Source organism: Chanos chanos, chromosome 8 (genome assembly GCF_902362185.1).
Source record: "Chanos chanos chromosome 8, fChaCha1.1, whole genome shotgun sequence".
NCBI classification, from domain to species: domain Eukaryota; kingdom Metazoa; phylum Chordata; class Actinopteri; order Gonorynchiformes; family Chanidae; genus Chanos; species Chanos chanos.
Genome location: NC_044502.1, coordinates 23,516,018 through 23,658,386, shown reverse-complemented (window position 1 = coordinate 23,658,386; position 142,369 = coordinate 23,516,018). Strand labels below are relative to the sequence as shown.

Genomic DNA, 142,369 nt, shown 5'->3' with positions numbered 1-142,369 from the left:
AAACTTGAACTAAAAAACTTGTGTGAACTAGTTTTAACTTGAATGTGTCTCCTCAGTAATAATCATGGTCCTGAAGAGCTGGAGGAGTGCCGTTTGGTGCTGAGAGAGCAGCAGCGATGCGCCCACGCAGTCCTGCTGAACCTGACCTCCGTCATCTGGCCCAAATTCCTCTTCCAGGGGCTCTAGCGTGTCTCCATCATTCAGGCAGAAGTTGTGCAGAATAGCACAGCAGGCAATGACCTTTACCGCCAACACAGGGTATATTTCCAGAGCCTTGAAAAAAATAGATTGCCACCTGGTCTTCATAATACCAAATGCAGAACAGGCCTTTGTATGGTGCCTCTCAAATCTTGCCTCAACTGCACTGCGCACCGGCTCCCTGCAAGGCATAATGAGGGCGATGGGTTGTGACATGCAGGGATATCCACCATCTCCTAGAATGCAGTAAACAACAGGTGGGTACAGTCTCTGGACATACAGAGGACTATTTCTAAGAATCCTGGCGTCATGGACTGAGCCAGGGTAGCCTACAAATATGTCCAGAAACTGACACTGGTGGTCACAGACTGCTTGCATCTGAACAGAATAAAATAATTTTCTGATTAGATAGCACATAGCATCTGTACTTGGGGACTTGATTCTTATATGGCAGCCATCAGTGCTGCCCACAACCCTGGCAAATGCTGTGGATCCAACAAGATCTTCAAAGCCAGCACCAATTCTTTGAAGCTCCTCAGGTGGTGGAAAGCAGATGACCCTGTTTTTGAGCTTGATTATCTTATGTGCAACCCTGTGGATGATGTCGTGTACTGTGGAACATGGGATGCCAAATGCCCTTAAACCACGCAGTAAGATGTTGCACTGGCCAGGCAAATTAAGAACTCAGGAATCTCTAGGTCGTGACCCCAGCCATGGTCAAATGGAGAGCAGTGGGCTATTGTGGGTCTGGAGAGGCGGAAGTCTGGCTGCAGGTCACTTTGGCCATCAAAGTGTAAGGCTAAAACAGGCTGTTAATTGTCCAGTAATGAGATGGTTGTTCATGCTGTAAATAAAGATATTAACACTGATAATCAGGTGTCATGAAATGAAATATGTGACTAAAAGCTATGTGACAATTCAATCACACTCTGTTGTAGTAGTTTACTGCATGTGATGTGGAAACAAAATTGTGCCATGTCTAAGTTTCCCCAGGAGGGGGTGTAGACTGTAGTCTGATACTATGAGAGAGTTAACTGTTCACACTGATGAGAATTCAGTAATGATTTATGTATATAACTATTGTAAACATAAATATAAAGGCCTAGCATCATCTTAATCTTTTCACTCACAATTCAGTGACGTCTTGCTAGTGTAGCAAGAGCAGCACTATACTTCGGTTTCTTCTCCTAATCAGCAATAGTTGAATGATGGTGAGAACAAACAAAGAAAGATTGGTGATGGGTGGCATTTCCACAAATTTCTGAAAACTGTTTAAAAGAAGAAGAATATCAAAGTATTTTCACTGGAGTGTCATTCGGTTTTCCTCAAGACAGGCACGAGACATTCATGAACTATGGCGCGAAAATAATATGCTTTAACATGTTTAATTTATTTTAGCAGAGCAGTGCGACACAACACAAGGCATTTTTTATTTGCTAATTATTAATTTTGGATAATATATTCAGTACAATATGTATTTATCACAAAAAAACACATGCTGGTATTTATTATGGATTGTTTACAAGCTGACATCTCGTACGTTTTAACTGTACGACAGCAATGATGTACTTAACGGAGCAGAAAAAATAACCCGAGTAGTGTCCGAAACTGACCATTCACACAGTTATAGAAGCACATATCCATTAAAACACTTCAAAGCATAACTTAAATCTGAACACACTGTGCATATACAAACAGTCTGATTTGGTTTAAATCACTTATATTATCATTTATTATATTATTATTATTTTAATTGTCTATTTGCATACTATTAGCAACACAAAGTTTAAGAAACAAAATAAACTCTTATTACTCTTATTACTTCGATGTATTGTGGGGCTTTGATGCAAATGCCACATGAACAGATAAGTATTCAACTGGAGTGAGTGTAGTATGATTGGTGTAAAGTGTGATAAGTTCAAACCATTACAAATGTTTCTGCTAATTTGTTTGTGACCTGGAGCTTTCATGGAAGTCCAGTAATCTAATCACTGAAACACTTAGGGTACCTTGATTTGAGACTAAGGCTAAGGAATAGGTTTAAATTGAAATTAGAGTTAGGTGTGTCAGACCACAGAGATTATTCATAAACTTCCAGCGAGTTGTGGTTTTGTTTTCTGATTGTTCATAAGTTTCATGTTTTGTCAGTGCTACAACAAGGTGCATGACAAATCTCTTTTCATCTGACACTTAGTGACGCGAACCAATCATGAATTTATCAGTTTCAATTCACATGCATGCGTAAACAAGTTTACTTATGAATGTAGCTCTGATTCTTCATCTTCATCTTTTGACTTTTCTTCTATTCTCTCTTCTTCCTTTGTTTCTTCCTCTAATTTTCTCTCATTCTCATGATTTTCTGATTGCATGTCCTTCGACACATTTTGGGTTGAAAACACCAAATTTAATGCAAATACTCCTTGTCATGCTGAATCTGGTTGTCACTTTTACTCTTAGTGATATTTCATACCATTTTTATGTGGTAGATAATTTTTTGATTAAAAAAGTCTGGAAGAGTTACATTTTTAGAATGTGAAGAATTTAGAATTTAAAATTCAAATTTGCTTAGCATTCCAACATGTGACAACTGACAGTGTCACCATGTCAATGTACTCCTCTTATCTTCAGCTAGAAATCTACTCAATTCCATCTTCTCTATTCTATATACTTCCCTGTACCTGTGCCCCACGTTGCCCTGAAGTCTTTTTTAACACTTTTTTTATATGGCCCAGACATGCACATTATGTTTTATGTGCTTGAAAGCCATATATGGAGATAAACAGTAGGAAAAGTGATGGGATGTGAAGGAGAAGAAGAAAAAGAAATTAGAAGGATAAGATTCACACCACACACTTCACACCATAATGAATAATGGAACACATTATATGCATATAAACAGTTCAGTATAGTTGAATGCCAGGAAAGAGGTAAGGTGGTGGAGGAGGGGAAATACTAAAGAAACATAAATTATGTGCAAAAAATTGACAGGGAAGTAGAAAGGAAAGGTGAAGCAGGCCAGCATGAACACCTTTCACAAGAAGCAGTTCTGTCAAACAACAGTGAGTATAAATGTGGACCATGGAACAGATACACAAGTATATTTACAGAATTAAAATAGACCAGGGCTGTCAAAGTATCAGTGCCCAGGTCAGCAATCTTTCATCATCTGCCCTCTTAAAATGCTGTTCCATAGAACGTGCCCCTCTGTCAGTGGAAAGTGGACCCTGAATGATGCATTTTTATTCCCATGCAAAAAAAAAAAAAAGTTTAAAGCAAAATTTTGGAAAAAACAAAAGCTGAAAAGCAGACATCCTTCGTTTGTAAATTTGAACATAAGGTGCACAGATCCACTGAGCAATTCTGAAACAGGTTCTGAAACAGTGAAACTGAAGCACATTGGTCTGAGGGAGGCGATGAGGTGGGCGAGGAGTATTTGCTCCCTGCATTGCAAGCAGCCAGTTTTCAGGTGAAATATTAGACATCTGTAGCTCACAGCTGTATGTGAGATGATGACTTGACCTTTGTGCCTGGTCCCTGACAGGTTGCACTAGAAAATGAATGCTTGTTGTTTTCACTGCTGTAACCTGGGTCCACTGAACCATAGCTACAGATATGTATTGACTGGGCATTCATTACAGAGGAAAACACATTCAACATTTTGAGTTGATTTTCAACATTTTGGAGAAAACAAGAACTGATGTCACCTAAAACCATGTGATGCCTGCATCTGCAGTGCCAAAATGTTTGGACAGGGGTGAATTAATACCATGTAAATATGAAATGTATAGACAGGGTGAATTAATACCATGTGAATATGAAACCTACATGACCGAAGGTTCAGTTTGCCAAAACACTTTGTGATACTGTGATACTATTGTTTTCCTTAAGGATTATTATTATTATTATTATTATTATTATTATTTTTCTTCAAGATTTGGTCATTTTTGAGGTGGTTCCCATGGACGAAAACTCATGAAGTTCGGTACACACATCAGTGCTTGTGACAGTTACTCAGAGACGGAAGGGTGTGGCCCAGGGACTCCATAGCGTCCCACATGGCATTGAGTCTTGTGCCTGGCATGTAGTTTCACCTACATGCACCAGATTTTGTAGGCATGTGGGTCTCCCCAAGACAAACAAATTTCCAATTACATTGTATTAGCCATCCCAAATAGAAAGTGAGTTATTTTGTATTTTGTGCGTTTTGACACGCGTTACATTTTGACATACTCCCCCTAGATGGTTCATTGGATTAATGTCAGATTTGCTATGTATAATCAAGATGGTGCAGATTTTAAATTGCCAAGGGATTTTTGATATCTTGCAAGGTGTTGAAATGGTGAAAGGATGAATTTATATGTGTTGCCACGCAGGACAGAAATGTGTCAAATTCTCCATGCATCACTTGATACAGCTTAGACTTTACAGGTTATTGGTTATGATGGTTATGATGATATCCACATGTCCAGAGTGGCACCCTGGTATAGTGACACCAGCTGGCAATAGAAAGAGTGTTTTTTTTTAGTCATCTTGGCTGTCCGGTTCATTGGATTCGTTTCAGATTTGGTGTACATGACGTCACGGGTGTCCTGATTTTACACTGTGAAGGTATTTTTGATATGTTGAACAGTGCACACATGGGGATAGGATGAATTTGGGCACCCCTGAATGAAATATTACTAACGACACCCTAAAAATGAGCGTTGCTCAGTAATGTTGGGCATCGATGTTTTAAATTTTAAAAATAGCAAACAGGCACAGAGACGGTTTTCAGTAGTAGTCTTCTTTATTGGAGTTCAATGATGATACAGCTGAAACAGGAGCAGAGAAGAGAGAAGACTCTCCTGCACACTGTGCACGTGATGTTATCCAGACTCATGATGTTACTGACTAAAGAAAACAATTACCCATCTGTGGTGCTGACTCGTACGCTACAGCGAAAAACACGCCCCTCACCTCCTCAGGTAATATTAAATATCTAGGCATAAATATTTCCGCCAACCTGTCAGAGTTGTTTCGCCTTAATTTCACTCCACTATTAAAATCAATAGAAAATGACTTAAACCGTTGGACAAATTCACCACTCTCTTTAATTGGCAGAATAGCAACTATAAAAATGACCATAATACCTAAAGTGAACTACCTCTTCAAAATGACCCCAACTCAACCCACTACTAACTGGTTTAATTCACTCAACTCCATGACAACTAAATTCTACTGGAAAAATAAACCACCCCCCAACTTTACAGAAACACAAATCTCAAGGAGGACTGGAAGCACCAAACTTCTACTATTATTACCTGGCTAATCAACTACAGTACATCTCAAATTGGATTCATCCCAACCAGCGGAATAACCCATGGATTGAAATAGAGCAGTCAGAATGCAATGAAATTTCAATCTCCGACTTGCCATTCCTTAGCACTTCCATAAAACACCACGATTGCTTCAAAAATACCATAATCTCAACAACCCTGACAGCTTGGTGGAAAATTAATAGAATCTTTAAATTCACAATGTCACCATGTAAATACACCCCAATATGGCACAACCCTGACTTTGTAAATACATGTTTGAGGCTAAAGAATTTGTGAGGACTAAGGCATGTAGTTACATGTGTGTCTATTCTTTTGACCTTAATACCACAAAGAACATTCCGCTAAGCCCCACAGTAACTACAAGCTCTACAAAAGTCATTGTTAAATAGCTGCTATTTTTACTATGTTTATTGCCTCTGTGCTCAGTTTTTTTAACCAACATGAAATTAATCAAGTCTTCTTTTCCAGTTCCTCTGGAAATATAAATTCATTAATTGAGCACTTATGTTGTCTTTGTACACGCTGAACATAAATTGCCACTCATAAACTGACCTTGACACAAGGAAGTTTGTGTGATCAAGTGTAGGTATTACAATGTTTAGACATACTGGTGAGTACAGCTGAAGGACTACATCACAACAGGTTTAACCGATGTACACGTAGAACACTGTGCATAGGTCATAAGAAAGAAAAAGAAAAATAAGATGCTAAAGGTTATAAAGGAAAAAAACCTTAGATATCATATTCATTACGAAGAGTACTAGTCTTAATGGCCTTGGGGTTTAAGCAATGCTTTGCTGTATCCAAATATGATTTCACATAGGACATAAAAACAGGAAAGTTAGGGCTCTGTTTAGCAAACTTACTGGAGTGTATATGGAACTTTGCTAGAAGAGGGTCAATGTTTAACTTATATTTGACAATATTAGAATTGACAGGATATCATTTGTGCAGTATTTTCAGTGAGACTTCCCGTACCTTATTTGTGAGGAAAAACTTTCTAGGCAATAATCATGCACTTTGCCAATCTATGCCAGGAAACAAACTGTTCCAATAAAATACTGCCACAGATTTGCTAAAAAATAGCACTATGGATAATGTTTCTTATACATTTATTACTTGTTTTTGTACTTAAGAAAGGATCTGCGTTCCCAATGTATAGGTCATATGGGGCAATCCGACAAATAATACCTTTGCTTGTAGATTTCAGTAATAATTTGACCCCTGTTGGAATTGCGTCAAATACAATTGAGAAGGGCTGATCAATTATTCGATTTTAAATTGAAATCGCGATTTGAAACAGTGTGATTAGCAAATCGCAAAGTCTGTAATTTAGCCTGTACGCTATGCAGCGAGTCTGACCCAGGGTTTAAGCTTTTGTGTTAATGGTTTTACAAATTCATGCGGTGCCTCTTGTGTGACAGTCATGCTCACCAATCAGAAGTGCGGTTCTCCTCACGTACCAGTCATGCTCACCAATCAGAAATGACCCAAGGCGATTCTGCGTATACCCTTTCGGGATTAATTTCACTGTAATGACCCGCTTGCTGTAGGCTACATTATCCCTTACATGTTCGGTTATTCTGTGCCAATTTAAAAATGTAATAAACACATGTTGGAAGCAATTGATGTCTTTAAGTTCTCATCCTTGCATTAGAATATAGAGCAGTTAATATTTTGATGGTACCTCAAGTGGTAATGCTCCATCACATATTTTTAATCTGTTACACAGTGAATATTGAATTTAAGCTTGAATTTAAAAAATTATATCGCAAAGCAAATCGCAATCACAATATTTGTCAGAAAAATCGCAATTAGATATTTTCCCCAAATCGTTCAGCCCTAGAACTGAGAATTCCCCAGGCTTTATAGGGTTATGTATTTAGCCAAATTCGTTATAAGTAAATAAAAGACCCTCCTCATTAAGTAACTGACTAAGTAAAACGTCACTGTCAAACCATTTCTTTAAAAATAAAGATTTGTTTTTGTAAGTTATGTCTTGATTGTTCCATATAAAACTATCTGTGGGGAGAGAAATTATGCTTGTACACCAACACCCAACATAAAAGTAGCTGTTTGTGAAAATTTGATAATTTCACTGTAAGTGTCTCTATTTTATAGTTACATCTTAATGACAGCCCCCCACCCCCCAAAGCTTCAAAAACACAAGTAGTGATGAAATTCCAAACACAGCTTGGATTACTCAGGTAGCATTTGATCCACTTAACTTTAAATGCACAATTTAATGAATAAAAGTCTAATACATTGAATCCACCAGCACACAGTTTGTTGATCAACATTTCTTCTAATTAGGTGAGATTTCTTTTTCCAAATAAATAAATTCAAATAAAATCTTATCAATTTTGGTATATAGCTCTTTTGGAATGTCAAGTACTGAGCTGGTGTAAATAAGTCTAGATAGGCCCTCAACTTTGGAGACCAAGACACGACCGGTTATGGTCAAATCTCTTTGGATCCATTGATTAAATCTTTGCAGTAACAGAGTGATTAAAAGGTCAAAATTTTTGAGAACTCTTAAAGACTGATCTTTCTCTATGACAATCCCAAGGTACTTTACCTTATGTTTTACAGGAATCACTGAAATTAATGAGTCATTACAGGACTTGACTGGAAGCAACTCAAATCTGGATAAGTTAAGATAAAGGCCAGAGGCTGCTGAAAATTTTCCTAATATCTTAATCACGTTGCCAATTTAAGATTTATCCTTTAGAAAAAGGGTTGCATGTCTTATAGAAATTGTCTGCCGGCTATAGAGAGACCTTTTAAATTACTTGTTTTAATATAATTAGCTAAAATGTGCATAGGAAGAAGGAATAAGTACGGAGAGGCTGGACAGCCCTTACGAATTCCATGCTCTGTGTTGAATCTTTTAGTGGAGCCATAATGTAATTTGATGGAGCTATTCCCATAAGTTTACAGTATCCAAATTGATTTCTTAAATTTTTCGCCAAAGCCAAATAAATCAAGTGTTTTAAACATAAATTGATGCTCTGTAGAGTCAAAGGCTTTGCAAAAGTCCAAGAGGAGTATAAAACCATTGTCTTCTATCAAGTCAGAGTAATCCAAGATGTTCAGAACCAATCTTATATTATTAATTATATGACTACCAGACAAAAAAACACTTTGGGTTTCATCAATAATGTCATTTAGAGTTTTGTTTATTATTTATTTTCTAGACATAAGGCAATAATTTTATATTCATTATTTAACAAGGAAATAGGACGCCAGTTATCCAATAGTTGCACATCCCTCTAGGGTTTGGGTATTAAACTGATTAAGCCTTGGCACATCGAAGACGGAAGCTTTTCATTACTAATACTTTCGGTAAAAACTTCAAGCAAAAAAGGAGCAGGGTCTTTGGAGAACATCTTATAAAACTCTGGCGTCAGCCCGTCTGTGCTAGGAAATTTATTGTATTTGAGCTTCTTTATAGTATCCTCAATTTCTGCAATAGTGATAAGGCTTTCACATAACAATTTATTATCATAGTCCTGATGTCCTGATCTAATGAATTAAAGAAGTTCTCCATAGCTGAAATAGACAAACTGGATTTATATACATATTTTAGCAATGTCTTTTGGATCTTCTGTAATTGCACCATTTGAGTACAGTTTTGTTATGATATTTCTGTTTTGCTTAATTTTTTCTAATTTAAAAAAGTAATTGGAATTTTGGTCTCCTTCTTCCATCCAATTTGCCCTCGAGCGTGTAAATGCTCCTTTGGCTTTACAAATGCATAATTGGTCTAGTTTCAATTGCAGTGTTTGTAATTCTGCTCTCTGAGCTTGGCTAAAGAGTCAGAGAGAGTATCAGAAACTAACCCCTAATCTATGCGTGAATGTAGGGACCCATTTTTGGTTTTCACCGTAAAGTCTCTAGAGCTGGGGTTGTTAACTTGCCATATATCAATTAGATTTCTCTCGTTCATAAACTCAGTCAGTAGGGAGTCGGCATTATTATTTCTATGGCCGGTCAATTCGATCATCTAGCCTACAGTAAAATTAAAATCTCCGCCCAAAATAATTTTCATATCTGTAAATCTAACTAAAAGATTCTCATTACTAGTATTTAAACGGCCAAGCAAATCTTATTTTCCCATATATTATTGTAACCATATACATTACCAGTTAGTAAAATCTGAGTATTGAAACAAGTATAAGGATATAGTGTACGTTCGTATCAACGTCCGTGCAGATCACTTTCCCATTGGGCTTGTGCTTCAATTTCGGTTCCTGCTGAACGCTCGGTTCCATGGGACATCCACACTTCCGCCCCCGACTGTGAGACAGTTTGAGACGTATCGTACTTCCCCAAATACTCGTTAGTCTCGTGACGTAATACGTTAACAAAATGGCTGCTTCCACGAATATAAGCAAAGGCGCTGTTATCTCTAAGACAGACTACTTGAAACGTTATTTGTCAGCTGATGAAGATGGCAAGAAAGCGAAAGAAAAGAAAATAAGGAAGAAACGCCCAAAACCGTCTGGGAGAGGGTAAATAGGATTCGAAATAGCTTTGTTATGGAACTGCCCGTTGAAGCTTCTCATTCGTTAGCTTAATCTCCATCTAATGTGTGCAAGCCCCGAGTGTAGTTTTTCTGCTTGTCAGCTAAAATAATATAATATAATACGTGGGAAGTATAACACGTTTTCTTCTTTATTTCATTTAATTCAGAATGAAAATTGTTGATGACGACGTAGACTGGAAACAACTTGTCAGAAACAGCGAAGAAAAAGAGGACAAGGATGAAGATGACGAAGAAGCCCCAGTGGTAATCGAATTATTCATTTTATGTTTACCGTGATTTTTTGTCGTTTCATCAGTGGATTGGAGCTTCTCAGTGTTTGTACACTGCAGTTTCTGACTCCCCTTCTGTCAGATTGCAGAGATAGTAGACGAGCGGCCAGAGGAGGTAAAACTGTTGGAAGCCTTTAGGACCAGTAATAAATGGAGAGTGATGGGAGGTGAGTAACAGTTTTGCTGTCTGTTGGCAAAGGTTTTGGGTTGCTGCCCCATTGTTAACATATGTATGTATAATATATGTAGCTCCAAATGATGAATTCCAAGAAGAGAAGATACATGGAGCACGACATGATTCCCCTGACGCTTCTCCGGCACAAAGAATCCAACACGACTCCCCTGACTTCTCACCTAAGAGAAACTGTTACCACAACTCCCCTGACCTTTCACTTCAAAGAAAGAATCGCCATGACTCCCCTAACCTTTCACCTCAGAGAAACCGTCGCCATGACTCCCCTGACCTTTCACCTCAGAGAAAAAGTCACCATGACTCCCCTGACCTTTCACCCCAGAGAAAGCGTCGGCATGACTCCCCTGACCTTTCACCTCCAAGACAGAGACCAGGTGGTGGGAACCGCCGGTATGATTCTACCTCACCCTCACCTCCACGAAAGCTTACAAAAACCTCACATTCTGGATCACATAAACAAGGTAAAGAGAGATAAATCACTTCTCCTCAACCTGAGATTTTATCAGAGTGTAAAATGTAATTTTCATCATTATATGATGATTCAGGATGCATTAAATGGTTCAGTTGTTTGCTGAGACAGACTGTCCAATTGAAGCATATAGATCTGACATGGTCCTTATGATTTTTTTGTTGTTCCTTCTCCAGACTCATCAAAATGGTGTCCTCGGACACAGCCCAGTTCTGACTCTGACCTGTCCCCACCCCGCAGGGGGGCACAGGCCGGCAGAGACTCAGACTCTGACCTGTCTCCGCCCTGCAGGACACAGAATGTACGCGTTGTCCCCTCATGTAGTGGGTCTTTCACACTTTCATAACCTTGCTGGTTCCCATAATTCCCATGATGCCTTTTGTTTTATTCATAAGAATGGCTCATATAATAATATCAGCTCCATTAGCATGTAGTGACGTTTTCTGTGATCTCATATCTTCTGTGTTTTCCATGAATGTCTGTTTTCAGGCTACAAGGATGCTGTCTGGAGGTGCTGCAGGCCTGGTCTCTGTGGAAACCCTTAAGAAAGAACAGGATGAAATTCGCAGGAGGGAAAAACAGAACCAGCCTTTGGAAGGTATCTCAAACCATCTACATGATAGGATTGCGAGCAGGATGATGTGATGAAACCCACGGTCTCACAAACGAACTTTTTTTGAATGGATTAGTTCGTATTTTTCGTGCAGAGTGAAGTGGGTGATTCCATATGTGATCTAAAATCTTCTGTTTCAGCAAAAATTCTAACTTTATTGGGAAAGATCTGACTATTTTGTCAATGGTTTGAATTGTTCATTTGCTTTTATTATACTCACAGGTGATACAGTGAAGGTGTTTGTTGTGTGGCTCTTTGTTTTCTCGCAGAGGACTCCCGTAATGCTGAAACCGTGTTCAGGGACAGGTCCGGGCGCAGGCGTGATTTGGAGTCAGAGAGAGTGGAGCAGAGCAGGAAGGCGGGAGAGAAGGCAGAGAAGGATGAGAAATACGCTCAGTGGGGGAAAGGGTGAGTGCATTTAGTCTTTATATCTACTGGTAACTAATGATGTATTTTTTCTGTTTTCTCCCACTCCACAATATCCATGCTAGGTTTTCACATGACAAACACGACTGCTTGAGATGGTGAAGGCTAGCTTGCGCACACACACACACACACGCTCACACACGCTCAGGCACATTCATGTAAACCCATGCACGACATCTTTTTTGCACTGATATTTAGATGCAGTTGTCAGATGATGTAAAACACTTAAAGGAGAGCACTCTGCCTTTGTCTCAGCATCTCATGGAGCATCAGCATAGAGGGAATCAGACCCTTTTTCAGTGTCACACTAACTGTCTTCCCCTGAGCTCTCGGCTGCTGGGCAGTTCCCATGGAAGTCAGGCCCTAAGTGATGGCTGTCAGACAAAGGGGGCCCAGGCAACTCATTCATGACCACTGTAGTTCCCAGGCTCCTCTGTTACAGTAGGCAAATGTTGACCAGCTGGGACCCCAGCCACGAATCTCGGACATTGGCTTCATTGCTGCAGTGTGAGGCAGTGACAGAGCCAGGTTTTCATTCTCAAGACTGATAGCATTTCACACACATCTTGCAGCCTTCATGACCTCGAGTGAAGCAGCAAATACAGATATTGCACCAGATGAGAGAACCTTCATGTGTGAATCACTCTACAGAAAAGCATCGTAATGTAAACATTACTGTTAAGGTGTTGAAGCAGGTGTGAACTGAAGAGACTCTGGTGACAAGCTGCCCTCTCCCTACAGGTTGGCCCAGAGCCTAATGCAGCAGCAGAACGTGACCGACGCCCTGCGTGAAGCTCAGAAGCCCCTGGCACGTCACATTGACGACGAGGACCTGGACCGCATGCTGCGAGAGCAGGAGCGTGAGGGTGACCCCATGGCAGCCATGCTGCGCAGGAAGAAAGAGAAGACTGCCAAGCTCAAAGGAGTCAGAGGTGAGATGCTGCCTATCAGAGATAGGCATGCAACTTGTTTTTATGCCAGACCCATCTGTGGTTTTAAATAGCCTGTTCAAAGCGGAACCCACTCCATAAAAACCAACAGAACAACATTTTTCACAGGTCTTTCATATATATATATATATATCAGCTGCCATACGTTCTATATTGTCTTTACAGATATAGTTTGACAGTTGAACACAGAGCTTGGTTTACATGCTGACAGATTTATAATAAAACTAAGAAATAGAGAGTGAACATACACTCTACTCGTTGTGTTTGCTCACTGTTTTTGCATTAGCCTATGATGAACTGGCCTAGACTCCAACCTGATGAAGCTTTGTCTCCTTGTTTTCCATCCTTGTTTTAAGTGTCTGTCTGTCAGATTCTTAATCTGCCACCATGGTTTGTGTTGTTAGGGTTAGTTTGTCTTGTTCCACCACATTTTGGCCGCCATTAATCATTTAATTGCATGCTTGCAAAGTTTCATTCATTTTCTGTTCTGTTAGTCCGTGAATGCAATACAGGGAATATATCAGAGAAAGGAGGAAAAAATTATGTAATTTATGATGTTATAGATGAAATTGAAGAGCAGCTACACTGTATGTTTGTATGGAAGTAAAACAGAAATGTCCTTTAGAATCAGGAGTAACCAAACTAATGGAGGAAGCATGTTCCAAGGATCACACAAGAAAGCCTTTATTCTCTGGGCCAAAACATCAGAGAAGCCCTTACACACTGCAGAGGCCACGTGTGTGTATTTGTGTTCCTGTGTGTCTATATACATTTGTTCCTGTGTGTGTGTACATTTGTTCCTGTGTGTGTGTACATTTGTTCCTGTGCGTGTATGTGTGTTCCTGTGCGTGTATGTGTGTACCTGTGCGTGTATGTGTGTACCTGTGTGTTCCCGTGTGTATGTGTGTTCCTGTGCGTGTATGTGTGTACCTGTGCGTGTATGTGTGTACCTGTGTGTTCCCGTGTGTGTATGTGTGTTCCTGTGCGTGTATGCATGTGTTCCTGTGTGTGTACGTGTGTTCCTGTCTGTGTGTGTATATGTGTGTTGCTGTGTATGTACTTGTGCTCCTGTGTGTGTATGTTTGTCCCTGTGTGTATGTGTGTGTGTGTGTATGTGTTCCTGTGTGTGCATGTGTTTTCCTGTGTGTACACATGTGTTCCTGTGTCCTGAGTTTGTTAGCCAGCATATGCCGGGTTTTAGCTGGTATCGTGTGTAGTTGTCCGGCAGCCGAAAAACGGCCAAAATGTCCAGTGGGAAATATGCCAAATAAATGAATTCGTTAATGGCATATTAAATGGGCTAATATCTTGTGACCTATGAAATATGTTGCCAAAACAACTTAAATATAAACTTAGATTATTCAAAAGTTTGGTTTGGCCTCTGCTGTTACGACAATGAGAGATCCACCAAGTGTTTGGCCATGTGACTAAGCATTGCTCGAGATTAAAAGCCTATAGCACGCTGCGCGCACTCCATAGCAACAGCCCTGTGCTTTACCTCGACTCTGCGTATTAGCACTGTAAGTGCCCGTCCCGGCTGCCCGATCCATTCTGCACATTGACACACTTATGGTTAGGGTTAGGGATAGGGTTAGTTGACTTTTGTGCGAGCACGCGCGTGTGCAGAACGGATCGGGCAGCCGGGTCGGATCAGGCACTTACAAGCATGACTCCGAAATGTCAAAGCAGACATCCATTGGCCAGTTTCTTAAGAAAACAAGCAGGAATTTGACAAACACGGTTTCGGAATTTCAGACCAACCAGCCTGTTATTTTATTTTAGACCTAATTGCTTCTTCATTTAGCCTATTTTCAAGTTATTTAAATTGATGGGCTTGGAATGCAAAGAGACACACATTTAATGTAGGCTAATGTCTTTATTTAATTACCAGTAGCAAGGCTATTTGTTTTATTTTATTGTTGTAGCCTCTACGTTCAGTTCGCAAAGTTTGCGAAGAGTTGCAGACAGCTCATTCGTGCTGACTACTTTTGATAATGTACATTTGTGTTTTATTGCTGTGTAAATATAGGCTATTATATGGCTATTTAAAACATATGTCTGGTAGTTGCTCTATATTGCCGAAATTCTGGAATATTAACGGCCATATTGGCCTTCAAAAAAAAAAGTCTAGTATAAGCTCTGCCTGTGTGTGTACGTTTGTTCCTGTCTGTGTGTGTATATGTGTGTTCCTGTGTGTTTGTTTGTTAGCCGCACACAATCAGGTGAAGGTAAATGCCACGACAATGGATTGGTTACTTGCTATGGTTTTTTTGTGCTTCAGTCATGTTTAATTTTGTATACACGAGTGCCTTGGGATGTCCTTTAATCCATACATTGTTGTGATGTTATAAATATTGTTTTGCAGAGAGACCCCGTTACAATGGCCCAGCCCCTCCACCCAATCGCTTCAACATAATGCCGGGGTACCGCTGGGACGGAGTGGACAGGTACCAGTACCTCAGTGACCTTAGCCTAATGTAGTGTATTTGAAAGTGAAGGGAAGTGTGTCTTAGTAAAACCATGTCTCTCTCTGAAGGTCTAACGGGTTTGAGCAGAAACGCTATAGCCGCATGTCCGATAAGAAAGCTCTGCAGGAGGTGGCCTACAAATGGAGTGTGGAGGACATGTAGAGCCACGCGTTCTCAGCAGGACGCCCATGTCACGGCACAGGATTCTGGATTTGTTCAAGAATCTTTATATTCCACTTTTATGTTGGGTTATTTTGAGAATCAACGTGCAGAAGAAAATTGTTTTTTTGTTTTGATATGTTGAGATATGAAAGCCCCTAAGATACCTGTATTTGTCCGCCCTGTTTTCGGGTAAGACCCATTAAATCTCATATTTTTTAAAAGCTTTGTGTTGTCATGCCTTGTCCTGGAGGTTGTGGGGATGTGGATGACAAGTATTGCATTTGGATGGTGCAGCATAATTGGTGGTGTTTCAGGTATGGACACCATAGGACAGCATTCACCCAAACATGTCAGGTTTTACTGTCTAATCACTTCACTCAGATGTTCAGTTGCACCACTCTTTTTACAGTTATAATCTACCAGTGTAATTATTATGATAGAGATGGAATGCATGCCCAAACTCTACAAATGTTGTATCAAATTCACTCACACCACTCTGCATCTGTGCCATCGGACAACAGGGGTTCTCTTGTTGCCGAGTTGACTTTTTGCATAAAATTTGCCATGTTATGTTCAGCTGTTTAGATATGCAAATTGGTTTACAAAATTAAAGATTTTAGTCTGAAACTTAGACAAGTTTTAATGTTTGATTCAAAAATCATCTCTTATTGTATTATTGTATCATCTTACACTTGAAATTAGAGCCTTTGGAATTCCATTCATCTCAGTGTACTCCAGTGCATAAATTCATCCAGTGAAAAATAAGAATAATTCAGGAAATGCTTTTTATCATATTACCGGATAAATAACCTTTATATATGTATAAATTCTATACACAAGTGTGTTTTTGAGATTACTACTTTCACACAAAATCTAAGAGCAACAAGTAAGCAAAATCTCTTTATTCAGAAAAGATACTCTGATGTTTAATTCAGATTTCTGAAACTGACGGTAAGGAAATGAAGAATGCCAACTGTATTAGTCCAGCAGTAGAACAATCATATGTTCTATCTCTTCAACTGAACTGTTTAATATTGTTAAAAAACCGACTGCACATATGGTATACTAATTACTTAAAAAGATAATAGCTGTGACTGTGGGCAAAAATTCCGTCAGATTCCTCAGGAGAGTGGCTGATTAACCTTCTGTCAGAGCCGCCTTTGTGCTCCAAAGCTATGGCTGTGCATCCGTCAACCTGCCTGGGAGGGCGTGTTTAGCCTACACAAATAAACCAATTATTAAACAGATCTTAGGACAGTTTCCGACAGAAAAAATGCATTAACGACAAAGGCACATGGTGGAAACGGACACAGTATTGGTTTTAGATGCCAAAGGTTAAAATGGCTGAATTAAATAATTCCATTTGACAGTCATTCAGATATCATATTTCCACCCATTACCTGCTATGTTGTAAACAAAAACCATGGTGACTCTCTGTACCTGGGTTGCGGTGATGCTCTGCAGTGAGATGTTGTCTTTAGGTAACTGTGACACCAGTGAAACAGGCAGATGAGAGAAACACCAGCTTGGGTATGCCTCCTGCTGGACTGTCCTGAACTCAGCCCTGAAGCAACATAAAGGCCTCATTCCAGCTTCATCCAAATTTTACTTTTTAGTTCAGTATCAGTGTAGGGTTTTTAATTAGGGTTTTTAATTCAGTATCATTGTACAACTACAGGGTTTTTATTCAGGGTTTTTGAATCAGTATCAGTGTATAATTGGAGGGCTTAAGAAACATCATGTTTTTCTGCATGCCTGCTAAGTGTACTAGCAGGCTTTTGAGCTGAGGTTTTCATGCTGAGTTAAGAATGTCAGAGAAAGACAAGCTGTTGGAGAAAGCAGTCTGTTAAACATATTACTGAATCTAACTGCAGTAGAACAAACATAAACTCTAAATACACTTAATATTCTTCTGTCTGGATGAATGGATTCCTGAGTTACGTCAAGGGAGCTCTCAGTTATACACCTCTTTAAATTCAAGAAACTCTTTAAAAGGCTTGTCTGTTGACATGAGAGAATGCTCACTAAGCTGAACACTGAGAGCATGAATATGCCTTTTTCCAGCAGCGTGGTGTCAATCCTGAGAGGACTTGCCTGAGGACTGGGTTGATGGCCAGGTTGTCTGGCTGGGGGATGACTGGGTCTGAACGCTTATGGCCACATGCTGGAGGTGAGAAGTCCTGCTGATAGTGAGTGAGAAGCTCCATGTGTTTGGTCTCAGGCCTTTCATCTCTTAGCACAGCTTTCTGCCTCTTCCACACAGGAGCCTCTGTCACATCAGGTCTGTGGAAATGCTCACGGTGGGTGGTCATGAAGCTTCTGTCTCCTGCAATGACAATGGGTCAACAAAACTTGACACGCGTCATATTTAGAACACACTGCTTTGACAGTATTCTTGAATCTATATTTGGTGCACTGTTTGCTCTTTATAGTTACAATGATAAAATATTATGAGAACTGATTCAAAATTATCTGAGAAATTCAGGTCGCTGTGAACAACATCAGGTCACTAGGAAGGTGCATTTATTGCACCTGAAAGAAAAGTGATAATATTCATTTTTCAGAACTGTACATGCTGTGTAAATCGGTTAACAGTGACTTACCCTCTAAGACTAGGTTGCACTGAAGCAGCTTCCTGGGCTCTAGCCTCACACATGTTTTTGGTCCAAATGACAGTTTGGTTGTTGTTGTCATCTTCTCCTTCTTGTCTGGGTAGAGCAAAAAGCCTGGAGAGGAAGAGGAAACATATAGTATGTTGTAGAATGGCAGAGAACACAACTACAAGAAATGACAATCCGCTCACTCACTCACTCATTATCAAAGCCGCTTATCCTAATTAGGGTCGCGAGGGGTGCTGGAGCTTATCCCAGTGCTCAAAGGGCAAAAGGCGGGGAAACACCTTGGGCAGGTCGCCAGTCCATTGCAGGGCAGACACACAAACACACAAATGCCTAGGGGCAATTTAGTGTCTCCAATTCACCTAACCTGCATGTCTTTGGACTATGGGAGGAAACCGGAGCTCCTGGAGGAAACCCATGTAGACACAGGGAGAACATGCAAACTCCATACAAAAAGGACCCTGGCCACCCAGCCGGAAATCGCTACCCGCTGCGCCACCGTGCTGCCCCGTGACAATCCAGTTACACTGTTTTCATACACCAGTATAGAAGCAGCTAGTTAAGATGCCTTGATACAGACCCTCTCCGGTCTATTTGATAGATGCTATTCAGAGACATTTATCTGGCTATTGGGAATCATGAAATTAAATTTAAGATTTAATCTCCATGATCGCACACACACTCTGTGAGCAGTGAATTTGACCTCTGCATTTAACCCACCCTTACACACCAGTGGTGTGCACCCACAACCACTAGGTGCAGGAGCAGTGGGCAGCAGACATGCACCCGGGGGGCAGTTGGGAGTTAAGTGCCTTGCGCAAGGGCACTTCAGCCGTGGATGTTGCCCCTATTCACCAATTAACTGTGTTTGTTTCATTAGTATGTTGGGCTTAGCCTGCAGTTGACAACTGTATAATTATCTATAATTATCAAACTGAACATCTGAAAGACATTAATCACTGTCTCACCTGCAACGGCCGGCAGCTCCCCTTTCTTTGGGAAAGTCTCCTGTGAGGGCAGAGTCTTTTGACACCTCTGGACAGGACACAGAAAACACCCTGGATAGCTCCGTGAGTTAGGGAGAACTGGAACCAGCTGTTTGGAGATTCTCTGCTTTTGTGTCCTCATCTCTTACTCTAATATTCATAATATCTCTTACATTCTCAAGTGGTCCATTATAATTTCAGAAAAACAAATGGAAAGTTATATATATATATATATATATATATATATATATATATATATATATATATATATATGTGTGTGTGTGTGTGTGTGTGTAGAATGAGTAGTATAGTAGTGTAATGTGTAGTGTGTGTGTGTGTGTGTGTGTGTGTGTATATATATATATATATATATATCTCAGGCACTTGGGACTGGATGGTCTGATCTGTTTATCCCTGTGTGTGAACAGTTCTGGTTTGTTTTCTGGTGTTGTCAGGTGAGGGAACATCAGGTCTCACACTGTCACACTGTGATTTGAATGACGTCCTAAGAGCACCAATCCCTCTCTGAATAGCCGTGTAGTAAGTTTTTGTTTGTACCCCGCTCCTATAGGAATTCGGGCCCACTGCAAAGCCAAAGACTCAAACTACAACAGCAAAGGGTCAGACTGCTTGTGTGGTGTGGGTGAATAATGTAGCTGCTGTTTTTATGAAGTCACAAAGTAGAGCTGTCTCTATGGAACAGGCTGCTGGAAAACATGTATTTGTTCATGCCTTTGTTCAGTTGTTTATGTTTTACTGTACATAAATAAAACAGCACATTTGACAACAGAAGAGGGGTATCAGACATTATTTCAAATATTGTTTACAGTGAAGAAAATCTAATCATTGTGTTTTTAAGAACAAACAACAAAAGCTACTATGCAATTAAAAAAGTTTTGGTACTCACCTGTTGTTCTCCTACTTAGAAATTGGGAAAGAATTCAATGACTCATTAAATGAATTTTGAGCTAAAAGCCTTATCTGGCAGAATGTACTTGTGAATGTTACTAGAACAGAGTGACTTGATAGCAAGCAACCGTGGCATTAAGTTGATGCCCGTCACCATGGTTACCCCATTCACCCTTGGTGAATGGCATGTCATTGAATCAACTCTAGAACAATGAGTCTTGCTGTAGTTTACAACACAGAGAAACAAGCTAGCAGTCTTGCCACATAGACTGCAGAGTGTTCCATCAGGAGCACTAAGCCTAGAACAGTGTGCCTGGTCTGTGCTAGGTCATGAATCTTTTTGATAGGCAAGACCTATAAATGCAATTCACAGTGCTTATAAACTTGCTTCATGAGAAAGTCACTATATTTGTGTCCACAGCATGTCAGTGACCAAGTTTCTTGCTTTGTTGGCCTACACATGCACCAAAATGCGTGATTATTTTTGCAATAGCAATTCATTGTGACATCATGTAACTAAACTGTTTAAGAGAATATGATATGTTCATCATCACACTCACACGCTATGTTATCTTAAGTAACCCTCGCACATTGCACGTAAGTTGATAAAGTGACAAAAACAACACAACCACTCAAACTGTGCAAATGCTTTTAATCAGGAAAGTCATCTTTTGCTTATTCATTATTAATTAGAAATGCATGCACTAAATCATATTCAGTGATGAGAAATCTGAGGATATGTCATGTCAAAATTGTGACATAAAACATCTAACCCATAAACAGCAGTTTTGTGACAGCAGTGTTTAATTTTGCATATGGTTTTATGTGTGCAATTACAAAAATGAGAGGAACAGAGCCCATATTACAAGTTCAAAATGCCATGTCACAAGACTCAAATTATAAAACATTTATCAGAGACATTACCCTCATTATAAATGTTTTTTTTTCCTTGTTTTTTATGCGGATTTTTGAGGTCTAGCCTTTTGGAAAGAAGCCATTGCTTATGCTGAGTGCTGTGTTAATGATCACTTCATAGGGTAGAGCAGGAAGCCTGTAAAAGTACTGTCAGCTCCTTGTCTACTGATTACTGAGTTCATCTCGGTAGGCTGCACAGACACCTCATCGTTATCCTGCAGGCTCAACACCACAGACCCTGAGGTCAGCATAAAACCGTCCGAGTAATCACAGAAACCAACCACTTTTTCCATTTTCTTCTTGATGTTGAGGCAAACAAAACTGCGAGCAGAAACATGGAAGGTAAAGAAGTACAGGCCCTTTATTTTGCATACGAACTTTCCATTGGTCAGGGATTCCCCACCCTGCCCAGGCTGCATATCCATCAGGAATGGCCCCACAAAATTTAGAGGTTCAGATGCAAGTGGCAGTGCCCTGGTGTGAGGTATCTTGTAGGAGAAGAAGGATCTTTGGGTGCCAGCTGTAAGGCTTCCTTTCTCCCCTTTTTTACCCTGTGACCCCTGTGGGCCCTGTATTCCAGGGTCTCCCTTTAGACCTGGTCTTCCAGGGTTTCCAGGGTATCCACGGTCACCCTTTTGGCCCCTCAGATCTTGTGCACCGTCTCCTATACACACATACACAGAGGAGAACAATGCTCAATGCATATCATAATTTAACCTCAGACCCCTGACATCACAGTTACTCCACACATGGAGAAACGGTATTTACCTGTGTGAATTTTCTCAAAATAAACCAGAAAATTAAATGAGTGCAATTAAAAATGTTTTAACCAAAGCCTAAGCAGTGCTCAGCAGGCGTAATGATTTATTTATTCATTTATTTATTTTACCTGGATCTCCTTTTTGTCCCTTTGGTCCATCCTTCCCATTGGCTCCATGTGCTCCAGGAATTCCTGGCACACCAGGGTAACCCCTGTAGGCACTGCAGGTGTCAGCGGCAGAGAGAGTTCCTTTCCACAGGAGGATACACACACATAGCACCGTACTCACCGACCAGTGGACACAAGCCTGAGATGAACCCGATTGAAATGAAAAGGAATCATAACGATATCATTTAACTGTATAAACTGCCAACGAAAAGTACAGAGATTCCAAACATGGAGCACTCATTCTGACACTGAAATCATTCTAATACAGTTACACATTCATGGTGTGTGGTGACTAATTTCCATTGCAGAGAATGCAGCATCTCTGCTGAGGGACTGCTCTGATAATAGCTATTCTCTCTAGCTGTTTGGGACAAGTTAGCTGAATTTGGTCCGGGTAGATTTGTCAGTTATTTACTGTGATTTTTTTTGTTGTTGTTGTTCACTGTTAACAATAGATTCACAACATAAGAGCATGACTTTATCAAATAAACATCTCAGATAATGTTTACTGAAAAACTGCAAACAAGATAGTGTACTAAACATGAATCTTACCATAGTATGTGAAAATCTCGTCTGACTCCGGTTTGAAACAGTATTGCTTTTCATCAGAGAATGGCCACCAAAGGCTTTTTTCGTCTTTCAGAAAGAGATCTCAGATTTTTTTTTCTCAGATGTACGATGCAGAAGTTGCACAATGAGGGAAATTACAAAATATGGATGTACTATGCTAGGTTTCAAGATGTTTTATGTTTTTTGTCATCTTGCTGGTGTTTGCAAGTTTCATATCCTTTTTATAACCTTAATTTAATTCCTCAGGAATCTATGTGAACCAGACCCTTGTTTGTGATTCAGGAGTATGAGCTGCTACTTAAATCTTGCCTTTTGCTCCTTCTCCTGGGACCCTGAGTTTACACATGCACAGACCTGTCTTTAAGTGGTCATATTTCAGCGCAGGGCTCATTTTGGAATCACTAGTGATTTTATGATTGACAGGGATGGTTTAATTTACTTTTATTAAGGAGAATTTTTCAGAAACTTAGCAAAGTTGTCACAGGCATATGTCTCATTCATGGGTATATATGTACATCCAGTGAAAAAGGTTAAAATTTGGACCTTAGAGGATTGCTCCAGAGTTTCCATGTTAGGAACCATAAAATGTTCACCATTCAACCATTCACCATTCTAAGTGCACATAAATCTGCAGCCCAGTGGTAACACATAAATTCTGTAGTAAACAGTTCAGTGTCTAAAGCCAGAGCACTGGTTTCCAGTTGAAGGTCTAAAACAGTAGCACTGGTTTCCTGTCAGTACTTATTCCCAGTCACTAATCTGTTATCAGTTTGCTGACCATCTGGTAAATATCTCATAAACTGACTTATATCTCCTTGTGCTGTCCTCTTCCTGCAGATTTATCACAATATGTATACTTAGGCTATTCTCCAGTTTTATTGTGCTGTCACTTTATGCTCTTGATTGCGTAAATTTCCATTCTGGCATTTTATTGGCCAGGGCTATCATAAACCCAGCTGGCCATGCTGGGACAGTGCTAACACCAACTTTGTTAGAATGATTAGTCTCACAAGCTTTTTGCTAACCCTGCATCCAGGGAAGGAAAAGCAGGATTTAAACACAGTATTAAAAAAAAGATCTACAGCCATGTCTGCAATAAACACATGTCAATGTAGGACAAGAGAGTGATATTTTGCAATTCATGCTTGTTTCACATGTTCAGTCAACCTTCCGTTTCCTTATTTCATTTAATAGGGGTTTCTTCCTCTTTACAATGGGAAGCACTCTCTTGGTTAAAGTGACTAGAGCTGTCCTAAAACTTGACGTGATATCCATGTGTGACAAGTGTACAAAGACAAAGTTATCCACTGGAACTCAAAGCCGATCAAAAATATGACGTTTGTTTTGATGGTTCACCAAATAGTCCCATCTTTGTCTTTAACATTTCACTCTCAGTGTTCATTCACTTTGTCTCTAACATTTCACTCTCAGTGTTAATTCACTAGTGTGCACACAGAGAGAGACAAATGTCACTTGAACTGTCTTCTGTCAAGTCTATGCAGAAATGGTTTAAGTTATAGATGTGCCAGTGATGTTACACACTAAACACATACAGAAATGATGATATAACACACACACACACACACACACACACACACACACAAGCAACAGTAATAACTACAGAGAATCAGTATCAATATCTTACCACATGCTTATAGGGTCTGACATGAATAAAACTGGAATGGAGCTCAAGTGTCCACATTCATTAAGTGAATCTTATTGTTCAATGAGTACACATCATAAATTCAAATCTTCAAAGCAGTAATGGTTTGAAAAATAAAGACATCACACATAGAAGAAAATTGATGAAAGTTGAAGAACGGAAATAGAAGACCCTGACTCTTCACTGTTTTATCTTGACACACAAAAACAGCAGACAAGAGAGTAGAATATGATTTCCTGTCTGTGTGTTGGTATGAGCATGCTGTCAGATTGTACAGCTTTTATCAGCACCATTCACTAGTAGTGGAAAACGGGTCACAAAACCACCACACCTCACAATGTTGAGATGTTTACACATTTACACATTCATAAGCATTACAGATTTAAGTAAGTGTAATATTTCGCCTTTAAACATGAACATATATAGAATAAATGGGCCAGGTCTAATAACAATTCATCATTGTTCTTCTGAACTACCATGAGAATACACAAGAGGGTGCTCTAAGCATTTCCTGGGATTTTACTCTGGCTGTTTTTGTCTCCATTTCCTGGTACCCTTGGATGAATGTAGATAAACTATCCAAATTCTTCCGGGTGCCGGGTGGGGGGGCTGTCTTATGGGTGCATTTCTAGGAATATCAAATTACATACTCTCTCTGGGCCCATATTTAAACAGGTTGTGCTGACGTGACTGTGCAGGTAAGTGATATGAAATGCTTCATGTGAGAAAGACCATTTAAGTGCAAACACTTGCTCCCCTGAATCTACCAAGTCTTCCTCTCCTGTCCCCCTCTCCTGCAAGAAAGCAAGGCAGATCCCTCATCAACTTGGACATCACATCCAGCTGGGGCAGAGTTAAATTGCCAGGAAATTCAGCCATATGCAGGAGAACTTCAGCGTTGCTGGTTCAGTCCGGGTGTATGGCACGTATACCTGGTGAGGCCATTGCGAGGTGAGCATGTCTGCTCTGAAAGCAAAAGTATGGAGTGTAAGGGACAGGGAGTCTGTGGCTTGAATGACTTAATTCTGACTTGAGTTCCAGAACCAGATAGGACAAAGGGCACCTCTGTTCTAATCACCCACTGACACAAAACTGCATGTCGGAGTGGAGAATGTGGCCTAAGGTGAAGGCCACATTCTTAAAGTCAGAGTCAGATGCCTGGAGAGAAAGATGAGCTAAGAGCTGGACCTGTTATGACGCTTCTGGTCTGAATCTGGACGTGAACTTTCACAGGCCTGTCTGTTGTGATGTCAGACAAGGAGGAAGCAGATTGAAAAGGACATAAAAAGAACTTCCCTCATCAAAAAGAGCATCACTAGACTTGATGAAGCTAACTGGTGTCCTGTGAGTTTTCTTCCAGTGAACACAAAAGGGACGTTGGAAACTTAACATGTCTTCCAGTGGCACTGCCGAGTGAGACTGCAACATTGACCCTCTGGTAAAGTGATGGATTGCAAACATGGCTAGATTTTGCCTGGAAGCCTGTTTGAATCTTGAAAGTGTGAACAGTTTTGATCTGTGTGGTATACAAATAGGGAGTAAGTGATTACAAATTTATCCTGTCCATGTCCTTTTCATATGCACTATAATCTGTTACCTGACAGCTCAACTTCGAGCTTTGCTTTGAGGCTGAGGGTGTTCCTCTGAAGTCTTTAACCTGTTAAGCTTGCTTGTGCTCTTTGGTTAATGCTTGGCACTAAATTGTTCTTCATGGCATTCATTGTGTGTTTGCAAACATGTAACTTTATACTGAACTTTTTTTGCAGATGTAATATCTTTTAAGATTCACCACTTGTTGCTCCATGCCAGTGCTTTCCAGAGACCTGAAAAGGTACATCTGGTCACTCAGACACATGGCCAGGTCCAAGGATTCCTCCTTGTAAATCCTATAGAATTTTCTCATAGAACTCAGTGTTTCCCCAAGTGGGCCATTGGTTCCACTCTATACAGCAGATGACTCTGGCAAGACACACCTCCAAGAAATTGGCCAGCCCTGATTGGCAAGCCATGATTGGTCAGCCACGGTGGGGACAGTGGCAGGGTACCTTGCCCCAAATACATTTTCTATGTACACCTATTTAAGGCTGCTTTCACACTTGGTCCTTTTTGCTGGTCCGTACTCGAGTGCGATTAACCCCCCCCCCCCCCCCCCCCCCGGTCCGTTTACATCATCAACACATAAGGAACGTGCAGCTTTTGTTTACCAATGTCGCTAAGCAACAACGCTAAAGGGAGGCAAAACGGAAAGCCAAATTATATTTGTTTTCTTATTAATCTTTTTGTTAATATTGTGTCAGCACCAAAATAACCGTGTTCGGTATTTTCACTATGCCATAAATGCGTCCCGCTGTCTGAGAGTGATGCGAGCTGTTCGGATAAGGAGATTTTTGCAGGCGGCAATGCTAAATGAAGGTGGGCGAAGAGTGTGGCTACTTGCAGCTATTTCCAAATTAGTTTTTAGATTCGACCAGGGGCGGTTCCTTTGGGCGATCAGGCGACGCACCGCCAAAGGGGGAAAGAGAGGGTATTTTCCTATTACATTCTACCGCAACGTTACGCTAGCTGTGGCTGTTTTAGACCGTTTGTCCAGCCTCTGAATATCATAGTCCAGAGCCAATCAGCGTCACGTCATTTTTCGTGAAGTACCGCCCCTTTTTGGGCGATTTCAGTCTGACTCGCCCAGATTTCTCTGATAGACTCTCATCTTAAACCAATTTTTTCGAACTGCAGACACTGCAATGCAGTGTGTAAGGGTTCCGGGAGGGCTTGCACTAACGTGCTTTCGTCATACGTAACCTGGTGTAGGGATCACCGGGGCAGCCAGCAAACTTGTCACATTCAAAGTCAACATGGTATATGCTAGCCCAATTTAGAGCAACTCGATCGTTTCATTACGAGAAATACCGTTTATGTGTTTATGTTTTTGTTTATGTGTGTAGATCACGTTAGCAGTGTTGCTAATTCACCAGTGTCGGAAAGCATTTTGCATGCTTAGTAAAAAACGAACTCTTAACTGTGGTCTTGTGTTAAATTGGTAATTAAGTCAGGGATGACGGTTGACGAGCTGTCCCGCATGAAAATACTGGACACAGTTTTGGCAAACTTAGCACAGACTTGCAGTGTGGCGAACTGGCATTTCGCATGTATAGTACCAACAAGCTCAGAATGGCCTTTTAGGAGGAGCAGACATCGTATTTTGTTACCTCGGTAAATTGTGGTGTTGTGTTAATTTGGTGATTGTCAGGGATGAAGGTTGACGAACTGTCCAGATACGGAAATACTGGACGCGGTGCAGGAAAATCCCGCTTCAAGTTGTGGAGTTTGCTCAGCCAGTGCCTTTCACAATGCTTTTAAGCCTATTCATTTACGCCTGCATGTGTACAAAGGAAATGTTATGGTTAATCTAAAAAAAAAAAAACGAGTTCGCACCAAAAGCTCTAGTGTGAAAGCACCCTAAGAATGTTTACATACTTCAGTTGTGCTCCATATTGGCAGGGCATATATCTAGGTACTGTGACTGATACATGGACAAAGGACAGAAGTGTTCACATAGGTCACGTAGGGCACATACTCACACCTCAGATACAAAAACATGGGCTCAGTCTCTTTCCACAGTTGAGAGCAAAAGCCATACAGCAAGTATTAAAGAATGACCATCCCTGAATCAGAGACCTTGTGTACTACTAGAACTGCTGCCTCAGCTCTGGAGAAAAACAGCTGGTGTCCTGTATTTGTGGTAGAGAGGAAAGCATAAAACGAAGTGAACCCATGTCACTTTCATGAAGCCACATTTCCAGAATTTCTAAATATTTGTCCTATAAAGGCTACAGACTACCGATGCATCCAAATGATGATAAAACAGATTACAAACAAAATAACGGAAAATTTTAGAGGAATTCTCACAGTTATAATTCCTGTTATTACATTACATTTTAATGATATTTTTCCCTAGTGCACTGCAGTCGCATAACAAAGACTAATGCAATGAGTAGCTTACCAGTAGCAAAACCTGGCCTTAAGGCTCCGTCGTCCAAACACCCAGTACTTGGTAGTTTTGTCGAAATTGAAATTTTTATTCGAGAAATGCGAATAACAGCCTGATAATTATCTTCCAAGTACCTTACCAGAGCAAACTTTTTTTTTTTACTGTGAACTAAGGCAAACTGTAGGCTGTAACTGTAAAGCTGCGTTTTAACCGAAGCGTTTTGATTGCTTGCCTTCGTGCAACATTACAGCAAGGATTTTTGAATACACCAATCAGATTGCTCAAGAAGGGCTAGAAGCCACGCCCCTTCCCAGGTATCTCTTCAGTCAAGACGGAAGACAAACTGATTGTGTAATCAAAATGCTTGCTCTGATGTAATATAATTGTTTCAGTAAGTAGTGATCATGTCCAAATAAACAGTGTGTGCACTTCTTTGGTCAGTTTATAGCCGGCAAAATATAATTAATAAAAATTGACCAGTAGGAAGGCAGAAAACTTTCTTTAAGCAATATACAACTTTAAAAATTAGTGTTTTTAAATTGAATTCATATTCAATTTAAAAACATTTATTTTTAAAAGAAACACTAACGGTTAAAACGTTTTACAAATGACATGACATTTTCAAAAAAACAATTTATTCTGTTTAGTGCACTTTGTACGTTGTTAACTGAACAATTCATTTCATTATATTTCATTATTTTTGAGTGCATTCTCAATTTACAGCACTTTATCACCAAGTGCAGGTATTGGGTTTGTTAGACCAGTTAAGACCAATTGTTTCCAGTCGAAATAAATAGCAGACAACACCAGTTACATCCTATTGGTTTCAACTGGGTGGAACTGGTGAAGCAGCCACTGCCCATGGCTCTGTTAGTCTAAAGGGGGTTTAAATGGTTTCAACTGGTATTCTTAACTGGGCAAACCATTAGAATCTGAAAACCCAATTGGAACCAACTGAACCAGTACAGACCATTTGAGACCAGTTCATCCCAATAGACTGGCTACTGGATTTTCAACTGGAATTTCCACTAGGGTTTCTTCCTTTGTTCTTCGTTCTCCAATTAATTGAAACGATAAAAAATAAATAAATAAATAAATAAAAATATAACTTATACCTTTATTTCAAGTAAGACAGACAACAGCAATATATTGAAATAAGTGCTTTCGCCATAATGTCATTTAAAAGATCTGCAGACAAACTTAAGTGTTAACCTAAACATACTCTCTGATACACACTGATACAGGATGTCAGTAATTCCTCTACATAAAGACTTTAACAGTGAATGAAAAATCTCTTGCACTGTATCTTTTTTCATTAACAGTCGCTAACAGTAACAATAAGAACTTTCAGACAAATACCTGACATCTTTTGATAATCAGAAACATCATCATTTTCGTCTTTATATTTCTCTATGTTTATTTTATATTTCATTTTATTCTTGTTTAAAACAAGTCCTGCGCATTTCTCCAAAAGGAATGTGTTTATATTCTTTATTCCACCTAGTTGTGTAAATGCTAGACACTAGCATCCCCTAATAACAGCCTTAAATGTTTGATAAAGTAGATTCAGTATTTCAGTATTTTTATAACCGTAAAGACAGCAGTTCTGCTTGTAATAAAAGCTCAGGGTCGCTTTTATGTATGTCATTAACCAACGTATCCTACCACAATTTCTGTAATCGCGAGAAACCGGCAAGTTCTCATTCAATGCCATGACTAGTATCCCCCTGTTCTGGAAACAGACCGGTAGGAGTCACCGTGGTCCTTACCTCTTCCAATTGACAATGAGAGAGTGCAGGAACAAAATGCCGGAAGTGAAGGTCCTGGGAGATACGGGGTTTCTGTAATTGCTCTGGTTACTTTACGGAGTTTACATCGCAACAAAAACTCACTGTAAAGACTTCTTTAATCTGCACCACAGCACCCAGTGTTTATTCGAGGTTTTTTGCCTTTAGGGTACCATTACAATGGGCCTTCCTACTCTGGAATTCAGCGATTCTTTTTTGGACAGTCCTGATTTCAGAGACCGTCTGAAATGTCATGAAATTGAGCTGGATCGTACGAATAAATTTATAAAGGAACTTATTAAAGACGGAAATATGCTCATCAGTGCGCTTAAAAGTAAGTTATTTTTTCATGATCAGCTTTCTTAATGTGATGTTATCCAGTGGAACAGTTTGACTCTGTTAAATGACTGGAGAATTTGTGGCTATTTTTTACCTAATCTTTATCTAATCTAATTTTTTAATCTAATCTCCGTTTATGGAAATTAGTCTATGCCCTAGTGGAAATTCCAGTTGAAATCCAGTAGAAAACCATTTAAAAACCAATAGCAATTTTAACTGGTTCCTATTGGTTTTTATAGGGAAACTGAAACACATTCAGCTGGTTTCATAACTGGTTTCTGCTGGAATGCCCAGTAGAAAAACCAGTAGAAATTTCTACTGGAATGTATTGGTCTGGTTCCAGTTGAAAAACAATTGATAGAAACTGCTGGTTTCAAATGGTCTGTATTGGTTGAACTGGTCTCAAATGGTCTGTATTGGTTTTAGCTGGAGCCAACTGGGTTATTGAGTTCACGTGAACTTACGTGGTGTGTGAAATGTTACAGTTGGTATTTAAATGGATTAAACTAATTTCAATTGGTGGAACCTGGAATTATAGTGAATATATCACAGCATGTAATTTATGTTTTAACAGTTTACTTCCACCACGTCCACACAGGCCGAGAACACACACACCTTTGTATACTGCAATCATATATACACTTTGATAATAACAATTTAACAGAGAATACTGAAATACAACATGCAACAAGTAAATGTATACGGAATACCTTTATTGTTATCGTTAATGTACAACGAGATTCAGAGTGCAGTACCAAGCAACAGAGAAGGAATTAAAATATAACTACAAAATGTAAACATAAAGAAAATATGGAAACATAAAAATATGAATATAAAATCAGACTTGCTTGAGAAACACCCTCGCGATCACCTGTCGAAAATGGACAATCGTCTGCCCCTCATAATTTTAAAGATCATGCTGTTGGTTTGGTGATAGTTCACCGAGGGAGATTACACAATGTCACTCCCACATCCCTCGACACTTCTTTACAGCAGTAGCTACACATAAAATGTATGGACAGGGTACTCTAAAAAGTCTGTCAGTGGTCTGTGAAGCCATTTGTTTTCCCCCGCAATGAAAACTGATCCTTCATATTGTGAGGCCACATACCTATACCTGATAAAAACAAAAATTCGGATATTACTGTAAATTTGTCAATATTGCGTACGTTTCTGTGCGTGTCAACTAGTGCATCGCACATGCGTGGATTGCTGAATTGCAACATGCAGTGTTTACAGGCTGAGATGGGAACATTGAAATTTGTAAATGTGTTTTAAGGTACAGAAACGATGGGTAACAATGATGAATATTTTCCCAATTTTACGTCAGAGGCCCAAGAGAGTATAATTTCAGAACCACCTCGTAACCTGATGAATAGTTTGTGAAGTTTCATAGTTTCATGTAGCCTGAAGGTAGTTTGATGCTTAAAGACCAACAAAGGGTTTATAGTGTTAGGGTCCCCCCCTCCCCCCACTGCTGTATTTTCAGGGTATGTCAGGTCCACTTGCTGTGGTTAAAAAATTATGTATATATGGTCATGAAAAGATGTCATGAATAAAGACTTCTTGTGTGTTGACACAGATGATTGAGACTGTTGGCTATGAGGATGGGTGAGGGTAACTGTGGAATGTTGTCTTTATGGAGCTTTTCTCAGTTTAATGAAAGAACTTGTGTGTTAGCAGAATACTGTAAACTGACTACCTGGACTGTTCAAGCAACACTGTCCAGTCTGGCATAAGGAAGTCAGACCTGTTGCTGTCAGTTGACCCTTAAGAGAGGATCTTACCACATTATTACATGGAGTGTGATCTCAGTAGTCATTTGAAAGTAGAGCTTATGGCCCCTGAAAAGCTGAGCAATTTTGCATAATACACAAGGATGTTGTCCAGAAAATCCAATTGAGTTGACAGTAACTCCATCGAAGAGTTGGGTTTAACTCTGATGCAGAGTCAGTATGACTACAGGTGTGTGGTTTGATATGGAGACCAAACGGATCTCCTGACAAAAGCATACACAGGGCATCATATCAGAGCAGTGTTGAAATTCGGCCCCAGAGATCACATCAAATTGTTTTAAACATCTTAGCTGATTTCCACTTGAGGACAAGGTTATTTAGATTGGTGTTGTCCTGTAACTGTGATCATAATCATGCTGATGGGATACGTTTGTGTGTGTGTCTGTGTCTGTATGTGTGAAAATGTTTATGTTAAGGTGTGGTACAGCTGTGACAGTAAATGTGGAGATGCAGATTTACACTCTGTTTATTCAGATTGACAAATTCAGAGGGATAACACACTTTTTGTTTTTAAGGGTGACTATGCACATAATAAATTGATTACCAATATGGATAATACTTTCAAAGTAAGGTTAAAAAGTCCTTTGTAATTCTAGTCACTGTAAGACTGGAGAGAGAGCAGGAGTTATGTCCTTTTTGTGCTTCATAATGAAATCTCCATGTGTCCTTACTGTGTTATCACTGACAGTTTTAAGTATTAGGGCTTTTTGTTTTGTTTTGTTTTTCCTGATGATATCTGAGAAATGGCTATTGTTCTTAATTCTGTACATGATCTTGAGTACTCCTCAAAAGTTTAAGTTTTTTTAGCCTCCACAGTGATACACCACAGCTGAGACCACAGCTTAAAAACTGCTGACAGTCCATTTGACATGTAACCTTTCAGTGACCCTTCACAAAATCCTTCTGTTGTGTTTTCTTATCAAACTGACTGTTGTAAAAATATTAAATATGCTTGTGTGCTCCTCGTTAAGTCTTGAAGTATTAAGCAGTGTAGTGTTACATGCTCTTTTCTGGAACCTGCCCGTTCTAGCCCAAAGTAATGTCTGTAGAGCGCTTCACCATGGTAACATGGCCCCATTTCATGGTGTTCCTTACTGAACCGTAGAGAATGTTAATGACTTACCACCGATTTCCCCCTTTGAATTCACAGGAGAATGCACGGAAATCCTTTTTGTTTATCCATTATAAACAGTCATCTCTCATGTATTGATATTATAATACAGTAAAAGTTTAACTTTTGTTCTCCAAGTAAAATACAAATGGTTCTTGAAAAACACAAGGTGCTTTATATTATATGATGTGTTTTCGGATTTGGTGGATTCTCTCTTGTACAGATCTATCAGCAGCAGTGCAGAAGTTCTCCCAGTCCCTACAGGATTTCCAGTTTGAATGTATTGGTGATGCAGAGACAGATGACGAGATTAATATTGGTAAGAGTCACTCCAGCTCTGGTTATAGCATTTCATTTGTCCGTAGGATCTCATGATCCAGATGCCAGACAATGCAGAAAATGAATGGACGAAGTGACAGAGATGCATGGCATAGCACTCAGTCCCAGACCTGCAGACTGGTTCAGTACTCATGCATGTCTGCTTTAATGCAGTTCTTATCAGGCCATGCACTTCCATTTAAATAACCAACACAACAGCAAAGACAACAACATATTCCAGTGCTGAAACAAACAGTGAGAGACAGTTACTTGAGGTCTTTTGAGGAGAGTGGCTGTGTGTCCAGAGTATTAACTCTGAACACAGAGTAAAGATATTTAATGTGGGTAGCCTCTGAAGTCCTTTCACATGTCCATTCTCCATTTCTATCTGCAATCTAACAGCTTAGGCATAAAACAAACTCTGAAAGTAACAGAGACTGTTTCTGCATGCTGCAGTTGTTGCTAGGACCGCCACCCTCCAATGGCTGCTGCATTTTTTCCCCAAACAATGGCAGCTTTTTATTGGACCAGGGATGACTGCTGATTGTCCTTCAAGGATGATGAAATCCAAATAAGAACTGCCAGATTTTGATAGAACTGGTGCTTGGAATAATAGATTTATTCTTTATCTGTGGTCTTATCTTATCTTTTTTAAGCCTACTGAAATTTGCTATTCAGATTTCAGAAAACATATAGATAAAAAAAATTAACAAATTTAACAATTGATCAACAGCTATCTTTATACACTTAAAGATAAATAATTTTGTATATTGGCAGGATGTTATTACCGGCCCTATTTGCCATACATTTGTAGGGGATGTTTTAAAAAAATTTTTTTTGTTGTTTTGGGGTTTTTTTTACTGTAAAGGTGCATTTATAATGTATTCTTCAAGCACATGAGGTAACTCTTGATTTTTTAGCTGTTGTGCAATCATTCCCAGTCAGATGAGGAAATATATGCCTGTGTCGCACTCACACTTACACACTGTCTTTATAATACCAAAACTCTGAATGCTACAGTCTATATAATACCAAAACTCTGAATGCTACAGTCTTTATAATACTACAGCTATGAATGCTACCATCTACTTAATACCAAAACTCTGAATGCTCTCTCTGTGATCCTCTGAGGACTATAATCAATGACTAGAAAACTATGTGTTGTCTGTAGCTGTTAAGCAAATTAGGTGAAGGCTGTTCTGTTTTTCTTTTCCCCACAGCGCAGTCGTTTAAGGAATTCTCTCAGCTACTGAACACAGTCGAAGAGGAGAGGAGAAGGCTTGTGAGTCTAAGCCCTTTTTTTCATGTTCAGCATCTAATGTTTAGGATTTCCTTTAGTGTTTAGGACTTCCTTTAGTGTTTAGGTCTTCCTTTAATGTTTAGGATTTCCTTTAATGTTTAGAGCTTCCTTTAATGTTTAGGATTTCCTTTAATGTTTAGGATTTCCTTTAATGTTTAGGATTTCCTTACATGTCAGTGCACCCTTAGGTATGAACATATTTTACTCTCAAGTAACACTGAACAGGTCCATCTTTCAGAATGTCACTGAGTGAAATCAGGGGTTTGATGATGGCACACAGTAAATGAGGGGTTTTGATGATGGTATACAGTAAATCAGGGGTTTCATGATGGCATACAGTAATTCGCTCTTTGTGTTAGGTTATCCCTGGGTGTCATTTGTGTTTTCTGCTATGTGGCCATAGGCTTAATTAATATTTTTCCTTATCAAACATAACACTCTGAACTTCTGATGGTGTCCAGAGGGAACATATGTTCTATTTTTGGTCAGTGAAGGACACTGGTTGAGAGTTATTTCTGTTAGGGCTAAGTGTTATGGGAAACGGACAGATGGAGGCTTTGGGTCATGACATTGTTTTTGGATGGCGGACAAACTGCACGTATCAACCAAACCAAAATGCTATCTCTACAATGCTTCACTCTCATAAACATGAAAAAATGGTTTGGCGGAAATGATGCACCCAGATTGAACTGTGATTGTCCACATCCTCTGTGTTATCCCAGAATATTTACTGACTAACATCACTAAGAATATCATAATCCTAATGCTCAGGATGAACTAATGTTCATATGTGAAGTACAGCGAACAGTTAGTAACAATAAGAACATTAGTATGAATAAACATACCAACCATGGCTTAAGTTGAAATCAAGTTGTGTTTGCAGCTAACTCAAATATGGTATGTAAACATTTTTTGATAGTTCTGTTGCTTTTCTGAATTGATGGAAAATGGCTGTTTGATATTCTTAGCTGTGTATGATCAGAGAATGGACACACTGGTTGTATCTCACAGCTGAACAACCATTACATTACCTTCATCCATTTAGCAGACACTTTTGTTCAAAACGATTTCTAAACAGGCAGAGCACAAATTAAATGTGTAGCCATTAAGGAGTTTCCTAAGCTCAGTATAAGGCCAGATACAAGTACAAGAAAAGTTTAAGGGAGTAAGAGAGTGAACTACAGAGAGACAGATGTAGAAACAGGGTGAATGTGCTGGGGCTACAAAAGTGCGAGAGAAGAAGCAGTGCTAATAGTTGGGATGCTATGAACAATGATCAACACAATAACTATACTTCCATAATGACAAGAAAGTGTGTCTGTATCCCCATAATATAGTGGTAGAGTGTAGGTATAGTGTTCCTTCCAACATCCAAAAATAAGTGCTGAGTAATACCTGTCATGGAGTGCCAGGAAATCCACTTCATAAAAGTAAATGCACAAAGGACAGCATAAGCATCAGCATACAGTATTTATAAGGTTGTGCCATGAAGTTTACATCATAAAAATTAAGTAGTGCAGTAGAAACATTTGAGCTATAAGTCCGCAGGTAAGATGTCAAGTGTTTCGGGCGTGGTTTAGTTTGTGGTGATGGAGGTAAGAGTTTTACAGAAAAGATGAGTCTTTAGGCACTTCTTGAAAATTATGAGGGAGTCAACAGACCAGATGGAATTGGGCAACACATTCCACCACTGAGGAACTATGTACATGATGAGTCAAGTTTGTGCCTTTCTGCTGCAAGGTGGTGGAATCATCAAGTGCCGTTCCCTTGCAGACCGTAGCAGGCAGGATGAAATGTCGGTCGTAATGAGTGACATGATGTATGGAGGCACGGTTCCACTGGTTGATCTGAAAGCTAGCATCAGGGACTTAAATTTGATGCGGGTAGATACAGGGAGCAAGTGGAGGGAGATGTGGAGGGGTGTGACGTGTGCTTGCTACAGCTGATTGAGGACCAGGCATGCCACAGCATTTTGAATCATCTACAGTGGTTTGATAGCACCTGCCAGTGGACTCACCGGAAGAGAGTTGCAGTATTCCAGTCTCGGCATTACATGTGCCTGGATAAGGAGTTGGGCTGCATACTCTGACAGACATGGTCTGATTTTCCTGATGTCGTTTAAAGTGAATCTACGAGAGCAGGAGGTCACCACGATATGGTCGGTGAGAGCCAGCTGGTCATCTACCATCACCCCTTTGGTTTATGGTAGATTTTGATAGTAGTAGTGAAGATGAACCAAGCTGAACAGCCAGGATGACCAGGAGTTCCAGTTTTGAAAGGCTGAGTCAGAAGTGGCATTCCTCCATCTAGGCTGCAGTGTCAGTGATGCATGCAGAGATGCATCCTGGGATTGTGGTATCCTCTGGAGGTAACAATAGGTACAGCAGGGTGTCATCAACATAGCAGTGGTAGGACAAGGTGTGCTGCTGCATGATAGAGCCCAATGAGGTGGTGTAGAGTGAAGAGATGAGAAGTCCAAGCACAATCCTTGAGGCACTCCAGTTGTTGCCTGACGTGCTTTGGATACCGTGCTTCTCCACAACACCCTGTAGGATTATCCTGAGAGGCTGGACTCAAACCATCAGAGTGCCACCCTCTGATGCCAAGGTCAGAGAGGGTAAACAGGAGGATCTGGTTATCAACAGTGTCAGAGGCTGCAGACAGGTCCAGTAAAAGAGGACTGATGATTTGGAGGCTACCCTTGCCACCTGCAGGTGGTCCACAACAGTGGGGAGGACAATCTCCGTGAAATGGAGACTGCCCTCTGTAAATTGGACTGCTTGGAATCCAGCAGATAATTCTGTAGCAGAAAATTATTAATCTGCTTAAAGCCTGTTCAAGAATCCTTGGTAGAAATGCAAAGAGCAAGACCTATTTCTTTATGTGACGGATTTAGAGTTGGTTTCTTGAGCAGTGAAATAATCCAGGCCTGCTTAAAAATGGTGGGGAATGTTCTTGTGAATGATGTATTGATTATGTGAGTGAGAAAAGGCATAAGATGGATTGTAGAGGATGAGAGGGTGTAAGGTTAAGGAGCAGGTGGTGGGTCTATTAGTGAGAAGGAGTTTGGAGACATCTTCTTTTCAAAGAAGGGAGACTTTGCCACCTTTTCTTCAGGGAGATCTGGTGTTGCTGCAAGAAGAAGACTGGTGAAAGTGGAAAAAAGTTTGCATGTGTCTGTAGTGCTGGTGATCTTGTTCTGGTAGTATGTGGTTTTGGCAGCTGCATTACACCCCCCTACTCTAGCCCCTGGCTAATGTCAAAATGATTCATTCATCTTGCTTAGCTTTTTACCCCATGCTCAAAATCTTCAGTTTGGAAAGCATGATGAAGAAACCATGGTCATACTCAAGCAGACTGTCATCTCTCAAAGGTTGTCACATTTTCATTCTGGTCTGTTTGGTTGACTTTGTAATGATGAGGTTCTTCTGCTAGGATTTTAAGGTGTCCAGTTTGAATTAAAGAATAAATCTTAATAAGTCTAGTACCCAGAACAGGTAAGCTGAATTTCCACTAAAGCCTGTATTGAAAATGTCACCTCAGAGATGTCCCTGTTGTACTAGGCTTGGTCAGGCTGTTTGCCCTAGGCCTGACTCTGAGGAACACCACACCTGTCACACTTCCATTTCTACCTCCCTTTCAATTAGAGCCAATCAGAGCACAGTTTTAACCAATTCTGTTTGATTACCTTGTTATCTAATTATTGTTTGCACATCTCCTCAGTTTGCTTCCCATTTTCCTTCTGAATATATATCCTGGTGTTTCCTGTATGCACTTACGAAGTGTCTCATTCATTGATTGTTCCAAGCCAATCTTAGCCTTAGCCTTAGCCTTAGCCTTAGCCTTAGACTTCCGTCTTAGCTTTGTTCCCCGTTAGCCATCTCGCTCCCTGTTAGCTTCCCTTTTTCCCGTTAGCATTTCTGTTTATCGATCATAGCCTTTCCGCCTATAAAGACCATGAGAAATTGAGATCAGTCTAATGAGAGAGAATTGAGGTGAACAGAGTGGCTGTCTCCACCAAAGGATCACAATATCTCGTCTTTGTGAAATCAGTGGTGTTTATGTGTTACTGGAAGTTCTGATTGTGTGTATGTTATGAGTCTGTCTCTTGTACTGGTCAAAACTGCTTGTTTGTCATTAAACACTGGGGATAAAAACTTGTGAGACTCTTCTTTTTTATCATATTTGCTTGAATAATAGAATAGTGTGGACAGATTTTTGTCAAGTCTCTCTGACAGTTGATCTAAGTGAGGAATTTTTTTTATCAACTGAATATAAGATTGAGAAAATGTTGACTAAATGTAACAATGAAAGGTTGCCCTGCCTTTTACAGGCAGTGGTTCATTCTAGAGGACTGATTGTCTGCACATGTATTTGAGGAAAGTGATTGCATGAATGCCAACACTGGTGAAACAGAAGTCCGTGCAGATCTCGGAGTTGGGGCTGGAGGGAGACATTAGCACAGGGGAGCATGTGGAACTTATTTTGGGCAATTCTCTAGTGAGACAAGAAGCCCGCCATTCTTGGCCTGGGAAAGTATATAAAAGGAACTTGTATGTGTAATTGTATGTTTTTCCAGTTTGGAGTTGGCTAAATGAAACAGCTGGTAATTCTAGAGTCATTATTTCAGAGTAAATAAAAGCAGGTCCTGTCAGGATGTCTCCCAGGCATAAAAGTTTGATTGTTTGGTGAGTGGTCAAACTAGTCTAGACAGCCTAGAAAGGATTTTTATTTGCTAACTATGTGGATACAACATATTGACTGTGCCTGAATAAAGTATTCACCATAACAGACACTGGGTAATTCTATATCAACCAAAAGTGACCTCATATCTAATATCAACAGTCCACATCCTGAAGCTGCACAAGAAGCTGACACACAAGGCAAAACAGTGCACTGTAAACAACAAACAACTTCTGTGAATACATTTCAGTTTGATTTCAGTATAAGTAATATATTTGAAAGGATTTTTTACAACTTTAAAGCAGGTCAATATGTTTATAGTTGTTTTTTCCTCCCATCTGATTTAGATACAGAATGCTGATGATGTCTTAATCATGCCTTTAGAGAAGTTTCGCAAAGAGCAAATTGGTGCTGTCAAGGTGAGTTTTCCAGAACAAAAGAGCTACAGTGTTTTATTCTTAACATAGCTTTTAATGTGTCTTTCAGAATCACTCACACACACTGCTATTGTTTTAAGTCTGTGACAGGAAGGACATTGTAAACACCTCGACCAATTACTGCTGCAGTTAAGCCCTCAGATCTAATGGTAAAGATCCTGCTCACAACAGCATTTGGCCAAAGACTCAGTCTTTAAAACAACACATCGCCTTAGAGATTAGAGCACGAGCAACAACATTCATCCAGTGGTCATCTAATGCCCTTTTTCTATCTTTTTTTAGTGTGTAATGAACAACAGTCTTGTGAATTCCAGAAACTAGATTTTAATCTCACTTTACCCTGGGTTAAGGGAGCCTCTGGGTCTTGACTGAAATATTCGGCATAAAAAAAGGCCAACACCTGATCACATAACAGGCTCCGACTCACAAGGGCCTCCCCTGTTAGTACACATCATTCAGGTAATCAGACGTGCTCTCAGGATGTGCTTTTTATAGACATTCTTTCTAAGTTTACCTAGATCAAAAAAATAACGCTTTTAACTACAATTTGACATTGACAAACATTTGTGTATTCTCAAGTGTAAAACCAGAATACTGGCAATGGAGAAATAGTTGCTCATTGAGAACTGATTTAATCTCTAGACACTGATCTAATCTAATCTGATCTAACGTATAAAGAAAGGAGTTATGGTTTGCTTCCTGGGGTGTGTGATGGTGGTTGGGGATTATGGTTGAGCAGTGATATTTGACAGCCCAGAGGGCTGTGTGATAGCTCACTGCTCAAAGATCCCCAAGCTGAGAACAACCTTATGGTCTGATCGGCACCCGTGTTTCTTCAGCGAGTACCAGTCTGGAGCTTGCTCACATTGTGCGTAGTGCAGAGGCCAAAGCAAATCTCCACCCTCAGATGCAGATGTAGTCACACACACACTGACATTTACAAAGCTCAAACAGAAGCAAGCACCCTGAGCTGCGTGGAGTACACTCATACTTCTTTAAGCAGAATAGTAACACAAGTACACTCCTCATTCTCCTCAGGAAATTCTGTGCTGCAGATTCTGTAGATGCTGATGTCATTGGCAGTGAGCCAAAGGTTTGAGTCAGACATGTCTGAAGCAAGGCTTTTGTTATCTGTTGTTTAGCCTAAATGTAGTCTGCACTCTTCAGGTCAAGTGGCCAGTCGAGGGTCATGGGAAAGGTTGAGCTGAAGTCAGGAAGGAAAGGCAAACAGTTTGGATCTGGTTTCAGTTGCTCTCCAGCAGCACCCATTTCACTGCTGGAGGTCTGATAGCCCCATGCGCCTGTTCAGTCAGCGTTCCATTAATTGGTGATTTCATCGTGAAGGGCAGCAAGGGACAACCCATAGCGTTCAACAGCACAACCACAGTCTGTTAAGGTTCAGGGAACAGTGTCCTGTTACTGGAAGCACCACACTAGCTTGTCCTTTATGTCCCAGGCAGAGCTGAATAGCTGGTGTGAATCATTCAGTTTGTCACCCAGGCCTCAGACACCCAGGGATGTTGGCTCATTCTGGAGCTTTCTGATTTAAATGTAACATTCAATCACGCTCTACTTCATTTAAAACTTCTCTTTTTTTCATCAGTCTTAGTAAGGTCCTCCCTCTCTCGGCTCCTGTGAGGAGTTTGAGGGCTGGTCTGAGGCAGTGTGTGGAGGAATAGACTCTGAGGGAGTCTCAGACGAGTGCTCCACAAGGGCAGGGGTCACATTCAGTCTGTTAAACACTGAACAGTAAACTAAATCAGTGGTTTAACATTAACCTAATCAGTAATTTACTTCTCAGATCCTGAGGAAATGGCACTGGACTTTGTTTTTTCTTTGTTTCCCTACACTGAGCTTTTGGCAGAGTCTGAGGTTGTTATTTTGAAGTCTGCCACCTGCTGTTCAGATTTTTATACTGCATCCTGCCCCAGGCCATCCTTATCAAAATAAACCACATGAAAACATCCAAAATATTTTAATGTGAGTTTTGAATGATGTTTGTGTACAAGTCTGATATCTTATATAACGGTCCACAAAAGATGTTTATCTCGTAAATTACAGAGCAGGAAATTCCAGATTTTCGTCAGCATGTTTTTGGTTTTTTTTTTTGGTACAGGAGGGGAAGAAGAAATTTGACAAAGAAACAGAAAAGTATTACACTGTTCTTGAGAAGCACCTAAATTTGTCCTCCAAAAAGAAAGAGTCATTTTTACAAGAGGTAATAAAAATGTCAAGCATTCAAATATGAATTGCACTTTAACTGCATGAAAATGTTACATGCTTATCTGCGGTTGGTGGAAAGCTTTTAACACAAGCCCTTCTCTTTCAGGCAGACTTGCAGATTAATAAAGAGAGGCAGCTCTTCTGCGATGCCTCCCTGGAATATGTCTTCAAAATCCAAGAAGTCCAGGAAAGAAAGAAATTTGAATTTGTAGAGCCGGTATGTCACCACAGAGAACATTATTAGTCATAGGTTAATATCAGGAAATGGTATAAAACATTTGTTCGTTTATTGATGGAAACTTTAAACCCTCAACAGGTGTGTCTGATGACAGCTCTGTCAGACAGTTCAGAAATGCGTCCTGCGTGTGAGACTGATCATTTTAATTCCAGCCACACTGATCTGTCTAAGGGGTCACAGTTGGGTTGATGGAGAGCTCTTCTTTTTGGCAGGAGTACTGGTCTCCCTTTGGACTGGTGTACTAGTTTTCCCTTGGACAGGTGTACATGTCTTCGTTTGGACTGGTGTACTAGTTTTCCCTTGGACAGGTGTACATGTCTTCGTTTGGACAGGTGTACTAGTTTTCCCTTGGATAGGTGTGCATGTCTTTGTTTGGACAGGTGTACATGTCTTTGTTTTGACAGGTGTGCATATCTTTGTTTGGACAGGTATACTGGTTTACCTTTGGACAGGTGTAATGGTCAAGACACATCTCCCTCTAACTGTCTATCAGTAGTCACCTGTGTGACTGTGGCCAGGGCTGTAGTCAGTTCTGAAGTGAAATGCGAACTGATGGTGAAGTTTGAGTTCAGCTTTTGAAGGTGACTTAATCTGAAATACAGGTAAATTCAGTTCAATTAAATTTTATGAAACTCCGCTACCAGGAGAGGTGTTATTCGTAGATATTACACATATATTAAATTACAATAGCCCAAAAATTTGATGGCTATGTGTTTCAGTCAATTTAATGTTAGTTTTTAAAAATAAAATATTACTGTAAAAGAGGAGTGAAAAGATGTAGTCTTAGAGGGTCTGCATCCTGCTTTTTGCTGACACTCTGTTTTACTTGGGGAACAGGAGTGTAAGCCTCAGCCCTCCAGAACCAGAGCTGAGCAGCTCTGCTTTAAAAGATCATGAAGATGTTAATTCATTTTGTGTTTAGACATTTCTGTCTGGGAGCAGCATATTGTGTGGACTCGCTGCCGGCTGTGAGTGTGGTCAGAGAAATGACTCCTTCCTGGGGTGGATGATCCCAGTGATCTCACTGTGTAGTGAGAGAATACACGGTGTGCATACATCATATTCCCAAATGACATGTGTACTGTGTGACGATGAGACTTTCCAGAGATGATGGGTAAACTGGAGAGAAAATGCAAAAATAAAGTGTTGAAAACATTTTTCTTGACTTTTTTTTTTACTTATACCACAGGATCAAACTTGTATAGCTTAAATTCCTCCTCTCTAATGTGAAGTACAGTAGGCTGAAATAATTGAAGTCATGATATTTTTCCCACTGTCATTTTACAATCTGTGTGGTTGCCCTAAAGGTGAAACTAGGTCAGGGCTCAGAATAACAGTGGAAACATTTAAAGTAGAAATTAAACTTTACTCTAGAGTGACTCATTGCATGGCCAGTGTGTCAATTCTCTTTCTGAGAAAAGAGAATTTCTCAGAATTCATGAGGCATACTGCAGTGAGGCACCCTAGAGCCAGGCTTGTATTGTAAATGAGTGCAATGAGTAGAATATCGTTTCTTTGCTATACACACAACCTTCCCTACAGACAGACCAGACATGTAAAATCCTATAAAGTGTTAATGTCTACCCATGCTTCCCCTTTTAAAGCCATATGAAAAAATAATGTAACATTGCAAATTGCCAACAAAAAAAGAGTATTTCAATCATTTCAAGTGTCATATTTCCTATAAAATGTTTCTGAGATTGTAAAATTGGTCAAATGCCCAAAACACCACATAGATCCTGAAACATTATCTTCAGCATGTCAGTGTAAAGTACACACGCAAATGAGGTGTTCTGTGGTGAGAGGAAAACAAAATAATGTATGGGAATGGTACTCCTGATGCTGGACAGCACTGACTGGTTATAAAGTACACACTGATTGTGCTCTCCCTTCTGTACACTGTTTCAGCTCCTGGCCTTTCTACAGGGACTGTTCACCTTTTACCATGAAGGCTATGAGCTGGCCCATGAGTTTGAGCCATACAAACAACAGCTTCAGTTCAATCTACAGAACGTAAGAATTCCTTATCTGCCCTCTGGAGGCTCACTCTGTCAGTGTCACTGATAGAAAACTGAAGATAGGATAGAACAGAGAGAGAGAGAAACTGTGTTTGTGTTGGAGTGATGAGATTTGTGTGTGTGGATGTATGTTTATGCGTGTGTGTGTGCATGTGTGTGTGTAAGGACATGCAGAAGGATTGTAGTCAGTTGTGTGGCTTTTAAATGGCCCGGTAATCTGTAATGCCAGTTCTCTCTGGGCCAAGACTGTGAATCCTACAAGGTAACATTTTCTCTTTTAAAAGACAAGGAACAACTTTGAGAGCACCAGACAGGAAGTGGAGAAACTGATGAAGAGGATTCAATTGGCTGAGCAGGACTTCAAAGCGCCAGGCCAGTGGACCATGGAGGGCTATCTGTACGTGCAGGAGAAACGTGAGTTAAGTTAGTTAAGTTAAGTTAACTTAACCAAGCCAGTGGACCATGGAGGGCTATCTGTATGTGCAGGAGAAACGTGAGTGGAGTTGTCCTGTATCATAACTACCACTCCTTTATGTGAGGCAGATATCTGATTGAAGGGAAGATTACAGTGCTGTACACGTTTCTCATGTTTGCTCTGATGGAGCATGGTTATGTGATGTGGATGCTTGTTCGGTGCGGATGTAAATACAGCTCTTTCCTTTTGCCTTTAGGACCCATAGGATGCACATGGAGTCGTCATTATTGCAGATATGAGAAAGAGTCGAAAATGTTCTCGATGAGTAACTCCGAGATCAAGTCAGGAAGCAAACAAGTAGGCAACACAGGACCAAATCCAACCGCTCTGTGCAAACATACATGTTCATAATTGTGTTTTCACATGTTTATGTTTATTATTATGTTTGGATGCGAACTTCCCTGTCTCAGTATCATTACAAATGTAATGTTAATATAATGTGGTCTCCAAGAATTGTGATGCAAATGAAGAATGTGATGTTAACGTAATGTGGTCTCCAAGAATTGTGATGCAAGTGAAGAAATCTTTATGCTCTGTTTATTTTTAAGAATTGCCTGGTGATGAGTCCTCCTGAGATGTTTAAGCTTAAGTCATGTATCCGGAGGAGAACAGATTCCATCGACAAGCGTTTCTGCTTCGACATTGAAGTTGTGGAAAGGTGAGTATTTGTTTCCTGAGCTCACATTTTCTCCCCCTTTATTCTTCTTTGACTGTACAGATCAATGACTTCCTGTATGTACTTGACATGAAAAGATGTGGTAGGACATTAAAGAAACTTTACTAAAGAAACTTTAGTGGAAAAAAATGTCCACAAGAGATATATATATATGTGTAAATTATCTTTGCTCCAAACCTTTTCCCCAATCTCTCTGTGAATCTTAAGAAGTAATGCCTGTACAGGTGGTCTTTTCAGCCCACTCCAGTGTTTCTGTAAAGTCCGGTATGTCATGAATATAGAAATGGAATTTTGGTTGTCCCTTTAATAATTGCGGAAGCAACCAGCTGCCATATAACAAGAGTCCTTTCTCTGTTTAATAAATATGATGACAGGTCCAGGAATTAATGTTGAAGTAACAACTATTTTAATGTAACAAAGTAACAGGACCTGTTATTAACTTTTGTTAGCGATGTATTGCGTCTTAATTTACCTTCTTAATTGCTTCTTATTTTACCCTAATTTGTCATTTGCCTTACCCAAACACTGAGTATAATCATTGTGTTAGTAGATTCTGTCATAGATGGCATAGGTTGTCTGATATTAAATTATAGAAAGGGAAAAATCATTATATTATAAAAATTATAGTAAGGGAACCATTAGGAAAGACAGTATCTGCGTTCATAATTGGTTATTATGGATTTGTTTACAATTTTTGTTCGCAGTTAGTTTCTTTGATTGGAGGCAGGCTGGATGTGGTCTTACATGGTAATGGAGGATTCAGATGAGGCTGATAGACAGACAGGCAGAGAGAGAAAGAGAGGGAAAAATAATGAAAATTCATTTCTCTTTTCTGTGGTTCACAGGCATGGTGTGATCACACTGCAGGCTCTGTCTGAGTCCAATCGCCGTTTATGGATGGAGGCCATGGATGGCAAAGAGCCGGTAAGACCCCATCACCATGGCAATGCTGTCCACCACTGTCGATGACTCACTGACTTGTAAGTGCATCATTGCCTTACCAGCCTCATGTTAGATCACACTCAGAATCTCAGTTACTTCTAAGGAAGGCAACAATAAAGGTTTACAGTGAATTCTCTAACTGAAAGTCTATGGTATCTGCAAGGGGCTATTAAACAAACTAAGGTCAGGGAAGTTTGGGAACCCTGAATTTTACTATATGGAGTCAAAATGTTTTGAAGATCCCAGCTGAGAAATCCATATTGAAAACCAGTCCCCTGTGGCTGATGTGTTCATCTGTGCTGTTCATTTCCAGATATACACACTGCCAGCACTACTGAGCAAGAAAGAAGAAAGTAGGTTTATCCTCTTAATCTTGTGTTTTACAGTAGAAATATATATCCTCATTACATTGTTATTATTAATAAGGACAACATGTGTGATCCATACCATGACAAATCTGATTTTTATCTCTCCAGCATTCCTTAATGAGGCAGGATTTAATTTCATTAGAAGGTGTATTCATCTAGTGGAGATAAGAGGTTAGTCTATTCAGTGTTTTTATATGTTTTTAAAGTAAATTTTTCCCCTGATAGAAATGAAAGTTGACAACCTGTGGTCATTTTTAATAAAGTAATTTAAATAGTAATTATATATCATTTAATGTCCTGACTTGTAAGCAAAGTAACATGATGGCCATGCATGCGGACTTGGTTTTCAGGCATTAACACTATGGGCCTGTACCGAATAGGAGGTGTTAACTCCAAGGTGCAACGGTTGATGACCTCTGTGTTTGGTAAAAACATTCTTTTTGCATTTCAGAAAAATTATCACATGATGATGATGATGATGATGATGGTGGTGGTGGTGATGAAATAGGATGCTATGAAACACTTTGATGGTATTTTCTGATGTATTGTGTGGACAGTGAGCGCTCAGTGAAAAGATGCTCCTGTTTTCCTGCAGCTCCCAAAGCTCCTCCTGATATGGACCTTGATCCTGACATCTGGGATAACAAAACCATTACCAGTGGGCTGAAGAATTACCTCAGGTTAGCAGACCCATCCACAACTGATAGCTGAAATAAATATAAGAAATCACATTATTCAGAATGTTTGATTTGGTGTTGATGATGAAAGCACCATGGAGTGGTGAGGTAAACTCCACTTAAAACACTTCTTTTAAATGCTGCTTCCTCTCTGTAACAGTGAAAGACATTAGTACAAGTGCAAGAGAAAGAATGAATTTATGTTATTATCTCTCGAACAAGACATTTTAAGGTCATAAGAGTTTCGCTGATAATGCCCAAAAGGAATGTAAACTAGCAAGACAGAATGTATGTTTACAACCAAACTTTATCAAAATTACATTTGTCTCTATTTTTACTTTTCACTGTCAGCATACAAGGTTGTTTTGTCTTCCATTTTGTCTTGTTTCTTGTTTCAGATGTCTGAATGAGCCGCTAATGACTTTTAGACTCCATAAAGACTTCATCTTGGCTGTCAGTGAGTTCCCCAATGCTTTTCTCTATTTTATTTTATGGTTCTCTTCATGTTGTTTTTTCTTTAATTTCTGCATAGTTTTTCTTGCTTTTCTTTCTTATGGTTTTGTTTGGTTATTTTGTTGGACATCTGATTTAATTTTGATTTTTTTATATATGCTAAAACATGTCATACATAGAACTATTTCGTGACATAGAGGAAGAAGTGATTTTGCAGGCTGGTGTTTTGAGCGAGCTGCTGTATTTCTTGTTCTGGCAGAATCTGATGATCAGAACTACAGAGTGTGTGCTGTTCATGCGCTGGTCCACAGACTCCCTGAGCGCAACCGCCAGATGCTGCACCTCCTTGTGAGACACCTTCACATGTATGTCCACTTTGTCCTCATAAAACACCTTCTCACGTATGTCCACTTTGTCCTCATAAAGCACCTTCACACATACGTCCACTTTGTCCACAGAAAACAACTTCACACGAACGTCCAATTTGTCCTCATAAAACACTTTCACATGTACGTCCACATGAAACACCTTCACACACAGGTCCACTTTGTCCGAAGAAAACACCTTCTCACACAGGTCCACTTTGTCCACATCAAACACCTACACACACAGGTCCACTTTGTCCACATGAAACACCTTCACACATAGGTCCCCTTGGTCCTCATTAAACACCTCCACACGTACGTTCAATTTGTCCTCATAAAACACCTTCACACATACGTCCTCTTTGTCCACATAAAACGCCTTCACACATACGTCCTCTTTGTCCACATGAAACGCCTGCATGTATAGCTCCACTTTGTCCTGGGCAGTTGTTCAAATTTCTCTTTTATCATGAAAACAATGGTTTCTTTTAATGTTATAACGTGTTTACATTGTAATTAATAGGAAAGCTTCAAAACTGTCAGAAGTATGCACTTCATTTTATAATATAAAATAATTGTGTAGATAGGGCATTTTGCAGTAACTTGTAACTGCAGTAATTTTATGCCATCTGAACCTTTTTCTGTTTTAATTTGAATCACCTCTTTACCAAACAGAGTAGAGACAATGTGGAGAGGAGGATAAGCTTAAAGTTTGAATTTCTCCTGTCGTCTGTCCTCTGTCCTCTGTCTCTGTCTCTGTCTCTCTCTCCTTTTTCTCTTTGTTTCCCCACTGGTAGGGTGTCCCTCCATAGCCAGAAGAATCTGATGACAGTGTCTAATCTGGCTGTGATCTTTGGCCCCACACTCATGCGCTCTCAGGAGGAAACGGTGGCAGCCATGATGAACATTAAGTTTCAGAACATTGTGGTCGAAATACTCATAGAGAACTATGAAAAGGCAAGTGTCAATGCAGCAGACAGTAGGGGGCGCTGATGAGTAAAACAGATGATGGAGAGTTTTCATGTGCAGGACAGGTCTGATCAAATGTTGATTAAAATATATATTTACTTATGATTTCTAGTGCTTTTATACATGTCTAATTTTGGAGATTTTGGAGTTCAATGGCAAACATGTTCAAACATGGCAAAAAGTCCAGGTGAGAAGTCTCTTTGTGTCACTCGTTTTTTTAGTCAAAATCTGTTGCTGTTTCTGTCAGATATTCCAGCAGGCTCCAGATCCTAACATTCCACTGCCACAGCCTCACTCCCGCTCCAGTTCCCGCCACAGTAAAACCATTTGTATGTCAACTGGAGCCAGGAAGTCCCGCCTCTATACACCTACCCTCTGCCTTGCTGATGCTGACAGTAAGAATCTGTTCTAGCTTTAACTTGCTTTACTCAGTGTGTGCTATTCTACCCACATTCACCTGCCCTAATGTACTTTCCACAACCCAACCTTGCTCTATTCTCCGCTCTCCTGCTTTACTCACCTGGACTCTGCTCTATCCTACGTTACTCCACTCTCCCCTACCCTATTCTACTCTCCCTTACTCTACACTCTCCTACTCTATTTAATTCTACTCTACTCTACTCTCTCCTACTCTTCTTCCACCCCCCAATTTTACTCCTCTCTCTCTCCTGCTTCTTTACTCTGATCTACCCTATTCTACGCTGTTCTACTCTGCTCTGTCCTACTCTACTGCAGTGTCATTCGGGCCATATCATGCCCTTCTCTGCTGAGCTGCACATCGTTGTACACTGTCATGATCTATTCTGTTCTGCTCTGCTCTGTTCTGCTCTGCCTTACTATAATCTGCTGTGCTCTCAGCTGTGTTCTATTGTACTTAAGAATGCTGTCAAACTTCAGTTTCCTATGTCTTTCCTACTCCACAACAGTTAATGAGACTGAACAGTTAAAATGGCCCACATTACAGCGCTGTATAAGTAAAGCCTATGTAAGAAAAACTTTTCCATCTCATTCTTTCCCTCTCTTGTTCTTTCTCTGCTTTCCTTGTTCCTCATGCTCTCTCTGTGTTTCTGTCCTCTGTCCTCTTTGTCAGGTGACACGTTCAGCAGTAGCCCCAGTAGCACTCCCATGGGCAGCATGGACTCTCTGTCGTCCCACTCCTCTGAGCAGAACAGCTGCTCCAAAGCTAGCTCCTCTCCAACACGATCCAAACACAAGCCCTCAACAAGTCTGTGCTGGGCCACTCCCACAGGCTCCGCCTCACACTCCTCCAACGGGCCCCAGAGCCCCGCCCACACCACCACTAGCCCGGACTCCAGCTCAAAAGAAGATGCTGCCAAGACAGATGGAGAGTGGGAAGAAGTCCTTATCACCAGACATTCAAAACTGCTCCACACACCACCGCAGAGTCCAGAGGGGGAGGCAGAGGAGGAGATGGAGGAGGACAGAGAGGAAGAGGGGTATGATAAGGAAGGGAGGGATGAGTCCAGAGCAGGATTGCACAGCCTGTCTGCCTCCTCCTCTCTAACATCGCTTCACATCTCTGAGGGTAAATACTTCAGGGCAATAACATTAGAAACATATACTGAAAAGACAGACCGTTTCTCCAGTTTATGGAACACATTCTCTCAAAGCACCATGTGAGTAATGCAGTAACATTGATCAGGTTTGTTTGATGAGTTGAGGTCTGTGAAATCTGTCATGTATACTGAGTTCTAAGGCTTCATGAGTGTCTCTTTTCTTTTATTAGGGTTCAGGAGTTGCCACGGATCTGTTCAGAGCCTCGTGTCTCGAGGTCAGAGGGACAGTCCAAAGCCTTTACCTGAGCTCCCTCCCAAACTCACAGGGGGCTGCAGACAGGACACCAATACCATCAATGGTTATCAGAGGCCTGGGTCTCTGTAAGTAAGACTGATGTAATGAAGAAGGCAGGTCTCCTCTTACCACAGTCGTTTCCACGGCAGTCTGTGGTCCTCAAATTTACTACAGGATGAACGTTATGTATGAATGGACAGATACTCTTAAGGCTTGAAATTCCAGTTCAGAAAAATTGTTCTTCAGAAAGTGTACTTTGGTCAAAATGTTATAGCACTGTTCTTTAGATACTTTCAAAATATTACAGCACTGTTCTTTAGATACTCTCATAATATTACAGCACTGTTCTTTAGATACTCTCATAATATTACAGCACTGTTCTTTAGATATTCTCATAATATTACAGCACTGTTCTTTAGATACTCTCAAAATACATCTCTGTGGCCTAAATATGGATCTCTCTACACAGCCAAGGCTGAAACAGGCAGGTGGAAATCTTCTGCAGTAGGCAAAATGAATCCCCTGCTTTCAGCATATTTATTTCAAAATTTGCTTATTTGTAAAATCTGCCCTCATGCGTTGGCCTCATTTTTACAGCATTTAATAGTAAAACCGTGTGAATACATTGATTAAAAGCACCGAAAGTACTCCAATATTCAGCCAGTTCCAACGTTCATGTCACTTTCACAGTAAGAAACATGTTTGTTTTTTCAGCATGCATTATGATTAAAGTTCATTAAGTTTAAAGTAATGAGGCAATACAGCAAGTTACTTTATTTAGGTTTTTAATTTTTTTTAAGTGAGTATTTATTGTGAGGCTTGAAAATGAAACTTTGCCCCGGCAGTTCTCTCTGTGCAGAATGAATATTTTAATGTTTTTGTTCTTGCATTCTTTTCCTTACATAACATTCCTTCCATAACATCTTAAGTTGCCCAGAGCAAACATGTCATATAAGCCCTGAGTGAACTTAATGCACTTAACACATTCATAAACCTGATGTGATTGTTCACAGAGCACACGTAGCTGAAATGGCTCCATAGCCACACAGTTGGTCTTCAGTGTCGTTCTCTGTCTTCCGTTGCAGGGTGGCCTCTAAAGCAGCCATTTTCAACACCCCCATCACCTCCCAGCCTGCTCCTAACCTAAGGTACAGTATAAGTTGTAAACTCTGAGGATTCTTCATCCCTGTGCTATTCTGTTCCCTCAGATCTTCCTGGCTTTTATCACGATAACCCTTAATACTTGAAAATCTGTCCATTTTTTCACACCTTTCAATTTAATCTGTATGGTTTATGATTAAGTAGTTATTCAGTTCACTGATCCTGTCTAACCAGTCATATATGATGTGGCATCGACAGAGCTGCTAGGGCTATGTATTCCTGCCAAGCCGAACACAGCCACGAGCTCAGCTTCCCTCAGGGGGCTGTCTTCACCGACGGTAAATACAAAACACACATCCTCATGCAATACAAAACACACATCTTCATACAATACAACACACAAATCCTCTTACAATACAAAACACACATCCTCATACAATACAAAACACACATCCTCATACAATACAACACACACATCTTCATACAATACAACACACAAATCCTCTTACAATACAAAACACACATCCTCATACAATACAAAACACACATCTTCATACAATACAACACACAAATCCTCTTACAATACAAAACACACATCCTCATACAATACAACACACAAATCCTTATACAATACAACACACAAATCCTCATACAATACAAAACACACATCCTCATACAATACAAAACACACATCCTCATACAATACAACATAACACACACATCATCCTACAATACACAACACACATCCTCATATGACACAACACACACATCCTCATACAATACAACATAACACACACATCATCCTACAATACACAACACACATCCTCATATGATACAACGCACACATCTTCATACAATACGACGCACACACCCTCATACAATACAACATATTCATCCTCATACAATTCAACACACAAATCCCCATACAAAACAATACACACACCGTCATATGATACAACACACACATACAATACAGCACACAAATCCTTATACAATACAACACAAACATCATCATACAATACAATGCATACACCCTCATATGATACAACACACACCCTCATGCGATACAACACACACCCTCATACAATAAGACACACACACCCTCATACAATACAACACACTCATCCTCATACAATACACACACAAATCCTTATACAATATACACACCGTCATACGATACAAAACACACATCCTCATACGATACAACACACAAAATCTCATACAATACAAAACACACATCCTCATACAATACAACACACACATCATCATACACTACAATACATACAACCTCATACGATACAATACACAAACCCTCATACGATACCACACACACATCCTCTTACCTCACTTTGCACTAGAGCAGCAGGTTACAGCAAAAATAACAACTATTTAAAGGAGTCATGTGAGGAGGATGTTGGCTATTTTTGAATGGTGATATCAAATGGATTTAGTTTAAATATAAACCTCTAAACCTCTAGTTGGTATTTGATCTTAATATGGTGAAGAGATTTAAACACCCTTTCTTAAAATTTGAACCCTGTTTTCTTAAAAATCTTTTTTCTTAGTATAATGCTAAGTATAATACTTTTCTTGGTATTTTCTTCTATTATCATTGTGTTTGTGTTTGTGTGTGTGTGTGTGTGTTTGTGTTAACAGTGCACCCCTCAGTGGAGCCTGGCTGGCTTCAAGCAACATATGATGGGAAGACTGGACTCATTCCTGAAAATTACGTGGTGTTTATTGAATGAGACCACACACATATAACAAGCCCATGGTATCCATGGTATGAATAGTCTACACAAAGATATTCATTTATTTTATTTACTGTATCTTTGTTAGTTTGTATATTGTGCCACCATAAGAGTTCCCTTTTTAAAAATATTTAACTAAAGAAATGTAAGATATATTAATGACTTAAAGCTGATTGTATGGATCCTGATGGACTTTTATAGTCAATGTATGATACAGATATACTTAAAGTCGCTAATGTAAAAATGACTAACATGTAATGAATTTGCTCTGAATTCTCTGACAAGTATCACGGTACTGTAGTAGTCATTAATGATGTGACCTATAGAGAGGGAAAAGTGCCACTACAAATGACTGAAACATATTCCTTGTAATATGATAGTTATATGTCATATGTCTTTGATGTAAAATCGATGCTGGGCATCAGTAGGGTCATGATAGTACATGTCTTTGTGCCAAACTGTTCTACATGGGCTTAGGACTCACTCTTTATTGCAAACCAAATGACTTTCCTCTGTGCAAATAGATTAACAGAGTGTATGGACACATCGGCTGTCATACAACATTCATATTGGTTTGTCTTTTTTTCCCCCTGCCTGTCCCAAAAACACTGACTCAGAATGGAGGTGTCTAGTCTATCATAAGGCTTTATTTGTGTTACCAACAACTTTTTGAAAGAAGAACATGAACTGCAAAGGTGCCAGTTTTCATGGCGACTCCCCTGTCTCTCCATTCAGTAAACATTCATCATGCTTGTGATGCATGTAGTGTTTGTGGAGACCTGTGTGAAGTGTTGGTTTTGAGGTGTTTGTGGAGACCTGTGTGAAGTGTTGGTTTTGAGGTGGACAGAGGCCTGCATGGATCTCACACAGCTGCCACTGGGTCCATTTAGACTTCACTTTATGGAAATGCCCAGAACCTCTGAGATGTTTCCTAAGTGTATTTAACAATGTTATTGTGATGTCTTGCCAAATGCATGTTTTCAGAAAGGTTATCAGACTTTTCTGACGTTTTCAAAAAGATGGACATTCTCAGAAGTTACAGTACTTCCTGCGTTTGATTTTCACTTACCACTACTGTAAAAAGTCACCCCAAGTTAGGCTACCTCAGGCTCTCTGGCAGGTGCAGCTGGCTACTTTAGACAGTATTAACTGCAAAGAAGATTAAAATCACACCAGATCTGTTCCACCTATCACCATATCCCAAATGCTTTACCTCTCCGTCCTGTTAGATTTCATGTGTTCCTTGTTGGTCAGCTTATTAACCTTTGTCAGTTGTTACATTTTAGATGCTTTGACAGTAATATGGAAAAAATTTGATGACAATGTCCAGTCAAGGCAAATTACTATCTGTATATCATAGATCATAAGCAAGAGTGCCACATTTGTTTGTAGAGGTGTAACAGTTCACCCCATTTATGACTCATTTTGTACCTTGGTTTTTGGGCCACGGTTTGTATCACAGTTTGGCTTGAACAAAAATTGAACCAACACATAACCTAAACTTTTCTTTTTTGTTAATGTAAATGTACAGAAACTTGACGTGAACAGGTTATATTTTCTCGCTGTGAGAAGCTAATGTAAAATAAACAGCATACCTGCCTCAAATTATGATTAACATTATTCTTAGTGATCAAAAACACAAACAGTGTGGAATGTATCCCTATAGTACTAGTATGTATTACTGTATTACGAAAAAAAACATCTGCACTTACAAAAGTTGTGGGCAGAAAAAACAAATTCTGCTGTCTATTAAACGCATACCGTTAACCAGCGTTACAGAACCGAGGTTTTCGGTTTTGGTACAAAACCGCTACACCCCTATTTGTTAGTGCTTGTTGACAGTTCTGCTATATTGTTTTTAACTGGCTAAAGGGTTTAAGTTATAATTGTATCACTGAAATATGTTCATGTCATTAATAATAATAAAAAAGAGTTTGTTTTGTCTCCAGAGAATGTTTAAATATGTTAATGTCTGCCCTCTCTGATCATTTTAGAACAACTGTGAACCTCAGTTACAAATATAGGGGATTACACCATGTCAGAAGAACCCATATGAGTTTGAAAATGCCTCAATGAGTTCACATTCTCTTACCTGAAATGCTCTCAACATTGCCTCATGTCTTATTGAAGCTGAGTCAACAAAGCCAATTTACTGTTCTGCTTAACTCAACCTGTTGCTCTGTTACTCTTATTGTGACTGGCTGGAAAAAGAAAAGTGTCCAGTCAGAGAAAGCCCTGACATCCAGATTTCCTGTCACACCACACACACACACACACACACACACACACATCTCTCCACAGCACCTTTGTGTGGTTCCATAGGGAAGTGTTGTATTTATATAAAGGGTAACAGAAAACTTGGGATGGTTAGTAGAATGCTAAGTAAACAGTGCTTGCGCACAGAATAAATGCCTCAGACGTCTGCCACAGACCAATCATATATGATTTCCCAGTCTCCCATGAGTCCCATAGCCATCATCCATCTAAAGAACCAGAGAAGGAGTTACAGTGTGGTACACACTGATCCTGCACTGATCAGCTCACCTGTAGCTCTAACTATCGAGTTGCTGTGTAAGGGTAGCAGGGCCCCAGTTGTAAGCAGTGGATTGCAAAGCTCTTGCACTCTTCAGTAACAGCCAAATACAGAACAAACACACTTTTTCCTTTCTTCTTTGCCACTCAAATCTAATGGTCTACCCACTTCTCCACTGTTTTTTTAAGTTCATACCTTAGCTGGCCTGCAGTGAACACTTCCAACTGCCCAACAGCTACTCCAACTGCCCAACTGCCATTCCATCGGACCCAACTGCCATTCCATCGGACCCAACTGCCACTCCAACTGTCCCAACTGCCACTCCATCGGACCCAACTGCCACTCCAGCTGATCCAGCTGCCACTCCATCTGACCCAATTGCAGCCTTTAAAGACAGTTCAGAAATGTGGGAAATTCACAGGTCTTTAGCTCATTAGATTTGTTTACCTTGTGTCATATTGCATGATAAGATTAATATTGCATTTGTTCCATCTGTTTCCTAACATTATATGTTTTATTTTAGCTGAATGTTCTCCCAAAATTATTTTTTGGTGCTACGCTGAACAGTGAAATCACATGGAACAGACAAGTTAAAAAACACAACTTTTCTACAAGGACGTTTTCATTTGAACAAAACATGTTTAGGTTTTTAAATTGAATTGCTTAAGATAACAGTTTTGAAATTTGATTATACTTTCTCGGAGTACCTAGCCCCACAAATGTATTACAACCCAAAATAAATATACATGTATTAACAGTCTTAGACTGTACACCATCCACATCGTTTTTTATTTACAACCCAAAATACATATACATGTATAAAAGAGCCTTGCCCTCACAAAAAATACCACCTGTTTTTAACAGCTTTATGTCAATTACAAAAGTTAATAAATTAACTCTGACACTGCCAGAAAAGCCACATTTTAAGGTTTTTCTGTACAGACTGTACTTCTCAGCAATGAGAAGCCCAATCAGTGCTGTTTTCATACAGCCCTCTATGTGTATATGTCTATAAAACAATCAGTGCCGTTTTCATACAGCCCTCTATGTGTATATGTCTATAAAACAATCAGTGCCATTTTCACACAGCCCTTTATGTGTATATGTCTATAACACGTGGAATCAGAAGCTTTAATAAAAACCTTGGAGTCTCACCAGTGTCATCAAAAAACAAAATTTGGAAAAATACAGTTTCTTTTAGCCATTATTGTGTTAACTGTTGGTTCTAATAATACACTAATTTTAGTTTTCCCAGTTCACGTGTTTAATGTAAAGTGACACAACTGTGACAGTAATTTCACTCATTTGGTAATTTCAGTGATCTGTGATTTGAAATTACTACCATCTACATTTAGAATCTAGAATGTTCTGAATTCCATATATCTGACAGGCAGATTTTTCCAACAACCAAACCCGTTGTTGGATCAGCCTAAGAGTAAATTTCAGATGCTGCAACATTTTTAATGTTTCATTTAACATTGCTTAACATAAATGTATGCCATACCCTGTGCAACCTTGTGTTGTCTGCTCTGTCTTAAAACAAACAAATAAATAAGGGACTTAAAATGGTGTTACACTCAAATGACACCTGTTTGAGTGGAGCATTTGAGAGGTTTTTCCACAAAGTGATGAAAAATATGATACACACTAGTAAATTACTTTTCTTTCCTTAGATAATGAGGAGACTTGCTGTCAGACACAGGGTGAGATATTTAAGAAATAGATATAGATTGTACTGGCCTCGCTAAGACTGGCTGCCTAGCTATCCAGTCAGCTAAACATGAAAAAGGCGTAGAAGGACGACTTCAGGCTCGCTTCCTCACTTCTTATTCTTTATTTTGTAAAAACTGAAACACATAAATAAAAAGAGTTTTTCAACTCATAAAGCTTTGTAGCGTCTTTTGTGCATCCTTACAGAATAACTTAACTAGTTAGCCAACCGTAATTTTGAAGCAACAGAAAGTTTAACACAAAATACCTTTCTAAGAACACATTTCTAAGAACATGGGTATCAAACGTTACTCACAGGGTGTTGCCCTTGAATGAAATCAATCCAAATGAAACCAGATGTAATGAAGCACGACAAATGACAGCCACCTCGTTCGCTCTTTTTAACTAACTGAATCGAAATCCAAACCAAGTCCTTAAACTAACTATAGTGACCAGTGGGTGGCGATAAAACCCGCGAACTTACGTAGTAATCCTCTCAGACCATGACATAGATATTTGGATAGATATCCACTCCATCTGTGTGTCCATCTTTGATTAACCTTAGTAAGGCATTATCTGTTAGTGTACTGTTTATTACTGCATTTTACACCTCAACCTCAACTCCCTGTGAGATTTGTTAGTTTATATGTTAAATGCATATTAGTTAGCCCGCATTAGCTTCAGCACTATAGTTTTCATTTGGTAAGCCTAGGGAAGACTACTTATTGACATGCCATTGATGGCATATATCATTTATGTTTTTTATACACAATCTCTAGTTAAGCAGTGAGTGTACTGCTCTTCAGCATTTTGACTAAACCATCCTGAATTGCTAGAGACATTTGTGTTATGTAGCATTGCATGCTATGTAATCAGTTCATGCATAAGGTTGGTGATTGCCAGTCTTGGACAACTGTGAGGTGGTTTTACAAATCCTGGTTCTTGTTACATTGTGCTGCTGGCAGAGTCAAGTTTTAGTGTAAGCATGAATACACTGACCCGTCCTGCCTGGTGTCAGGGGTACAGGCTGGTGGTAGCAGTGTAATGTAAAATGTAAATCTCCATGATTGCACACACACTGCAAACAGTGAGCAGTGTATTTGTCTCTGCATTTAACCCATCCAACACACCAGTAATGAAAACACACAACAGACACAGGAGCCGTGGGCAGCATTCCTCTGCACCCAGGGAGCATTAGGGTTAATTGCCTTGCTCAAGGGCACACAGCCGTGGATACTGGGCCTGGGAATCGAACTGGCAACCCTCCAGTCACAAGCCTGGTTCTCTAACCTTAAGATCATGGCTGCCCATATGATGTTAGACAGGATGTTTTCCTGACTTGCCCAGCTGACCAATGTATGGACACCAAACCATATCTAAACACAGCTGCTGATCTAGTGTATCCCTTTCTGACTACAGTTTACCCTGCATCACACGGACACTCCCAGTAGGACAATGCTCCATGTCCCAAAGCACATGTTGTCTCAGAACAGTTCCAGGATTATGACTGTGAGTTCACTTTACCTGAGTGGTCTCCTCAGTCCCCAGGACATCAGTCCACTAGAGCGTATTTGGGATGAGATGGAAAAGACTGTTCACAGCATGCATTTAACACCATCCAATCTGCAGTAACTACATGATACCGGTACAATAGCATGAAACAATATCCCACCACAGAAGCAATGAGAGGTCCAACCTGGCACTATATAGCTGTATCTAATAAACTGTCCACTGATGTCTCTTTTCCACTACGACGGTGCTGGTGCCCGTGCCGGTGCGGAGCCAGTGCTGCCTTGGTGCCTTTTGAGAACCGGCCCGCATTTCCACTGGTTTGGGAACCGAACGCTACATAGCGAAAGTTTGGGTAATTTCCGTGGGGAAAAATAATGTCGGACAGAACGCATTGCTTGCTCTTTATAAATTTACTTTTACGCTAGGCTTCCACACAGCGAAACACCTCACGAATTTTGTCCCAGAACTTTTCGCTCTGGGGGCAAAATTCATGAAAATAGTAAGTCTGTCACCTAGCTCAAAAGTTAAAACGAGTGTTTAAATGAAGGTCTGCATGAAGTGGTTTAATTGCACCAGCAAGAGCCGAGAGAGAGAGTGTCTTTTTCTACCACTCTGGGTCCGACTACGTTCATGTAACATGTAAACAACAGCCCGTATTGATGTAGACACAATTTGTTACTCATGCATCTTTTAATCATATACATATTTTCATGCTACAAATATCCTTTAGCCTACCGCTACTTGGTCAGACGTTTTTTGTTACTCCCGCCTCTCCAAAGAACGTCACGTATCAAACGCTGAACTGATTGGTTCTCGCGTGGTTTTTATTTGCATAGCCTCTGACGTCAGCGGTTCCAACTTTTGGGACCAGCATTTCTGTGGTGCCGTGCCGGTGCCAGTTTTCGGCTCCGGCACCAGTATTTTGTCAGTGGAAAAGCGCGGGTGCCGGTGCTCGATCGGGCACCGGCACCGGCACCGCGGCAGTGGAAAAGGGGTATGAGTCTATATGTATTGTGTAAAAATAATGCATCAGGGAATATTTTTGACCATGTCTTTTTTAGATCGATGACAGCTTCGTTTCTGGGTTATTCTTGGAACAGTCTTAAACTTATGTCTGGTTGTGATAAACACAGTCAGGGCAGAGCAAAGATACTTACTCTACAGGTTCTCCAATACACCAAAACTGTTTAAACCATGTGTGGCTATTATTAGGAACACTCTAAGTATTTTTAAGGAAAGATAAAGAAGGAAAGAAGAATAGTGAGAAACAACAATACATAAGGAAATTAAAATATAGACAAAGTATATAATAAAGTGGCAATTGCAGGAGCATTGAAAACATGTATTTTTTCCCTCTCTATGATTTAATTACCAGAATATTTACAGTATACACGTATATAATCTCATAAAGCATCACACTAACTGGATGACAGAAAAACTTCATTTTAATATTCTCAGAGTGAAGAAATGACAGAGTGTCAGAGGAACAGCAGCAGTACCTCTGTTTGCAAAAAAAGTAAAACATTGCATCAAAACCAACCTTATCAACACAGTTACAGTTCTCTACTGACCCAGAGAACAGAAGGAAAACATTGCATCAAATGCATTAGTTACACAAAACCCCATGATCCTGGGGATTCTTGGGCCGCATGTCTAAGAGCTCAATTTGACAGAAGATTTTTGTGCCCCATTAAATGTTGAAAAAATCGTAGAAAAGTGAAGTTGTGTAAGAATGTTGTGCGTAGGCTGTGCAGACTCTGAGGTCTGCTGAGATACAAGCCCATTGTCACAGCAAATTCACATTCTATAGATACCGACTTCTGTGGAAAAAAAAAGTGTATGTATATCTGTGCTTCCTAAAAAGCACAACTAGTCCTGCAGATAGAGTGTGTACTGCTTAATTACTCATTAAGGGTTTATTTAGGCTCAAAGTTCCATTTAATTTAAGACCCTAGATCTGGGATTTTCACACTTGCTTAGTTGCTGAACTCATTCTTCAGCAAAGCTCTGATGCTTCTCAGAGCTCCAGTGCTACTTCTGTTCATGTACCTGTATTCATTTACTTGTATTCATTTACCTGTATTCATTTAGCCAACGGTCTAACCCAGTGCAGTTTACAATTATTTCACCTCTGGAACAGACCCTCAGCAGGTTTTAGGCACACGATGGCAGACAGCTGCCAGGCTTAGAGATCAAACCGACTTTCCCCCAGTTGTTACTGCCCCCAATTTCAGACTCATATCTTTAGAGGGAACTTAGTGAAGACATTCCAAGTGAGAGTTATATCTGGTCTTGTTCAAAAGATGGCTTTACTCCCACTCTCTTGAGGAGTTCGGTCAGCTCCTCAGTGTTGTTGGACTTCTCCTCCAACAGCTCATAGCGTAAGCTCGATATGTCTTGTTTGATCTCCTTCAGTTCCCCTGCAAACAAACCAGGATGGATACCATTACACAGATAGAATGAAGAACGATATTTGTCATCTGCTTTTTGAAGGACAGGTCTTTACATTTGAATTTTTGTCACTGTGGCAAAGAACTATAGAGAACTATAATCATAGAAGACTACAGTGATGGACTACTCTAGTACTGGAGGCCTACAGTCATAGACAACTCTAGACCTGAAGGACTACAATGATAGATGACTCTAGTAGGGGAGATCTATAGTGATTGAGAATTATATTGATATATGACTATCAGAGTAACGGAGGTCTAGAGTGTGTGAAACAGAGGTTTATTTTAGGTCATACCTTCATTGACTTCATCATTTTCTCTGTCAGTCTGCGCTTTAATAATGTATCTCTTGATGAGCCGTTTCATGATCTTCTGCAAAATTGGCATGGAACTGACATTTTAAAATAAACAAACAAATAAATAAATAACTGACCGTGTTTTAGTAGTGTGAAAGATACCTGGTATCGGCTAAGACAGGGAAGACTTGTATCTGTTCTGGTGCTGCTCTCACCCAACTGAACACAAACCAGAAATAAAAAGAATCAATTCACGATCATTTGCAAGGATTTCTCAGAATAAAGGCCTTCCTGAAAATATGTTGGCATATCACAGAACATATGAAGAAATCTGATGAAACACATGACTTTTAAAATCCATATTTCAAAGCAGTGCTTACTGAAATACTTAAAATACTTACTTACAATCTGTACCATGGACAGCAAAAAGAAAGTCCACAGTTATATTATATATCAGGCATGCTTTTGTTTTGGGCCTGATTAAAAAAGTATTTAAAACTAGATATCAATAAAAAGTATGAAGAACAATTACTGATTTCTTCTCAGATTTTTAAATTCATTTTTTCTTGACCTGTTCATGCAGAAAAGAACATTGAGATATCACAGTGTTTCATTTAGAGTTGTAGAGCTGAGAGGGTGAAGTGCCATAACCACTGAGAGAGGGTGACTGACTGACAAGAGTAAGAGACAGCAGGATATATCACCAACCTTGCTAAGCTCTTCCTCCTCCTTCATAATCGCTCTGTGATTGTGGGTGAGCTCCTTCACCAGGCCCTTCACACCAACCACCAGACCCAGCATTGACTTTGGGCTGGGCACAAGGTTAAAAGGCACAGGCAGAGTCCTGCCCTCCTCAAAGTAGGTGAACCAGAGCTTGGCCCGTGCAAACTTCCACTCCACATCTGCATCATCCTGTCCCCATACATAAAACAGATCAGAAAAAAGGGGGGGAAACAGACCTGTTACACCATCTCACACCAGTCACTAATATGGATTATTTTAAGGTTTGCATTGCACTCTTTTTAAAAGATTTTATTGTATTGAACTACAGTGGTATATCCCTTCTAACATTATCTCAGATCAAATGGGAACATAGCTGTTTGCAGGTTTTTGTTCCCACAAACTAATCATCTGATCTCAGGATATAACATTCTTACATGTGTACAGAAATCCCCAATAAGGAGCTTCATCAGCAAAATGATTCACATCTGACAATGATATCATCTCTTTCTGTGAACTGACCAATCATAATAAGACATACACAAGAGGGTAAAGAAGAAAAACAAGATCAATACCTCAATTTCCTGAAATGAGTTGTTGATCATGGCGATGAGCATGTTGAGTAAGACAATCACCATGGTGACGTTGTACACTCCATATAGAACATAGCCAATGTTCTCAATAAATTTGTGTCTGTTGTTAACAACCACTGATTTGACTTCAGAAAGGCCAAATATTGCCCAAAACAATGTTTTAAAGCTTTCCTCTATGCTGTGGAATCACACAAAAGAAGTAAAATACAAAATAAAGAGAGAGCAGGGTGGGGTTGGTGCAGGGTGATTAACTCACAACTGCCAAAATTATTTTGAAATTTAGTTTCCAAACTGTATGTTTGATAACTCTAATACATTTGAACTCTAATAGATGGTAACACTAGTACAATATGTGAATATGCTTATAGAAATACACTTTACAACTTGTAACAGTGTGGAAACACTACATACACACATGTAAATATACAATATAAAACATAAAATTACACAGAAAGTAAAATGAAAATTGGAATATATTTATTATGTAAATAAACAAAGATTATAGAGACAACAGATATTTTATCACCATATATTTTGTCACAGTGATGCTTTGCCTTCCATACTTACGTTGTGAAAGCATCATTCTGCTTAGCACCCAGGTAGTACGAATACAGGTTAAACATCCCAATCATGAAAGCCAAAAACACCAAGATGAAGATGACCATGAATTTGAAGATGTCTTTGACAGTCCTCCCCAGAGATATCTGGAGTGGACCAAAGCTCTCATTGGCTGGCAGAATGTAGGCTATTCTGGAGAAACTGAGGACAACTGCAATAGCATACAGACCCTCTGACACCAACTGAGGGTCGGAGGGTAGCCAGTGGACACGTGCTGACATGAGGAGAGGGAGGAGAAAATCTTGTGTTCAGCTACATCACTGACATTTTACAAGTAACAATATCTTCAAAGGCAATTGCAGTACCATTTCTAGCTTTCTGTCAGTGACATTGATTGATGTATACAAGCTCTAACACACTCTCTGAGACCTGGAGAGTCACAGCTAGCTCACTGGCAGGATGCAAATATTTCTGCAGTATGGAGTGTGAGAGATTTGAACAGCTGAGTAGAGATGGATTTCATCTTTCATGTTATCACTCACCCAGCCGGAAGTATTCAATCTGAAGTGGCAAAGTTGCATTTCTTAAATCCGTGTAGATGCTGTCCACATACATCTGAGCTTTGTATGCATGAAAATAAGCCATTATTCTTGTGGTGAAAGAGCCCACAAAAATGGCCAACATTCCAAAATCCAACATATTCCATGGTTCCTGCAGATACTCTCTTGGACCCTGAGACCAGATCTCCTTGCACTCTGCCCATATCATACCTGATAGACAGCAGAGAGCCACTGTGAACATATTTTGACTGAGGTACATCAAGTTTTTGCAATTTTATTTTAACATCAGGAGAGATTTGCTTCAAGCTGATATTACTCTAATCTGTGCCAGGGTACCTTACCAGTGAAACCTTCATCACTGAATTAAAAAACACTTGCCTATGACCCAGGAAATAATGAGCATTTCCATCCAAGTGAAAGGTGTGATCTTCATCCGGAACAGCTGGGTTGGATAGTCATGCTCGGTCATATTAGGCAGCAGTTTGGTTCCATCAAATCGATCAGCTGCATTGAAGACAAGCAGGCCCAGGAAAATGGTGAAAGAGGCAGCATGAGCCACGAATTTCAGAAAGGGCGCACGCATGATCTTTCCCATCTGTTGCAACAACAAACAGCAGTGAGCAGGACAAAGAACAGAGCCCAGAGTCTGTTACAGCCATTAATCTTCCTTGCCTGAACTCACTAATACCCTCCTCTACAGAATCTCATATCTGCCAATGAGGAAAAGCAGTGGGGTATTGTTCCTACCTTTTGGGAGGGGGGGTTACAATAAGGTACGTGCTTCACCCTAAAGACTGACATTTTAAATTTGTCATTGTGTGTCACAATCATTTATAATGTAATCTGACACATCTTGTCTAGATTTACCCAAGATTTGCTTCCAACACAGTCTTACTCATCAGGAACCTACTATCCAGTGTAACAGAATTAAAAGACTATGAGCTCAACTGACCTTGCTAATTGGAGCAATCCAGTATATCATGGCCAGGAAGGGCAAACCCACTGCAACACCCAGGACCACCAAGAGCTTGATGGCTGTGGTCTGCTGCCTGAGTCCAGGCAGGTTTTCATACCAAATAGAGAGAAGCTGCTGCTGACAGTTAGGATGTGCAACAAACTGTTGGAGAAAAGTAAAGATGTGTACGCCATTCTGAGACAATATTTTCCTGTGAGTATAGGAGCCCTTGTTAGTTTAGATATGCATGCGCTTATGCTGAATATTCTTCATTACCTTTTTCAGTCCATACTTTATGGCAAGTTTGAGTCTGATGAGACTCGGCCTGTCAGGAACTTCAGAGCTTTCGTCAATCTCACCATTCAAAATGGCCTCCACTTCCTCTGTGCTCCGACATAAATCCAGCAGACCGACAACAAAGTCTTTACATTGCACAGAGAGCTTCTTATAGTCATTCTGATGAGGACAACCAATAAGAAACAGCTCAGATGTTAGAAGAAATATTATCTGTGTATGACATGTGGTATACCATCATGGTGTTGTATAAACAGAAACAACTGAAACAATTTACTTCAAAAAGTATAGTATTTGAAAATGCCCAAATGGCAAGACTCAGAAAGGAACTGAGTAAGGAACAGGTTAGTTGTCAGTTAAAGTTAAATCAAAAAAGCCTAATTACTTGCATAATAATCATACCTTGAATTCCTTCTCAATGTTGGCCAATGACGCAAGCTCACTGCTGAGTTCGAGGGCCGCAAGGACAGGATCCTCATTGGACAGGCAGAGGTATGCTGGGCTGGCCAGCCCCCTGTAAGCATTGATCCGTGCACGGGAATGGCTGAAAGAATCATACTTCTGATGGTAATTACACGTGTCACAGGTGCAAAAGTAGTCGTGGGGTTGTTCGATGTGAGCACCCTTCCCAAGAAGGATGTGGACAATCTCATATTCCTGACAGTGAGAGGCCAGAATGATCGGAGTTATGTCATGTGAGAAACGCGTCCCGTCCTCGTCATAGGCAAAGAAATCATCGTGCAGCGCCACCTGACGTGGGCTAGCTGTGAGTTTAGCTGAATCAGCGAAAGCCTTGTGGCTCAGAATGGCCTCAACAATCCTAATGTAGCCTTTGCTGATGGCCAGCAGAAGAGCGTCACCAATGCGACCCAAGTTATCTGCCTTCAGCAAAAGTTCTGTCACCTCCAAGTGTTCGTTAGCTACAGCTAGCTGCAGTGCATTCTGGCCCATGTAGTTCACACAATTCACATCCAGCCCAGGGATCTCCTCAAGCATTCGGCGTACCACAGGGGTGTTTCCATATTCAGCGGCATCCAGAAATCTCTCTTCCACAGGGGTGAGGCTGTGAGGGTGGGCATTAAACATGTAGGCTGCCCCCCGTGCAGCTTGCCGTCTAGTCTTGGTCACCGTCTGGAGAACCAGGTGCACCTTGTCAACTGGACTGAACATAAAAAATATCCTTTAGTGACTCGCTAGGCTCAACACTGTAAGCTTGAACATGTTTGAACAAGAATTATTGCCCCCAAACAGCATATCAGCACACCATGGTGTTTACAATGTGAAGGGAATACACACAATTACTGTATAGATTATCTCAGGCTTCCCCACATGCTGTGCCCTGCTGAGTCACAGGAAAACTGAAACAGAAATACTGAGCTGTGAAAGGCTAGCATCTTAATCAACTGAACAAACTCCATGACTGCACATAAACCTGGAACCCTGAGGGAGTAAATATTGCCTGGACACAGCAGATCACACATGAACACGCTTAACTTGTTGAGCGATTTAAACTACCCAGCTAAAAGCTTGGGATCCTTCATTGGGCGTTAAAGATACAAGCGCCATGATTTCTGTGCATTCCTGAGTTATGTATTTCTCTTGTAGTGCCTGCCCAACAGGCATACCACTCTTCTTTCTCTCTTCATACTGATCATTTGTAGTTTTCATTAAACCTTCTCTTTTGGCCTGCTTGTGCTTTTAGACATTAGAAATGGCTAAACATATATGTATGGATAAAGATATGTATTATTACCTCGTCTCAATAAGTGTTCACCACAATACTAATAATGTTGTGATCCATTCGAGTTTTTGTTTTTTATGTTTGGCTGTGAAAATAACGCTCTCAGTTGGAAATGTAACACAAGGCAGTTCCAGTTAACTTGATAATGACCTGAATAAAAACAAACAACAAATTACAGCTAATGTCTCTAATCATTTAAGATCCCACATGCTGAGGCTGTTTTTAATGTAATGACGATACTTTACATTGACATGATGATTTTAGAGGGTTAATATACTCTTTATACAAGAGTATAGTGTTTAGTGCTAATGACTGACTGTTACTCGGTGACCTTTTCAATAATAAAATGTATATTTTATACTTAACATGACACTGAACATGTCTTCAAAAAGAATACCAAATATATAAAACAAACAAACAAAAACAAAAAATAATACATTAGACATTAGAATGTTTATAATCATGATATTGTAACAGTTGGCATCAGTATTAAGGACTACCTTGATTAGTGCCCTTAGTTCTTAAATGAAATACTGAAAATCATTAAATAACCATTTATGGTAAAGCTAACATGCAGTTATTATTCATATAAAATTTATTTTAGAAAGTATTTCACTTTTCATAGAGTGTATTTCTTACCTAGGATAGTGTCCATAGTCAAAGTCAGAGCTGCGCTCACCAGTGTCTGCGTTCATCAACAAATTATTTTTCCTTCTGTCTGTCCTCTCAATTCTGTGATATTTAGACAGACTTTTTTCTTCTTGAACAGCTCTTCTTTGGTTCATATCTCTAACTGCAATCAGCAACAGATACAGAGCGTTGGAAAAGCAAACGATGCATCCTTTTGTCCAAACAATTTGAATGTCATTGATAAACTGCACTCAACTCTCCTCAGGGTACAGTTCTCTCTCTCTCTCTCTCTCTCTCTCTCTCTCTCTCTCTCTCTCCCCCATAAGGACTGACTAAACAATATCTCAGTACTTTATTCAGTACTTTCACAAATTTACACTCTAAATTTACTCCCTAAACTGGTTTCTGATCTAGGGTGGACAGATTTGATTTTCTTTCCTTTTTTTGGTCTGTTTCCGGTAATTGTGACATTCCTAACATTGGACTAATATTAATGTGTTTATGTCCATTGTGCTTTTAAAATCAAACTGACTAATTAATTGTGCTCAGATTTAAGTAAAATTGTTTAATCAAACAAACGTATTTATTGGCATTTCATAGTTTATGCCTTTAGGTGTTCATGTCTCCGGTAATGTTTGCTAAGGTAGAAGCAGGAGGTGACTGAGTTTTGGTAATTCAGTTTTAAAGTATTGGGAGCCAGGGGATAAAATGCATTTCAGTTTGCTTGTGTTTTAAATCTCCGTTATCCTCATTAGCCTTAAGCATGGTTACATTCCACAAGTCATTGCAAAAGTCCAGTGACGAAATGCAGATGTTGAATTCCTTTGAGACTAAGTCTGTATTCCCAATAAAGCTCTCCTTCCTGTGTGCTCCTGTCAAGCTTCCGTGCCATGGCAGTGTGGGAAATGGCTTCAATGGAATTCCACGCTGACCAGCCAGATATTCATGTATCAGCCCATTACACTGCAAATGATCTGTACCTTGTTTTGTACTGAATCCTCCATCTGTCTTGCTTTCTTTTCTCTCTGTGCATGTGTGTAGATGCACACATATGTGACTGAGTGTGCCCACGTGTTTGTGTGTGTGTGTGTGTGTGTGTGTGTGTGTGTGAGAGAGAGAGAGAGAGAGAGAGAGAGTGACTAAGCGTACCTGTGTGTGTATATGTGTGTGTGTATGTGTGTCTGTGTGTGCGTGTCTGAGAAAGAGAGAGAGAGTAAGTGAGTGTACCCATGTGTGTGTGTGTGTGTGTGTGTAAGCATGCGTACGTGCATGCCCACAGTAAAGTCCTCCCTGCTCCAAAACATGGGATGAGCCAGGGGAGGGTCATAAAATCAGCTGAATTGCAGGCTATGGGAAGTCACTGGTCGTAGTTATTTTTCTTATTTTTGTTAGTTCTTCACACTAATGACCCTCACAGCTGCAGAAATGATTTTGAGTCCCATTTCCAAGGAAAAGGACTCAACAATCTCTTCTCAAAGAGTGTTTTAGTGTTTCCTGTAGAAATTCTGATCATGCACAACACACAACAAAACTTGTTCAAAGAAATATAGTTGCTAATCAAACCTTCTTTATTGGCCATGATGTTGGAGGGAAATCTGCTCATGGAGCAGAGGAAGAATGTGGTAGACTGGAATCACCCATGTTTTTTATTTTTACCAAGAGACTCACGAACACTCACTGGATGTGACGTCACATAAAGCTGCACTGGAGCATGGACATTTTGTTTAGTCTCTGGCAGAACAAAATGGATTCTTCTGCTCTAAATAGAAACATAACTGAAGGCTGAACATACACAGATAAGAACAGTGATGCTAACAGTGGCCCACACACCATGCCACGACACTTAAGTGTGCAGATTCTGCCTGAACTTGGCCTCTGCCTCTACAAACAATGGGCCACCCACATTGACCGAGCTAAAGATTTTATCTCTTACCCCAGTGTGCCTGATCCATCAAGAGCTAACACTTTTCTTCTGGCAATCAAATACCAACTGGGAACTTTCTACTGAAATGATGTATCCATATCTCAGTGCCGACGGACAAACAGTCGAGTGAAAAGTGTATGCGATAAATGAATAGTGTCGTGTCCTGGATCAATGACTTCTCAGAGCTTCTTCATGTATTCAGCTGTTGTTAATATTGTCATGAAAAATTAGGTGATTAGTCCTGAGGAAATACATGCAGGTGAGCCTGTATCAATCTTCTAACTTAAAAGACTCTGACAAAGAAGTTTGGTGTTGATTAGATTGAGGGGTATTGGTTCTCCTTATCCTCAGTGAGGCAGACTTGATTTTTACTGGTTTTCCATTCTGAGTCCAGGCATCCCAGTAAATATGAGGCTCAGTACAGCGATCCTGGTACAGTAGAGTGCTGCTGAGGTTTGCCTTTCCACACTGGTTAAACCATCAGCCTGTGTTGTTCTGATGGACACTGCAGCTCTCCACAGCTTGGCCGTCAAAGCTGCAGAACAAGATACAGCCATCATTGTCGACGTCAGAGGTGCTGAAGGGCGCCTTATCCTGGTTCTGCTCTTGGTCATAACCACGAAATGCATCACCTGTCATGAGAACAGCTCTCTTGAGACTTTGGAAGAATGACATACAAAAGATCTGAAGACATTAGAAGTTGAAGGTCGCGAATGAGGTGTCAGTCATACATTTGAGATAATGTCCCAGACCCAGGACACTGAGAGGACACGGGAGCCGTCTGACCTGCACTCCCTGCATATTTGCCCAGATGTATTCAATAGAAACTGATCTCATCTTCTATCCAGAACTGGTTGTATGAGGCATAAGCAGTCTTGTCATTCTGGGAGACCAGAGACACATGTAGCTGGAAACTGCTGTTTGTCTGGTGGACGACATTATGTATCTTCCTCAAACCCAGCCAATGCTCACCTTAAGAAAATTAGTAAAAAAAACACACAAAGATAACACAGCATCTTATCTACTGAGAAATGTAACATGTAGTCTTTAAACATGAGATGACCTCATTTAGAATTAGAATGATGATGTCATCACTGAGGGGCAGCTGACCCGGGAGGTGTCCAAATCCATCCAGGTAATCTGACCATGGCTTTCTAAAGTCAGTGGAACCATCTGTTCTTCTCTGGATCACTGTCCATCCTCCTTCCATGTAATCCATTACACAGAGAACCTGCATCATGGCATCAGAGACAACACTGATGAGTTTAGACTTGCTTACTTCTTTCATTCTTTCTTTCTTTCCTTTTTCCTATTTTTCCATTTCCTGTACTATCGAAAGTCCCCATCATGTTCTCACCCCTGCACCAGTCTACAGGACCAGTGTTTCATGTTCCTCAGTAGGAGCGGTGTGTGTGGAGGTTGACATTGATTCCCTAGATTCACCTGTGACTGTGCAGCAGTGTCACTGACACTCGGAGCCAGTGATGTGCAATGACATACCCTGTCTGTCAGACCCTCACAGAGTGCACTCTGCCCAGCTCAGGCTATACTGCTTAGATCTGAACTCAAAACCTCAGAGATGGGGCACAGTGTAATATACTTCTCTGCAACCTAGGTGCCAAAAATATTGTATATTAACAGCTTACATCAAAGGCAGAATCTGTGTTTCCAGGATGAATTATGTATATTCCACTTCTGGGAACCACTGCTCCAAGAGTGTCCCTGATGTGAGTATAGTCCCATTCTAAGAAAAACAGGAGCACTTCACTGTGTGGTGTATGATCTGCACACACATATGTCATCTGGATTGATCATGTAACAAAGTCTGTGTTGCTAAAAAAATGTACTTTTATGGTCTTCCCAGATTTCCAAAACATGGAAATGTTTACATGGTTGTATCATGAATATCTAAATGAAATATGAGGGAGGGCAGCTCAGCTCCTCTATTCTGCAGAAAGTAAACATTTACACAATGACTCTGTGTCTTAAACTTTTTATAATCCGCATTATTTTAGTTAGTGACACAAGATATATTTACCGTGAAACTGCTTGGGTTTATTCGAGAATGGGTCACTGTTGCTCTTATGAATGTCTGAACTGAGTGAGTTTACTTTAGCCTTCAGTTCAGTGACCTTAGTTAAAAAAAATACAAGAGCTGAACAACCCAACATAATAACGTTGTGGTCCCAATACATATGTGATGTGGATTGTAATCAATTGGTGGTGTGAACAGGTAAGTATTATGGATCAGGCCTCTTATACTTGACTGGAGAGGAACTCCAAAGCCTTCTGCTGGTCATCGATTAGATCTCTGAACATTTTCCTGTTACTTCTTATATAAGAGATGAAAGAGTGCTAGAGGGTACCTGAGAATGAAAAGGTGCAGTTGGTTGTCCTTCATATGACATGGCTCTTGAATCCAGGGGCATAAATACCCATTTGTCGAGGGGTAGGGAACATCAACAATAGAATACAATAGATTTAGGCATCTGTTCAACCATTCTTACCAGATAAGTTTTAGCCCTTTCTTTTCCCGTTCTGTGCCCCTGACAGTTTCTTTTGAGCTTTCTCCATCTCAACTTCTTCTCTATGTCATGACTGTTTATTCACCTTAATCTTATGTTCGGCCCCGTTGGGCTACCAAACAGGCGCAACTTGTTGCGCCGTTTTTCCTGTGTAACTGATTGAGTTGAGTATTCAGTAAATGGAGAAGTTGCCCACAGTTTAAGTCTCTGGTTCCTTTTGTGTTAAGTTAGATAATCACCTGATATCCAAAAACTGGTGACGAGATTGCGTCTGACCCACTACGTGTCCACTACTCAGTGCAAAAGAAAGTGAACAGGTATGTATGTTAGTCGTTTTATTTCCCATGTAAAGTAGCGATGTTGGCTAGCTCTGTCCTGCTGTGCAATAACATGCATCTGAGGAAGTCAGCGTGGTCAGTTTGCTAACGTCTGTAAGGCAAACAAAGGAATCAAGGATTGACCTAATGATAACTCAAATTGTATTGCGAGCCAGGAGAAATCTACCACGCTATCATGGCTGTACGACTGGGGAATGTAGGACCATTCAACGATGGTATGGAACAATGGAATGCTTATACAGACCGTTTTGATTATTTTGCACCTGCAAATGAGATTGCTGGTGACAAGAAAGTGCTGACAGTCCTGACAGTGATGGGAGCAAAGACCTTCAATTTATTTTGGACATTGGTACAGCCCAAGAAGCCAGGAGAGTTTACATACACTTAGATTGTGAATACACAAGCAACATATTTTTTGCCGAAGCCCCTTCTGATTGCTGAAAGATTCAGATTCCATAAAAGAAACCAAGAAGAAGGTGAGTCTGTTGAAATGTTTGTGGCAGCACTGAGAAAGTTAGTTGAACATTGTGAATTCACAGACAATACCCTCAACAATGCAATCCGTGACCATCTGATGTGTGGGCTACGCAACAAGGCTATTCAGAGGAAACTGTTACCGGACAGTAATCCAACACTAAATAGAGCCATAGAAATCAGTGTGTCAATGGAAATGGCAGCCAAAGGGGCCCAGCGGTTGAGCGCTGCCACAGGAAATATGCTGAAGATAGCAAGCACAGAGGGAAACCAAGGTGTTGGAGCAAGACCATACTCTCGCTGTGGTATGCAAGGGCATGCAGCTTCAGAGTGCTGGTGCAAGGAGTTTGACTGCTATGCCTGTGGGAAAAATAGTCACATCGAAAGGGTGTGCCAAAGTAAAAAAAGGGATACACAGCCAATTCATAAGAGTACATTCAGAACAAAAAAAGCTACACATCAGAAAACGGTGCTCTCAGTGGAAAAAGAAACTAGTGGCAGTGACTCATCAGATGACGAGATGGCATAACACATACTGACGGTGGCAGGTGGGCCAGACAGCTACTGGGCATCACCTCTTCTTGAAGGCAAACCAGGGCGTAGGGAGATAGACAGTGTTCCTCATGTCAGAGACTGTGTATCAACAACACTTGAAACATATTCCACTCATGCCAGTCTGGGTGGTGTTCAACACCTATACTGGGGAAGCTGTGGCTGTTAAGGGACTTGTCAAGGTGAATGTTGAACAGAATGGGCAACATATAAAACTGCCTTTGTATGTCGTACAGGGCAACTATCAATCCCTACTGTGCCGATCATGCATGAATAAAGTGAAGATTGACTGGCCAGCAGTACGAATGTTAAATCCTTTTCACAGATGAACTAGGCTGCATGAGGGGCATGACAGCGCAGTCGAGCATTAAACCAGAGAGTAACCCTTGGTTTTTAAGGGCACAGTCTGTCCTGTATGCACTCTGACCACTACCCACTGCCCCTCATTGATAATTTGTCGGCAGGCTTAGCACACAGCCAGCAATTCAGCAAAATTGACCTCAATCAGGCCTACTTTCAGATGCCCGTTGACCCAGAGTCCAGAGAGCTCCTGACTGTCAGCACTCATAAGGGACTTTTTTACTACTGTCACCTCAGCCCCCACTTTGTTTCAAAAAACCATGGATCAGATTTTGGCCAGGCTGCCAGGCGTACAGTGTTATCTAGATGACATCCTGATCACAGGGAAGGATGACACTGATCACCTTCGGAACCTGGATGCTACACTGCGGAGGCTGAATGATTCATATTTAGGGCTCCTTAACTATAATGGCCATTTCATCTCGCATTTGTGCACCGTATTGAAGCCATTGCATATACTGCTGACTCATGGAAAGAAATGGGAGTGGTCTGTACCATACCAGAAGGCATTTCTCAAGTCAAAAGCGGCTCTGTTAAACTCTGATGCACTGACTCACTTTGATCCATCATTGCCACTGAAGCTAGCATGTGACACATCACCTTACAGGGAAGGCACAGTTGTTTCTCACATCATGCCTGATGGCATTGAAAAGGCCATAGCATTCGCTTGGAGAACACTGAATAAAGCAGAATCAAACTATGTACAGATGTAACGTGAGGCTCTGAGCATTGTGCTTGGAATCTGGAAGTTTCATCAATATCTGTTTGGAAGGAGATTTACACTCATAACCAATCACAAGCCACTTACAGCCATCTTGCGACCACATGCTTGAGGTAGCCATCATGAGGTCAACGACAACAAAAAAGACAACTGAGAGACTGTGCGAAATGTTCAACCAGTTTGGGTGTTCAGAGCAGCTGGTGAGTGACAATGGGCCCCAATTTGTTTCTGAAGAGATGGGCGTGTTCCTCAGAGTAAACAGGGTACAACACATAAGGTCAGCACCCTGTCATCCATCCACAAACAGCGTAGCTGAGAGGTTTGTGCAAACACTGAAGCACAGTCTAAAGGCATTGGCGGGTCAGGGTACCCTTCACCAACGACTACACAACTTCCTGTTGACCTACCGAAACACTTCGTATGGCACCACTAAATCATCTCCATCAGCACTCCTACTCAAAAGAACACTGTGGACCAACCTGGACCTAATCAACCACCAACTGTGAGACAAATTATGCAAAACAATCAGGGGAAGAAATCCTAAACCCAGCAGAGGTGACAGAGGTACACACATTCTTTACTCAAGTAGAAGTACAGATAATTGTGTAAAAAAGACTCTGGTGAAAGTAGAAGCACTGCTTCAACTTCTTTACCCAAGTAAAAGTGAATAAGTGCAGGCTTTGAAATGTATTCAATGTATAAAAATAAAAAGTAGCCCTCTGAAGGACATTTCTACTGGCTGCTTCTGTGCAAAGCTAACTGAACCTCATGTCATATTAATATAATTTGAAGACTATTAAACCATTCTAACTTATAAAATAAAAAACAATATACTGAAAATAATGAACATTAACTTCACACCAATGTGCAAATCAGTTTTTGATGTCAGCAACAGAACTCGAAACATTATGATCAACATGAGAACACACTTCAGGTCAAGTCTCCCTTTCTTGTCTGTTTCGTCTTGTTACATGTTTTACGTCGTATTTGTCCTGTTACATCTGTCGTCATACGCCATATGCACCGATGGATACCTGAAAACTCTACGCAAGTACAGTAACGAAGTATTTGTACTTCGTTACTTCACACCTCTGGAACCCAGGTGACACATCAGAGGTCATGCCCTACCCGGAAACCCTACCAGTAGTCTTTAAGGACAACAGGAGTCCAGACATGGGGCTACCGATACCCGCTGCTACAAGGCCAGTGGCTCCACAATCTCCCATGAATTGCAGTACCTGTCATTATCCCCATCATGAGTGGCAAGCACCAGGCCATTTGAACTTATAGCTTATGCTTTGGCTGCGCATGCCTCATTGCACTGTTTTTCCTGTGTAACTGATTGAGTTGAGTAGTCAGTAAATGGAGAACTCACCCACAGTTTAAGTCTCTGGCTCTTTTTGTGTCAAGTTAGATAATCACTTGGTATCTAACAATGACAAGTTGACAACTTAGTTCACAGGATGCCACAAAGCCTCGCACTCCAGAATCTTTTAAGACAACATTTTAACTTTCATCATTGATACAGTCATTGAACTGCAGCTATAACAAATAAGTAGCCTGTTTTGTCCGTGTGATTGGTCTAGACCTGGCTGTAACTTCAAAAATATATCTGTAATACAGCATGTACCTATGTTAAATGACAAAAAAAGGACAACTGACAACAAAGACACATTTTCGTATCTTGTATATGTATACTTTTCAGCACTGTTTTGGCATCCCCCTTGGTGTAGTGCCCCTATGCTCTGCATGAGTTGCACACCCCCTTTTTGCGCCTCTGCTTGAATCCATTCATCCTACACATGACTGTGGAAAATTTAGCTGTACTGGAAAATCAGAAACTATCAGTGGCTCCACAACACACACATACACACGGATTCATATTGTAATACATTCAAAGTGAAATACATACTACACAAGGAATTTTTCTCATCGTGCATAACTTTTATTATCACTTCACATGGTACGGAGCAGCTCTCCTCTGACACATCTTCTTTAGGATTTTCCAGAGAGGCATCCTCATAATCCTCAGTTAGGATCACAGTACCAATGAGAGCTGTGCTGTTTGCATCCTGCACAAAGACAACTGCAAAATGTCAGTTATCTACTGGAGCCCAGAAAGCTGCTCCATGACAGCTTACTATAGATTAATGTTAACAGCAGCACCCTGTCCTGTCACTAGTTAGCATGTCTGTGCTTCAGTGATGGAGTCTATACAATTAATTGGTTTAATTCTAAAAGTATAGATTTATATACATAAATAAAAAATATTCTCTCTCTCTCTCTCTGTATATTTATATATCCTGTACATATTTTTCTCAAAGATTATGTAGCCTTTCTAAATGTAACAAGTAGGTTTTTATGCAGGCTATTCTGTCTCAATAAATATTTAACAATTATTGAAAATGTTACATTTATTAAATTCATTAACTTAATGTCTGACCATCACTTGCAGCGGAGGCTAACAAAATTCTGATTTCTCCTGTATTTCCCTATCCCTAGCGAAGAGCAAAGGCACATTCTGTTAAATGGCCATGCCACATATGCTGGAGAAGCACTGCCACACATCTTTTGACTTTAATCACTATTAGTAACTACCGCAGACCAGACCATGGACAAAATAGTCATATCAGTCACTAAATGGCCTTAAAGTTCATGGATATGACAATTAATGCTGAAATCACAGTACTTATGCGCACATTACACTATGGCAGTAGGTCTCTGGTGAAATTTCGAATTTCTCCAGCAATGCCTCCTTCAGGTCTGCGTAGGAATTGGACCTCTCCTCATCCATTGCTGTATAGGCCTCCAGTGCCTTTCCTGTCAGCAGTGGCACCAGGCGGCACGCCCACTCCTGCTCTGGCCACGCCCAGGTTCTGGCCATGCGCTCAAACCGCAGGAGGTAATTCTCTATGTCCTCCCCTTGCTAGAAGGCAGGCATCTTTGGCTCTTTGTGGTAAACCCTCTCAGCTGGTGTTGGAGCGGGGCTGAGGTCTTGGTGGGTACCGGGTGCAGCAGAGCGTCAGCGCGGTGTGGATGTAGGAAGAGCTAATCGGGGACTTTCAGATGCTGACGTTGCTGTTATGGAAGTCAGTTCAGGTTGATGGGGCACCTCTGGTCAGGTTGGTTGTGGTGTTTGGCGGATGGATGCTGTCAGGCCTCGGATCTCCTCCAGGAAACCTTCCTCCCGCCGTTGCTGTGCGGAGAGGAAGTCCCTCAGCAGCGCCACCATGTCTGCCTCAGGGATTGCTGCTTGCTCGGGAGGCCCTTGGTGTGGAGTGCTGGTTTCAAGCGCGCTCCCTGCCACTCAGACTCCTCTTCCTCCACTGTATCCCAAGCCTCATCCTCCTTTGGGTCAGGCAGCTTTACTTTCTCGGACCGGAGGCCCAACCTCCTCCTCACAGGTTGCAATGTCTTACGGCTGGCCATCTCACTCCTGACACCAAATGTGGTAGGGTAGGCCGAACAGAGGTTCGGGTTGCCCCAAAACACAAAAAAATGGCTCTGCCACAAATAGCACTATGCTGCAAGTTGTTTATTTACAGTGCACAAATCCAGTCCCAACCAAAGTGCAAAAAACTGAAATATGTATATGTAACGGGTTTAATCAGCTCGGATATTGAATGTTAAATCCTGTATAAATGGGCTCAGCGACTTTTATTTTGTATTCCATCTACGCTATATTAGATGCATTGTGGGTAGACCGCGGCAGGAAGTTATACTATTGCTGCGGTAGGTAGGGCAAGTAGCGGGTCCGCAATAAAAGTTATTAAAATCATATTTTAATTAATTTATAACATGTTCTGTATATAATTCTATATACATAACATTTAAAAACTACATCAGAAATCGCGTTTTGGCGACAACTTAAGATCAATTGTAACTTTTAATTACCTTTGTCAGTTAATCTTGATTGACCTTGATTACAATGTTAATTTCATGTAAATATATTTCATTTAGGCGGACCAAAATTGTTCATGCTTTCTCAGATGCTTGTCTTTGCTGACCCTTTTTGTGCAGGTAACCAATGTTGTTATTTATTGTATGTTTTAACTTTTATTCGTTGTGCAATGACTACTCAGTATAACACCATTACCGTGCCTTTAAATGCAGTACCTTCTTATGACCGTTAGAGTGTAGTGTTTATCTTTGAATGAAAATTGTTGTACGTTAGCGTCATTGGAAATTGATGGAGTTGTGATTTATATGCTGTATATTGTATTTGTATCACATTGTACTTAATATTTGACTTGTCTAGACATAAATTAAATCTCACTATACGATCACAATATAAGAATATGTATATTTAGGTTATTTTGCTTTCTCAAATGCTTGTCTTTGCTGACCCTTTTTGTGCAGCTTAATAAATGATTCCATCCTACAGCTGAGTCGTATGCGTTGACGAAGGTAAAGCGGGAATAGGACAGTGAGAGTGCAGAACAGCGCAGGTTACATATATATATACAGTGAAATAAAAATATTTACAAGAACAAAAATAACTCAACTCAACTATGTTACTCTCTCCTTACTCCCTCAACACACAATGAAACCCACTTTTCACTCATAAGCCCCTCCCCCAGAACATACCACATTCGTTCTGTTAACAAACTGTTCTGCAAACAAACTGAAGCATTTCATAGCTCAGCCAAAAAAAGGCAAATGTAAAAACAACACAACACACTGTAATGTTGCCTCAACACTGGCCAGTAATTTCCCAGTGACTGTGGTTAAAGTCAGTCATCTCAGTCACCAGTCTCTTTTCCATTGACAGCATGGCAAATGCATTCAGCCTCTCCTGGGTCATGGTGTTTCTGAGAAAAGTTTCATTCTTTTCAAGCTCTCACTCTCATTATGTCCACGCAAGGCCAACTCAATGGCTCGACAAAATTTTACAGTCTGTTATTCTCAACAGAATCTTTTTTACGTACACCAAGCAATCTGTCAAAAGTAGTACCACGAACAGGTGAGCTTTTTTTTAGATTAACTGTACCATTTCCTTTGTACACACGCAGGCGTAAATGAATAGGCTTAAAAGCATAGTGAAAGGCACTGGTTGAGCAAACTCCACAACTTGAAGCGGGATTTTCCTGCACCGCGTCCAGTATTTCCGTATCTGGACAGTTCGTCAACCTTCATCCCTGACAATCACCAAATTAACACAACACCACAATTTACCGAGGTAACAAAATACGATGTCTGCTCCTCCTAAAAGGCCATTCTGAGCTTGTTGGTACTATACATGCGAAATGCCAGTTCGCCACACTGCAAGTCTGTGCTAAGTTTGCCAAAACTGTGTCCAGTATTTTCATGCGGGACAGCTCGTCAACCGTCATCCCTGACTTAATTACCAATTTAACACAAGACCACAGTTAAGAGTTCGTTTTTTACTAAGCATGCAAAATGCTTTCCGACACTGGTGAATTAGCAACACTGCTAACGTGATCTACACACATAAACAAAAACATAAACACATAAACGGTATTTCTCTTAATGAAACGATCGAGTTGCTCTAAATTGGGCTAGCATATACCATGTTGACTTTGAATGTGACAAGTTTGCTGGCTGCCCCGGTGATCCCTACACCAGGTTACGTATGACGAAAGCACGTTAGTGCAAGCCCTCCCGGAACCCTTACACACTGCATTGCAGTGTCTGCAGTTCGAAAAAATTGGTTTAAGATGAGAGTCTATCAGAGAAATCTGGGCGAGTCAGACTGAAATCGCCCAAAAAGGGGCGGTACTTCACGAAAAATGACGTGACGCTGATTGGCTCTGGACTATGATATTCAGAGGCTGGACAAACGGTCTAAAACAGCCACAGCTAGCGTAACGTTGCGGTAGAATGTAATAGAAAAATGCCCTCTCTTTCCCCCTTTGGCGGTGCGTCGCCCAGTCGCCCAAAGGAACAAGCCGCCCCTGTGCGTTAGTGATATGTATGTAAACACGCACAGGCAACGGGACACAAACACAAATGAATGAATGAATGAATGAATACTGTGGAATTATTGGGTGAGGTGGAAGAAAGGATGCCCCTCGCGGCCTGAGACAGAGCCCTCTGTCTCAGAGAAAAACATATTTTTGCAAAAAGTGATCAAAACTTCAGTGGTGAAAGAGGAACACTTACAGTGGTCATATGTGTTAAAACCAGTCGATGTGGAAGCACATGAAACATGAGCAGAATGATCCAAGTCATTGCTGTGGATGGACTTTCTCTTCTTGCACACGTGTACAGAGATGCTGTGCCTTCTCTGAGAGGATGGACAAGCTTATAGTGACTTCACTAGAACAGAACTGTCCACTCCCTGTCAAAAAAAGAGCAGCTGCCCAGGCCTACACAGTATCAACTGTAAACTACTCTTGCTTTACAAGGGTTTGACAACATGCTGTGTTGCCAATAAAAACCAGATGCTGAGCAGAAACATGACACTTGGTGTTGTATGTGAACAGGGAAACAGGAGGTAGGAGACAGCAGGGAGTGGGTTGCCTACATAAAAGCATTCTGTTTAGAAGGACAGCTGGACAAACTTTCAGTGCTTCTAAAACATGCACTGGTTTGAGAGCTGCTGGCACTAAAAAACTTGATTCTTTAAAGTGTTTCTCACATACCACTATCATGTCATGTATGAATAACTGTCTCATACACGAACTTGCCCATAGATATTTTAATTAATACACTGAACTGGCACTTCAGTTAAAGACAGCTCCTTAATGGATACATGTTCGGTTTTTATTCTGCCTCTCTTTAAAGCTGCATTGAAAAAGAATCTGTTAAATGAATAAAATATAATGTACTGCGAAATGTAATATAGCCAGTAGGAAACATAAGTTAAATGGTTGTGTTTACGTTCTGAGAGTTGAGAACTACTCAACAAAAAATAATACTGAAAACAGCTAATTATTTTCCAGTTATGCCATTATTTCTTTAAAAGTGTTGGCCTAACGATTACCCTAATTAGACAAGAAATCGGATATACGCACGTCGTTGTCTCGTTCCCATAGCAACCATATCGGCCAACATGGCTGGTGAGAAAATTCCTTGTAACCAAATGTACACCTTCAACTTACTCGCTGACAAAAACTTTTCTTTTCTTCTGGATCCTACTACCTCCCGATTTTTCATGAAGTGGTAAAGTTGAAGTGTTACAAATGCTACCGCTATAAATTGTTGCTCGTATGGTTGTACGGTTGTGCCAACATTGCTAGCGATCTGGTTGTTTAGATAATAAGATAGAGCAGACTAAAATAATTCGTTATAGAGAAGAGCTGAATAGCTGAGACATAGCTTTTTCTGATGCCCTCTCTTCTGATGCTCATTTCCTCTTGAATGTCGTCTAGGTCCATGCTAGGCAGAATTACAGCGCAGACATTTAACTTCGACCAGACTTTCTATCCTTATAGAAAGAACGATTTCGCCTTAGTAAGTCAGTATTTAGTCATCATATTTGCTCGTACACTTTCTGTTTTTATCAACATGTGGAACATGACCGACATTCTATCAATAACTTGAAAAATTATCCAGAATTTTTTTCAAGACTCTTGCGTGCAGAACAACTTGAAGATGATAGATTTCCATGGATTGTGGAGACCTCTGGGTATGATTTCACTTAGAGTTGTACCGTATGAGTCCATTTCCACCTTCAGTAGTTGAGTGTAGAAATGTATGATACGATTACTCTTTTGTTTCGCATAGTTTGAATCCTTACGTCAGAATTCGCATAGTTTGAATCTTTTCGTCTTTCACAGACAGAGACATTATGCATGTTGACACAGAATCTGTTCCGTGCACCAAAGTGTCAACTGAGATCTTTGATCCGATTTTCAAACATGGAATCATTCATTCCTCTGGTCGCATAGTCAAATGCTACCACGACTTTTATGCAGACTTCGACGAGTTGAGAAAAGTAAGCATTTGGATTGCCAAGTGCATTTTAATCTGCCTGTTTAATACAACGTTTATAATTGTTGTCATTGTACTTATGTGGCACTGGTTCTAAACCTTGTGGTAGATGCTGCTTGAAGAGGACTCTGAGAACTTCAATGTGATCCCGTCGGAGGATCGTCAGGAGTTTCTGTTCAGACTGTTTAAGCATATTTGTGTGGGTGGTGAACTAAACCAGTATGAGGATGTTATCAGCCCTTACATAAAAACGGCTAAAAAAATGTATAAAGACTTGGTGAGGTAAGTTTACATTCAGAGAGAAATAACTAGCTATAAATTATTTACAATTGTCCTTCCCTCAAAATGTTGACTAATGTTCTTTTACAAAAACAACATTACATTCCCAGAAATATTGTGTCTTGTATCAACTGTTCATGTTGGTGATTTGGATTATAGACATCCTTTATGTACAGTTGACTGTTGTCTGTTCATTGTAATATGGCCATTTCTCTTATGTGCTGTTTTCTTTGGTCTTACCTTGCCCTTAAGAGTTAACTTTCTGAAATATTGGTTCTCTGAATAACTCTACATACATCTATTTATGATCTAATGCATCTCTGTCACTTTTTATTTACTGTGATTGCAACAATGAATGATGAATGAACTCATGCAGAAAAAAAAGATAAAAAGAGAGCAAAAAGACAGAGAGGGGATTATATGATAATCAATATTATATTGTTCTCTTTATTCTCTAGTGTGCAGAAAGATCCAGAGACCAAAGAAATGAAGGTCGTCTCAACAGTCATGAAAGTCTTGGCTTATGTATGTGAGGCATTTCAACTAACATTCAGCATAAATCCAAAAGCCTGTGTGCCTACCAGCTTTGAGTGCGCATGCATATATGTTGTTATGACAATATCATGGGTGTTTACATTGATACAGTGCAGCCCTGAGGGTGGCCTGTGGTTTGGTCACTCAGGGCCGTGTCAGTGGTACAGTGAATGGTTGTGTGAGAGACTGACAGGATTATGTCACAGAATGATCCATTATTACATTGTTTCTCTCTCTCTCTCTCTCTCTCTCTCTCTCTGTCTGCCTCTCTCTTTTTTACGCCATTAGGACAAGACTGGGGTCTGTTATCCATCTGAACAAAATGAGGAACAGTCGTTTGCCTACCTGTGTGTTGACCCTTTGAAAAGACATGTGCATGTTCTGTACCACTCCTATGGACTAGGACTGTCCTCACACACCACAGCTCTGTCTTCATGACAGCTGATGTAATAACATCTGTCCTATACAAAATGTTTACACAGTTTTGAGTGCAGTGTGGAACACAGTGTACTGCACATTGTAGAATACAGTGTGGAACACAGTGTAGAACTCAGTTTGTGTTTAGAATATTAAATGTTTGGAGATTTTAAATGAGATTTAAAACACTAACCTTCTACTCTATGTACCTTACCTGGTAATTTCACGACATTTTAATTAAGACCCAGGTGAAATTTAATCAGCGAGGTAAAAAGCATGATAAGAGTGGCATTCAGATTAAACTAACTGTGATAGGCACACTGGGTTGTTTGTAGGTTGTGACAGGCACACTGGGTTGTTTGTAGGTTTTTTTTATTTTTTTCAGATTGTCAGATTTTTGTCCTGTTAGGATGGCCAATGGCGGCTGCTGTTCAGTCTACTCCTTTGACATTGTTTGGATGCATTTGTTTTCTATGATAACATGTAAGAGCCTCAAATGTTCCTAAAATTAAATAAGCAGAGTTTGAGACAAGAGAGGCTGGGTGTGTTTTTTTAGTTACTGTAACTGTTCTGGTTCCTAGTCTATGAGGAACAAGGTAGTTAGAATTATTACTATAATGAAAAGTTTGTGAACAAACTTTAGGTTGGCTTAAACAATTTGAGTTATATTAGTGTTTTCATGATAACAATGTTAATTGTCTTGGTAAGAGAAGTAACCGTGGAGGTAATGTTACTCATAATAATACTGAGAGTCTTCTCTTACTCCTAAAGCGCTCATTGTCAATGAAATTATTACTGATCAGGAGTTTAATGTACTGTGTTTAACAGAAACGTGGATCAAACCAAATGAGTACGTCGCATTAAATGAAGCTAGTCCTCCCGGATACAGTTATATACACCAGCCTCGTGTAACTAGCAGAGGAGGAGGCGTTGCAGTTATTTATAATGATAACCTAGGCATCATACAAAAACCTCTACATAAATTCAATGCGTTTGAAGTTCTTTATACAAACATAACATATGTAGCCACAAAAAATACCCAGTCTATCACACTAATTATTATCTATAGACCGCCTGGGCCGTACTCTGAATTCCTCTGTGAATTTGCAGATTTTATCTCAAACCTTGTTATTTCTTTAGACAAAGCTCTAATTGTCGGAGACTTTAACATTCATTTTGATAACCCACAGGACCCTCTGAGAACAGCGTTCGTGTCCATTCTAGATTCAGTAGGGATTAATCAGACCCTCAGATCATTATCTTATCTCATTCAAAATATTTCTTAGTAATAATATATGCAGCTCGCCACGCTATCATAATAAACGTACGTTTACGCCAGCTACTACGCAGAACTTTATCAATAATCTCCCAGAGTTATCAACTTTGACTGGAACAATGTCACACCCCACAGAACTTGATCAGGCAACTGAATCTTTAGAGTTAACATTCCGCAACACCTTAGATAATGTGGCCCCACTTAAAAGGAAAATAATCAGAGAGAAAAAACTAGCTCCCTGGTATAATGAGCACACACGCGCCTTAAAACTTACCACTCGAAAATTAGAACGTAAATGGCGCCAAACTAAATTGGTAGTATTCCAGTTAGCATGGAAGGAGAGCCTCCTGAGCTATAGAAAAGCTCTTAGTGCCGCTAGATCAATGTATCTCTCCACCCTAATAGAAGACAACAAAAATAATCCTAGATTTTTATTTAATATCGTATCAAAACTAACTGGGAATAAAAGCACCTCGGAAACAGGCACACCATCAATGTTCAGTGGCGACGCATTTATGAATTTTTTCAATAGCAAAATTGAAAATATCAGGCAAACAATCCAGGCTATAAATTTTAAACCAGATAATTTGATCACTAACACTGTAGATAACAATATAACTATATCAGATCAGCGATTAGAATGTTTTACTCCCCTTCAGGAGACCGAATTGACCTCACTAATTTCTTCATCAAAATCACCAACTTGTGTACTAGATCCCTTACCTACACGTTTCCTTAAGCAGATACTGCCAGTAGTCATCGAACCGCTTTTAAAAATAATCAATTCCTCCCTTAGTACTGGCTATGTACCTAAATCTTTTAAACTAGCAGTTATCAAACCCCTAATTAAAAAACCTGACCTTGACCCCTGTTCATTGACCAACTACAGGCCAATATCTAACCTCCCCTTTATTTCCAAGATCCTAGAAAGGGCTGTAGCACAGCAGTTATGCTCATACTTACATAAGAATAACATCCATGAACTGTATCAGTCAGGATTTAGGCCTCATCACAGCACAGAGACAGCACTGGTTAAAGTTGCAAATGACCTCTTACTGGCCTCTGATCAGGGTTGTGTCTCCTTGCTTGTGCTACTTGACCTCAGTGCAGCCTTTGACACCATTGATCATACCATTCTCCTTGATAGACTAGAAAATGTTGTTGGAGTTAAGGGAACGGCCCTCTTATGGCTTAGGTCCTACTTAACTGATCGTTATCAGTTTGTTGATGTAAATGGTGAGTCCTCTGCACATACTGAGGTAAAGTTCGGAGTCCCGCAAGGTTCTGTTTTAGGCCCACTGCTTTTCTCTTTATATATGCTACCTCTAGGTAATGTTACTCGTAAACACGGTATTAGCTTCCACTGCTATGCTGATGACACACAGTTGTATGTCTCAGCGAAGCCAGACGAGAGACACCAACTTAACAAAATTGAGGAATGTGTAAAGGATATTAGGCACTGGATGCTTACGAATTTCCTCTCACTCAACACTGAAAAAACAGAAGTACTTGTACTAGGATCACATGCAGCTAGGAGTAAGCTTTCCGACCACATAGTTACTCTGGATGGCCTTTCTCTTTCATTAGGTGCAGCAGTAAAAGATCTTGGTGTAATTATTGACCCCAGTCTTTCATTTGAAGCTCATGTAGATAATATTACCAGGATAGCCTTCTTTCATCTTAGAAATATTAACAAGATAAGAAATGCATTGTCATTTCAAGATGCTGAAAAATTGGTTCATGCTTTCATTACCTCTAGATTAGACTACTGTAATGCCTTACTGTCTGGATGCTCTACTAGGTGTATAAATAAGCTACAGTTAGTTCAGAATGCAGCAGCCAGAGTTCTTACTAGAACCAAAAAATATGATCACATCACCCCTATCTTATCCACACTGCACTGGCTCCCAGTCAAATCTCGTATTGATTATAAAATCTTACTATTAACATATAGAGCATTAAATGGTCTTGCGCCACAGTACCTGCGCGAACTCCTGGTCTTTTATGATCCACCACGCCTACTTAGATCAAAAGGTGCAGGCTATTTGTTGGTACCTCGAGTTATGATGGCTACAGCAGGGGGCAGAGCCTTCTCTTACAGAGCCCCACAGTTATGGAATAGCCTCCCAATTAATGTTCGAGACTCAGACACAGTCTCTATGTTTAAGTCAAGGCTGAAAACTTATCTGTTTAGCCAAGCCTTTTGCTAATAGCTCTTTACTAGGCAAAGGAGCAGATCTGGAGGGTTCTCGGGCATAGATTGTTTGGTGAACTGGGATGTTTGGATGCTGTCGCCCCCCCACTTTAACATGTTCACTCAGGTTTGTTGACTGTGGAGTGGGTGACCGCCTTGTGTCCCAGAGTGCCATCATGTCCATATTACCTTCTAGCTCTCCCTTTTAGCTATGCTGTACTAGTTAGTCTTGCTGGAGTCCCTGCCTGCACTCGGCACACGATGTATATTTACCTCAACCATTATGTGGAAATGAACATCTAACAATGTGCCTCTCTCTCTCTCTCTCTCTCCCTCTCTCCCTCTCTCTCTCTCTCTCTCTCTCTCTCTCTGTCGAGCCACACATGCTACTCCTGAGACACCAGTGATCCTGACTCCTCCCGCCCTGTGGACTGATCCATCCTGGTGTCATCATCTTCCATCCCCCGTCAGCCTCCTGTCTACATCACCATCCCCTTTGTTCATGCCCCAATTTATTTTCAGCTGTAACTGCCCACGTGGTCGGCACCTATTGCACACCTGTCTGACCAAGGAGGGGTGTCCTCTCTCTGTGGTCCTCCTCAAGATTTCTCCCATTTTCCCATTTCCCTCTTGGGTTTTTGGGGAGTTTTTTCTTGCCCGCCATGAGGATTAAGTCAGGGGGTGCCGTCATATTTTGATTTGACTGTTGTGGCCTGTAAAGCCCCTTGAGACTGTAAACAGTGATATTGGGCTCTAAATAAACTTGAACTTGAACTTGAACTTCTCTGATAGCCTATTTGTGTTGCATGTGTATGTTGGCTCTGATTGCTCTCCTGTGGAGAGCAGCAGTCCTTGGATTACTTGGGCAGTGTTGAACTGTTACTATGGCAACACTCTAGAATGAAACTTTTAATTCATGTTGTGTGTTTTTGTTTGTATATATATGTCTGCATTTAGTGTGTTTAGTTTAGTGTCATAGAAAGCATAGAGCTGAGTTTTAGAAGGATATTGATTTTAACTAAGGAAATTTGTCCAATCAGAGAAATGGGCAGTATAGTCCCATGGTTCTGGGGGAAAAACAGTAAATTAGAGGAAGATTTTAAGTGTCTAAATATTTAAATCTGATAAAACTTCACATCATTTATTGAATAACGAGACAAAAGACCAGGGCAGGCACTGAGCGGTGTGATGGCAGGGATAGAAGTCCTGGGACATTGTGGGAAAAGAGGAATGTCACCTGTGTTGGAGCTGGTGTTATGGGTGCACAAGCCCACTCTGATTTCAGAAATCAGGTTGCCTTGACAAGTGGCTGGAGTGATAAATGCTGAGAATAAAAATCAGCCAGGATTAACTAACAGGATAATGCGCAGAGAAATGTTTATTACAGATGTTTAATACTGCCAGGATAATGCGCAGAGAAATGTTTATTACAGATATTTAATGCTGCCAGGATAATACGCAGAGAAATGTTTATTACAGATATTTAATGCTGCCAGGATAATGCACAGAGAAGTGTTTATTACAGATATTTAATACTGATAGGATAGTGCACAGAAAATGTTTATTACAGATATTTAATACTGCCAGGATAATGTGCAGAGAAATGTTTATTACAGCTGTTTAAGCCAACTGAGCAGGAAAAGACTGGAATGGCATAAAATCCTCTACTGTCACCAGTATAGTGTTACAGTGCTGGGTATTTAAGTCATACCAGTTGGCCCTTTAGGGCTGTTGGTCAGGATGATATTCTGTGTATTCTCTACCTCTCTCTGTCTTAACAGACAAAACTAAATGCCCTTTTTCCTCCCTAAATCCTACTGGAATAGTGGGTGATTGAAGAGATGTACCCTAGTAATGCCTGCATATGCAACAGTGCCAAAGAGTCTGTTGTTCATGCAGAGTGCCCATGGGGATTGCTATTGACATCTTCTGGTCAGCTGATCTGTCCCGAGAAACAGGTCACCTTACATACATAGAACTGTATCTACACAGCTGAAAATGATATTGCTAAATAGGATTAAATATTGCTAAAACAGTTTCAATGTTCAAATAGAGAACATTTTTAAATGAATGAGTTTTAGTATATTGCACTCATTTGTCAAAAGTTTTTAAAATTATACCACTGATATTAGATATTATCCTGTTTCCCAACAACGTTAGTGTTTTGTTGTTTTTTTCTAGGGGTTTTTTTCTGTACCGTTAATTGAACTGATGTTGTGTTATGTATATATATATGTGTGTGTGTGTGTGTGTGTGTATATGATAATAAATATGCCTATAATACATATGCCTTTAATAAATATGCGTATTGCTGACATCTGTTACATATATGTATACATACATATATACATACATATATACATACATATATATATATATATATATATATATATATATATATATATATATATATATATATATATATATATAAACAGATGTCAGCAATACGCATATTTATTATAGGCCTATTTATAATTAACAATGATACGTGGCATATGTATAAATTACATTCAAGATTAAATATATTAAATTTTAAGATGAACATTTTGCAAAGATAGATTTCAACATTCTAGGAAAGTCCTAGTTTGCCAATGGACCATAATATACATAAATGTAACTTTTACACACTGGTATAATCATACACTGTAGAAAAGCAATTGTAAGGTCTGTTCACATTCTGTGATTTTGCTGGCAGCGCTATGACAAGTTTATATCTGTGTGAAACACATGAAAAGATACCGGTAAAAATCGCGCGGATTAAAATTATTCATAGGGATAATTCAGCGACCTCCTAGCTATGGGGATGTGAGGGACTTCCCATGAAACTATGTACGCTATGCCTGCCCTCCCGTACCAAAGTAACGGTGTTGATCTTTGATTTCATAGGGAGGTGACTGAAGAACTGTCCAACTGTAAATAATTCACTTTCTTTTCTAACAGGGCCTCATCTATTGAGATACAAATGTGGAAATGACGTTCGGCATGCACATTACTTTACCTTGTTAAGTAGACAAGAGCGAGGAGAGGCAATTGTCTGTCCCTATGGAGACTATGTAAAAACCAGAATGTACTTTTTAGACTACATTAACATTTTGTTACATCCTCATTCCCGCGTAGAATTGCGTTTCCCTTTCGCTTTGGCACGATTCACTCCGTCGCTTACTCATTCTCTCGGAAAGTACCGTACTTACAGTAGATCACACGCCCTCACACCAGCTCTTTACTCTAACAGTTTCACGTCAGACGCAAAATCGGCACCTGAGAGCTTGAATGTCAGCATCACAAGGTAAGGCCCTCACATATTCTGATTAAAGTAGCATAAACATACCAGGTTTTATTTAAAGCGAAAATCGATCGAATATTATTGACGTCGTAAAAATGACTATGACCGCAATCGAAACGTTAAACTGAAGTTATTTGTGTAAAAGTGTAAAAATTTGTGTAAGAGTTAGTAGGCCTATTCCAAATGACTAATCATTGAAAAGAAATGAAAACACGAAATGAAAACGCAAATAAATGTCCCTATCAGATCCAGTGCCTTGTTTCCAGGCATATAAATTACTTAATTAATTGATCATCATTCGCTTCACTGACTGTATTTTGTACAAAATTTCCATGGCAGTGGTCCATGTATTGGTGGCAAATATATTTAATGAGGGTGCAGGGTGCTTTGTGAACGTATTTGAGGAGCGAAAATAAGAAAATAAAAAGTTGATTGGACCAAGGAAAGCTGCAGTCTTTCTTTCAGATAACAGAGAAGGTAGGGTGCAAACGATTTACCGAAGACACTTAAAAGGGGAAATTTGTGAAATGAGCATTGCGTATTTCGTGGAAAACCATAGTTTGTGGAAATTTGTTGCGTCACCGTTGGGAGGTCGAGGTGATGAGTTGCACCTTCCGCCATTTCCCTTACCAGTGTTATATGCTAAGTGTGTCGACGGGAAACGGTCGTTTTGAGGTATTTCAAGAATGCCTCTTGTTTAATCTGTGGGACAGGGTAAGGCGTTAGTTTTCTTGTTACCATGAACATATTTGTTTGGTTAAAATGTTACTTCGTTATATTACACTTAAACTGTTTTCGCTCAAACATTTTGAAGTGGCAAACATTCACCGGTTGTCAATGAATCATACGCGCTACTGTAACACTAGGGTGTGTGGGTGATTTCTGAAACGAGAACATGGCAGCCATTTTCCTATAACCAGAGAATTCAGCCCATAGCGCACATTAACCACATGCGCGATTAATACCACATTTCGTAGCTAATGAATTTCATGTAGCTACAGGCTTACATTAGTAGACTCACTAATGTGGCACTGTGGATAGTCGCGCAGACTTGCTAACATTACATCTGATCCTGCTTTATCCCCAGGTTGCTGCACTGCGGAAGCGGAAAACGTTCCCCGAACTGTTTAGTAGTTGTTTCTCTCAATTACTTGAAGGCAGTTCATTTCATAATATTTGTGCCTATTCGATCATGGACACGTAAACACAAGCCAAGGGATTCCCTCAGGGAGAGACTGTTGCATTGTCACACCCAGGGTGTCCACACGTCATTGCAGGTATTAGGCTCTTTATCAAATAGACTAACTGCATTCGTTAATACGCATTATGATAACAGTACATTTAAAGGTATGCGTTGGAAGAAGTGGATGGTGTCAGATTTCCCGTGATCCAGGTTGATTGCTAATACTAACATTTGATATTCTTCTCTTATTTTTGTTGAGCTTACATTTTGTTTTAAACATAACTCTTGATGGGTGTTTTGAAAATTTAATAGACTGAAGCTAGAGGTTGGTGCTGGCTATAGTGGGAGGGGTGGAGCAGAAGCGTCCATGTCAGAAGACAGCATTTAGTGTTTTGAATTCAGAACACAGGTTTTCTCCTGGCAGGAAGGTTAATTCTCTTCTTTAGTAAACATATATTGTGTGTCAGAACAGAGAAATGAGCTCATTTCCAGCTCTAGTTTGATGTCATGCTCAGCTCATTATGTCCACATTACGTCTGTAGCTGCAAACAGTTTATATGAGTAAGTTATTAAAAACCTGGGTGTGATAAGTCAGCATTCTCTCCCTGAGGGGACATCCCTTTTATTTTATTCAAATGGAAATTTTACAGAAAAGTCCATTTCTAATGGGTTTGTGCCGTAACAGTGGCCCAGCAGACTTGCAGTATGACAATACCTCTGAACTCTTTCGCATATCAACTTTTGCCAAATTCCCCTCCACTGGAGCTGTCACAGAGAGAAGCCTTGCCCGTGCAGGGTTTTATTACACAGGTGTAGGCGACCGTGTTCAGTGTTTCCGCTGCAATGTGAGTGCTGAGAACTGGCAGTCTGGGGAATGCCCAGCAGAGAGGCACAGACAGCTGTCTCCAAACTGCTCCTTTATCCAGAGCCTACCCTCCACAGCCAACCTGCTGTCCTCTTCCCACTCTGCCTTTTCTCCTCTCCGCAATGTGGCCATCATGCAGGTGTCAACCCCTGGAGCCTCAGCATCAACTACTGCCCCCACATCTGGGCAGACAGAGGAACAAGTTGGTTATCTCAATATGGGGCTCAATAATCTGGCCCCCTCCAGCCCCCTTGCATCTCGTGTAGTGGAGGACTTGTCCCACCAAAGGCCCTCAGCTTGCCACAATCCCAGCATGCGTCGGGAGCAGGACCGCCTTGACACATTCCAGAACTGGACTATCACCACAATAACCCCAGCTGAACTAGCAAAGGCTGGTTTCTATTACCTTGGCCAAGGAGACCGTGTGGCTTGCTTCAGCTGTGGAGGGCAGCTAAGCAACTGGGAGCCTGGAGACAGGGCGGTGTCAGAGCACCAGAGACACTACCCTAACTGCCGCTTTGTCAGAGGAGACCGGGCGGATAACGTATCCATTGCCACTGGTGGCAGTGGTACCCTGGCCAACGTAGCCAACTCTGCTATGCAGCTCTATGATGACAGACTGCCTACATTTGTCAACTGGCCCTCGAGAATACCAGTGAGACCTGACCAACTGGCAAAGGCGGGCTTTTATTATGTTGGTAAGACCTGTTTGATTCACTTGAGCAAAATTATAGATTATTTATCTGACCAGGAGTTTCTTAGAGTCTTGCAATCTTGTTGTTTTTTAAATCCTGTTTGTTATCCTCTGTAGGTCGAAATGACGATGTGAAGTGTTTTTGCTGTGATGGGGGCCTGAGGTGTTGGGAATCAGGGGATGACCCATGGGTGGAACATGCCAAATGGTTTCCAAGGTCAGTCTGTAGCCGTCCCCAGTGGAAATGAAAGATCACGTGTTACTGTTTTTTCTTTGAGCATATTTAACGGGCTGCTATTTGTTGAATTGCAGGTGTGAATACCTTTTACAGGAAAAGGGCCAAGAGTTTGTCCATCAGATTCAAGCCAGGTTTCCAAGATTGTTTGAACAGGTGTGAACAATTACTATACCACTCTTTCTATGAAATCTGGCTACTAGTTAAAATAGAATTGAATAATATCTTCATTTGTGTTTTGCAGCTGTTAACTAATGGAGACAGCAATGGAAGGGAATTTTTTGATCCACCAGGCAAGTCACAGATTTATTTTAGTCTCAGTTGGACTTTATCTTTGAGCCTGTTCATAGTTTTCCCTCCTCACACAGAGGGAGAATTCACAGAATGTTTTATTTCTCCACGGGTTATAGTGCACATTGGCCAAGGTGAGCACTCTGAGGATGCAGTGATGATGAACACGCCTGTGGTGCGGTCTGCCTTAGAGATGGGCTTTGACAGAGGCCTGGTGAAGCAGACAGTGCAGAGCAAAATCCTCACGAGTGGGGAGAATTACAAGACCGTGCAGGAGCTGGTGTCTGACCTCCTCAGCGCTGAGGATGAAAAGAGAGAGGAGGAGAAGGAGCTCTTTGCTGAGGAGATGGCCACAGGTGTGTGCTGTTCGTCATGGCGACACCTGGTTGCATTTGTGTTAAAGTGTAGGAAGTCACAGGTTACAAATTTTGCTGGCATTCAACCGAACATTTGCTTAATTTCAGATGGCTTTACTTTTCTGAAAAAACATTACATGGCGTTGACTCAGCGTCTAAAGAGTGTACACAGTCTGATGGATCATCTCCTGGAGGAGAACATCATATCCCAGAAGGAGTATGAGACCATCCGCGCTGTCCCTGTCATCAAACAACAGACCAGTCAGCTCATTGACGTCGTTCTGTCTAAGGGGAACCCAGCAGCTGAGGTCTTCCGAAACTGGATCAAAAAGAATGACGTGTACCTCCTGAGAGAGCTAATGGGTATTGAGCCTGCTGAGTTTTCCTCTGTGTATGGAGTGTGTGAACCTTGTGTTATGTGTGACTTGACCGTGCCACTGTGAGTTCACTATGATGAGTGTTTAGGATAACAGGTAGGAACATATTTCAGATGGCAGTGAAACAAGGTGATGCTGGTACTTAGACAGTTCCACAATAGACTAACCTCCAAGAAGTCCTTAACACTTACAACCATTTAACTGTTCTTCTCACTGCCATTTCAGCCCAGGCAAATGAAGCTGCATCACCGAGTCAAGATCTTTCAGGTATATGAGAAAAGGCTTTTTGATTTGTTTTCATTTTTGGTTTGTTTTTTTCTAGATAGTATCAATCACACAAAGCCATTGAGATTCAGATCCCATCCTGAAAGAGAGAGTGCAGACACAAACCACATGTGCTTTTTGGTTATGTCTTAAGTTCCACTCATTTTGTCTGTTTTTAGACCTGCCAATGGAGGAGCAGCTGAGGAGGCTACAGGAGGAGCGTACATGTAAAGTGTGCATGGACAAGGAGGTCAACATTGTCTTCATTCCTTGTGGGCACCTGGTGGTGTGCAAGGAGTGTGCTCCTTCTTTACGGAAATGTCCCATCTGTCGAGGCCTGGTGAAAGGCACGGTCCGCACCTTCCTCTCCTAATCGAGTTGGGAGCGACACAAACTAAATCACTATACTATTGTTTTATCATCAGTCTCACATTGAGTCAACGGTATTGGGCCTCTGAAGACTTTGTCTAATAGTGTCACTGTTCAACAAACTTGAACCACATTTGGAAAATGTTTGAAGTAGTTTAGGAAAAGTCTGCTCCAATCTGATTGAAATAAATTATGTGAGTTACACCTGTGTTGTTCTTTGCCCCGCTATACTTTGTTGACAGCATGACTTTTTAATGACCATGACAAACTCTGTTAAAAAAAAAGATGACTAGTTCATTTACTAGTACTGAAGGCTAAATTGAAATAGGACAAGACTGAAATGTGGAGGGAAATTATGGCTCTGGTTCTGTTTGAATGGAAGGTGCTTCATTGTGACACTTGCTGATTTTGGTGTGTTTTGTTTTTTTTCTGCAAGCGTTAAAGAAATGTTTGAAGGCCACATGCAGTACTTCCATCTCATTTGATCTTTTTAATAACTAAATATTTAACTGAATCATATTCTAGACTAGAACAGAAGTGAGTGAAGTGCTAAAAGACTAAATTGGACTTAGATACAGGTATTTTCGTTCTTAGTAAATTAAAGAGGCTTTTTTTTTTGTTTTGACTATGATTGAAATAGTAAAATAAATAGCATTAAAATAAAACCTACCGACTCATCTGCTCCTGTGAAAGATTAATTTTGTAATATTTCAATGTACAGTGTGTGGACGATCAGGTCCAGTCATATTATGATCAGGTTTGTTTGATGTAAACCCATTTTCATCTCATTTCTCTTTAAAGTGAAGAATGCTGACCAGTCAGTCAATGTGTAGTGTTTTTAATTGGTCTGTCTTTAAAAAAATTACAGTTGGATATATTTTAAAAACTCTTTACTCCTACATGTAAAGAGCATTATCAGTCACCATATACAATTCATTTGAGTTCATTTAGCTAAATCCACAGCAGCAGTGAAACACAGTCAGTTGTCAGAAATCATTTAAATGTCCAGGTCATGAAGATCAGCCCAGCTGGGGCCAACTTTAATCTTCACTCGCAGCTTCACATACAGCCTCACAGCTGACTCCATTTCCCTCTTCACTATCTGTGCAACCTGACCAATGAAGAAGGGGTTATTTCCGGCATTTCATATCAGGCCCAACACAAATTCGCAAATATATTGATGTCTGTGCTATACCTTAATGACATCTTCCTCTGCTACTTCGAAGATGAGCTCATCGTGTAGCTGAAGAACGAAAAAAGCTCCCCGACTAGGCCTCCGCGCAATCTTTCTCTGCCTGTGGTCTGCAAGGTAAACAATTCATTCATTCATTCATTAATTTGAGAGGTCTCATCTACCAGTGACTCAACTGAGAGGATGTAATTTGTGATACCTGCTCCAGCAGTGGGGTGCTGATGAGATAGAGGGATGTTGGGGAAGGTTTCCTCCAGTCTTCGCTGGATGTTCACTGTAGCCTGTTTAACGATGTCTGCCGCTGAGCCCTGCACAGTGGTGTTGACTGCCTGCCGCTCTGCCTGAGGGAGCAGGATACCAGCACAGAGAGAAAGGTTCTGTCGTGTTGGGTTACACTTTGGTGCAGTATTTCTAATAGACAATCTGATTGAGAATGTGCCTACATGTGATTTTATATAGACATTGGGATCCTTTATTCCAGGGAGAAACCGCTTTCTTCCCAGTATGGTCTTCACGTAACCATCCTTACCACATTTCTGCACAGTGTCACGTAGAAAGGTCTGGATACCTTAAAAAGACGCAATAATTATAAAGACCACGCCAAATTCCATGTTATTCATCTGAACACTAAAACTGAACAGTCCCTCATTACCTGTGTATCTGGATTTGAATGTCTCAATGTAACAGGCTGCATCATTTTCATCAGTATTCATTTGTTCTCCAAGTGACTTGGCTCCCATGCCATAGATTATACCATAGCAAATCTGTTGGCAAAACATTCCCTATGTTATTCTTTTACTTAGGCACAAAAATGCTTTCAACTAAGGATACAATGGTCAATTTCATACTGGCAAGCTTTACCTGTTTAGCCTGTTGTCTTAAATGATCATCAACTGTTTCAGGATCCACCATTTTCCACTCTGCAGCAATATTTCTGAAAACATCAGCACCACTGTTGAGCACCTGGAGGAGCCGTCGGTCACGCGACAAGTGAGCCAAGATACGCAGTTCCAACTGTGAGTAGTCGGCAGCCAAAATCAGCCCTCCTTAAGAAAAAGCAGTTTATTTAAGAGACACTGACATACAGCCTAGCACACGACCACCCTCTCAATATCAGCACCCACAACAACAGAGAAACTGTCATGTGTGCAACATTAAATTAGGCCAAGCTATCAACACTATTATAATAATCATCTCACAAACTGTTATGAACAAAATATTTAATTTTTAAGAGGCATTTTGTACCTGAGAAAGGCACAAAGGCATGTCTCATGCTGACCGAATAAGGAACCCCTTTCCCTTTCTCTGGCCCCTGAACCCCTTTCTCTTTCTCTGACAGTTTCTTGAAATGTGGTGCCAACTGCTGATGAATCTTTGTGCTGTTATTCCTGAAGATTTATGAGAAGATTTATGTGACATTTCTGCTTCAGAAATAAAAACTGTTTACTGAATTAAAAGAATGTCACATATAATAGACTTAACCACGTCTTTGTATTTAACATGTCTCCTCCATTTTGGGATGGTGGACTCTCTGTGATCAGGGTGGGCATCTCTATCTCAAAATCCTTTGGTACATTCTGAATATTGGGCTCAGTGAAACTCACTCTTCCTGCACAGGATCAAAAAAAGATCAGACAAAGCTTAATGTATACAGTGTAACAACTTAATAAAAAACAGCCAAACAAAAAAACTGTGGTCAGCCTTTGACGGCTGGTGCTGAGAGTTGGGTGGAGCTCAGCACCTGTGGCTGTGTGAGTCTGTGAGACTGGATGTATTCTGTCCATCCTCAGACCAGAGTGCCAGCATTTCTGTCTTTGCAGAGGGAAGATGACTTTGGTCATGGCATTGGTGATCCTCCTCCACTCGAGGATCACTCCTGGTAACTGATGAAGCGGTCTGAGCTTTTCCAAAATGTCCTAATTTAATTAAAATGATAAGGTTGGCAACACGATCTAATGAAGACAAATCTGAATTCAGAATTCAGGGAATTTACAGTTTGCAAAATGTAACACTGATAATATCAGTGAATTTGACTGATATGTGGTTGAGAACATGATATAACATCATGATGTGACATGATATGACACATAATCCTGACATCAGTTCCTATGGTGCTGCACTAAGATGGTAAAGACCTTGCTGGTGGAGGAAGACAGGTGCAGTGAAGTGACACTGATCCTACAGGCATTTTTTATGTTTTTTGTGTCTTAATGTCAGAGCTATACTGTTACAGTTTAGCTTATAGTACCTTTGTGGTGCTGAACTGTTTGGCTAGCCTGATACAGGCTCCCGCTCCACCTCTCCTGGTGTAGCCCAAAGTCTTCTTATTCTTTGAACCACTGAGGTCGCCAGTGGGAGGTAACTTCAGCTCTAGGAACAGTACCTGTCACATTTGGCAAAGGGTCCATGCACAGATTCAGTGAAAAAAGGGGGCTTCATAAGTATGAAGGGCAAACACAAAGTTTTCCTAATGGATACAATATGTCATTTAAGAGTACAATCAAAAAATATTTCAGGGGTATATGGGTACAATTTCTGGTTTAAAATTTGTTGTTAACAGTGAGGCAGGTCCAATAATGAGAGACCTCAGCGACATCCTCTGGGCTGGTTAGGGAGAACCTGTGTCCTGCCAGGTGGTATGCCTGAGACTCCAGTGCACTGAGTTTAGCCTGCATCACGTGTTTCTGAGCCTCATACTCATCCATGCTGAAGCCAAAGCCATTCAGCTCCAATAGTGCAAGGCAGTACTGCGAGGGCATCTCCACTTTTTGGAAGACATCTTTCAGAGTCACAGGACAGGAGACGAAACAAAAAGATTTCAGTCAAAGCAATGTCAGAAGTTCTTGTAACTATCAACCAAACATCTATTCAAATGGAAAAGGAGCTGTAAGAAGCTGGGTTGCCAGGCACCTAGAAGATGATCCTTCTCCAGCAGGTTATTCAGCTGCATCATGACTCTGAAGACAAGAACAGACTCAACAGCTGCTCTGTAACGTCCGGGATGACAGGGGTCTCCATTTATGCCAAGGCTGCAGACACCTTGGCCTGGAGAGATCCCATCCAAAAGAGGCAGATCTTGAAGAGCAAAGTTTGTGACCATGTTGTGAAGGTTGCGCTCTTTGGAGCCTGGATCCAGCAGCCAACTGGCAACCTTTAAAGAGTTACAGAGTTTGTGATTCAAATCAGAATTTATTTTAAAACCCCCAGTTATTCAAAAAGTCATGCGCACCCATAGACGCGCAAATGGCACTCCTGTACAAGGCATCTATGAGAGATGATTAGAGACTATAACCTTTTCAAACAAATCAGATCACTGTGGTACAAACTGCAATCTTCCTTACCTTTGGGTCTTCAAATGTGCCAGTCAGAGACACCCCACATGCCAAAACAAGAGTCTTGTATAGCTGTATGAAGTCATAAGTAACCACCACATTCTGTGCCCCACAAAGTGACTTCCGATTCACACTGGCCTTAATCTGCTCAAGTCTCTCCTCCACTGTCAGCATCTCGTCCAGTGGTGGAGGCGCTAAGCTTTCACTCAACTCTGTGTGGGAACATCAGCAAAGGACACAGTATTAAGTGCAATTTTCAAAGCAAATGAGGAGAGATCCCGTGAAGTCACCAGGAATAAGGTGAAGTGTTCAGTACCTGTGTTTGATTGTTCCTGTTGTAGTGACACGTAATAGGCGTCCTTCCCTCCCCAGCACACAGATATGCCAATTACAACCAGGCCTTCACTTCCTTTCACAGGAAACCCATCTTTTCGTTTTGCCTCCAGTGGGGTCAATCCTTAAAGGGCATAAGAAAATACAAAGCAGATAAACAGAGGAACCATCCTCCACTGATGGGAATACTGATCAAACTGTTAAAACATTCAAGAAAAAAAAAAACACAATTTACGTTTTTTTAATTTCCCCCCAATGACAGGTTCAGAGGACAGAATGCAGTCTTTCTTCTCACAGGCCACTGTTAAAGAAAACCTCATCTTTGTTTTCCACTCTTTTATAAAGGTTTGAAAAAGGACCTTATCACTGGCCACATCAATGATGGAGAAAGATTCCGGGCTACTGGGATTGGATGACAAGGGCTGAGACAAGACCAGTGAAGAGCCATCATCGATCAGAGATCTGTCCAAGTCTCTCTTTGCCGTTAACAAAGGTCTTAGGTCTTGAAGAGATTCCGATTCAGAATGTGGATACACCCCGGTGTGGTGGAGTGATGACTGTACTGCTGAGGTGGTGGTCTTGTTTTGGGGTGCAGCGAGCTCACACAGACCAGGCACAGGAGTGCCGAGGTCAGTAGGACCCTGTGGTGGTCTTGCTGTGGCTGAGCCTCCTAGGCCTGAATGACCATCTGCACTGTTTGTGAAACCGACAGGACTGGTAACCTCTGGCTTAATCACGTTTGGGTAAAAATTCCTTAGACTTTCATGTGGTGTAGAAAACTGATCACACCATTTATCTAGAATATCCTGCATTCCTGGGCTGATATGAAAGGAGGTGCTGTTTGTTCTTGCTTCATCACATTTATATACCATTTCCTCATTATCGCCTGTCTCTATGCGTGACACGTTTTCAGAATTTCTGCATAAACCCACTGTTTCACGTGGGCTTGATTTTGGACTATTGAAAACACTTCTGAGTTTTTCCAGGCAGTTTTGCCCAGTGACTAATGAATCACCCCACTCTGAGAGGTTGAAGGATGACTCGCCCCATTGGATTGCTTCCTGAACTTCCTCTAGTCCAGCACTCATCGTTTCCTCCTTTTGAGCTGCGGGGGGGTCAGGAGCTCCAGCATGCGCACCTACTGTCTCCTTATTTTCGTCCTTGTCAGGTGCTTGTTCTTCCTCCTGGACATCCAGTATGGAGTTGTCATACAGGCTGTCAAAAAGAAGACTGCTGCTCCTGTCAGGGTTGTCATGACCTGAGTGATGAGATAACTCATGACTGAGTCTTGGTGCATGAGATTCATATGAATTTGTCATGTCATGTGATTTTTCATTACAAACTTGATTACTAAGGTTGAGAATTTCCTCCATTTGGCTGTCTGTGAGGGAGATATTGTATTTGGGTAGAGCAGTGGCTGAGGATGGACTGGGACTCTTCCTCATAAATGTTTCTTCACATATACTTCCTTGAGACAGTTTTTCAGTTTCAGATAATTGGTTGAAAATCTGATCTTCTGAGTGTGAATGACTGGATGTTACCTTATTATCCTCAGTAATGTTTGATTTGATGTTACCATGAGACAAAATGGAAGCTTGCTGTAATATGTTTTCAGTTTGTGTGTCAAGCTGAAAACTATCACCAAATTCCCCCAAATCACTTGTGTATAAATCAGGGGAACTGCACCTTTCTTTATCCACAAGATTAGTGTCACATCCATTTTTAACTTTGGAACTTGAGGGAGATACCATTCTAGAGTCATGACAGTCAGACACCACTGATTGAGAAATCACTTCTGAGCTCTTCCCCATTTTAGTTTCACTTTCAGTTTTCTCTTCAACAGTAAGGTGTTTCACTTTGCATGTGTATTTTTTCCCACTGTAAGAAGGGGGAGCACCCATAAAAGTACCAGTTTTTGGTCCCTCCCCACAGTCAGGTGGGAAATCTGCCTTTGTAGGTTCAAATGCTGAGACTCCTGAACTAACACAAGTGGCAGTGTCAGAGGTCTTCGGACTGACATCACCATCTCTGTGTGACACACTGATTTCTTTCTCCAACTTCCTCCGTTTGACGGCTTGCACTACTTTGTGGCAATGTAAATCTGATGCAGATAAACTTTTTACATCATAGGAAAATCTTATGTCCATTTCAGCAGATCGTTTTGCAGGACCAGCAAATGCCAGTTCAACAGTCATGTTCTCCTCATGGTTCGTTTTGTTTATAGCATTCATGGTCATAAGAACCTTTTGCAGTGCAGTGGATTGAACATGCTTCACGCTGTGAACAGATGTCTCTGATAGACCTGACACAAGTCTACTACTTGAGTCTGCTGAAACTGAACCTATTGGTTCTTCCTGATTCACAGAGAAATCTCTTATTTTCACATTCGGACAATCTTTGGTTTCAGATACAATTTGCTGTTCTTTCTTTCTGTCTTTCGCTGTCTCCACATTCAGTATCTCTTTGTTGTCATTCTCTTGGTGACCTGCTGGGTCCTCTGATTTTGATCCCTCTACTCCTCGTTCAGGTGAGCCCACGTGTGAATGTCCTGGTTCAAGTGAGCCCTCATGTGAATGAGGGTCTGGACTGGCCTGCTGAGAGAGGCTCTCAGGGTCCCAGGCGACTCCGAGGAGAGCCAGGTCTTCCTTCAGCTGTGCCCTGGCCTCAGCCACTATCTCATGTGCTGCCTCTCTCTCAGTTAGGGCCTTCTGCCCACTGACCCAGATACAGCGCATGTTCCTGGATTCAACAGCTTCCTCATTCTTCTCACCCACCTCCTGTTTGGAGCTGTTTTGGAAGACCAGTAAAAACTTAATATCACACAAACCTGTCCTCAACGTTATACAGGTCATTCAAATAAAAGACAGCAAAATTTCTACTCCAACTACTGAAAAATTAATCAATTAATTTCCAAACTTTAACAGTTTATCAGCATGCAACAAAAACAGAGTTCAAGAACAGTAATTTTACTTTACAAGAAGTATTAAAAGGGTACAGAGCAGTACCTTTTGAAGGGGATAGCTTTCCTGAGGGCCTTTTCAACATCAGCTACATTAGCTCGAGCCAAGTCAGACACCGTGAGGAAACCTGCACCATGCAGAGCCCGTGCTCTCTGTGCATTCAGCAGAGAAATGCGCACCAGGTCACAGAGCTCCCTCTGCACCCCGAAACTCAGACGACTCTGGAACTGTGACAGTAACATCTCCAGATTGTACCACCCCAGCTGGTTGCAAAAAACTGTTACCATACCTATGGATCCAAAACATCCTAGGATCAACGTTTACTCTACAGAGTTTCTTTTCTGTGAGAATATACTGACCATTTTCATATTTCTGGCATGGACAGTGTGCTGTTTTATTGCTTTTATATTAGACAAACATTTACAAGGTCTCAACATCACTAATGAAACAACGTTTGGATTGAAAGTATAGCCACATATTGACATTGTGGGTTTTGTAGGATCTGAGTCTGGATTTGACCATACAAGCAGTTAAAAAAAATTCTCATCAAGGAAAGGCGTAAAACTGTACTCCCATAAGCAGATACTACCTGCATAGGTAGATGCAGACTGCTGAAGCGACTGGAGCTGACCCCGGCTGCAGCCATACTTCTTTGCAACTGTGTCAAGAGGCTTCTCATTGACCAGGTCCAGCAGTACCAGAGTCGTGAAAAACCTGCAGAACATAACATAACATATCACAACAGGCTCTAAACATAAAGAGAACCGACACATTAATACCTACACACTACATATTACATGTTCTCCACAAACTTACTTTATGCTACCCACATCTGTGTGTAAATACATTATATATATATATATACACATATACACACACACACACACATATATATATCAAGGTTTCTGTTAGCTAGTAATTACTGGTTTTTGCCTGGTAAAATTTATTAAAAGAAAACATTAATTAAAAACTTGCCGGTAAAAATGTCCGGTAATAATGTTCATACAAAACGTCCCAAAACAGGACATTTGTGTTTTGACAGCGAAACAGCCTCTTAACAGCCTACAGTACTTATTCCCCCCCCAAACCCCTTTTTTAACAGGCTACAGATGTTTCGTAATATCCTATATTTTAGCAGTTAATGTTGTTGTTTTGCTCAATCGTTACTGTTCGTTTTGCTTAATCATTACAGTTCATTAAATAGTCAAACCGACTTGAGGTCACTGTCATTCTTTCGTCAACCTAGGTGTACATTATATGTGCGTTTGTAACATAGACTGTTATCGAAATATGGCTGGTAAGTTTCACATTTGTCCGGTTAAATAAATTATTTACGGACACCGGGCCAGCAAGAAAAAATCCTAGCAGAAACCCTGATATATGTATATATATATACATACACAATGTCTGGCCCATGAATGGTAATGTGTAGGAAAGCTCTGGTACCGTTTATGAATGGCCATCTGCCTGCGCTGCTTCTCTGTTTTGGCAATTAATTTTCCACTGACAGAGCGAGCCAGAAATCCCTCCTGGATGCCCACCATCTCTGCCACATGCTTTAGTGATGAGGGCAACTGCTCCCAAAGGCAGAAGAACTGGTACCAGTCAATGTTTGTCCAGTCTACGTACACCGGTGTTACCTTCAAATCGAAGAAAAAACAACACTAATCACTTTAATGTCCAGCTAAGCTGATTTTTTGACAAGTTGTTTGAATCTAGGCTGATCAACATGACCTTTCACTTAGTTCTGGAAACACAGCAGTTGTGCTTTTGTTAAGCTTTAAGTGTTGAACATTTTCTTATAAGATAGACCTTGGTTGACCTCTGACCTAGGTAAACAGAATATCACTGCAAACCACTTGAGGTAATGATCAGATAAAAAAAATTAATTGTCAAAAGTGATGCAGAGTCTGATCCGCATAATTACATTCTGTCCATACTTATATGACGCAGCTGGAGCAGCCCAATTAAAACATATACTGGTGCTTCTACCTGGTAAAGAAGGTGGAAATCATTTTCCAAAACAAATCCTTTCATTGCTCTCTGGAGATCTGCAAATATTCCCAATGCCTCAGGAGGAGACAGAGACGAGGACACTGTGGCAGATCCCAAATGGGTCGGGCAATATTTCTCCACTACAAGAGGAAAATCAGCACAATGACTCAGTGACTCAGTAATATAATATGGGATAAGTGTGGTAAGTCTGTTTTATTCACCTTCTCCTTCCTTTTGGATGTGGATGAATTCATTGTCCATCAGCCATTCCATACAAGCCTCTATGGCCCCACTGCTCTCTGCAGCCCCCCCCACTGCTCCGTCCTGCTCAGAGCCCTTATGCACCATACTGGCAGCAAACAGTGTGCAGGAGGCATATGTCCTCACTTCCTGTGGTGTGCTGGCCACTCCACCAACAATTATCTTACCATGAAACACACAGGAGAGGTATATTACATTAGCGGTACCATGGAAGTACTGACACTGAAAGTTTAAACATGAGGAAACACTTCCAATGGCAGAACAAGTAGCTGGTACCTCTAGGATAGCTCGCAGCATACTGGTGGTCACACCCTCGCCCTCCCTCTTCACCAGGCAGCTGCTGATGGGTTTCAGGGAACCCTGAATCAGACACACCCCCTTGAGACGCTCAGACTCTTTACAGACCAAGATGCTTTCACCTGGCATAACATAACGACATTACAGTCACTGAGGATGCCACTCTTATCACCCTTGGGCTTCCACACAGGGCTGACTGAATCATTATCTTGGCTACAATATAGTTCACATCACATTTGATAAATTCTGCCTTTTCATTGGGCAGTCCAAGTGAGACACAAAGAGTCAAAAGACCATCTCACAGAGAGTCGATTACCTCAAGGTACTGAGGCAAGACAAGGATATTTATACATTTAATTAGAGTTTTTTTCCTACAGAAACTGGAATACAGAATTTGAAATCTCTCAGGTCAAATGCACTTTTTGAACTGTGAGAATGTGAAAACTAAGTGTCCTGTTACAGGAACATGTCAGCTGCTAGCAGTGCATGACAGTGCGTCCTTACCAGCCACCCTCCACGATATAATGCACTCCTTCTGTCTGCTATACACAAGTCTGAATTAGATAATACAGTTCTCAGGTCTGATGTCACGGGGCTTCACTGAGACCCTGCTACATGTGTTGCACTGCTAATGTCGCCCCTCTTCACCCTACACTCATCCTACAGTGGCCCTGTTTCAGGTCCCAAACTAACCCACAGTGTCCACGCCCTTCCTGCCTGCCCGTCCCACCATCTGTTTATAGGTCATTATGTCCAGCAGGTAGCCATGGAAGACAGGCGTCCGGATGATCACGCGCCGAGCTGGGAGGTTAACACCAGAGGACAGAGTGGAAGTGGCAACCAACACTCTGATGTAGCTCTGTCTGAAGGCTCCTTCCAGAATGTCTCGCTCATCAAACGTTAAACCTGGAACGGGACACAAACATGGCACCAGACACCTCTATGTAAGGACTGAAATACTGGCACTACGGACTGAGCAGTTGTGGTACCTGCATGGTGAAATGCTACCCCCCAGGGAACTGTGCGCTGCAGGATTGGGTCAAGACCAGCAGGAGAGCGTTTCAGCTGGGCCACCACATCACTGAGTCCCTCCTGGTCTAGAAACACAGTGTAGTCTTCAGGGCTAGACTGTTTCTCTGTTTAAACCGTATTAAAAATGAACACAGTGAGGTCCAGCAGAAATGAAAGAAACAGAGGAGAGGAAAATGATGTACTTAACTGACCTCTGTGGTGGAAGTTGTAAAACTCTCGTGCAATGCTGTCTGCCAGCTTCTCACACCAGTTTTTAGCAGGACAGAAGAGCAGGACTGAATGGCCGTCCCGCACTGTCTCAAAACACAGGCTCACAATGTGGTCATCATCACCCTGAACACACATTACAACCCATTACACACACTGCACCAGCAATTCACACAGAGCACAGGAATTTGTAATATATAGGATAGAGAGGAATAAAAAAAAAAAAAACATGTGTCAAAAAGTGTCAAATTGGTGTGCAAATTGGTGTGCATCACTCCAGCAGAAGGGAAGCCCCATGTAAGGAGGGCACTAGCCTGGTTAGGATCTGGGCCAATATTAAATGAACACATCGACATGTCTAACCTTCACAGGGAGAAGAGGTGTGAAGTGTCTGACTACATTCATGGAGCCATCATATAAAGTACTGCTGATCTTCACCCACTCCATCAGAGGCACAGGGCGATAATCTGTGTGGTAGAGCTCTGCCCGCAGCCAGCGTGCCAGGAGATCCAGGTTTGGTAAGGTGGCACTCATGCCCACAATCTGAGTACCGTCAGTTTTATTTGTGTTGGTCTCTGAGGAGTGACTGGATAAAGGATGAGAACTAAAGTTAAGGGCAGGTTGACACACACATTTTTCGGAGAAGGTCTGTAGTGTGTTTCAGTGGCCACTGATAAGCATAATGGAACACATTGCCAGGTTTGGGACACGCTGCTAGACCAGACTGAGAAATTAGGAGATTCTGACATGGTATGGCTTATTAAAGACCTAACTTCTCATTTTCATAACACTGTCTTCCCAATGTGTCCCCCCAGTTAGTCATTTTAGTACCTTTAGTAGTCCTTTTTTTCTATGTTTTTTTTTAGCATAGCCCTTTATTCTAACTAAGTATATTTAATCATCGTTCTGAATGTGCTGCTATCTGTCTATGTTGCACCATATGGTCCAAGGAGGACATCATTTTGCCTCTGCTGCGTGCTGTGCTGTATATGACTGAGATGACAATAAATCTCTACTTCACTTGACTTTACTTCTCAAAGAGTTAGGGTTTTGGCCTTTACTGTTTTGATAAAACTGATCAAATTAACCTACATCAGTCACACATTGATAAAATTATTCCTAGAAACAGGATAAGTGATGGAATAAACACAGCACTCATGCACTCACACACACACACACACACACAGCACCCTGTTGAACACTAAGTCCTGACAAACCTGGCTGCAGTTTTCTGGGCAATGTACTGAATTTTGGTGAGGAGGAGTTCTAGCAGGTACCCTCGCCCAGAATCCCCCAACATGTGCAGCTCATCTACAACCACAATCCCTGTAATGAAGCAAAGCAAGTTCAGTCAGCTTATCTTCACATCTGTAGAGAATCTGCACAGTTGACAAGAGTGTGCTTGGATGAGGGTTTACCCAGTAGATCCATTCTGTCCTCCTCGATGAGTCTGTTGATAAGGCCATTGGCTTTCTCTATGGTACACACAGCCACATCAAGGGCAGAGAAGCCTCCTGGTGCTGAAGTGCTCCCCATATAGCCCTCCACTCTCACCCCTGCCCCCTGGAACACGTTCTGGTCAAATTCACACTCTCATCAATTACAGTTCATTTGAATGATGTCTGATTAGAACAGGCTTCAAAATATTCAGTGCGAGTTATAAAGAAATGTAGCTATTGTGTTGGATGACACACCCCTCCCCCTTTTTATTCAGAAGAATTTGTATCTTATGCGGCAAGCCTCCATTGCTCATAATACTATTTCTAAACCTGGAAATGGCTTATTCAGAAAACTGTATCAGTGTAATATCAGCCAAACACTAACTGTCTCAGTGTTTTTGCGTGTTGATGACTAACAAAAGCAGGGTGAGGAATCTGACATCAGTATGTACATGCATATGAGATGTGAACTAACCTGAAGATAAAACATTTTTTCTCTGGCCACAGATACAAAAGGCAGAATGAAAATGGCTTTCCGTCTGGTTTCCAACACTCTCTTCAAGATAAGCAACTCTGAAACTAGTGTTTTTCCTGCACTGGTAGGAGCTGAAAGAAATAAAGTATATACCATATACTGGTATAATCAATCGCAAAGTTACAAAAAACACCCCAAAACAACAACAACGAAAAAAACCCCACCAACTTTATGAAAAAAACCCCCCAAAAAACACAACTAAACCATTGCTGCACTGGTCTCCAGTTTACTTTTGACTTGTAATTTTGATCATTTACTCAAATGACATTTGGTAAGCCTGATGTTATGCACATAAAGCTGGGAATTCGTTCTCTTTTTAAAAGAAAACAGTGAGCACTGTAAGATCAGTTCAGCACTGGTCAGCGAGTGAGGCACTGATTCGCCTGGGTTCAGAGCACTGAACAGAGAAAAAACAGACTGAAGGCAGTGAGAGATGTAGAGTGCTGCTTTTCTATCATTTATATCACTTACCTGAGTAGACCAGGTTCTTCCCTTCTAAAACCTGTCCCAGAGTCAAGCACTCTGCCTGCCACTCAAACATGCGCTGGATGCCCAGACTCCTGTATCTGTCCAGTACAGGCTGAGGGAGACCCCAGCTGGACAGCAGCAGCTTGTCTACCCGATCAGTGGGAACAGCCATGTGAAAACTCTGTGCTGAAAGAAGACATGTTTGGATTATTCCATTTACATTAACATGCTCCTAAGGGATTAAACAGACAGTGTTTTAAACCAAATTATACTCATGAGAATAAAAAGCCTACCCAGTTCAGTTTAAATAACAGCTGCAGTGCAGCATGTAAGGTAAACACATAAACAATAGCAGCTAACACCTAAAATGTGACACTGAACAACGCATAAACTTAAAAAAAACAATTAACAATTAATCACATGAGCACAGACAAAAAAATACGTAATATGAGATGACCAAAACCTCATTAAAGGCTGTGAAAGCTGTGTTAAATGACACAGTGGAACTCTACCTGTGTCAGACACAGAGTGGCCAAGGGTGCTGAGCTCCAGACCAGGGGGAGGTGTGAGCACAGAGACAGATGTGTTTCTGTAACATCTTGTCTGCTGGTATAATCCGGAACGTTCTCTGGCTGCAGCTATACACATTGGACTAAAGAGGATGTAGTCTTTGGAGATATTCAGACCAGAGTCATGTTCGGTTACTGAATTCTCTCCTTTACTCTTTGACTTGGCTCTTACATTCAGGGAATTTGAGATCTTTTGGGGGTGGGGACCACTTTGTTTGCCCGTCTCACTGCCATCTGTAAAGCTCAGCCCAGCCTGAAGCTCCTCTTCACTGTATTTCCTCCTGTCATGCTCACTTCTTAACATCTGGCCTCTTATGTCTTCACTAAACAATAATTTCTGTGCCAGATCCTTCCAGGCTCTTGTCTTTCTTGTAGGTGTATTGGTTCTAGAACATTCTGGTACAGGTGACAGTGCTTCTGAGCTTAAGGGTTTGATGTTTTGTCTTGTCTGTGTTTGCAGATTTTGATGACTGTTTACATTAAGATCTGTTAAACAGGCACTTTTTGAGGGTACAACCATAATAGGCACTGGCGTGTTCAATGTTTTATCTGCTGGTTTGTTAATGTTATGAGCCTTATCTCTTTTCTTTTGTTCAGATTCATCTGTGCCAAGTGCATCCATTGCCTGTAAGATTCCCTCATCTGTGGTCAGACTAGAATCTTCAGGCATCCATTGCATTTTCTCACTCTCCTTCAAGATAAAAGTAAACTCTAGTTTATAAATGATGTTTTAAAAACAAGGGTCAAGGATAAACAAAAACACAAATAAATATATACTCACCACATGAGGATGATGATGGTCTAAAGATCGTGTCTGAAGGAGGCGGTGCGAACGTCTTGGATTGAGTTCTTTATCAATGGGCAGGATGCTAAATATAAAATGTAAAATATATGAATATAAAAAAAACACTATCAGTCACGTGCAAATCCACAATATATTTAGTAGGGAATTTAATGAGGACAGCTGCAGGAAACAAGGGACAGCTGTCACTACTAGTGTTTACCATTCTTTCTTTATGATTAGATGCTGACCCATGTAAAACTTCTTTTTCGACCGCAGGGCAGATGAGTCCATATTTCTATATTACTCCAAAAGTTCATGGAGAAAGCCACACTGGTCAAAATAATAGTACGTTAGTGTTTATAATTTCGATAAAGCGCGGGAAGCTATACTGATATCTAGTATTGCAGATTCCCTCACACGCACCCATGTCAGTGACGGTGAGATACTTCTAAACTTTCAGATTTCTAAGAGAATAACCAGAATGTAAATAATTTATCAAATAAAAGCTATAGAAGTTACATTCGCTCAGTTGTTAGCACAGTACATAAACGCAGATATCGATAGTACTAAATAGCAAGGGTTATAGGTACTTATTAAAGTTATCGTTAACCTAAATACATCCCTTTGTCTCTAGTCTGCTCGTCCTGCCCATGGATATTTACACTACGAATGACAAGAAAACAAACGAAATTACATAGACAACCATCCGTCCCTGAGAGAAACCAAAGCCGTTCAAAAGAACCGCCTGTGTTCTCGTGCAAGTTTCCGGGTGAATAAAACACTGCACATGAAAGTTCCTGATTGTAGGTAGCCAAGGTTTCCATCGGAATTAGTCGGACCATAACCATGCGATAAAACACAGACAATGACTCTCGAGAAAACTTTTACATTTTTACCCGCATTCGATGACCTGATAAAATTATTTCCCACATGTTTTTTTCTCTTCTAACTCACTGCGTACCACTCATCTTGAACGTTGTCATGGCGGTATCGTTCTCTTTTTCAGACACGCCCATATATCTCTAAAGTAGTGTTTTATGCATAAAAATATAACCTTGAAATTCTGTTATTACAATGTTTTCTGTATGAGATGCAACTGTTGAAAGCTACCTCTGAATAAAAACTAGTGTTCAGCCTAACGCAGAAGTCAATGTGAAAATACAGCTTGCACACTATGTGACTGCCAGAATGAAAACTTGGACACTAAATATTGTTATCAGAGACTTCGTTGCTTCTTCGTTCCCATTTTCTTCCACTTTGCTTCGTTGCTTTGCAGTATGTTTGAAGAATTTCACTTAATGTGTTAGACTGAATGTGATCTCAGACTAAAGCAGTTTTCACATATGCGCTACGGACTATGTCTGCAGAATCAGGTTCGCATTTTGTCCGAAGTTGCCCTTTAACACATGCAGCACACAACAGCAGGGTGAGACGAGTCAGTCCGAGACGTGTGCTCACCTACTCGAAATACTCCGTTTGGTTTAGGCGAGGGGCGGCACCTGGGTAGTGATGCGTTCATTTTGAACTAATCTTTTGACTCGGGAGTGACAGGTCGTTTGAGTGATTCGTTCATCTTTCCCCACGCCGCGCATGCGTGCCACTCAGGTTCAGCTTCGTTCACGAACAGGTCTTTCGGGTCTGTAGCCATTTCTCAGTACAAAGTACCCCAAGTACGTTCTCCCGTTCTTGGGAGTTCGGACTTGCAAGTTCAAGTCGGGAGTCTGGACTCCCGATGACGCGCTTTCAAATACAGTACGGTCAAACTGCATTTGAAACAGTAGCGTTCTTGCTGGCTAGAGGCTCTGGAGCATTTAGGTCTTTCGAGGGGGCGCTGTTGACCCACATTCGAATTCTGAAATATTAATTTCTCGCCTGAAAAATCTTAAAGACTACATTTGGTGACAGAACAACAGGCATAATACTAAATTTACAGTTATGGGGTAGCTCGTCTGTCGCCATTATCGCAACTTCTGTGAAATTTGGGTGAAATGCATTCTGGGAAACTTGACTCCCCAAGTCCACACAAGTCACCTCCTGATGCATCCCTGATAAAACCCATGAATCAAGAACACATCCGAGTATTTGATCTGTTCTTGGCTAGACGTGAACTTTGAAATGGAACAGTACTTCGGCCGTGACTGATGACGTTTCACAAGTCCACAAGAACCCATGGCTGCGTCCAAAACCGCATACTAACGTACTAAATAGTACGTCAAAACAGTACGCCACCATTAGTAGTACGTCCAAATACATAGTATGCATAGAGTAGTATGTGAATAGTACCCGGATGACATACTACTTCCGTTGGAAAAACGAAGTATGCGAGCACTGGACACTTTTCAATCCCATAAGGCTATATGGAAAAAAGGGGCGTTTCTGATGCTGTGTTTAAATGTACTGCTGTGTCCGTTTACAGGTAGTCGTCATTAAACCGCGATTATAAAGCTCACGCGCAAAAATGTGGCGCAATTTGATTACCTCATTAGTGCGTCCAAATTCTAGCATACTTTCTTGTCTAAAATCTTTTAGTACGTACTTCGCACTACGTACTTCAATGCAAGTTTAGTGTGCAGTATGTAGTATGCGGTTTTGGACGCAGCTCATGTACAGAGAAGAACGCATATTGAGAAACGGCTTGTGTGTCTTCCGTTCACTTGTCACATGGCCGCATCGCAAGTGTTGGAACTACAGGCATCGGCACGTTTTCTTTTCTTTGCGCTGTACCCTGTCCTCCAGTGCAATAGAGGGCGTGCGACATCTCTAGCTGCTTAGAGAAGGACCATTTCCTTCAAATACGCCGCTCACCTGTTTACATAGGAAATAGCAAATACGAATGACAAAGGTTCAGTGTTCGAGCCATCATGACCTCAAAACGCATTCTGATCAGTGGCACGGTCCTCTCTCTCCAGGATAAGCATGTGTTTTATCCAAGCTGTAAAAATTGCTTTTCTAGACTCAGAATACAGCGGTTAAAGTCAAGGTAAGTTTCTCAACAAGCACCTATGTCCCAAAGTACACAACAGCTGATCAGCTTGCAGTTTGAAAGATAAAATAAAACTAAACTTTTGTTTGAGGATTAGAATGAACATAATTACTAAACTAACACTGAGATTTCATTCAGGAGCGAATGTCACAAATGTGGCTTCAGCTGTGAACCCCAACATGCTGCCTATAGATACCGACTGTTGCTTAAGGTGTCGCGGAACAGAGATATATTCAACGTGACAGTTTTTGGAAGTTGCTTAAATCACCTCTTCGGTACTTCTGCTGATGGTTTACAGAGGTATGGATTCTTGAACCAGAATTACTTTAATGTTGAATTAAGGGATTTCAGACAAGATAGATAGATAGATTTAATTGTATGCCTTGCTGTGATCATGATTACTCACAACTAAGAATTCTGTTCAGTTTAGATCGATTGCAGTTAATTCCATCTTTGATTAAGTATAACAGTGGCTGTAGACTAGCTTTGATTAATAAAATTTGCATGAGACTATTGAATTAAAACTACCAAAAGCATTTCAATTTCAAAGTCTCTACCCCCGTACATATGTATGTGTGTTTGAGAGAAAGGGAAAGGGAGAAGCAGACCAGAATTAAATCAGTTTCAGTTTGTGGTCACCAGAGATGGGCAGTATTTCAATTAAATGTATTTAAAATATGTGTTTAATTACTTTTGAGTATTTTGTAATTTGTGTTTTGCTGAATGGGAAATAATCATTAATTTGTAACAAAATACTTTGGGAGATTGTATTTTGTGCATTTAAAATACTTAAAGTACTTAGTCATATGTCATTTTATTATCAAGTAAGACAAGAACTTTCATGACCAGGCTTAGTATAGGACTACTAACTATAGGACTACTACATATAGCCTATCACAGTCCAGCGCACTCGTTGTGAACTGTTTGTTTTGTTCATGCCCAGTATCCCAAGGGAAGAATCTGCTTGGTGCTCTGTGCAAATTGCCTTGAGGCAGTGGTTCTCAACTCCAGTCCTGGGGGCCAACTATCCTGCATGTCTTTGTTTGAACTCTCCTGAGCTCAGGACCGACACACTTGATTCCACTGATTAATTAATCATCAAGCCCTTGATTAGCTCAGTTAACCGTGATAATGAAGAGTTATAAATTAAAAATATACTACCAGATATTGCTCACTGAACGTCATTATAGGACAGAAGAATAGAGCAGTTAGCAAATAGCTGTACTCTAAAACTTGTGAATTTACTTGTTAGCTTGCCAGTGGCATTCTAGCTAACGCCACAGGCATTCTCAGACAGCCTGGGACAGTGGCAACTTGTGGTTATTCTTATGGAAGCCTTCATTAGCGATAAATCAGGCTAGCTACTTTTGATCCTAAGGACAAATTTATACTAAATGTGTTGCGCTTCCTCAAATGACTGCTTGCAAAATTAGAGATCTAGGAAATTAGCTTACTCTACTGTTGCGCTCACCTTAAATTGCTCCTGAAAAAGGCATCCGCTAAATGTCTAAAATAGTGTTAAAGATAATTCTGTTTGTATTTTTGTATTTTCAAATTACAAAGAGTATTTTAATTAAATACATTTTCTCACACCAGTATTTTGTATTTTATTTTGATACATTTGATGAGCAAGTATTTGTAATTTGTAACAAGATACTTTTTGATGTATTTGTGCCCATCTCTGGTGATTACTCACTTTCAGATCAGTTTATTGGGTACTGGGATACAGACAAGCTATTGTAACAGAAAACTCAATGTATTATTGGTTAAAAAGCAGAGAGAGGTAGGTAGCATTAGTCATAACTTGAGTGATAATGTTTTCCATTTGTCTGAATCTGTTAGACTGGTGGCTGAATTAGAGAAGACTCAAAGTTCCGAACACATAAAACAGCTCTTCAGCAAAGCAGTGGAGGATTGTTTCATTGGAAGATGTTTTATTTTTGGGATCAAGGTATTCTGTTCATTTCCTTACCATGCATATGTCCATACCAGCTGGTGCTGTTTCCTGTTCTGGATATCTACTTTACTGGAGGACTTGTTTACCAATCCTCAATCAACCCATTTAACTAGTTAATGAGTGTCTGTGGCTGCATCCAAAATACTGGATCAAGGTTTATTAAAGACAGATGTGATTTCCTCAACAGTAAGACATCTTCTCTGTCTTGTTAATAGATCTCTTGTATTCAGAGGGAGGAAAACTTCCTAAGTAAAAAGGCTTCATGGCTGGATCTGAAAACACACCGTGGACAGTTTGTGGCCAATCAGATAATTTCCTCCAGCGATGCTGCCGTTGGCATCACTGTGGCTGCATATTTGGAGAGCCTTCTGCAGGCAGACAGTGCTCTATCTTCTGCATATGTTCCCTTACGTCATGAGGAGGAGGAGGAGGTCTTGAACAGCTTTGAATACACACTTCCTTCTTCTTGGAGATCACACTCGGAGCACAGCAAAGGAGTCATAACACTCCAAAGTCCATGGCAGAAATTGCCTGGGATATGCCTCAGTCCTTCACAGCAACAGGAACCCACTCTCCAAGAATCTAAAAGAGACTCCATCATTAGTTCCACTTTGCACAGCAAGTGTGCCACAATCAAGAAAACTTTCTCAGGGTTTCCCACTGAAGGCTTGTCCCTGAGGTTCAAAAGCCCACATGCACCTTTTGGATGTGACATCCAGCCAACAACACCTGACCGACCAAGACTCATCCTCAGGCCTGCTGATCACAACACTTCAGGCAAAACCCCTCCGTCCTTTAAACTTTCCCCTGGCCAAAAGGGACAGACAAAACCTTCAGGTCAACATCAAGTTAACGCCCATTTAGCTGAGCTCGGTCATTCTGTGGCAACTGAGTTTTCTTCAGAAGTCACTTTAGGTACCCAGTCACGAAAAACTGGGCTCATACCATTGTGTAATGTTACGAATTTGGCAAGGAAAAGAAAAAACAAGCATGGTTTACACCCTCTAAAAACCCTATCTAAGGAGAGCTGTTGCAAAGGTGAGATTCCTATAGGTCATACCCCAGAGGCCCTGAGGGATACACAGATGACCAAATCCTCGAGGGAAAAAAGGAGAACAACCAAAGATAACCATGATGTCCTGTGTCTGCAAGAGCGACTTAGATACTCAAATTCAGAAGGGCAAGATATATCCTCATTTCAATATAATTTCATAAAAACACCACTTTCAAAGACTTTGGAGTCACGAAAAAATAATAACCAGAATTGCAATGAAGAACTTGTGCAAGATTTTGAACAAAATTTGCCTTGTAAAATCAAGACCACAATACACCAGAGCACTTTCTCTGACTGTGCTGATGATTTTTCCAGATATGATTTTTCTGCAGACTTGTTCTGTGACAGTCAAAATGGTTTGAACCCAGGTACATCAGATGTGGCTACAATGGGTCCATTTGTACTGAATGAAATGTGGGAAAACTCTGAGAGAAGACATTTTGAATTGGATCATTCTTATACACACTATTTTATTCCCTTTTCTCAGTCAACTCCTGTTTCACATGGACATGACCCACGACCACTTGAATGGAGGAGCAGAAACCTCAAAATACAGTCAGACCTGCACTGTGTAAACCAAGAAAATCCAGAAACTAAAGCAGCTGATGTGAGCAAAATGAAAAAAGTTTATAGAGGCATCGTTGAAGAGACATGTGTTCTGAACTCTATGCTTTGCTTATCCCATACTGAAAACAATGATGGAGAATGGTCTAGAGACCTGTTCACAAATTCATTCTGATATCTGATGTATTACACAATGTTGACTTTCCATGTCTTTCTTATCCTACAGTGCTACTTTAGTTTGCCAGTATCTGGAACCTCATGAACCTATTGTCACTGTGAACTTTAATGTAGCTTTAATGAGACTAATGAGTTTGAGTTTTGTGTTCCAACATGCTTAATCTAAAATATGAAATACATTTTGAGTAAAAGCAAACAAGTTATATTCATTAAGTGGCACCTCTGTTTCTTATCTGGATACCTTCATCTTTTTCACTACTGTCAAGCAGGCATAAAAACTACAAGGGAAGGAGCAATGTCTTTTTTCCAATACAGTAACAAAATATAAAAATATAGACACAAGTGACATACACCCCTTTTCACAGATGAATTTCATAAAATCTTAACAAACTCTGTCACTTATTTAAGATAAAGGACCCAAAATATTGAACATGGATTCAGAATTATGCACATCTCCACATGTGGTTACGATGCAGTATGAAAGTTTAATGTTTTATATAATCACTGAATTTCAGACTTTCAGGCTTTCTTTTCAACCCTCAGTCAAAGGCCTCAGACTCAAAAACACATTTCCTTACATATCCTAAACGGAAGGAAATCCAAATGACAGTGGATATATGATGTTGACCCACTCATCATCAGGGGTGGTTTCTATGGAATCATCTTACATGCCAACACATTATATGTACCCTGGGATTGAATGTACCCAGAGATACTGGTTCAAATGTAGTACAGTGTTGTAGTGCCCTCTTATGGTCAGCTGACCCCAGTTTTTTTTTCACGGTAGCACCAATTTGAAAGGCCATCGTAGTCACCAAGTTTTGTGGACACTGGATATCAGAAAGTGTGACAAATGCTGACTGAAAGATCAATTGTCTGATACCTGTCGGGAGGAGGGGGGGGTGGCGTGTTTCGTTTGTTTGTTTGTTTTTAAATATGACCACTTTACTGCATTGTGTGGACCTTCAACAGAAATCAAACATGAAAAATTTCAAGAGGACCAAATGGTTGAGGTGGTATTTCCTTGTAGTGGTCTCACCTAAGTTTGGACATGGCCTCAGATCTCTTGAACATGTGAACCAGATCTGGTCAGTTGTGACACTGCCTATGACTACAGTGTTTGAAGGTTCAACCTTTTTTTTTAAATGTTTGTTCACTTTGGAACTCCTTGCAAGCTGCAATGACAAAGTAAAGGCCTTTGACTAGTTTTGAAATAATCAGAAAGACAGAAAATGTAATGTGGAAATTAAAGAGGGCAGGGGAATTAACTCAAAGAAAGAAATCTGGAGAAAAGTCTGTCTTTAGGGCACGCAGTTCATAGGACATTGCTGAAAATATGAATGGGTGTGTTATGTAGCGTCACGATCAGGTTGCTTGGGGTTATAGTGACCCTACATGACTAATGGTGGCTGGATGGCATAGGAACATAACTGCCATAACGTTTTTAGAAAAGATGAAGTTATGTACACAAAAGTACAGGAAGATAACAAATACAGTAAGGTTCCAGCAATTTCGCTACTTAGACCCTTAACAATAGATTAAAAATGTGATGCCTGCGAACTGCGGGGCTTACACCTTGAGAGGAAAATGGGACAAATACAATGAACTTCCAGTAACTGCTTCGCTTGGACACCTAATCATGAGTGAGTGTTTTGCTTTACGTGTTCAGAGCGTATTCGAATTTCATTGGCTTATGTAAGTATTTTTAAACATTTCAACGAATCACATTCGTGACGATGAGTGGCCGACGTAAGAACGTGATTTAGAAAGCAAACGTCAGTCTCAGTAGCCAATCCAATGTCAGTGATGTAAGCGCGTTTGTTAATTATCTTGCATGACGTTTTACAGTTGATGCACGGCGGACATTTTCTAACATTGACTCGAAACGGGAAAATGGTGATGTTTAAGCGAATGAAAACAATTTAATATTCAAAGTAAACGAAGGAAGAGAAAACAGAAATGCTTTAATGGACTGTTTCATGGTTCATTTAGATTTCGAAGAAAATATCGAAGTATAATTGATTTAGACTCAACGTTCAAATATGTCGGACGAAGCGGCGAGGGAAGATGCCTGTCGAGAGTATCAGTCATCTTTGGAAGATCTGACTTTCAACAGCAAACCGCACATCAACATGCTTACCATTCTAGCAGAGGAGAACCTCCACTTCGCCAAGGATATCGTCGCAATTATTGAAGCACAAATTATCAAGGTTTTTATGAAAATAGATTTTTTTATTTCAGCCATTTTTGTTTTCGATGTGTAAAGTCAGTCCCAGCTCGCTGGCTAGCATTGGTTGCTACTAATTCGATGTTAGGAAGGCCTTGAACATGGCGGCCGCATTGTGTCAATCGTTGCTGAACTAGATTACTAAATTGGTAAATCGCAGTCTGTTCCTATTGTAGTATAGTCAGTACGAAAGTGTGAGGCATGCGTTACAACTGCCTGTATCTGTATAGAGTAGTGTTAAGTAACCCAGATACTTGATAGTTTATTTGCATATTATTGAAGCGTAGGTATGTAACGACGTGTTAATAAAAGAGATCAATAATAAGTTCTGATTAGTAAACGTTTTAATCAACTGATATAACCCAATTTTAACGTAGTCAGGATGGATATGCGAACTTGTTCGTTGGATTTGACAAGTTCAAAATCAGTAGTCATTCGGGTGAATCCGTACTGTTATGTGAGTGATCTATTATTTTAAAGACTCGGGGTTGTAGAATCACCAGTAGTCAACAATCCAGCACCCTCACCAGAACAAGTAGATATTATGCAACACGTGGTGCGACAGGGCCTTGTTAGACTGCTTTGGAATATGGAGGCTAGGCAGCGGGCCAAAGCAGTCAAAAGGCTGGAAATTTAGACTAAGATAAATGGATTATTAATTGTGGTTATTTTCATTTTTGGCGTGTAGAGTAACACTCCGAAGGTAGTTTTAACCACACTTCTATCCACCTCAGCATAATATCCGAATGTTTTGTGGGAACAGTTAAACAGTTTTTGTGGATCTTGCTCATCAATGTCATATAGCCAATATCAACTCGCCATAGGTCCAGCGCTACCTGGGGAGATGTAATTTAGAAAGCTAGGCAGTGCTGGGGCTCATTGATATTATATTGTGGTTTTAATGGTAAGTTATCATGGGTTCGTTGGTTTTCAAAAATGTGCATATTTAATGTCGATATGTATTTTAAAATCAAATTTAGGATTTTCTCGTCTTAGGATGTTGAGTATTATTTTCTTAAAATGGATTGAAATGTGAATAAATGGTATAAATATGACAATAAAAAATATGAAATATGCTTTTGTCTTTTTCTTTCCCAGTGTAATTTTTGTGGGTTCTATTAAGCCTGCTGTCTGTAGGTTGTTGAAGAAATTAAAATTGTAAAGTTTGACTGGTGTAATGCCCTGAAACGTTTGTGTATTGGCCTTTTACAATGTAATGCCTTTAGCAGATATGTATTTTTTGATTTAAGGATCAGAACTAAAAGCCTGTCACGGGACAAAAGTCATCAACCTAAAATGCATCTAATCAGCAATATCACAGTTAGCACTGGGGTGCACTCACACCTTACAATGGATAGAGACTAAATTTTGCTTTGTCCCTTTCATGATATTTTTTTCTTTTAACTCGCCGTCCTTATATGCTTCTGTACTGTGCAAGGTGACAAATTACTCAAATAGTTGTATTAAAATATCAGTTAAGTATTTCGAAATACTTTTTTATTGATCTAACCTGCTTTAAAATTGTAAGTCTGCCAAAATATATGGATAACTGTCATACTATTTTGCTTCCTTGGAGGGAAGAACAGAAGAAAGAATGCTCTTTTTCACCCCCTTCATGGACCCTACCCCCACACACAATTTGAAGAGGAGAAATTTTAATTTTTATATGCAAGTTCATGATTTTTGGGAGTTTTCTACCTCCCCCTTCATTTACTTGGGGAGATGTACACCCTGTCATGCAATGCATCTGAGAGGATTTGTTTTTTCTTTTTTCCTCCCGCACGGATTACTTAGTCTTGTTGGATTTTGTGCCCTTCATTTTGTGAAAAGGTTGACTATTTATTCTTCTCTAACTTGACACTTGTAAACTTCTGTGTTGAATGAGGTTTGATCAAGTCCGTTCTGTTGCATGTTGAAGTCATGTTAAAAAAAAAGATAATTACTACCAGTTTTCTTGTGTTGCCTCCTAAACTTGTCAGTTTTCTATCACTGCAGGCACCTCCTGCTGAGAAGCTTCCAGTTTTGTACTTAGTGGATTCCATAGTGAAGAATGTTGGAGGAGAGTACCTTGATGTGTTTGCTAAAAACCTAGTCACTTCATTTATATGTGTTTTTGAAAAGGTATATAATTGTTTGTTTTTTCTTATTGGTGTTATTTTTTTATTTATTTATTTGCCTTTGGGTTAGTTGTAGTTTTTGGATAATGCCTGATCTTTTGTCAGTAATTGAATAAAGTTACTTTTTTTGCCAGAATACATATTAATGTAGAGGTAATATTGTCAATTGCCTTTATAGCAATATTCATCCTTGTTTCAGTTCTTTACATAATGGATGCATATACCTCACAGTATATTTGTCTCATTTGAAATAGGATTACTTTTAAACTATGTTAAACAAATTCTACAAGTCGCAAACCAAACCTTGCACCAAGATCTTTCTTTTTCCCTCGTTTTAGGTGGATGAGAACACTAGAAAAAGTCTGTTCAAATTACGATCCACCTGGGATGATATTTTTCCATTGAAGAAGCTGTATTCATTAGACGTTCGAGTGAACTCCTTAGACCCTGCTTGGCCAATTAAACCTTTGCCACCAAATGTGAATGCCAGTATACATGTCAATCCAAAATTTTTGAAACAGGTAAGTCTGTGGGACTGGGTGAAAGAAAGGGGTACAGACATAATAGATTTCTATAGAAAAGCTTAGTATTTGGCTTTAATTCAGACAGAAGCAGTCAATGCCCTTTGTGAATATCTATACAAGTTCTGTTCTTTCTTTGTGTAGACTGAAGAAGTAACTCCGCCCAGATCCAGTGCACCACAACCTCAAGCTCTGCCTTCTGTGAGTGAGAGAAATATGACTCAAGAACAAATCATTAGGCAGCAGCTGCTGGCAAAGCAGAAGCAGTTACTAGAACTTCAGCAGAAGAAGATAGAACTTGAGCTTGAACAAACTAAAGCCCAACTGGTGAGTTGAACCCCCCCTCAACAAAAATAGAATCCAAATCCACATATCTTAACTCAGTGGTGATATCTCCACAGAAGAATTTAATACCTTTATGTCAATAACGTGCACTGGAGATATTGGCTATTACAAGCAATAATAGCCAATATCTCCAGTGATGTTGAGCTAGAGTTGAACAGCTGTGCAATAGTGGTCTGCTCTCTGGTAGGGGACTACAACCAAGAATTGTTTGATCTGTTTGTCTCTCACAATCATTGCGAAATGCACTCAATCACCTGTCTACCCACACAACAAGATACATTCATGATGTTGACTGTAACTACCACACGAATCTGCAGGCAGTGCGTGTTCACCAGCCCCTGGCACTCAACTGTAGTAGTAAGCAGAAGAATACCCAGTTTGTCAAAATTCAGCCAGCAGCCCAGTGAATGCTTTTAGAATCAGAGAGCTTTCCTGTAACTAAACAGACCCAAGTTATATGAAAATTAAAGGTTCACTACATACCTTAGTGCTTGTTTCAGCAGTAAAAGTTCATGTCAAGTGTATTGAACTGGCGCCATCCTCCTTTGATCAGTAATTCACTGTAACCAAGTAAAAAAAAAGATTGAACCAGATTTTGTTTTTTTGCGATGTTACATTATACTATTATTGTTACTATTATTATCATTATTGTTATTATTACAATGGTACAGTTATTATTGTTAATTTACAGTTTTTACAGTTGTCTTTCAAAGATGTTAGTTTATTTACAAAAGTATAATTGTATTTCAAAAATATTGCAGTTATTTCAGTGTTACATAAAATAACCTTTTAAAAAAGTCGGTGCTATTTTACTGTGTAACAATAACATTTTAAAATTTTTACTATTATTTTGGATTCAGCTTGAGTTTTGAATGTGATCATGAATCAGATGGTTAGTTTGGTATGGTAAAGCGGTAGGTTGGTGTTGAATTAAAGAACCTACATGAAGTACATTGTTGGATTGATCTGCTGCAGTGCATGTTCTGTGAAATTGTGACAGTTAAAAGTTTTTGTTTTCAAGGCTGCAAATCCACTGGTTGCAACAAATCCTCCATCTGTCACTGCTGCGGTCCACTTTGAGATGCATGCAGGCAACCAGTCAGGTCCTACACCACCCACTAAATCCTGGCCTCCACAACAGTCAGACAAGCCTCCGACTAGAGATCCCAGACTGAACAGAATGGGATCCGCAGTATCCCATGCAAAGGAGACAGTGCTGGCTGTGAAGGAAACCCAATATACAGCAGGGGCAATGGCCATGCTGGACAAAAGAGTGCAGCCATCTGTAGACAGGCAAAATAAGCTGAGGATACCCAAAAAGGAGAGTGTGTCTGAGGAGAAACCAAAATCAAAGTCAGCTTCTCTGTTGAACAGAAGCACCTCTGGTAAGAGTAGAGCCTCAGAACCCGAAAACATAAAAGCACCTGAGGTGAACAAAAAGGACCCGAGATTGCGGAAGCAGATTCATGAGAAGACAGATTCAAAAGATGAAGAAATCAAAGAGAAGAAAAGAGGCTCAGATAAAAAAGAGAGAGATGATCAGGTCAAAAGCTCTGAGCAGCAAAAGTCCACTAATATCAGAGGCAAGCTTGCAAATGGCTCTGTGAATATGCATGAAGATACAAAAGTGAATAAGAATAATTTAAGAAAAAGATCTCGATCGCGTTCTCGCTCGCCATCTTTGCACTCTCCCAAAAGAAAAGACAGGCGGTCCCCAAAGGGCCGAACAAGGAGTATTTCACCCACTTCCAAATCTGGGAAAGGAAGGCAGATCAGCAGTAAACATTCACATACAGAAGATCCTGTGCAGCATGTAATTGTTAGAGAAGAAAGAAGTACTCCAAAGAAGAATACTGCTGAGCCAAGGCGACCCAAACGATCACTAGAGGACCGGACTCCTGAGCCAAGAGATGGACTGAGACCGTCTTCTGTAGAATCTAAAGAGTCAAAAGATGTCAAAAGATGGAGAAGTGGCTGGGAGGAAATCAAACAGTATGTGTTGTAATGCATATGCAATCTTTGAAGTCCATTATATCACAAACCGTAGGAATAATAAAACAAGATGATGAATGCAAGTTTATTTATTTATTTTTGTATTATTTAGTTAAAGACTCATCTCATTCTTCCCACTCAGTCCAAAGCAGCTGGAACCAGAGCCTTCACATGGCAAATTAGGCCCTCAGAGACACAAAGCATGGGCCAGTGGTCAGAGACCTGCTACACCCCGCATGCTGAAGCAACCTCGCTTAAGTGTTGATGCCAACCTACAAATACCAGATGTGTTGAATTCAGCCAGTAAAAGAGATCTTCTAAAACGGGTATGCTAAAGATTGAATATGCTAAGTATCTTTTATGTTTTCAGTTAAGGTTCTTTTACAGAATTCAATATTTTATCTATAGGCTTCAACCTTCATTGATTTCCCAATATTTGAGTTTTACTGAACAGGGCCATTAATGGTTCACGTATTTGTACCAAAGTATTAAAGTACTTGCAGTCATTGTCTGTCATGAGGAGATTTGTTTTTTATGCTATACATTCTCCCTAACCATCACCCCTTTGCCATGGTGTTGACAGACACATCGACAGTGTTAGCAAAAAGTGGCAGTTGCTTAGTTATTTTAAATGTGAAGAATTCTACGTTTTTACCATATTCATCGCCCAGAATTATTCCGCATAACATGGCATTTGATCTCAGTTTATTAAAGATGGTGTAATATTGCAAATAGTATCTTATTTTCAGGCAAGTAAAAGACATGAAGATGGAGAAATATCCCATGAAGACTTCCTTAATGTTGCCCATCAAATCAGGCAACTCTTCCAGTACCAAGAGGAAAAACAGCGATCTGATTCACTAGACGGGTCAAGTGACGATGGAAGTCTTACGGTGAAAAAGAAAACAACCCCACAACATGGAAAGATGTCTGATGCTGAGCTGTCCTACCTTGAGCACAAATCTAAGTTGAAGAGAACCCAGTTGCAGCGTCCAGGTACTGTGTGTATTATAATACTAAAAGCCGCAAGACATTTGGCGTGCAATTGAAATACTTGAGGAGCTTATGTCACAGTTTGTGTGTGTGTGTTTTGTTTTTATTTATTTATTTTTTTTATAAGATGGCATGAGTGGTGTTTATGCTTTTGAGGTTCTCTCGTGACTTACTGGATTATGGTGCTTTTTTTTTTTTTTATGTTAGTAGTATTGGTCTGGATTCTTTTGTGGGCTCATGGAAGGATGTAGTATCAGTTATTTTTGAAACAGACAGGTTGCTGTAAGACTTGGAGTAATCTGTTGGATTGACAGCACTGAGGACAGTGGCTTTGAATAAATTGGGAGACTGTATTGTACTATCAGAAGAGGTCAGATACGCAGATCCTAGATTTCTGTTTTCAGTGCCTGAATATCATTGGTAATTTCTTACAGTTTTAAAAGGCCGTCAGTCGCCCTCAAGTGAGAAAGTTGCTCAGCAGAGAACGGAGCATGAAGAGGGGGAGCCATCCCAGGGAGCTGCAGATGTACAGAACAGATGTGGGAGGGTAACTGACGGGTTGAATCCCAGCGATACTCTAAAACCGTTCTCAGGGCATGAAGCACCTAGAAAAAATGACAGACCACCACATTTCAGAAATTCACCAAGCCCAGTTCACCCAGAGGGGCGCTTTACAAAATCTCCAACAGCAACATTTGATCGGCCATCATCACCAGCAGACATGGATTTGGGCCTTCATCCTGATGGAGATATTAGCCCAAAGTTTGAAAGTCCCAACAGTGAACATTCTGATATGGGACTGGACAATGATGTTTCAGTACCTTTAGAGCCACCTGCTAGGTATGATATGTTCTCAGGACCGGATAGAGGTTCACTAGTTAGTCGCATGCCTTGTGATTCTCCTGGAAAGACACCACCGCAACCATCAGAGGGACCCATTACCCAACCTAACATGGCTGGGTATGACGATCCTAACATTTCACAGCGTTTTGAGGGACATAAAAGCTCCCAGCCATTATTTGAAGAGCCATCTGCCCTTGTCGGACAGCTGAGACCAGACAGACCTCATCTTCAAAGTAGATACGAGGGAAATACTGGTCCAGGACGATATGATGGATCAGCTGGCATGCATGGACATAGCAGATATGATGCAGCCCATGGACCAAGCAGGTTTGAACGACCTCCACTATTGAAAGGTCCTGAGAGATTTGTCAGACCTGATAGATATGATGATTCACCTATGCCACGTGGACCTATGCGCTACAGTGGCCCTCGTGGAATGGGAAGGTTTGGCGGACCACATTCGCAGCAAGGATCAGGAAGATATGATCCATCTTTGGGCCATCAGGGTTCAGGAAGGTTTGATGGCCAGGGCTCGGCCCATTTTGATGGTCCAGTACAGCCTCATAGATATGATGTCCCCACGAGGTTTGATAATCCCCATGTGCCACAAGGCCCTCCTGGAGGGTACGATGTTCCCATGAGGTTTTCCTCCGGACCAATCAACTATGAAGGGCCTCACGGACAAGGGCCCGTTAGGTTTGATAGTCCAAGTAGTCAGGTCGACAGTATGCGCTTTGAAAGCCCAGGGCAGCCTATACAGCCTTCCATGCGATATGGCAGACAGGTTCCAGGCATGTCAAGATATGACTGTGCAGTCCAGCCAGGTCCTCCAAGATATGGCCCACCAAACATGCAGAACCCAATGAGACCTCAAGTTCAAGGCATGTATGATCCACTTCCGGGTCAAGGTCCCTTGACAAACCCTACTGGACCAGTGCAGTCTAATTTCAACATGCCTAATAGATTTCCAGATACTGTGAATTCATTTGGTGGCCCACCACAACAATTTCATGGACAACAAAGTGTCTCACAAGCATCAAACTTTAACATGCCAGCATCAGGATTCCCAAACTCCTACAGATCTGTTGGACCATTCCCAGGGGCCCCAATGGGAAACATGACACAGCCTGTGAGTTTCCTGTTTATACAGTGCTTTCATAAGCTGTGTGTTGTAATTTGTGATCATGTAGTTTTGGTATGTAGCATTCACTATGATCGATAATGATTGTTGACATGTGAAGGTTGGATTTAATGCTTATGGCCTTTTCCATGTCCCTAAACGCTGTTCCAGGTCAATGTAATATCTTCTCATGGCCAAGCCTTTGTTCCACAGAACCCAGTGTCTTTTACCCAGCCTGGTAAGATGTTTGTGTATATGTCACATTGCTGCGTGCATAATTCAAAATCAGCTTCTGTGGCCTGACAATTATGAAATGTGATCTGCTTTTTTGTTGTTGTTTATTTTCAGCAGCTTCACAGTTTGCACAGCCTGAGAGTCATCTGGGCCAAATGGATGTGAACGATCTATTATCAAAGCTTATTTCCACTGGAATAATCAAACTACCACACACAGACTTGGCCACAGCCGGTAAAGCTCTCTGAGTTTTCTTCTGTGAAAATTGGCTGAATGCTGACTCTGAAGCTCCAGGTTCTTTACTATTTGATTTTATGCATTTCAGAGTCTACCTCAGCCCTGCAGTCTCAGACAACAGCTGATGAAGAAGACGAAGAGGAACAAGATGATGAGGAAAATGTTCCAGATTTGACTGGATTTGTCATAGATGACATGAAACAGTGTGTAGTTTGTCTACTGTTATTTCTGTCTGCAGTCAATAGCTATCAATTAGCAGTTTCCATATGAAACTATGTTGTACTAATGCTAATTTTGGTTGTTTTTAACAGGAGATACGACAATGTTGTTACCAAACTGTACACTGGAATCCAATGTTATTCCTGCGGAATGCGATTCACTGCCTCTCAGACTGATGTCTATGCAGATCATCTGGACTGGCATTACAGGCAGAACCGCTCAGAGAAGGACATAAGTAAGAAAGTGACACATCGCCGCTGGTACTACAGCCTGACGGTAAGCTTTACACAACCTTCTGTTACGGTCTCTCAGTTCAAGGCAAGAAAAACATTCATAAAGAAAGTACTATTGAGTATTGAACCAAGTCTTTTGCCCTTCTGTAGAAATGTTTGGGGTTTTTTTTTGTTTGTTTAATTTTAGGTCATACCAGACAGACCAGCACCAAATGCTGGGGGAAAAATATTGAAGTGGAAGTCTAGCTGTTCACTTTAGCATTTGTAGTTTGCTTTTGTAGCCTAACATGGATTAATGCCCGCAAACAAAGAGCTAGAAATTCAAGTGATGTCATCTGTATAATATTTACTGCAAGTACAGTACATGCAGCAGTGTGTCCATAGAGCACACAGTCACTAGGTAACCAGGTTAGCCAAAATCACAACAGTAGCTTGGAGGTTCAGGTGAAGCACTGAGAGAGCGCGCTTACTAATGTTCAGGTGAAGCACTGAGAGAGCGCACTTACTAATGTTCAGGTGAAGCACTGAGAGAGCGCACTAATGTGTTTTCTGATTTGTTCTGATTTGTGTTATGTTAGTCGTCATTCTATGTACAGAATTCTTTCATATCTTCATTATTATTGTATCTAACTGACATTACTTAGTTAAATGGACTGGTGCCTAAAATTATTAGTAAGGATGTTAATTGTTACTTAAGATTTCAAACTGTGCTTATTAATTACTCACCAGCACTAGTGATTAACCAGTTTCTTATGTTATTACTTAAAAGGTTGGGTGTTATTTCTCCATTCACCATGTAATTCTCCAAGATTTACAGTCACACTGTCCCCATCTTAAGAAAAACATTCAGCTGAAAGTTTTCATTGTGTTGCCTAGGACTGGATTGAATTTGAAGAAATCGCTGATCTTGAGGAGAGGGCAAAAAGCCAGTTCTTTGAGAAAGTCCATGAGGAGGTGGTGCAGAAAACTCAGGAAGCTGCAAAAGAGAAAGAGTTTCAGAGTGTCAGAGCGGCCCCAGATGTTGTTGACGAGGTCGGTGATTCTCACCCTCTGGTCAAAATAACCTCAGTAATTAATGCATGTTTTATTGACTGAATGGTGATGGAGTGTGTGAGCAAACTCAGAGTTGTATGATTGACTTTGAGATGCGCAGTGACTGGTAGAGTCCCAGTCCAGCTTTGTGAGAATGCAGACACTGGCCTTTATATGTGAATGACTGTCTATGTGTGTGTGTGTGTGTGTGTGTGTGTGTGGGGGGGGGGTTGTGTTTGTGTGTGATAATGCAGACACTGGCCTTTATTTGTGAATAACTGTGTGTGTGATAATGCAGACACTGGCCTTTATTTGTGAATGTCTGTCTCTGTCTGTGTGTGTATATGTGTGTGTGGGTGTGTGTGGTAATGCAGACACTGGCCTTTATGTGTGAATGTCTGTCTCTGTCTGTGTGTGTATATGTGTGTGGGTGTGTGTGGTAATGCAGACACTGGCCTTTATGTGTGAATGACTGTCTGTGTGGGTATGTTATGGTAGCCCTGAAATGCAAAACAAAACCCCCCAAATCAGAAAACAAAACTCCTCAAATACGAAAACACAACTCCCCAAATCGGAGAACAAAACTCCCCAAAAGTCGACTCTGGAAAACTGGAAAAGGAAGGTATGTGGGGTTTTTTTTTAATTAATAATTTTTTGCTGATTAGTTGCATATTGTGTAGATCTGGGCGCTAAGGGGGTAGCTGTCAGTTAACGTCAAAGTCCATTGTAACGTCTAGAAAGAAGAGGAATAAGGGCGAATATACAGCAGTGTATTTCTGCCACGCCAGAAGAAGAAAAACGGATCAGTATCATGTTAAATCGTGAAAAGTTTATTGTGATAAGATGTTTTTCACGTGTTAACAAGATATTTTCGTGCTATAACAAGATATTTTCATGTTATTATGACATACAAACTTATAACGTTGTAACAAGAAACTTTTCTTGTTATAACAATATACTATTTATCTTGTTACGACGTGAAATGTTTCATGTTAAAACGTGATAACTTGTATTGTTATAACATGAAACATTTCACATTATAAGGAGATAAGTTGGTCTCGGGTGGAGGTGGACTCCCCGGACATGTTTTAAATAGCCATATAATAGCCTACATTTAAACAGCAATAAAATACAAACGCTATGATCCAACAAATGTATTTTATGAAAAGTAGTCTCTTTGCAAACTTTGTGATAAAATAAAACAAATAGCCTTGCTATTGTTAATTAAATAAAGACATTAGCCTACATTAAATGTATGTCCCTTTGCATTCCAAGGCCGTCAAATTAAATAACTTGAAAATAGGCTACATGAAGCAATTAAGTCTAAAATAAAACTACACTATTCTACACTTAGAATAATATACTTGCACCATCACTTGTTTTTTTAAAAACTGGCCGAAGGACGTCTGCTTTGACATTTTTGAATCGTGTTAATATGCGGAGTTGAGTGAGCCAAAGCACATGGCTGTTGCTACGGAGTGTGCATGGCGCACTATAGGCTTTTGATCTCGTGCAACGCTTAGTCATATGACCAAACACTCAGTCAGTCTCTCATTGTCATGTGTGCGGAGGGAAAACTAAACTTTAGCATGATATAGGTTTATATTTAAGTTGTCCTGGCAACATATTTTATAGGTGAAACACAATATCAGGCTATTTAATATGCTGTTAATGAATTTGTTTATTTATGTGGCATATTTCCCACCGGACATTTTGGCCCTTGATATTTTCATCTGCCGGACAACTACACGTGATACCTGCTAAAAGCCGGCATATGCCTGCTAACGTAAACCCTGCACTGCCCGTTATGTGTGAATGACTGTGTGTGTGTGTGTGTTGTTGGGGGGGTGGGGTTGTGGTTGTGTGATAATGCAGAAACTGGCATTCATGTGTGAATGACTGTGTGTATATGTATGTGTGTGTGTATGTGGAAGATAATGCAGACACTGGCCTTCATGTGTGAGTGACTGTGTGTGTGTGTGTGTGTGTGTGTGTGTTGGGGGGGGTTGTGATAATGCAGACACTGGCCTTCATATGTGAATGACTGTGTGTGTATGCCCCTTTGACACAGTCCTGTGAGATCTGTCAGGAGCAGTTTGAAACATACTGGGAGGAGGAAGAGGAGGAGTGGCATCTGAAAAATGCCATCCGAGTTGACGGAAAAGTATGTATGAGGATTCAGAGAACTTTTTTAATGGATTAATGAAGGCAACCAGTGTGCACTTTGACTTTCACCTCTAACCTTACCTTTCATCTTGCCTGTCTTTCAGACATATCATCCTTCGTGTTATGAAGATTACAAAAATGTAAGTGTTCAACTTTGCACTTTGGCATAGTCAAATGTCATGACATCAGTGGGCCACTCCAACTCCTAAAAACACTGTCTTTTACAGTTTTGATAAATTCAAAAAGGATGACAGACCTAATGCTGCCTCCAGAAGAGTCTCCAAACATCAAGCTTGTCTGATTACACTGATAGCTAGAAATCATTAGGTTACATCAAGTACTTTCTGTCAGATGAGATTTACAGCAGCACATACCTGACATTGCCTTTATTTATCTTTTTAAATTTTGTATAATGGATATTCCTATGGGTGCAGTAACTCTGCAGGGTCTGCCCATGTCCTTAGAGTTGATGAAAATGTGTGTTTCCCACAGACATCCTCATTTGTGGATTGCACACCGTCACCTAATAAGATGCTCACAGAGAACCCATTAAATGTGTTCTTAAAACAAGAGCCAGGAGAAGAGAACTCACTCTCCAGTATTAAAGAGGAACCGGCTACGGAGAGCACAGAGAGTGTTCCAGTGAAAGAGGAGGTTCAGGTCAAGCTGGAAGAAGACTCACAATCCAGTGCAATTATTTTTTAACCAGTGCTGCTTTCTCCCCTCCTTTTTGTAATTAAGTGTAAGTGTCTTTTGTTTTTGTAAAGAAGAGATATTTTTATATTTGAGAAGTCTGAGGCAGGGCCCTTGGATATGCATTCTTTAAATACATTTTTGTATTTGTGGTTGCCTGCAAATTTCAGGTGTTTTTGCTGTGTGAATGCCCATTGAAAATGTACTTTTGGGAAAATATATGTATGCAATTTAATTTATAAATAAAGATATTTTTGCAATTCTTTGTGTAATACTGACAAAGGATAAACTAAAGGTTTACTTAAAAAAAAAAAAAAAAACCTACATCATTTTTTTTTCCTTCTCTTGGGCATATTTGTGTAAATTTCAAGTGGAGAAGCAAAAAAGTGGTTGATACATAATTTATGGACTGCATTATATTTTCATCAAGTAATCTCCCTGAATAGTTGGCAGTTACTTTAATTCAGTGATTTAATTTATAGTTGGTAACAGTCATTAAAGGTAAGAAATGAATTTCCTCAACGTGTATATAAGTGTCAAAGGCTTTTACTAATGAATTTTTTGGTTAACTGTTCAGTTTGCATTAAATAAAATTCAGGGTTTCTTTTTTTTCGAATTTGAAAAGATCATTTTGCTTGACAGACTAAATATTCAATAAAATACATCTGGGGAAAACGTAGATTGTGTGTGAAAAGTATTTACTGCGTGGCTTTTGACTTATTAAAATTGCATTTCAGGATGTCAGTTTAAATGCTAAATAAAGAAGAAAAATGGCACAATGCACACTTGTCTGTGTAGTGTTTTAAGTGTTATAATAAATACATCTTTTAAAAGACTTCAGGTGGACACTAAAATTGTTGAACAATCACACTGAATGATCACGTAACTTAAATGCTGCGAGTGACTTGTTTTCAGCAGTTTATTTGGGTTTAAATGCTAGGGGTGACTTGTTTTCAGCAGTTTATTTGGGGTTAAATGTTGCAAGTGACTTGTTTTCAGCAGTTTGTTTTTGGTTAAATGTTGGCAGTGACTTGTTTTCAGAAGTTTATTTAAGGTTAATGTGTCTTGAGCCACAAGTCACAGAGCCATATAAGTTTCAAGTTTATTTAGAGCCCAATATCACTGTTTACAGTCTCAAAGGGCTTTACAGGCCACAACAGTCAAAATTAAAACAGGATGCCTGCCCCGACTTAATCCTCATGCGGGGCAAGAAAAAAACTCCCCAAAAACCCAAACGGGAGAAACCTTGAGAAGGACCACAGAGAGAGGAGACTCCTTCTTGGCCGGACAGGTGTGCAATAGGTGTCGACCCAGCAGGCAGCTACAATTGCAAGTAAATTCAGAGCATGAACAAAGGGGATGGCGAGGCTGACAGGGGGATGAAAGATGATAACACCAGGATGGATCGTTCAGAGAGCAGGAGGAGTCAGGATCACTGGTATCTCAGGAGTAGCACGTGTGGCTCGACAGAGAGAGAGAGAGACATTGTTAGATATGTTCATTTCCACATAATGGTTAAGGGCCAATATACATCGTGTGCTGAATGCAGGCAGGGACTCCAGCAAGACTAGCTATTACTGCATAGCTAAAAGGGAGAGCCAGAAGGTAGTACGGACATGAGGGCACTGTGGGACACAAGGCGGCCACCCACTCCACCGTCAACAAACCTGAGTGGGGTGGGGTGGGGGTGGGGGTGGGGTGGGGTGGGGTGGGGGTGGGGGGGGGGGGGGGTGGGACAGCATCCAGACATCCCAGTTAACCAGTTAACACTCTATGCCCAAGAACGGTCCAGATCTGCTCCTTTACCAAGTAAAGAGCTGTTAGCAAAAAGCTTGGCTAAACAGATGAGTTTTCAGCCTTGACTTAAACATAGAGACTGTGTCTGAGTCTCGAACATTAATTGGGAGGCTGTTCCATAACTGTGGAGCTCTGTAAGAGAAGGCTCTGCCCCCTGCTGTAGCCGTCACAATTCGAGGTACCAACAAATGGCCTGCACCTTTTGATCTAAGTAGGCGTGGTGGATCATAAAAGACCAGGAGCTCAGGTACTGTGGCGCAAGACCATTTAGTGCTTTATAGGTTAATAGTGAGATTTTATAATCAATGCGAGATTTGACTGGGAGCCAGTGCATTGTGGATAAGATAGGAGTGATGTGGTCATATCTTTTGTTTCTAGTAAGAACTCTGGCTACTGCATTCTGAACTAACTGCAGCTTATTTTTACATCTATTAGAACATCCAGACAGTAGGGCATTACAGTAGTCTAACCTAGAGGTAATGAAAGCATGAACTAGTTTTTCAGCATCGTGAAATGACAATGCATTTCTTATCCTGTTAATATTTCTGAGATGAAAGAAGGCTATCCTGGTAATGTTATCTACATAAGCTTCAAATGAAAGACTGGAGTCAATAATTACACCAAGGTCTTTTACTGCCGCACACAATGAAAAAGAAAGGTCATCCAGAGTTACTATGTGATCAGAAAGCTTACTCCTAGCGGCACGTGGTCCCAGTACAAGTACTTCTGTCTTCTCAGAGTTAGTGAGAGTAAGTTAGTAAGCATCCAGTACCTAATATCCTTTACACATTCCTAAATTTTATTAAGCTGGTGTCTCTCATCTGGCTTCGCTGAGACATACAACTGTGTGTCATCAGCATAGCAGTGGAAGCTAATACCGTGTTTACGAATAATATTACCTAGAGGTAGCATATATAAAGAAAAAAGCAGTGGGCCTAAAAGAGAACCTTGCGGAACTCCAAACTTTACCTCAGTATGTGTAGAGAAGTTTACATCGACAAACTGATAACGATCAGTCAAGTAGGACCTAAGCCATATGAGGGCTGTTCCCTTAACTCCAACAACATTTTCTAGTCTATCAAGGAGAACAGTAGGATCGACAGTGTCAAAGGCTGCACTAAGGTCAAGCAACACTAGCAAGGAGACACAAACCTGATCAGAGGCCAGTAAGAGGTCTTTTGCAACTTTAACCAGTGCTGTCTCTGTGCTATGATGAGGCCTAAATCCTGACTGATACATTTCATGAATGTTGTTCCTATGTAGGTATGAGCATAACAGCTGTGCTACAGCATTTTCTAGGATCTTGGAGATAAAGGGGAGGTTTGATATTGGCCTATAGGTGGACAACGAACAGGGGTCGAGGTCAGGTTTTTTAATTAGGGGTTTGATAACTGCTAGTTTAAAGGATTTAGGTACATAGCCAGTGCTAAGGGAGGAACTGATTATTTTTAGAAGAGGTTCGATGACTACTGGTAGTACCTGTTTGAGGAAATGTGTAGGTAAGGGATCTAATACACAAGTTGGTGATTTTGATGAAGAAATTAGTGAGGTTAATTCGGTCGCTTGAAGGGGAGCAAAACATTCTAATCGCTGATCTGATATAGTTATATTGTTATCTACAGTGTTAGTTATCAAATTATCTGGTTTTAAATTTATAGTCTCAATTGTTTGCCTGATATTTTCAATTGTGCTATTGAATAAATTCATGAAGGCGTCGCCACTGTATATTGATGGTGTGCCTGTTTCTGAGGTGCACTTATTCCCAGTTAGTTTTGATACAATATTAAATAAAAATCTAGGATTATTTTTGTTGTCTTCAATTAGGGTGGAAAGATTGATCTAGCGGCACTAAGAGCTTTTCTATAGCTCAGGAGGCTCTCCTTCCATGTTAACTGGAATACTACCAATTTAGTTTGGCGCCATTTACGTTCTAATTTTCGAGTGGTAAGTTTTAATAGTCTTTAGGCACAGCACATAGGCTCTAGAAATTACCAAAATGTCCTCACTGTGTTAAGAAATCTCTCTTCAACAGGACAGATTTCTGTCTTTGTTAGGACAGAAACTCCTCTCCCTACAAGAAGCATGTGTTAGGACATGAATTACTTAAGCTGATAACAGAATTAAGGCCAAAACTCACTGGTGGTGTGTGACACACGAAGGAGCCTCAGTGAGCGCCAGATCACGCCATAGTTGCATTTTTGGTGTCTGTTCTATGTACAAGCTGACTGATTTACAGCTCATTCAACATCTGAACATCAGATGCATACAATTGTTATTGGTGACTAACTCAGCCTCTGTTGCTTAGCACAGGTACTGCTGGGAAATAAAGCATTAATAGCATTATCATGCTAGCATGCGGCTGGCGACTTAGATTTTCTGTGCAGCATCTAGCAATTCAAGACAAAAGATTTAGGTTCAACGGCAAATAAGAATATAGCTGCAAGCGGCAATGGCGGGCTCTGGCACATCAGGCGATTCGCGACCCGTGACATTCCATCATCCAACAATGTACTCAGATCTGAGGGCTGAACTACGAAGTGAGGTAACTTGCTTATCCAGATAAGTTCTGGTTAAGTTAACTCAGAGTAAGTAACCTTAACCTCCAAGCCCTCAGATGTGTGCACCCAATTACATCATCATAGCATAACAGCTAAAAGGATTCGGGCTTAAAACCACACAACCACATAATATGCCCAACCCACTCGCTGAGGTATTGGCAAACAAACACAAATATTTCTGTTATATTAATGTTCATGTGTGTCTTTAGACAATAGACATCAGTGTCATGATTCTAAATAAAACTACAAAAAAAAAGTTTCATCATGCCCTCCTATCATGGTCCGTATCTCCTTCACCAATAAGGCAGACTAAATTTGGAAGTACTTAATAAGTTGTTACCTTTTACTGCTACAAGAGTCAACATCCATTTACTATGTCGAGGTTCAACTGCTGACGTAGGATGGTACAAAGAATGGCCTCATGGGTACTGAAGTGCACTGGCAAGACTGCCTGTACACAATAAATGCATGTTCTATTTACATACACGCGATAAAGTAATGTACCTGCCTCTGTAGTGGGCTCTGAAACTTGTTGTACATAACCTTTGGTTGCCATGAAGTTAGTAAGGGAGTTGGATTTTAAAGCATCTTCATTGAAATCTCCCATAATAACTATGTTATCACACGTGGACAACAACATGTCAACCAAACATCCCAGATGGTGTTTAAATAGTGTTAGAGGATATGTCTGAGGCCTGTAAATTACCACCAATATAATGTTCATGTCACTACAGTGAAGGACTTAAAATTCACATCTGGAATCAAATGGTAATTACATACCAATCCAGATTTGATGTACATGCCAACTCCACCATGCTGCTGTCTAGATAAGACATCAAAATGGCAATTATCCTGAGAATAAGCCAAACACCATGGGCTACTATGGAACTCAGTCACCTATATTAACACTCTCAGGAGCGAAAGCTGCAGGTAACCATGTTTCTGTTACAGCAACGCAAGTGGGGAGTAAAGGCTGAATACAAGCTTTTAAGTCCTCTACATGTCCACGTAAGCTCTGAACATTTAATAAATAAACCGAAAAAGTGGTGGACAAAGGTTTAGCAAAACCACTATGACCAGGGGTGGACAGTAACGAAGTACATTTACTTGAGCACTGTACTTCAATACATTTTTCAAGTATCTGTACCTTACTTGAGTGGTTTCTTTTTGTGTGTGTGTGTGTGTGTGTGTGTGTGTGTGTGTTTGTTTTTTTGGAAACTTATGACTTTTACTCCACTACATGTGAAAGACAAATATTATACTTTTCACTCCACTACATTTCTATGAAGGTTCTCGTTACTCACTACTTTGAAGCATAGCTGATGAATTTTCTTTTCTAAAATGCGATAGGCCATTGCGTTTGTCACAGGAGAAAACTCAATCACAGTAAACTACTCCAATGCTGTCAGTCAAGTGCATGCTGCATTTTTAAACAATGAAACTTGGCAGTGTTACTGATGGCTACTGCCACGGCAGTTAAAGATGATAAAGATAAAGGCTCCTCACCAGAGCACCCATAGCCATTAAGTCCATGTCTGACATGTTTTAAATCAACTGGTTTTCAAGCTAACTGCTTCCCGTACGTGTTCGCCTAACTTTTTCATAGGTGGCTGTGATGTAGTGCTCACTGCTCACTTACAATCATATTCGCCGCAGTAGATATGAGATGCAACTCGAAAATCGCGATTAATATGTTTGTGAATGTGTGACAAATCTGGTGACAGAGGCAAGCCACAACTGCTGACGTTAACACAGCGTGTGAACACGTACGGAAACCAGTTAGCTTGGAAACCATTTGGGACATAACACCAGGTCCTGTGTGAATCCGCTGCTGACACATACTAATAGTTAGCTTGTCAAAGTGCCGAGTTAACATCACTGATAAAAGTCCTCTCAGAAATATATGTTTTAATCTTGTAATCTTGTTTCACATTTCAGGCAATGCTATGCAGTAGAAGTAAAATTAACATTATGACTTTTTAAGGCAAATCTGAGTTAACCAAGGGCCTATTTAACTGAAGCTATACACTGTCTTTTATAGAGGAAGCATTCGATTCCACTGTGTTTCTATAGGCTTTGTAGCATATTCTACAAGCTTTTATTCGACAGGTTCTACCAGCAAGTAGTGCATTCAGTAGGTTGTTTCAGAGGCATTAGGCCCTGTAAATGCATTGCGGCAACAATACAACAATGTGTTGAGATTAAAAAGAAAATGTACTTTTGAATACTTAAGTATTTTTAAAAGCAAGTACTTCAATACTTTAACTCAAGCAAAAATTTAACTGAACAACTTTTACTTGTAGTGGAGTAACATTTCACCACGAGTATCTATACTTTGACTCAAGTAATGGAGTTGTGTACTTTGTCCACCTCTGACTATGACACAAGAAACGTGACATTTCATTAATTGTGTGTTGAACATTCTCTTTACAATAAATGGCTTTCTCAGTAAAATCTTGAATAATTAGCCCTGCCAGAGTTGTCAACTGACTACTTAATGCTTGTCTAGCAGCAAACACTCTGTCAAGTGACACAACAGCTTCCTCAACAGTCAGCCTCTGTACTTTATGTACAGTACACGCCCAAACCAAGTTCAGTGGAAATTGACGATGCAAGCCACCTTTATTGTCCACCCTGTCCTCTTCAGGAAATATGGAATTTGATAAGTGTGTGGTCTCAACAGCATACTGTTTCCTTCTCTGCATGCCCACTTGAGCATCAATCAAACTGTACATACACAGTCACAGGAAACTTGTTTTGTTCGCGCTGGACTATATGTTCTACCGTCCCGCACACACCAATAACTAAGCCATCAGCCACATCACTGTTTTTTATCAACATGACACGTGCATCTTGACGCAAGTACAACTGCTCCGGTAAGCGTGTATTATGTACTCTGGAGTGTTGCCCATCTTTCAATACCACCTTTCCTGTCTTGTGGTCCTTCTTGTAATCCTGGGCCTTAACACACAAATGTTCATCGCAGCATTGAACTGCTGAATGTTGTGTTGGTGTACTTGGTCATTTGTGTGAAATATGTGCAAAGCTGAACTCTGCTCACCTGTTTCCTGTGCTTTCAAAAGGTCAATGCCATTTTGAGGAAGAGAACTTTGTTTGGTCGCGTTCTCAGGCAGTTCAACAAATGGGTAAAAACAGATTCTGTCTGACAACAGTACTCAACTCAACAACAGAAAAACTGGTGTTCCACAGGTTCACACCTTCACTGTCCACATAAAGTGGTCTACCTCTCACTGGCGGTAACTGAAAAAAAATACCCCAATGGCAATAACACTGACGTTGCCAAATGGAGAGAAGTCACCTGTTTGTTTTATTTGTCTGAGCCTGCCATGGATATACATCAACAGCTTGTGATCTACCATTGAGATCTCATCAATTATTAAAATGTGCAAATTCCCTATTGTTGCACACAGTGTGTTTAGTTTTTCCTCACCAAGAGGAGTGTATGGCAACTTCATGTCTGTACCTATGCAAAACACATTGTGGATTGTAGCAGCTCGTAAACTGTAAGCTGCAATTCTGTTGGAGCAGTCAGCAAAACACTAATATCATCTGGACGATGGGCATCTTGAGACAACAGTCTAGTGGCTTCATACTCCAGAGCTTTAATTAAATGGCTTTTGCCTGTCCCAGCACCACCTGTAATAAACACATGAAATGGTGGTGGCCTTCTACCTTGGACTTTGTCTAAACACCACTGTCTCATTTTATAAAATACCAACATCTGTGTGGCATTTCAAGACCTCAGCAAAGCCAACCCATCAGCTCTACACAGCACATTTCTGCGATTTTCCAACTGTGAATGGTTTTTGTTTGTACCAGCCAAGTCTGGTATACTTTCCACATGGTCTTCCGCTAACTGAGCCTCCTCAATGTATACTTGCTCACACTCTAAGAGTTCCAGCTGTTGTTCAGGACACAACTGACACCACGCATCTTCCACAAAACCATTATCTATGTCATTCTTAGCTGTATGCAGCCGATCAATATCCAGCTCAAACCTGCTCCTATTCTGGTCCACAATAGTCTTTACAGATGTCACAAGGCTATCACCATAACAGGCATGTTCAGTACTGTAAAATTCTTCAAAGGCCTCATACCCCCGTGGTTTCAGATCAACATTCAACCGATATGGCAAAAATAACTGTAAAATGCTATGAAAAAAATTTCCTAGACACTTTGTAACTGAAAAATTAGTGTAACATACAGCAGCTGGTTGTGTACGTGTTCTTCGCACAACAAAGCTTAAATCATTTTTCAGTTTATTTCTTATCTTTGCATTTTTCATTTCCCCTTACAACGCGAAACTCAGATGCAGAACTGCAGAACATTTCACTAAAGTGTTCTTCATCTGGTCTGTGCTTATACCAATCAACAATATTTGTCATCCACATGTTGTCTGTGGTCAGACCTTGTGATTTGGCTCACTCTCTAAGTAGAGTCAACAGCAGGCTCTTTTTTACAACATTATCATCTGTCGGAATAAATACCACGTTGCGTGAACATTCTTTTAAGTGCATATTAGTTAATCTATAAACCGCCTCCTGTGCACACACATCACGATTGTGCAAATAACTAACTTTTTTAGTGCCCTTTTGGCATCAACATTTTTTTCTTTTGATGCTTCTCTTTGCGCATCGCCTAGAAGCAGTCCCATTTCCCTTTCTGCCTTTAATATATATGAAATTATATATAAAATACAAGCATATGCATCAACAACATACTGAATGTCCTAATTGGCATTCCAACACTTGAGAAGAGGCTTGCTGTACTGATTCACCCAAACTTCAGCTGGCTGCCTTTTCAAAACAATCTGCGTTTTCCTTCCCCGTGTTTCATATGCTGTTTCATAACTCTCTTGACTGATGCATAAACTCTTGAACAAAGCCTGCACAGAT

At 40.5% G+C, this 142,369-nt stretch overlaps 10 protein-coding genes across 12 annotated transcripts; 6 read left to right on the top strand and 4 right to left on the bottom strand.

Moving 5' to 3' along the window:
- The first annotated feature begins 9,887 nt into the window (after window positions 1-9,887).
- Window positions 9,888-15,803, top strand: bud13 (BUD13 homolog). The gene is made up of 10 exons (XM_030782279.1): window positions 9,888-10,030; window positions 10,212-10,308; window positions 10,417-10,501; window positions 10,584-10,988; window positions 11,173-11,297; window positions 11,486-11,594; window positions 11,879-12,017; window positions 12,777-12,967; window positions 15,351-15,432; window positions 15,522-15,803. The coding sequence occupies exons 1-10, from the start codon at window positions 9,888-9,890 to the stop codon at window positions 15,613-15,615; spliced, it is 1,470 nt and encodes a 489-aa protein (XP_030638139.1). The 3' UTR covers window positions 15,616-15,803.
- A 4,957-nt stretch (window positions 15,804-20,760) lies between these two features.
- c1qb (complement component 1, q subcomponent, B chain) lies at window positions 20,761-22,666 on the bottom strand. Its single transcript, XM_030782328.1, has 3 exons — window positions 22,524-22,666; window positions 21,933-22,110; window positions 20,761-21,707 (listed from the first exon to the last, which is right to left on the bottom strand). Exons 1-3 carry the CDS (start codon window positions 22,575-22,577, stop codon window positions 21,154-21,156), a joined length of 786 nt encoding a protein of 261 aa, XP_030638188.1. The 5' UTR covers window positions 22,578-22,666; the 3' UTR covers window positions 20,761-21,153.
- A 7,391-nt stretch (window positions 22,667-30,057) lies between these two features.
- arhgap42a (Rho GTPase activating protein 42a) lies at window positions 30,058-54,117 on the top strand. The gene is made up of 24 exons (XM_030781873.1): window positions 30,058-30,310; window positions 33,446-33,541; window positions 34,761-34,822; window positions 39,871-39,942; window positions 42,077-42,178; window positions 42,290-42,400; window positions 44,330-44,434; window positions 44,724-44,853; window positions 45,111-45,211; window positions 45,463-45,572; window positions 46,436-46,514; window positions 46,846-46,885; window positions 47,009-47,071; window positions 47,251-47,325; window positions 47,496-47,580; window positions 47,976-48,034; window positions 48,290-48,395; window positions 49,193-49,352; window positions 49,612-49,759; window positions 50,455-50,910; window positions 51,112-51,262; window positions 52,262-52,324; window positions 52,536-52,615; window positions 53,934-54,117. The coding sequence occupies exons 1-24, from the start codon at window positions 30,157-30,159 to the stop codon at window positions 54,023-54,025; spliced, it is 2,700 nt and encodes an 899-aa protein (XP_030637733.1). The 5' UTR covers window positions 30,058-30,156; the 3' UTR covers window positions 54,026-54,117.
- A 2,679-nt stretch (window positions 54,118-56,796) lies between these two features.
- Window positions 56,797-68,735, bottom strand: trpc6a (transient receptor potential cation channel, subfamily C, member 6a). Its single transcript, XM_030782994.1, has 14 exons — window positions 68,597-68,735; window positions 67,472-67,479; window positions 66,612-67,358; window positions 66,192-66,371; window positions 65,913-66,077; window positions 65,339-65,555; window positions 64,943-65,170; window positions 64,410-64,674; window positions 63,825-64,020; window positions 63,238-63,441; window positions 62,692-62,748; window positions 62,530-62,605; window positions 62,097-62,203; window positions 56,797-56,946 (listed from the first exon to the last, which is right to left on the bottom strand). Exons 1-14 carry the CDS (start codon window positions 68,733-68,735, stop codon window positions 56,797-56,799), a joined length of 2,739 nt encoding a protein of 912 aa, XP_030638854.1.
- Window positions 68,736-70,774: 2,039 nt separating this feature from the next.
- On the bottom strand, window positions 70,775-78,358 carry angptl5 (angiopoietin-like 5). The gene is given in 8 exon segments (XM_030782993.1): window positions 70,775-71,136; window positions 71,291-71,476; window positions 71,615-71,735; window positions 72,151-72,248; window positions 72,543-72,636; window positions 72,767-72,870; window positions 77,387-77,546; window positions 78,179-78,358. Coding segments are annotated over 8 exon segments (1,305 nt in total).
- A 4,233-nt stretch (window positions 78,359-82,591) lies between these two features.
- On the top strand, window positions 82,592-84,621 carry cfap300 (cilia and flagella associated protein 300). The gene is made up of 7 exons (XM_030782992.1): window positions 82,592-82,599; window positions 82,809-82,890; window positions 82,993-83,065; window positions 83,217-83,374; window positions 83,480-83,652; window positions 84,108-84,174; window positions 84,472-84,621. Exons 1-7 carry the CDS (start codon window positions 82,592-82,594, stop codon window positions 84,619-84,621), a joined length of 711 nt encoding a protein of 236 aa, XP_030638852.1.
- A 6,654-nt stretch (window positions 84,622-91,275) lies between these two features.
- Window positions 91,276-96,191, top strand: birc2 (baculoviral IAP repeat containing 2). Of its 2 annotated transcripts, none has more exons than XM_030781389.1 (9): window positions 91,276-91,356; window positions 92,441-94,099; window positions 94,213-94,312; window positions 94,408-94,486; window positions 94,575-94,623; window positions 94,741-94,977; window positions 95,086-95,340; window positions 95,580-95,621; window positions 95,798-96,191. In XM_030781389.1, the coding sequence occupies exons 2-9, from the start codon at window positions 93,172-93,174 to the stop codon at window positions 95,989-95,991; spliced, it is 1,884 nt and encodes a 627-aa protein (XP_030637249.1). In that variant the 5' UTR covers window positions 91,276-91,356; window positions 92,441-93,171; the 3' UTR covers window positions 95,992-96,191. The 2 variants fall into 2 exon arrangements, with proteins under 2 accessions (XP_030637249.1, XP_030637248.1); XM_030781388.1 differs by lacking the exon at window positions 91,276-91,356 and adding an exon at window positions 91,980-92,067.
- Window positions 96,192-96,984: 793 nt separating this feature from the next.
- On the bottom strand, window positions 96,985-110,911 carry polq (polymerase (DNA directed), theta). The gene is made up of 31 exons (XM_030782991.1): window positions 110,551-110,911; window positions 110,042-110,224; window positions 109,511-109,641; window positions 109,015-109,171; window positions 108,814-108,922; window positions 107,960-108,182; window positions 107,572-107,722; window positions 107,347-107,493; window positions 107,051-107,263; window positions 106,337-106,479; window positions 106,021-106,222; window positions 105,797-105,939; window positions 105,251-105,444; window positions 104,394-104,518; window positions 103,850-104,093; window positions 102,754-103,631; window positions 101,080-102,102; window positions 100,828-100,968; window positions 100,521-100,723; window positions 100,090-100,330; window positions 99,765-99,958; window positions 99,428-99,562; window positions 98,921-99,095; window positions 98,662-98,788; window positions 98,425-98,567; window positions 98,041-98,225; window positions 97,832-97,943; window positions 97,623-97,747; window positions 97,379-97,520; window positions 97,183-97,289; window positions 96,985-97,098 (listed from the first exon to the last, which is right to left on the bottom strand). The coding sequence occupies exons 1-31, from the start codon at window positions 110,909-110,911 to the stop codon at window positions 96,985-96,987; spliced, it is 6,771 nt and encodes a 2,256-aa protein (XP_030638851.1).
- A 3,341-nt stretch (window positions 110,912-114,252) lies between these two features.
- On the top strand, window positions 114,253-118,275 carry ddias (DNA damage-induced apoptosis suppressor). The gene is made up of 4 exons (XM_030782318.1): window positions 114,253-114,371; window positions 114,513-114,674; window positions 116,217-116,325; window positions 116,547-118,275. The coding sequence occupies exons 1-4, from the start codon at window positions 114,253-114,255 to the stop codon at window positions 118,122-118,124; spliced, it is 1,968 nt and encodes a 655-aa protein (XP_030638178.1). The 3' UTR covers window positions 118,125-118,275.
- Window positions 118,276-119,988: 1,713 nt separating this feature from the next.
- On the top strand, window positions 119,989-133,777 carry pcf11 (PCF11 cleavage and polyadenylation factor subunit). 2 transcript variants are annotated; one of them, XM_030781000.1, is made up of 16 exons: window positions 119,989-120,336; window positions 122,349-122,474; window positions 122,809-122,991; window positions 123,136-123,318; window positions 124,358-125,328; window positions 125,471-125,654; window positions 126,078-126,324; window positions 126,756-128,293; window positions 128,456-128,522; window positions 128,636-128,752; window positions 128,844-128,958; window positions 129,067-129,250; window positions 130,084-130,239; window positions 132,311-132,403; window positions 132,510-132,545; window positions 132,898-133,777. In XM_030781000.1, exons 1-16 carry the CDS (start codon window positions 120,169-120,171, stop codon window positions 133,108-133,110), a joined length of 4,581 nt encoding a protein of 1,526 aa, XP_030636860.1. In that variant the 5' UTR covers window positions 119,989-120,168; the 3' UTR covers window positions 133,111-133,777. The 2 variants fall into 2 exon arrangements, with proteins under 2 accessions (XP_030636860.1, XP_030636859.1); XM_030780999.1 differs by having other exon boundaries at window positions 128,633-128,752.
- Window positions 133,778-142,369: the final 8,592 nt, after the last annotated feature.

What these genes read in the sequence shown, in the direction of transcription:
- bud13 (XM_030782279.1), top strand. Translation starts at nt 9,888, where the DNA reads ATGGCTGCTTCCACGAATATAAGCAAAGGCGCTGTTATCTCTAAGACA. An exon ending in TTCTGGATCACATAAACAAG is followed by an intron (nt 10,989 to 11,172) that starts GTAAAGAGAGAT and finishes TTCCTTCTCCAG; the next exon opens with ACTCATCAAAATGGTGTCCT. An exon ending in CGCCCTGCAGGACACAGAAT is followed by an intron (nt 11,298 to 11,485) that starts GTACGCGTTGTC and finishes GTCTGTTTTCAG; the next exon opens with GCTACAAGGATGCTGTCTGG.
- c1qb (XM_030782328.1), bottom strand. Translation starts at nt 22,577, where the DNA reads ATGAAAAGCAATACTGTTTCAAACCGGAGTCAGACGAGATTTTCACAT. An exon ending in CGAGATTTTCACATACTATG is followed by an intron (nt 22,111 to 22,523) that starts GTAAGATTCATG and finishes GGTTCATCTCAG; the next exon opens with GCTTGTGTCCACTGGTCGGT. An exon ending in GGGACAAAAAGGAGATCCAG is followed by an intron (nt 21,708 to 21,932) that starts GTAAAATAAATA and finishes ATGTGTGTATAG; the next exon opens with GAGACGGTGCACAAGATCTG.
- arhgap42a (XM_030781873.1), top strand. Translation starts at nt 30,157, where the DNA reads ATGGGCCTTCCTACTCTGGAATTCAGCGATTCTTTTTTGGACAGTCCT. An exon ending in TATCAGAGGCCTGGGTCTCT is followed by an intron (nt 51,263 to 52,261) that starts GTAAGTAAGACT and finishes CTTCCGTTGCAG; the next exon opens with GGTGGCCTCTAAAGCAGCCA. An exon ending in GGGGGCTGTCTTCACCGACG is followed by an intron (nt 52,616 to 53,933) that starts GTAAATACAAAA and finishes TTGTGTTAACAG; the next exon opens with TGCACCCCTCAGTGGAGCCT.
- trpc6a (XM_030782994.1), bottom strand. Translation starts at nt 68,735, where the DNA reads ATGAACCAAAGAAGAGCTGTTCAAGAAGAAAAAAGTCTGTCTAAATAT. An exon ending in GGATTGCTCCAATTAGCAAG is followed by an intron (nt 65,556 to 65,912) that starts GTCAGTTGAGCT and finishes TTGTTGCAACAG; the next exon opens with ATGGGAAAGATCATGCGTGC. An exon ending in GATTGAATACTTCCGGCTGG is followed by an intron (nt 64,675 to 64,942) that starts GTGAGTGATAAC and finishes TCCTCATGTCAG; the next exon opens with CACGTGTCCACTGGCTACCC.
- cfap300 (XM_030782992.1), top strand. An exon ending in GAAAGAACGATTTCGCCTTA is followed by an intron (nt 82,891 to 82,992) that starts GTAAGTCAGTAT and finishes AAAATTATCCAG; the next exon opens with AATTTTTTTCAAGACTCTTG. An exon ending in TCATGAAAGTCTTGGCTTAT is followed by an intron (nt 84,175 to 84,471) that starts GTATGTGAGGCA and finishes TTACGCCATTAG; the next exon opens with GACAAGACTGGGGTCTGTTA.
- birc2 (XM_030781389.1), top strand. Translation starts at nt 93,172, where the DNA reads ATGGAAATTTTACAGAAAAGTCCATTTCTAATGGGTTTGTGCCGTAAC. An exon ending in TTCCAAGATTGTTTGAACAG is followed by an intron (nt 94,487 to 94,574) that starts GTGTGAACAATT and finishes TGTGTTTTGCAG; the next exon opens with CTGTTAACTAATGGAGACAG. An exon ending in GGAATTTTTTGATCCACCAG is followed by an intron (nt 94,624 to 94,740) that starts GCAAGTCACAGA and finishes CACGGGTTATAG; the next exon opens with TGCACATTGGCCAAGGTGAG.
- polq (XM_030782991.1), bottom strand. Translation starts at nt 110,911, where the DNA reads ATGTTAAGAAGTGAGCATGACAGGAGGAAATACAGTGAAGAGGAGCTT. An exon ending in CAGATGGCCATTCATAAACG is followed by an intron (nt 104,519 to 105,250) that starts GTACCAGAGCTT and finishes TATGTTCTGCAG; the next exon opens with GTTTTTCACGACTCTGGTAC. An exon ending in AACAGTTCAGCACCACAAAG is followed by an intron (nt 99,096 to 99,427) that starts GTACTATAAGCT and finishes TAATTAAATTAG; the next exon opens with GACATTTTGGAAAAGCTCAG.
- ddias (XM_030782318.1), top strand. Translation starts at nt 114,253, where the DNA reads ATGACCTCAAAACGCATTCTGATCAGTGGCACGGTCCTCTCTCTCCAG. An exon ending in TCTGCTGATGGTTTACAGAG is followed by an intron (nt 114,675 to 116,216) that starts GTATGGATTCTT and finishes TGAATCTGTTAG; the next exon opens with ACTGGTGGCTGAATTAGAGA. An exon ending in GTTTTATTTTTGGGATCAAG is followed by an intron (nt 116,326 to 116,546) that starts GTATTCTGTTCA and finishes TCTTGTTAATAG; the next exon opens with ATCTCTTGTATTCAGAGGGA.
- pcf11 (XM_030780999.1), top strand. Translation starts at nt 120,169, where the DNA reads ATGTCGGACGAAGCGGCGAGGGAAGATGCCTGTCGAGAGTATCAGTCA. An exon ending in TGGGAAACATGACACAGCCT is followed by an intron (nt 128,294 to 128,455) that starts GTGAGTTTCCTG and finishes ACGCTGTTCCAG; the next exon opens with GTCAATGTAATATCTTCTCA. An exon ending in GTTATGAAGATTACAAAAAT is followed by an intron (nt 132,546 to 132,897) that starts GTAAGTGTTCAA and finishes TGTTTCCCACAG; the next exon opens with ACATCCTCATTTGTGGATTG.